The following is a 141,587-nucleotide window of genomic DNA, read 5'->3' as shown; positions in this document are numbered from 1 at the left end:
TTGTCTATAGCTGCTATCTCCATCTTACTGCTTAGATGTACAGTACTGTGCTGCAGTTCCCATAAATGTCATGGTTCCTGGGAATGAATGTATTTGCACTTAACTATAATTGAAGGCAACAGGGCTAAGAAGGGTTTCTTGTTTCTGCAGTGGCACTGACTTTTCAGGGATTCAGATAAGCATCCTTCACAAGTGTAACTTAAGATACCAGGGTTTAACTGCACCTCCCCAGTTTAGATATTTTGGTAACAGGTTGCAGGAGAATATACCTCTCAATCAGCCCATAAGACTCTGTCTTGCAGTACTCTGCCATTAGCCTTAATTTTCCTCAGGCACCTTATCTAGGTTACTGCAAAAGACTCTCTGGTTTATAACAGACTGTAGATTTATCTCTTTCTTACATACATTATTAGTGTCAGGAAAATCCATAATTCCACACTGCAGAATCTTTGTTTCCTCTTGCCAACTAGACTGGCTCTGTCTTGCATTGCTATATGCAAGATGGCCTCATTTACTTTTTAGCTAAAATATCCGAAATACTCACTGCATTCCCCTCACCCATTTTCTGTTTGGTGTTCTGGGCTACCTGTATTTCTAAAGCCAATTTCCCTAGACTTTGATGTGCCTATTATAGGCAATAGCTCTGCAGCATTTTAGGAAGAGATCTTTTTAAGTTGTTTTACCTCAGGTGTTTCTGTAACAAAAGATGGTGCAATTTTGCATTAAAAACCTCCAGAGTACCTGTTGGTTTGTTTATAAGAACAATATTGATTTCATTGATACAGATTTTTTTTTTACTTAGACAGCTCAGCAGAAGGAATGAGGAGTGCAGCATTCAAAATTTGTTTGAGCATCTCTGGCTCCAGACAGCGTTAATTTCCTCCTTGGTGTGTGTGTTTTCTGTCGCAGGGTGCAGCATGCATCTGAGTGTATCGTTCGCTACTTTACATTTTCATATCTTCAAACAGATGTTTCTGTTCTGCAAAATAATGGTTTTGACTCAGTTTGAATTGATCTCTAGTGAAGAATTTAAAATACTTCCTTATTTTAAATGTATATTTTGCCATAGGGAAAAAAAAAAAGCATCTCAAACTGCTTATTAAATGTAGATTTAATGGGTAAGTCCAGCCAGTGAAGTGAAATGATTTTTTTTAGTTATTCAAAAAGAAGCTAGCAATGAAGTGTACGTTATTTAACTGCCAACAATCAGAGGAATAGTGTAAACTTAAGATAATTCTTGATTTTTACCCAGGCCACATCTCAAATATTGAGGAGCCCTAGTTCGCATCCCTCACTCTGTTTAACCTTAAGTTGACCTCTGTGTTCCGCTGTTGCAGCTCTGTTGCTTTTCAAGAACCCTCCATCTCTTGCTTAAATTCAGTAACCCCCTCCAGCCACTTTCAGACTAGCCTGGTGTAACTTGTATTAGCACTTTTATTGTCCTCCTCGACATCTTTTTTCTTACTATTTTGTTGTTCCCAGACCAACTTACCTTCATTGGGCCTATGTGATACTAAACCTAAATTCTTCCCGGCAAGGTATCATATAATTTATTTATTTGATTTATACCCCACCTTTTGATCGGAAGGCATACATGGCACTCCCTCCTCCCATTCCCCCCCCCCACAACAACAGCCCTGCGAGGTAGGTTGAGCTGAGAGATAGGCCCAAAGTCATCTAGTGAGTTTGGCTGAGGCTGAACTTGATATTGATGTCAGTCCAATTCCTTAACCACTACACAGCACTGTTCCTAATACTAGTATTTGTATACAGCACAGTATTAGGCATTAGGCATTATGCTTTTTTTGTGTTTAGTACAGCTTCTTTGCTGACATTAAACACAGGGGTCTGTAGTAGAAGACTCCACTCCCTTTCAGAAAACTGGCCCTTGCTCGCTCCTTGATGTGACATATTCTTCTACCTGAGAATTCTCGGGACTGATTCCCATACTGTCATTGGTTGCATTATCAGTACATTTGCTGAAATAGGAAAAAAAATAGGATTAATTCATCCATGGTGATCAAGTGGGATGGAACCGGGTGACAACATTTCCCAAACCTCTTTTCTTTTTCATGGAGTGCAGAAAAGGGTAAAGAAGAGTGATAATTTGGGAACCTTATTTCCTGAGAGTTAATTTTTATTTATCATTAAAATGTATAGTCCTCCTTTCTGTTTGTATAAGCACTGCACACAGCTTACAGTACAGTTAAAACTCAAGTTTAAAATGGAAATCTGTATAATTAACTGAAAGAAGTATTGAAGATGAATTCATCAAGCAAGACAAACTAGATAGTCTACACAGAGCTTTTATTTTTTTACTCTTAGTCTGTGTTTCCTGCAGTTTTGATAGTCTTGAATGCATACCTTGTCTGTACAGTACCTTCATGGAATTCCTTTGTCTTGGATTGTTGCCACAGTCCTCCACACACTCTGGGTGGTGCCCCACCAAATTACGCTGGATTTTGATTTCATAATCCAGCACATTTGAAGATACCATATTGGACAAAGCTGCTTTAATAGGAATGTATCTTGAAAAGGCAAGGCTTTTCTGTCCTGCTCAGAGGCAAATACAGTATTTCTGTATAATTGACTGTATTCATTTATGATGATTGTTACTTGTCACAGAAATCATTTGATAGGTGATACAAAGAGCCTTTGGTTTAAAAGTGTGTGTTGCTAATAAATCTGTTGGAATGGTAGATCTCTTAGGAACACCTGCTGAAGTATGTCTTGAAATAAATACAATACAATTCAAATCAATACATTTCAACTTTTTAAAATGGAAGGACGATATTCGTGCCGCTTCATATGTAGGATTGCTGTTCTATTTATTACAGGGTGGTACAAAGATATTATTTTGCAGAACATACTATAGACAGCAACTATAAGGGGCATAGGTTTCTGAAATGAGCCTCCTCTGCAATCTTTGCCAGGTTTCCATGGCTGCCATTAAATGGTTTGTCCAGTGCATTAAACTTCTTCATGAATGGGCAGCATGTAGTATTCCAGATGTTTTTGGACTGCCATTCTCATCATTCCTGGCAACTAAGCAAGACCTCTGGGGAGAGAAGCTACCTGAGGCCACATCTAAAGTGTAGTTCTGTATTGAAATCAAATGGATTAATACCTTTCAAGTCAGTAAAATATTAACATTAAAATATAATTCTTCAAGATAGAAGTTAAATGGACTAATATTCTAATCTTGTATATGAACTTGGAAAAGAGGAGGAAGAGAGATAATTACGACAATATTTCTTCATTTTCAAGTGGAGTAGCTGTGTTAATTTTTCACAGCAAAACCAATGAAGTATCTTGTGAGGTGTAAAACACTATATGGTAAAATTAACTTCACAAGCTGGATCCATGAAAGTTGTGTGATGGTATTTGTTTCAGCTGTCAGGTGTCACAGGAATTTCTGTTATAATATTTCTTCAGCTAGTGTTTTTTTAACTCTTGTATAGAACAAGTTTTTTGTTTCATTGTTAGTATTTTAGTGATTTTTTTTTAACTTTGGAATTTTTATTTAGCATGCACTTCTACCTAAGTGTAGTACAAACAGTAAAAGTTGCAACACTATATAAGTGAGTATCAACAATATAATACAATGGTAATCTTTTTAACAGATGCACATGTTTACAATTTTGCATTGCCCATTATTTGTATGGGACATAACAGATAACTGAATTTTCTTAGGAAAGCACAACACACCACTATGGAGGTTGCTGATGTGGATGACTTGTGTCTAGTATATGTATTGCTAGAGTCTTTCTCCCCTTTCTCTAGGCAGTGCCCCCTCCTGGGTGGAGATGGAAGCCAATGCAGCAAGCGATGAGGGTGTGCATTTCCAGAGCTACCCTTTTGACTTCTTGGAGTTCCTGAACCACCAGCGCTTTGAACCTATGGAGGCCTATAACCACGAACACGCCAAAGCTGTCGCTGCCCTCCCTTGCCCACAGCCGCAGTATGAATATGCCCAGCCACCAACAGCTGCTCCGCCTGCTCACTTTGACCGTGTCCCTGCCACCATTGGCACACCTAAACCCAAAGCTGAGGGCCCGTCCTCCTCTTCTTCCTCAGCCACCTCGTCTGGTACCGTTCAAGTCAAGAAAGCTGAACCGGGGGGCCCTGCACCCCCTCCACCCCCCCAGCAGCAGCAGCAGCAACCACCATACAGCACTCCAGCAGTGGTACCAACAGCAGGCCAGCCTCTCTTTGATAGTACAGCAGCAGCTGCTGCCGCTGCTGCTGCTTACAACACTCCTCAGTGGGGCATAGTGGACCTTTCTGGCCACCAGCATCTCTTCAGCAGCCTGAAACGTGGGCAGGCTCCACCCCCAGCCACAGCCACAGCCGCTCCTGACAGCCAGGCAGGCAAGGACGATAAGAACTATTTCCGGCGACTGAAATATTTCATTGATCGGCGCTTCCCGTGTGGGGTGTGTCAGAAGTCATTCAAGCAGTCGTCGCATCTTGTGCAACACATGTTGGTGCATACAGGCGAGCGGCCCTATGAATGCACCACCTGTGGCCGTACCTATAACCACATTTCCAGTCTCATCCGGCACCGCCGTTGTCACAAAGACACCGAGGATGTTGCTGCCGCCGCCAATGCAGCAGCTGCCAACGCAGCGGCTGTCAGTGTAGCAGCTGCCAATGCAGCGGTAGCAGCTGCCGCCGCCGCTGCTGCCACTGCCAACACAGCAGCAGCACCTGGCGCTGAGGGAGCAGCCCAGCCTCCTGCCCAAAGTGGCAACCCGCAGTCAGTGCCTGCACCATCTGGAGGAACAGCCCCATCTGCGCTCAGTGCCGCCATAGCTCAAGCCGAAGGCCCTTTTACCTGCTCTCTCTGCTGGAAAGTGTTTAAAAAGCCAAGCCACCTGCACCAGCATCAGATTATCCACACCGGTGAGAAGCCGTTCTCGTGCTCCGTCTGCCAGAAGAGCTTTAATCGCCGCGAGAGCTTAAAGCGACATGTGCGGACTCACTCGGACCTCTTGCGCGTGCAGTGTGGGGTTTGTGGCAAGGAATTCCGGGATGCCTCCTACCTGCTCAAGCACCAGGCAACTCATGCGCCCCCTGGAACTTTACCTCCACGCCCTGAGTACAAATGCGACATCTGCGGCAAGGGCTATGTGGCTCCCCAGAATCTACTCCGTCATCGGCAGCTGCAACACGAGGGTGCCCAGCTGCCCAAGGATGGCACCAACACCTTGCCTTATCTGCCACCAGGGGCCTACCTCCTTCCACAAGACCCACAAGGCGCAGGCTCCGAGGGGGACACCAAGCCGACATCGTACGGCCTCTTGGGTGCCCATCCATTGCTGGTGGGGACAGCGGCAGGCAAGAATTTCTGCTGTGGGATTTGTGGCCGTGGCTTTGGGCGACGGGAGACACTAAAGCGGCACGAGCGGATCCACACAGGTGAGAAACCTCACCAGTGTGCAGTGTGTGGGAAGCGTTTCCGTGAATCTTTCCACCTCAGCAAACACCACGTGGTGCATACTCGGGAGAGGCCATACAAATGTGAGATATGCGGGAAGGTTTTTGGTTACCCGCAAAGCTTAACTCGGCACAAACAGATTCACCGGTTGCAGCTCCCTTGCTCTTTGCCCCCCATGGGGCCCTCACTGACTCCCATGGGGCCTTCTCTGCCTCCACCCCCTGAGGGACTAACTTACGGCTGTTCTGACTGCGGAGAGCGCTTTCCTGATCTTTTTCATGTCATGAGCCACAAGGAGGTCCATGTGGCCGAGAAGCCATATCCTTGTGACGTGTGTGGGAAATGTTTTGGTTTCATTGAGAATCTCATGTGGCACAAACTTGTCCACCAAGCTGCTCCTGAGCGACTTCTACCACCAGATGAAACAGCAGCTGCTGTTGCCCCTCTAGAGAACGGGCTAGCTAGTGGGGACAACATGTCATCGTATGAAGATCACCACCCTACCTTGCCAAGCGGAGAACGTTTCTCCTGTTCCATTTGTGGCCAGACCTTCAAGCATTTCCTGGGACTGGTGACCCACAAGTATGTGCATCTGGTGCGTCGCACATTGGCCTGCTCAGTCTGTGGACAGAGTTTTGCTGGAGCCTATGACCTGCTGTTGCATCGTCGCACGCACTTGCAGAAGCGGCACTTCTCTTGCCCAGTCTGTGGCAAGCGCTTCTGGGAGGCTGCCCTTCTCATGCGTCACCAGCGCTGTCACACCGAGGAGCGCCCGTACCGCTGTGCAGTCTGTGGGCGTGGCTTCCTGCGCTCGTGGTACCTGCGCCAACACAAAGTGGTTCACACTGGGGAGCGTGCTTACAAGTGTGCCCTCTGCAACAAGCGCTTTGCCCAGTCATCCAGTCTGGCAGAACACCAGCGCCTCCATGTAGTTGCCCGGCCTCAGCGTTGCCCTACCTGTGGCAAGACCTTCCGCTACCGTAGCAACCTTCTGGAACACCAGCGGGTACACCTGGGTGAGAAAGTCTACCGCTGTGACCGCTGCTCCAAGAGCTTCTTCTATCTGTCATCCATTCTGCGTCACCAACGCTCCCATGATGCTAAGCGTGAATTAAGATGTGGGGCGTGCCTCAAGCTCTTCAAAGACCCCAAGTATTTCAGCAAACACCTCCAGGCCCATCAGGGAGGACGGCCCTTCAAGTGCAGCACCTGCGGAGAAGCGTTCTCCAATACCTACGGCCTCAAAAAGCACCGCCACATTCACAAGATGGAGCGCTTTGCTGCCATGGGGGCCCATAAGGAACAGCCCTAATGTTGGAGTAGCAGCAGCAGAAAAGATGGGCGGTCCATATCTTGGTACTGTAGGATGGGAAGGGAAGCTAGTTCCAGGTGCCTGTGAGCCATGATGGCAAGGGAGTTCCATGTATAGAAAAATAAGATGTGCTCATTGGCAGCGAGATGCTCCAATTGGGCACTAACTTGGGAAGAGTCATCAAACGATGAGGGCATGACCAGGACAAGCCAGGTAGAAGCCAGGATGGATTGTAAAGGTAGGGTGCATAAGTAGCAAGAGGTAGCCGCCAATTACCTGCTAGATTTCTGCTCTCTAACAGAGTATCTTGTCCACTCTGGATTTCTTAACTAATTAAGAAAGGGGAAAGGGAGATGGAGATAGCAATCATAGAAGTGACCTTTGCCTGTCAAGCATGGCTACAGTGTTGGGGGATGGAAGTTTCTTCCTGTTTCTCAGCAAATGGGAGCAAATGAGGTTATGGTGGAATGACATTTTTTTCATTTGAAGCCTACATTCTGGAATGGAGCAGAAACCACCCGGCATTCCAATTTACAAGAAGAGATGGTGCTTCCTGTAATCCCCTTTACCTAGAAAGAAGCATGAGAGCCAATTCATTCCTTTGGGAATGAGGCAGGAAAGACCATGATACAGCACTTGAGAAATGTCCACCAATGTTTTCTGTAAACCCAACCATCTAATCTGTATTAGGTGAGCCTTGCTTGCATTCTGAGGGAAAGACTTTAATTAGTGTCCTTTCTTCATATGTATAAAGAAAATAGGCTAGTTGTCAGTTTTCTAAGACCTTGGAGGTAGTGAGACATGGCTGTGAACAATAGAAAATTAAAGGAGTGTGCTTGAATTGTCTAGTGTGTGGCACAAGATGTCTAAATGTTGTGCCATAACATTTCTACTATATTCCTGCCTCCAGAACAGTACCAGTTCATGATGCAGCTGGAGGATCACAAAAACTCTACCAAAAAAAAAAAAAAATCTCGAGCCTAGAAGGTTTCTAGCCAAGCCTCCCTGGCATGCCACTTTCCACATTTAGGGAGCACTGAATGTTAAAAAGCATTTGGAATTGTCATTTTTCCCATATGCACCCCTGAAGAAGCAAAATCCCAGGATAATTGTATTGTGTGTTTTTCTGAATATTCAAGTTGGCCCATCAGGAGTAGGGAGTAGAGAGGAAGTACAAAAGTAGCCTAGGCCCCCTCTCCCTTGGGTTAGCTCTCTTCCTTCGTGCTCAGCATTGTAGAATTCTTCCCTAGCCTATCACACTATTGGACTTAATATAGATGAACTCATATGTGAAGAATACCTTACTTTGAGCTCTAAAGCGGAGTGTGGATCTGGAATGAGAGCCGTGATTGAGTACATTTGCTAATGTTCTAGCCTTCCCCTCTGCCCACCACTGAAAGCTGGTTATGAAACAGTGTGTGAGCGAGAAATAAACTTAATTGGTGGGCCTACATGCCAACCAGGATTGCACATTGCTTTGGCTGCTCGGCTGCTCTCCTGCATTCCCTGGTTTGATCAATAAACCCATCCCTTTCCTAGCAAGACATTGTGCATCCACAGAGTTCATTGAGCTAACTGCCCAGGCCTTGTAGCTCCACGGTTATTAGAGTTGTACAGTACTTCAGGTTTGATTCCAAAAAGGTTCTTCAAAGCACACACACAGCATCAGGGATTGTGTGACTGCCGGAGATGTCTGTTTAAAAGTCACCAACAGGTGTTGTGTTCATGGCCCCAAGCACTCAGAAGCACCTTATCATAATCAAATCTGAAGAAATGCATAGCCCCGTGGGATGCATGTTCGACCTCAGTCTGGTGGACCCTCACAGCACCCAAAGTGGAGAATACTGACAAGGCATGAATAAAAAGATCTTTGCAAACTCTGGCTTTCCCCGACACCCTCACCCCTTCCCTTCCCAATCCTCCTTCAGCAAATTGTAGAAGTTACAGCACACGTTTAAATAGATGGGAGGGGAAACTAACTTGCTAGATGCAACCAAAGAGTTCTAAAAAACATGCTCCCTTGTGTATGGTGGACACTACACAAGTATTTCCCACTTCCTTCCCCCTTTGTAACCCAAGTTGACATGTATGTACAGTGTAATAGAAAGTAGAGAGTCATGGCAGCATTTCCACTCCAGCAAAGTAAGAGCATATCTCTTATCAAATGGCTGCACCAAAGCTCCTTGCTGCTTTTGGTCTACTGCCCACTTGCTCACATCCATAGTTCCCAGATTGGTGAGTGGCAATCAGTGAATATGAGGATCCAAAGATGTATTTTTTAAATTTGGTGTCCAGTGCCTAGAAGGGGGAAAGTTGCCAAAGGATTTTTGAGCAGAATTGGACTTTACTGAGTGCAGGTATTTCTCATGGCAGCCTTCCCCAATCCCCCAGAAGTCTTGGACTACATCAGCAACAGCTAACCACTGTCCATGCTCAGTGAGTGCACCAGGGGAGGGGTAGTGGTGGATAATGGCTGTATTTGGGGGGAGAGAAGCACCATTATAAATGCTTTCTTAGAAGAGCTGCTGCAGCATTTGGTGGCCAAATATTAAAAAAGGCTAGACATATGATGAAGAGTACAAAGATGAGAAAGGAGATGGGTAGAAGGCTAAGAATGTTTTCCAGCTTTTCAAAGAATTTCTCTATTGGCTCAGCGCAGGGGGCGAATCGTGTTGTCCACTTTGAGTCAGCCCAGTTAAATTAATGTCTCTGTCTGAAACATACTGGCTGCTCCTCTGTCTCCAGAAGTGATTGAAACTGGATGTTCCTTTTCTTGTTTTATCTTTCTACTAAATTGTTAAAGGTCTGAACTTGTAGCTGAAATTCAGTGAACTATTCTGTGGTGGTGGCTATACCTCTGCCTGTCTTTTACAAAAACTGTTTTTCCCCATTTAGAATTTTTCTTCCCCGCCATCGTAATTTGCAAGTAGAACTGAGTTTAATATTAGTTTCCCTCCTCATGCGTACTGTACCTGCTTTGTAGGATTAGGTATTTCTACACTGTACATTACTTCCAGAGAAGCCCCATTGACAGCTCCCCAAACTGGTGACTTGCTCTTACAGGAAAGGCTATTATTGGTTAATATCACCCATTTCTTCATCTTGGGGAAAAATGGGTTCACAATGACTAATCAATAGGTGATGTGCCTGTTGACTGGTTTAATAATAGCTTCCCAAACAGACAATGGAATATAAAGTGGAGAAACAAGTTGATCAAAGAACGTACTATGTTCCAAAATCACTAAATATATGCATTTTTCTCAAGGATACAGGATTTCTGATGGATTTCTTAAAAATTGCAGGCCTAGAATGTAGGATGCAAATTTCATGATTAATTATGACTCTGGAATGCTTGCTTCACTCACAGAATCGGTGCAAATATATTTGGCTAGGTCTTGCTTTTTAATTCAGAATCGTGGCCTGTTTCCTAGTCAGGAGACAATAGAGTCATCCAAGTATGTTTATTTTTATGATCTCACTTAAAAGGAATTAGTTGATCTTAACACCCTGTATTCTTCCTGTACTTGCAATCTGAATGTTTGGAAAACAGCAAAAATGGAATATATTCACTCTTTCGATGTATACTTGACAAATGAAGAGGAGAAGCTGAGAGTGCAAAATAGCTGCCTTTTTTATTTTTCTATCAAACTAAATACTTAAAAGATGGATGGGCAGTGTTTGCTTCTAGGGGCAATATCACTGTTACTGTCAGAGTTATTTGCACCCATTCTTCATCCTAGCAACCATTTGGTTTGTCCAAATCTCTGTCTTCTGTTGTGGTTGGACTTGTTAGCTGGTACAAGTCATGTACCCCAAAATGTATTACTGACAAACTACCTAGAATCTCCAGTTTATCTAGAAGGTATGAGGAGTCTAGTCAAGTTGAGAGTAAGGGGCTAGAATACAATATTCCTTGGACAGAGTTATGTGGGAAGAGTTTTTTAAGGGAATGGTGGGTTGTTGAGATGAAATAGTCTGGCTTTTAATTGTGGTTGGCAAATTGAGTTCTTTTGAAGAACCAGTTGGTTTGGAGTATGTGATCAAGAGTGGTCAACCATCTTTTCCATTATACTCTTCTGCCTTATGTTCTTGGATGGATTGTTAGTCCCAAATGTACATCACTAGGATGCTGGATATCCTACAAATGCCCACCGTGTACTCTTTGTCTGCTGTATACTGGGACTATGAAGCAGAGGGCAGGGAAGATACTCCCATCTTTTGCTGGCATCAGACCTGATTTTTCTTTTGAGATGCCACCTGATACACAGCCATCTTCTCAGAACTTCTTCAGCCCTCCTGTTCTGTGAGGAACACGGACTCTCTAGTTCTGTGACTGGTATTGTCGTCCTATACTCACCTTCCTCATCCCACACAGGGAGATGGATGTCTTTAAGACAGGACTTGAACATCCCCAAACTAGTGACAGTTGCAAACTCAGAAGGAAGAGTATGCCACTGATAGGACCCAACCATTGCAATCATGTTAGCTAATGACTTTTTATATTAATACAGATATATAAATACATACATTTCTATATAAATACTTCTTTTTAATACCCCTCCCCCTTTTCCCATTGGCCAGAGTGCAGGAAGTGCAGTTCTTTTGATGCCAAGGTTTATGTCCCTATGATAATGTGTACTAAAATATGTATAGGACCCCATCATTGTCCACAACAGCTGACGGGACTGAATTGATAACCTGCCCCCTCCTCCCTCATTGTACCCCTTGGGAACTGTACAGCGTGTGTTTCTCAGTCAGGGGTGGGGGAATGGGAGTGTGTGTGTGTTTTAAGCCAAGCAATCATTTTAAAAGTGTCTGATTTACGATGTACAGACTAAACAAACATTAAAAAAAATTGAATATTGTTTGTGCTATGCCAGGTTGTGTTACAAGTTGATATAAGACGACTTTCCTTCAGACAATGTGAGTATACTGTTAGAACTAGCACAGAATAACTAGGTTTATGATTCTCAAACTACTTCAATGAAGCAAAAAGAAAACAAGCACCTAAAGCAAGCAATGGCAGATGCTTTGAATCACGCTGTCCTGTGTAAAAGACAAAAGGAAGGGGCCTTTGCTCAGCCAGATATATCAAGGTGATCCTGGTACAGACTTCTCTGTTGCAAAGAAAGAGCTTTTATTGTTCTTCCAGATTTGGCCTGTTTTCTCCCAGCAAATCAGAACATCCTTTATTTGCTCAAAACCTCTTCTACAAGTGGGAGGAGCTTTAGACGATATTGATAAGTGTGGAAAATTCTACACACCACCACAGAGAATAAATCTCTTTTACATCACCTTATTCTTCAATTAGACAAATCTGATTCTTACTGTGAAGAACATGTTTAGAAACAATTTGTGCGTGCTCATCTATTCTTGCAAATGGATGATGAAATGAGAGATGAGATGAAAGTAGCCTGGAAAAATTTGAGGGTACAGATTGAAATTGGAGTTCTGGATATATTTTGCATCATGAGACAAACAGAGTAGTACTGATATTGTCCAATAGGATCAGTTTGCAGCGCATAAGGAAAATAGACAAGAATCCACTATGGACATTAAATAAGTACAGTGAGAAAATACAGAATTGAGAATAATTTTATCTTGAGTTTATAGAGCTTTATAAAGTTCCTTTAAAAATGGAAAACAGCTGTTGTACTTCAATTAACAAAAAGGTATCTAAATTGACAAGAGGATTTGGGTTGGAAATACGTTGGGTAGCAACACAGGTAGCTACAGAGGCATTTAATTTTTTTAATGGTGGTTTAGTTCTTTTTATATAGAATTTTCAATCAGGTTTATATGTAAGTTCATAGTGTTTGATATAAACTATTTTTTCTAAATTGCTTGGATTTACAAAGTAGAATGTCAAGAAATATTTTATGGTATTTTAGCTTTGGATATTTGCCAATAATATTCACAAGATTTGGGAGATATTTTCCTAAACTCCCATTACACATATACACACACACAACCAGTTTACTTCACTGGCATAATGTAAGAAATTGTGTTGTTTTTATTTACTTAAATCTTTTGCCACATATATTTTTACAATAATTTTATACCCAGTCGAAAATACAGTCATAATAAAAATGTGTGGGTTGTAACAGCTACATGAAGGGCCATGTATTGCAAAATTATATCCTATACCAACATAAAATATAGAGTCAGGAGTAAGGCTAATTTGATTCCATGGAACTTGTGCCCAGGCTAGTAAGTACAGAACTTCAACCCAAACTACCCATTTCCCAGGTATCTTATTAAGTAAACTTGTGGGTAACTCAATTAGTTTGTATAACATTTTTTTCTAGTAATGGGAAACCACAGACACCTGACCAAAGCACTGGCTCTGTTCACATAGCATGCTAGCTTATGGTTAACAACCATGATTTACTAATTTAACCAGGTTGGGTGAGTTTGCACAGCAACTTGCCTTAACCACAGTGGCTGAGTACACACAGTCCATTGAGCCAGTAAGATGGGCACAGTCATTTCCCAAATCCAACCAGTCTTCTTTCTATTCCCTGCCCTCACTTTAAAAATTGCACCAGGCATTAGTATGCACTTAAGGCTCCTGTTCATTGGCTTGGTTTTAATATAATGCCAAACCAAAACACCGATTTTATGTCTAGACAGTTCCAAACATTAACAGGAATCAGATCCCTGAAATGCAGTTCAAGCATAGTGCCAAACCCAGGATGGGGTTATCTAAATGTATCACAGATTTGCATATTCCTTCCTGCCTTTGCATTTTAGGTTTCCATGGTTATTCACAATCTGGAATTAGAAACCATAGTTTGATTGAGGTCTCCAGTGTCTGGTTTGCTGTTGTCAAGAATCAGCAAGTCAAGAAAAGCAGCATGCAACTCTGACTTGCCTACGAAATGCCAGATCCCAGCTGACATTCCACTGGAACTGTAAGCTGTTGGGGCAGAGATGCGCAACTTGGTGCTTTCCAATGATTTGGGGTACAATTCCCCACTATAAACATGATTGGAGTTGACAGGCATTGAATTTCAAAACATCTGGAGGCACTGCATTATCTAGAAAGTTGTTTACTAAAAATAAACAAGGGTACTGAATTCAGCACTCAGTACTGTAGTAGTATGTTTCATCCTTGGTTATTGCGTTCTACCTTCCAGCATAAGAATTCCTGCTTAAAAACAAAATCAATGTGGTTTGACACTCCCAAGTTCTTTTTCCACTCCTTTATTCCTACGCCCTACACCGTCCTGCCCATGGAGTCGACGATGCTTGGCAAAGTTAGAGGAGTTATTGAACCGTCGGCAACAGACAGCACATTCAAAGGGCTTCTCTCCGGTGTGCAGTCTCCGGTGAGTAGCTAAGGCTGAGCTCTGAGTGAATCGCTTGCCACAAACACTGCAGCCAAAGGGCCTTTCCCCTGTGTGCACTCGCAGATGCTCCTTCAGGTCTGTGGCACGGCGGAACTGTTTAGGGCAGGCAAAGCAGAGAAACGGCTTGGATTCAAGGGCAGACTGGGCGCGTCCATCGCAGGGGCCAGGATCTCGGAAAAGAAAGCAGGAGGTAGGGCTCTCCTCTTTCCTACGCTGAGCAGGGCTTCCAAGCTGATCCTGCAAAGAGTGGTGCCTGCGAGATCCAGAAACATTGTACGGTATAGAACATGGATCAGGATTCGCCAGTTGGCAAGGTGATCTAGCCTTCAGACTGGGAGAACAGCCTTCAGATTCATCAGTTTCTTCCCAGGCTATAATGTCTTTGTCTGGACGGGGCCAGGTGGGCAGTTTCACTGTGAGAACGTTCAACTTTTCTGGAGCGTGCATTTGGAAGTCCCCGTGGGTGCTACCATCCTGTGCCAGCTCTCTTTCTCCAAGAGCAGCTCCAGGGCCATTGTTTTGTGCTGGCTCTGAAATGTGGGTATTTTCATTTCGATTCAGTCCCCTGGCATGGCTTTCCCCTCTGCCATTCTGCCTCATCTCTGCACCTACGCTTCCCCCTCTGTTCTGCTTGAGCCCTCTGAGGCCATTTGGCCTGCTTGTGACAAAGCCTCTATCAGAGCTCTCTCGATCCAGCTTGTGAGCAGCGCCCCTTTTGTCCCGAGGTGGCAAGAGGCCTTTTCCACAGCTGCTGCTGTCCAGCTGTAACTTACCATTGCAGCTGTCAACCCATTGCTTCTGTTCTTCCTGAATGTGGCTTCCTCCTGCTCCGTTTTGCCTTGAGTCTTCTGTATGATTTTCAGGGCTTGCATCTTGCAGTTGTTTGAAGCTGTGGCCATCTGGAATGGCTTCTTGGCTGTAGCTGCAACTGCTGTTTCCCCCTAGTTCCCCAGCATGCCCTTTGCTATCACTTGCCTGCTTCAGAGCTTCTACATTGAGACTGGCTTCACTGCCCTGCCTTATAGCAAGATTAATACCAGGACTGGCATCATCCTGTCTTAGTCCCATTCTTTTGAAGTTATCCATCCTACCACCTGGTTGTCTCTGGCTGCTATTGCAGTAAACCTCTTGACTTAGTCTATTATTGCAAAAGCAATTTTGCCTCCCATTAAGGTTTTGCTCTGCCTTATTCTCCCCTTCTCTCAACTCTTTGATGGTCTGACAGCCGTTTTGCTTCAACAGAAGGGCAGGGCTTAAACTTCTGCCATCCTTCTCTTCTTTCGGTTGGTCCGGTTTTTTTCCAGACAGGGAATCCCAGTCCTTCCCATCAACTCTCCTTTCACCATAACCAAACAGTGGGCCATGAATGCGTTGGTGCTTGCGGAAGTTTGAGCCATTATTGAAAGATTTAAAGCAGATGCAGCAGTGGAAAGGCCGTTCGCCGGTGTGAATGCGCATGTGGCCAGACAGCACAGAGCTCTGAGTGAAGCGCTTGCCGCAGATGCCACATTCGTACGGTCTTTCACCGGTATGCACCCGTTCATGATCACGCCGGTCTGAAGCCCTCTTGAAACGTTTGGGGCAGAAAGAGCAGCAGAAGGGCCTCTCAGCTGGGAGGACCAAAGCCTCGATACTGCTGGACAACCAGCCCTGAGGCTCTAAAAGGAGGTTTCTGCACCCCTGGCATTGGGGAACTTGTTCGTGGGGCCCAGCAAGGGCTGGCAGTTCTTCCTGGCACAGGGGACACAGGGTGGGTAGAACTGATCCGATCTCTTCCTTCACTGTTACTAGCTGGATCTCCATTGGCTAGTCCCCACCAGCTGAGTACTAGCTTCCCAGCATCTGTCCCTGAAGGAGACAAAAAGGGAGACATGTAAACTGCCAGAACAGAGCAGATCAAATGGAATAAAACTCAGTAGCCAAGACTCAAATTACAGGGGTAATAAGGGTCCAGCTGCTCATTTCCTGATTTTAGAAAACTAAGTAGGGTTGGAGTGAGAGAAGCATGCAGTCTGATCTGACAAGGAACATGGCATCCAGGTATGATTTCCCCACTCATTCAAATGCATGGTGTTGCACTTACTCATTTAGGTCAATGGATAACATGGAGAAAATCTATGTGGTTGCTAGGAGTCCAAAATGAGTTGATGGCACACAATCAGTCCCTAAGGATCCACAACGGCAATATCAATGTAACAAGATAATAGGACTCAGCTAAAAATTATCTTGCTCAACAGATGACAGCACCCAGCCAACTTTGTCCAGGCTAAACTGGCCTAATCATGGTTAATACTGGGACGGGAAGCTCCAGGAAATCCCAGGGCTGCAGGCCAGCGTGTTGAAAGAAGAAAGGGCAAATGACTTCCACACTTGCAAGGTAAACTGCATGGTTGTGTGGGGTTCTGTCCATTTAGCCCCCAGGAGTTGAACACAGCCCAAGGGCATTTTTCCCCTGACCTTTTTACAAAAAGCAGAGCATTGTGGAGAAATCAACAGCTGGTAGTATACATGTTTTTAACTAAAGCCAACAATAATGAGCAAAAGCACCAGACAAACTATAAACTATGCTCCACCACTGGCTCAGTTGACCCATGTAGGCTGAAGCCAAAACCAAATAAATCACATTAAGGCTTAGCGCGATGTGTGAACCCCACTGCTCTGAGCTGGTTGAGGCAAGATGTAAAAACCTCTCGCACATCAACAAGGAATCCCAACTATGCTTCCCTCAAGCCAGGTGCCCTTAGCACTAGAGTTCCTATCATTCTCAGCCAGGAAGCCACAGTCCTGAGTCAGAGTTGACCTATGGGTCTTCATTGTGCCCCCAATATTTAGAGCAGTGTTTCTCAACCTTGGCAACTTGAAGATGTGTGGACTTCAGCTCCCAGAATTCCCCAGCCAGCATGGCTGGCTAGGGAATTCTGGGAGTTGAAGTCACACATCTTCAAGTTGCCAAGGTTGAGAAACACTGACTTAGAGGTTGAAGCAGGCTGAGCTATAGAAACTCCCTCTCTTCCAACCCAGAAAAACGGAGCAGGAGGATAACCTTTGAAAGCGCTACACTGTACTAGGAAGTGAAGGACGGCAGAATCTGTTTTTAACTAGACCAGCTTTTGAACGGCCAGATACCTCCAGCTGCTCATTAAACTGGTTGAGATTTTCCTCCCCGACTCGGCCATTTGTAATCCGCGCCTTGCCCAACACTGTCTTCCAAATGGGTTGGACTACAAGTCCTATCACCTCCCAGGCAGTTCCCTAAACCTATAACTACGGAGCCTCACCCTGCTTCCAGCAGACGCTATCCCTAACCATCCAGGGAAGCCCGAATCCCTGAAAATCGAGGAATTCAAGCCCTGTCTCCCCCCCGCACCCCGCCTTTAGTTGCACAGGGCCCGGCCGCCCGGAACACAAGCGTCACCGTCCTCCCATGCCACGGATCCGCTATCTTCGTCCGCGAGATCGCAGAGAACAATAGTCCGGAGCTGGCGAACCTTGCCCTAACCGCGGGAGATCGGCTGGCGGGGTCGAGCGGCAGCGTGTGCCCTGTGCCAGCGGCAAGGGAAGGTCCCTCTCTTTTACGCTCCTACTACAAGCTCGATTCACCGTCCCCCGATTCACTTTGGATTCTTTGTCCCCAGTGGCATGGAAGTTCCTACTCATCCCTGGGCACAGCCCCAGAGCCTGTCCGGCCGCTGCATGCCCTCTTGCAGGACGGGTTCTCACCTGTACCTGTTCCATTCACTTTAACGCAAAGATCTTTGCCCCCAGGTCTGCCTCCAACTTTCAGCTTCCTTCACTCCGTGAACAAGCGGTTGCGGAAAGCCCTCCTCCGCCCCGCTTCTCTTATTCTGCCCGTTCTCTTTCCCTGCACGCGCATCCCCTTTAAGTGAAACCGAAAAAAGAAATTAAAGGGAATTGCAGAGCCGGTTCCCTTTTTTTTGCCGGCCGTCAGAAACGCAACTTTTTTTTTTCCTAATGTAAAGGCAGCGGACCCTCCTGTAAAATGGCGAGAATCGGTGATATACAGTATATTGACGCTTTCGTTACGTTTAAATATTTCTCAGTGGAGCAATAAAGCAAGATGACTTACAGCTGAGTCCTAAAATACTGCTAGGATTAAAATTTCTACATGCCGAAAGATTAGGGTTACGTTGCAGGAACTCGGATGACCACTAATGAGCCGCAAAAATAGGCAGACAAATGTAGCTCCCCACTCCCATCTAGTGCAGGGTTTCTCAATCTTGGCAACTTTAAGCTGTGCGGACTTCAACTCCCAGAATTCCCTAGCCAGCATGGCGTCGAAGTCCACACAGCTTTACGTTGCCAAGGTTGAGAAACGCTGATCTAGGGCTTGCCCGGATTTCTGGAGCTCAGATCGGGGAGCCTTAACAGAGAATTACGCAGTGTAATAAATATAGCAAGGTTAAGAGAGGCGACCACCCACTGTTTTCTCTGCACCTTCAGCGAACTTAATTGTGCAAGGTAGGGTAACCGTATCTGGGCTGCAAAAATCCAATTACTTGGTGGCAAAAAAAAAAAAGAGATAGATAATTTAATCCATGCACAGTTTTGTAGCCTAGATAGATTAAACCTAATACAGTAAATCTCACTTCTCTGTAGCTGCAGCGCAAACATGCCCTGGCATTATTTTCTGCCATGTCCTCATGACACAAGAAGGCAGCTTAAAGTCGTTCTTAGCTGTCCCCATTTTATAGTGTTTCTCCTTTACTTAGGCTGACCATACGTCCCGTTTTGAACAGGACAGTCCCATTTTGAACGGGACAGTCCCGTTTTTATAACATTTCCCAACCATCCCGTTGTTTTAATATAAATGTCAATTTTGTCCCGTTTTTTAAAAATGTTGGAGCCGTTATTGGGAAAAGCGGGAAAAAATGGAAATGGAAATGGAAAAGGAGGCTGACTTACCCATCGGCAGTAGTTCTCAATCCAGTGGGAAACCTAGAGCAGAACCGCAGGAACAGCTGATTGGCAGTGAGCAAGAGGAAGAGTCGCTGCCGCCAATCAGTGCGGTGGAAGACGGTCGGAAAAGCGCGCCCAGCAGAAAAGAAGCCGATTGGCTCTCAGGCCAAAACGGCAGGAATAAAATAAAATAAAAGGGCACGTTGGAGAGGAATAGGTTGTCGGGGACAGCTGTTCACTAGACTCCTCTGTTCCTGTTCTTCTGCCCCAGCTCGCCACCACCTTCAGCCCTCCTGCACTTCTCCAGCCTGCTGCCGCCTCCGTTCCAGTCCTCCCATCCCAGCTCGCCGCCACCCTCAGCCCTCCTGCAACCTCTCCGCCCAACACCACCCCTGCACCAGCCTCTCCGGAACCAACCATTGCCACAACTCCCCCTCCTCCAGCTTACTGTTGATAACTTTTATAGTCTTTTTCGTGAATATGGAATGTTACATAAGTTTAACCCTGTCCCGTTTTGCCATCCCAATGTCCCGTTTTTGTCTCAAAGAAATATGGTCAGCCTACCTTTACTCCCAACCCAGATGTTACTGTTAATACAATCTGATGTGCTTCACCAATGATACGGCTGCTGATGCAATCAAAGGTTCAAAGCTGCCCAGCATCTGTTGGCCACTTTATGCTGCTGTGGGCTTGCCCATCCCTTCTGGTCATCAGGAATGAGGTTCAGTGCCATTCTGGCTTGGTTTGCAGAAGAGACGGGACACCTGGCTTCTGCAGAGGCATCTGCTTGCAGATTGCCAGACTGGCCCTTTCTATAGCTTTCATCAGGTGTTAACACAGGTTCCTTCTGGACCCAGGTTTAGTGCTGTTTTACATGGGCACTAGACCTGTGCTTCTTTGCAAACCAAGCCAAAATGGCACTGAAGCAAACCTGCAAAGAAGGTGATTTAAACTGGAAAAGAAAACCATGATCTGCCGCTGAGTAGTATGACAAAATGGATACTGATTATCCTTACAGTCACACACACCCCATACTATAAATCATGGTCAAAACATCCTGAAGCTATCATTCCCAACATTTCCCCATGTTATCAGGAATAGGCCATGCTTGTAACAGCAAGCATAAGCTGGCAACAGCAGCAACATGACCTCAAACACTCATGTACGTGCCCTGTAGGTTTAAGAACCTGTTTCACTGATACTGTCAAATCATCAAATTCATATGGGTTTATCTTTCACCTTTCACTTGTGAAGCCCGATGTCCCCTGGATGGCTCTTGTCTGTATATTTATCCAAATGCTTACCATATATTGATATCTGCTTGCTTTCTGCCATTCTGCATTTATACACTCCCTGAACTTACACATCATCTAGATCAGTATTTTTCAATGTAGCATGCTGTCTGGGGAATTCTGGGAGTTGAAGTCCACACATCTTAAAGCCACCGAGGTTGAGGAACACTGATCTAGACAAAATGCATTTCATTGCTTTTTGCTTGGGGTGTTACAAACTCAGCCGCCATCGCTTATAAACCATGGTTTATATTGTTGTTCAGTTGTTGTGTCTGACTTTTCGTGACCCCGTGGACCACAGCACACCAGGCCTTCCCGTCCTCCACTGTTTCCTGGAGTTCACTCAAATTCATGTTCGTTGCATCGGTGATGCTATCCAACCATCTCATCCTCTGCCATCCCCTTCTCCTTTTGCCTTCAGTCTTTCCCAGCATCAGGGTCTTTTCCAGTGAGTCCTCTCTTTGCATTAGGCGGCCAAAGTATTTGAGCTTCAGCTTCAGTATCTGTCCTTCCAATGAACAGTCAGGGTTGATTTCCTGTAGGATTGACTGATTTGACCTCGATGAATATATATAGGATAGATAACATCATTAGTGTGAGGGAGAGTGAGGTTTACTGCCAATGAAACACCTGCAAGAAAACAACCAAGCTCAGAGAACACCAAAAATCCAACATTTGTCTTTGGTTTTGTATTTTGAGGTGTTGGTAGGCTTAAATAGGCTTAAATAGGAAGATGGGCACGTTAAGGCTTATTTCACCTCTTAAAACTAGTAAAGTCTTCCCAGATTGGACCAGAGACCCACCCACTACCTGATGGAACCGTCAAGTGGGCAGAAATTAAATTAAATTAAATTAAGCCAGTGTATTGTGGGGGGTTAAGGTATTGGACTGGCCCTTCCAAGACCCAGGTTCAAGCCCACCCTCAGCCACAGAAGCCTACAGGGTTGTTGTGATGGAGAAAACATGGGAGGAGGGAGTGCCATGTGTGCCATCTTGATCTCCTGAACAAAAGGCAGGATATAAATCTAGCCAATAAATAAAAATTAACAAATAGCCCTTGTGTATGCCTTAGTATGAAAGATGAACTCAAGCATACTATGGCTTCTCCTGCCAACCAGATTAACAAAATTATGATTTAGTTTCATGTATGAATGCGCTCTCTCTCTCTCTCTCTCTCTATATATATATATATAACTGTTATTAAAGTTTTGATTATAATTGTAAAATCTAATACAAACTAAACTTAAAAGAAAATAGAAGGAATAAAAAGTGCAAGAAAAAAGAAAGAGAAAAGAAATATATAAAGAAGTGACTTCCAACCTTCATCACAACAAGTATAAACAAATTTAGTAACACTTCACCCTCTCTAAAGTTACAGATATTTATCTCTTCATCCCATATCCCATCTCTTATCTATAAACAAATCCATAAAACATCATCTTTTCAGTCCTGGTGTCAGCAGAAATCCAAAAAGGGTAGCTAGAAGTAACAACATATCTTATTTTAACCTTGATCAAATAAACCAACTTTATATTCCTTCCTTTTACTTCTAACAATCTTAATCTTTAGTCCCTTCAAACAATGTCATAGAACTTGATTTCTTTTCATTTCTTCTTTATACCTTCTCACAAGATTCTTCAAAGCTTTTACTAGTCTTTTTGTAAGTCCGATATACAAAAATTATCCAGGTCACTCCCTTGGTTTATTTGTATTTCCTTTTTAAAATTTAAAACCTCAGCGTGTTTCTTTTGTAGATCCAATGAAACATCCTTTTCTAAATCATTCTCATGGCCTGTCAGTTGTAAATCCACTTTCTGGATTTACCACTATTTCCCACATGAAGCTGGTTGTACTTTATAACTAATTCTAAAATCTTACTGTAAGTTTCAATATTCCAATTTTATCTGGACCCTTAGTCTGTTTAGAACTTTCTAAGATTGCAATCTTATTTAGCTTTTTGCTATTTATTTCAGATTCTTTAAATTCTTAAGCTTGTAATTAAAGTTCAGGATTAAAGGCAGATTCACCTGGCATTTTCAAACTTGTCATTCCAAAGGTCTCTAATAGCTTAGAAGTAGTCAATGCGCAATTTCTGAAAGTGATTAGAAAGTGAGGTTTGTGAACTTAGTGTCCTTTGAAAGTCTCTACTGTGGTTGCAAGCACAGTGGCTAACCCCATCATCTCCCAGCGCTCAAACCTGTGGAAAACTGCTGTCCTGCAGTCTCCTCACAGGGAGCAGCTGGCCAGAGGACATGTGGGTGATCTCCTGTCCTCTCCTTATCCAGAGGGGTTCCAACAGACCAGTCTACCCATCAGTTCCTTGGTCTTTTCCACAGTTGTCAGCTCTGCTTTTGCAGAGCCATCTTCAGTTTGCCGTTATCTCCCCCAGAAGCTCTTAATGTGTGAATGCTCTGATCTTCAAGGCATATCAGCTTTCATTATCCACCATCCCCCACCCCTGGAGCACCATCTTGGATCACTAGACAGTGGTGAGATGTGTACCAATGGCTGGAAAGATTTTTGTCATTTTCCAATCATTTATAGCATTCCTAAAAGAAATACAACTGAGATGTTTCTGCAAAATAAGCAACTCTGCCGGTTTACAGTGCTAATGTACTATTTGCTTGTACTAGTTGGTTGATTTGTCAATGTTTGTCTGTCATTATTATGCCCACCCATACCCAAAAGGCTCACTTCTGGGCAACAGATCTACAAGATAGAGGTAACACACCATGACTTTATTTGTACAGCACATAAAAATGAACCGGAATCCCAGAGAATTGTTTTTAATTAAAAAAGAGAGCAAAAACAGACATAGCTCAAATATTCAACACTATGCATGAAGGAGAGGAAATGTGGCCATAGCATCTCTCTGACCAGATACCAGTCCACCTGGTACCTTGCAACACATGTCTGCATAGCAGTCTCTCCTGCTTATTCTCCCACTCTCACATCACACCCACACTGCCAGGGAAACAGGCCCTAAGACCTGTAAAATATTGTAGGAAACCAGAGCACCCTCACCATGTATTTCTCCAAAGCCAATCTTAGGACTACCGTATCAGGATGGCAGCAGTACAGTCAACCACTAGATGGCAATATAGAGAGACTCAGAATGTTCTTTGCTGCAGCATAGTGGACATCTGGATTTTTACAATCCACATATAGTGGTCCAGCCCAAGTGGGTTTTTTGCTGCCATCCTGGGGTTTAGAGCAGCATTTCTCAACCTCAGCAACATGAAAATGTATGGAATTCCCCAGCCAGCATGCTGAGGTTGGAAACACTAGTTCAGAGTTAAGCTCAAGACTTCACCAGTTTGGGCCCAAAATTATCTGGGGAGCTGGGTTAAAATGGTGCCACCTAATTTGAGAAATTTAAAAAAAATCAAACTAGACCTGACAAGAGAATAGCTGAGCCCATACATGGAACTAACTGATCTGAAGTCTGAACTAAAACACTTTTGGAAGGAATCCCAAGTAATCAATTTTTCACTAGAAAAAAATTAAGGGTTTCAAAATAAGAGAGTGCTCAGGCCTGACAGTAAAGGAACATCCCATGTTTTATCCTTCACTGTCCCACTTCCCACATCAGGTTATTATGCTTTTAAAAATCAGTGCAGATGTCTTAAAGCCGTGCTTGAATTTTGAGAGGAAAGGAGGGAGGCGTAATAAAGCAAATATCACTCCTATTCCTCCTAATTTCAGCCAAATCATGGTCCTCTCTAGCCTTCCAAAAGCAGAACCTGTGGGGCTGTAAAAGAAAAACACCTCCCCTCACTTCTTTGTAATTTCACATTATCATAAAGGAAGAGCCAAATCCTTGTTTTCCAGGAACTATGGAGTTTAGCTGACACTTTACCCAGCCTCTTCTATTATTCACTTGGACAAAAGTGCTCTGTTCTCTTTGAAATCCTAGGTAGAAGAAAAAGGAATCCTCATAGCTGCCCAATTTAGCATCCCTTCCCACACCAGTTGGAATATTTATACAAACCCTAGAATGGATAATAATGCCCTAATCTTCCACCAGGCCATGGTTGCCATGCTGTTTGTGGGTTGACAGATACATGAAAAGGGAGGCCTACTTCCAGGCTTAGCGGGCAGTAGATTTCAACACCAGGTCCACAAATGCATTATTAATAGGCATGCAATGTCAGTCTACCTGATAACTTGTCTTTTGGGCATAGATAATAAAGTGTTATGCAGTATGTGCAAGTCTAGGCAGTGTCTGTTGGGAGTCAAAACGGCTCCTGCCAGAACTCTGAAGCCAAGTTAAATGCAACCAGGCTATGCTGCGTGTGGTGGAGAAGCGATGTTCAGCCATTGTATCCATGCTAGGTGTGCATGGCCTATAGGGGCAGTGCTAACAGTGATGCCTGAGGACAAAGCAGGAGGGGATCTTCCTGGCAGGTGGGGCAGGGGGAACATACAGGCATGACACACTCTAGTATCTATAAAAGACCATACCGGGTCCTTGTTGGCATGAGGAAGTAGGAGACGTCCATGCCAAACCTTGGCCCGCTGGTTCAGCCTGCCTGATAATTTTTAGCACACCTGGGAGAAATTCTCCACTCGTTTTTCCTGTGGAAAAAGCCATCATTGGGTTGACTGATGTGGAAGTATCAGATTCATAAAACACAGGCAGATTTAAGCAGGCTAGGATTACCACAGCATGCATGGAAGCTAGCGCAGTCTGGATGACACTTCCCTAAATAGGTCAGGCCAAATCAAGTCCCTCCAAAGATCTGTCTTTACGGCGTGGGGAGGAGCTGCAGACGGTGCTTCCGGCGGATGTGCCTCTGGAGGGTGTTGCGCTCCCCAAAGCGCATGTGGCATGCTTCACACTGGTAGGGCCGCTCACCAGTGTGCACCCGCTGGTGATGTGAGAGCTCTCCAGAGTCACGGAAGCGGCGCTGACAGATGGGGCACTGATGAGGCTTCCGGCCTGAGTGGGTATACTTATGGCGCTCCAAGTGGGAAGTGCGCTTGAAAGCTTTGCCACATGCTCGGCAGACGTGGGGCTTGCTTTCTGAGTGAGTAATGCTGTGGCGCTGCAGGTAAGACAGGTACTCAAATGTCCGCAAGCACACAGGGCAGCTATATACCTTGCGCAAGGTCCCCCCACTCCCACCCCCTTCGGGGCCCCCCGCTGTCCCCGCTCCCTCTTCCACCAGTACAGTGTAGGGCAGCCCCTGACTGTCAATCAACAAGTAGTGCCCCAGTCGAGAAGTTTCTCCTTGGTCAAGGCCTCCTGTCGTCACTCCAGGAGCATGTGCCCGCCTGTCTGCCCCTGGCAACCCATTCAAACTCTGAACAAGGGTGCCACTAGAAGGTGCTGGTGGGCGAGAGAGTTTAGGGGGTGGAGATTGGACATCCTCTCCCTCAACCCCCATCTCCAGCTTGATGTGCTGTCCCACATTGCTTATGGGTTCTTGCAGGTAGGGGGTTTCCAAAGTTTCTGGTAGTTTATGAGGATCTCTTATAGATTTGGAATGTCTCTGCAGCTCCATAAGTTTTGTACGAGTGAAGGAGTGATTTCCTTGGGGTGGAATGCCAAGTCTGCAAAGGAAAAAAAAAAGCAACTGTAGGAATGAACCTATGGAATGTAGTGATGTGTTAACAAATTAATAAATGGCTTTAGAAAACAGTCATACAGGAACAGCCACAAAGGTTTTAGGGTAAAACTATTAAACTGTAGTTAAATAGACCTATCAACCAGTTAAACAGTTGTTGATGACTTTTCATTATACAAAATTAAGCAGTTTAAGCAAATAAAATTAGCATCTTAATAGAGGTGTCTTTTGGAATCAGTGAAGAAAACCTTGCATTACAATTGGATACAGGCTCTCATTGACTGAATTCACATTATCACATAAAATAAACTATAATATTATTTGTTTGGACTTGGCTTACAGTTATAAATTCAGCCAACTGTGCTTTATTCACCAAACCACAGTCATATCAAGTTATGGATCAGAGCAGAAGTGATTAACATCTTTCACCAGGGGCGGGGCGCTGCACAGTATTTTCTTTCCTTGCTGTCAGTGGTGGCATGGCAAGTGGTGTCATCTCCAGAGGGGATGCAACTTAAAATTTTCTGCCCATTTTTCCTCCTGTTTGGGGGTAGTGGGGAATTAAATATGGAATGAATGCATTTTCCCCCACAGAGGCTTTCAGAACCATTTTTCATCCTTATTTAATGTTTTTATATTTAAAAAATCACACTGTTTAAAAGTATCCATTTTGCTAACGAGTTTTAGTAGGACAGTTTGGATGGTACTTGATGCCCTATCAATTAAACTTTTCAGACATTAATCCAGTAACATCCCAAGCCTGTGCACCTCTAGTTAGTATAAAGTGAACTTTATTCTGTTCAGGGAGATTACTCCAGCTAAGTACGATTATATTCTAAGGCAATCTAAGAAACAGTGACTTGGCAGTAAATCCAACTCAACTATTTCATTTTATATTTTGGATGCTACATTTCAAAACCTGGTTTTCCCAACTTAAATGGGTTAACTTATCTTTGAATGAAAAAGCACAGGATTGGGCTGCAAAACTGCAATTGATTACTTCTTCAATCATATCTAAAGTTTGTAGTCCCAACTGATAGAGCTAGCAAGACTGCAATTCTAAGCATACTTAATTAGGAAAGGCCCACTGGACACACTAGACCTGGAAACATGTATTCGGTATAGCAGCAAAACATTTTAGCTGGTAGCAAAATAACTGGCCTTGCCTTCTTTCACTTCCCGCAGCAATGTGATTCAGCAGAATTCTGGGAAATCTGTGCAGGCATTACCCCTTAACATCGAACAAAATGTTTACGAGCACTACAAAAGTCAAGTCTCCTGACAAACCCATAAATAATACATAAAGTGTTTGCTGTCTTTAATAAACATGTGACTCACCGTTGCCTTAATCCTTATCAACTGTGTTCATGATAACCAGATTTTGCCCTTTAAAAGTTGGCCCGTACAGCAGATATGTAAAAATCACATCAACCATAATAGAAGAGATGCAGAACAAGAGATCTAAAGAAAGATTGACTAATAGGCTAGGGCAGGCTAACATGGTTAGAATTAATCATCTCCAAGAGCCTTTTCCAACTCTGCACCTTCCAGGTGCATTAACAACATAAGAATGTAAGAAGAGCATTCTTACATTCTTATGTTGTAAGAATACACTGACTCCAAGAGACAAAATGCTGGGTCAGGACAAAGACCCAATAAGTCCAATATTCTGATGTCAGAGTGGCCAACCCAGTTGACTATGTTGGCTCAGGGATGATAGGCATTGTAGATCAACACATCTGCAGAGATCAGGTAGGGGAAATCTAATCTTCAGAATGAGGCAAGAGACATTATATACACCACAACTTCTAAAGTTATAATTTCTTAATTAATTAAACTACTACTACTACAAGCCAGTTTGGCATAGTGGTTAAGGCATCAGGCTAGAAGCCAGGAGACCGTGAGTTCTAGTCCTGCCTTAGGCACAAAGCCAGCTCTTGGGCCAGTCACTCTCTCTCAGCCCTACAAAGAAGGCCACTTCTGAAATCTTGCGAAGAAAACCGCAGGGACTTGTCCAGGCAGTTGTCAGGAGTCAACACTGACTCCAAGAGACAAACAACCCCCCCTTACAATTACTAAAGAAAGGATGAGAAAGACTGAGACATGCATAAAATAGTTATCTTGGCTTTTAAAGAATATAGACTGGCCAATACATCAACATTTGACATTAAATCCAAGAAATAGTTTATTTGGAAGTTGTGCATGTAGCTATCTTTAAGCAACATCTAGGGAAAGGGCAAGGGGTTCATGATAAGGATGCCTGGCTTTCTGTGTGGCAGCAGCAACTGGAAGGCCAGAGTATTTGGGATTTAAGATGTCTCCTCTGAATTTCTCCTAAGACTGGCTTTGTGTTCTGTATTCAGATTGAAGCTTTTCATTTCCAACTTAGCCAACTAGATGCCTCTGGGAAGTTTGCAGAGAAAATCACAAAAGCAGCAGTGTTCCCTTATTGTTTGTACCCAGTTTCAGAGTTATACTGCTTCTGAATATGGAAGCTCAGTACTTGGTTTATAATGCTTTAAGGAGAGGTATGCAATGGTAGTTGAGGATGGAACATATCGGAAGAACTGGAAGAACTGAAGAGCTATATGGTGGAACTGGCAGGAGAACTGGCGGGATAACTTGGGATTCCCTCATTTTTTGGACAAGCCAATCTGCACCCCTATGACTCTCCTGCTTGAGTACTACATGCCAATAGGCTATCCCTTCAATTAGCATATGCAAAATTTTTTCTCTGTTCCTAGTCTTGAACCATATGCAGCCTGAGGACTGACTTCTACATTCCACAGAAAGATTTTGGCAGAAGTCCATGTGCTTCCTCCTTCCTCTCCCAAATAACATCAGTACCCATATGTAGAAAAAATTAAGCCAGCCTCCAAACTTACCCTGCTTGGGTGATGTTCCAAAATCTCTGTTCTCAACTCTCATTTCTGCACCTAAGTTTCACAGCAAGGCGTGGCTGGTGCCAACATGCACCTTGTGCTATCATCCCATAGAAAGATGCCACAGTTAATGTCCAGGAGAAGATAAGTGAGGTCCTTGGGCCACCTATCAAGGTGACAGAATCAACAGGCAGCAGGAGGCAGTGATCCAAACAAAACAGTGAGCAACATAAATCCAAGATCTCTGTAAGGATCTGCCTGACAGAACATACCCCTGCCTAAAAGGCTCAGGAAGAAAAAGACGAGCAGCAGCACCTTCAACACAGCAGACAGCAATCCAGATGTAACAATCCAGACAGCAGCAAAGTTGTCCAAGGCACAGTTATAGTGAAGATGATTCTTAAGAAAGGATCCAAGACTGGGGGTGCCTACCCAGCAGGCACAGCCGGCGGCAAGCAATGCCAAAACGTCCTGACAAAGGCAGATGAATCCAGGCTGATTATCGCCCAAAAGCTTGGTGGAGTTACCAGTGGGCTCCCAGTATCAGTTTAAAATCAGCCACTTCCACCTCCAAGCGGTCACCATCCCGTTTAGCGCTAACAATGTAGCTCCTGTGTTGAGAGAGAAACAGACAGAATCCTTCTGTATACGGTAGCTGCCACCTACCTTCCTCCCACTCCCCAAAATCAATAACGGGGGGTATACAGATCAGAGTATCTGCTCCCCTGTTAGTGCCTCGTTGGACAGAGGGACCTGTCCTAAAGAAAGAGAACGGGGAACTCCAGAGGAGGAGGTCGGAAGAAAAGAGAGGAAGACACTGAGGAGAGGGAAAGGAAGATCTCTAAAAGGTGGAGGATCTACCTAGATCTGGGGGGGGTGGGCAAGGCTGGAAGGTGGCGAGGGTGGAGAAAGAGGAGGAGTGAGTGTCACCGCGAAAAACGTCCTGCCGGAAACGCAGCAGTTTCTCCCACCGGCTTAGGCTAAAGCGGTTCCCGGGTAAACATTCCTCCTGTAGGATTTGAAAAGGCGAGGGGGGTGCGGGGGTGGGGGGTGCGGGGGTGGGGGGTCCCCAATGCCTCCCACTGAAGCAAGAGATCCCGGATCCTAGTCGTCCCTGTTTCCCCAGTTCGCCTCCCGCGTAAACGCTCTCTCCGTTTGCTCCACCTTCTCTCGAAAAAAAGAAGAAAAAACTGTATTTTCATTTATGCGCAGCCTCGGAGGCTTTTCTAAGCGCCAGTGAACCCTAATAGAGGAAGCGATGTCGTAGAATAAGGCATCCCAGCTGTGGCTACTGCCAGCGCTGGGAGAGCCACCTATTCTGGCAGAAGATTAAGGGTTTTTTTTCTCTGCCCGGAGGTGTGATTTTTCTGGCCTCCAGCCGGGACTGCTGGGGATGAAATCCTGCGGTCCCTTATCTACGTTCCGTTCGTGGACCCGAGGGCGCTTCGCTTCCAGGAACAAATGCAAAAAGTTAACCCAGGACTCCGCTTCTCCTGAAATCCATCCAATTCCTCCTAACTTTTGCGCTGCCCCAAGAAGCCGATTGCGGTCCTGCGGTCCATTTCCGGGGGGTCTGTTTTGCACACACACACACGCGCACACACACAGGCACACCAGGTATCTTTGGCCTGAAATACAGGCAAAGATCTCCAGGCCTATCTTATCTAACCAAAAGCATTGTACCTGTGTGTATGGCGTTTAAGAAGGACTAATAAATATAGATGTAGCTTTTCCCAGTAGAGAACAGCTGAACAGTGAGGCATTACTGCACATCAATGCGGCATAGACTATATTAATTAGCACCTAGTTAAACACGGACTAGATGGTATTACCAGTAAATAGATACACGGATGGCTTGAAGTTGTACTCAGAAAGTGTTTGCCAATCTGGAGTGCCACAAGAGTCAGTCCTGGGCCCTGTCCTTTCCAACATTTTTATTAAAGACCTGGATGAGGAAATGGAGGGACTGCTTAGGGAATTGGCTTGTGATTCAGAATTGGCTGGTGGGAAGGCTAACGCCTTAGAAGACAGAAATAAAAATGCTTCTGACAGGTTAAAGAAATGGGCTGAAAATAACAATAAAATTTAAAGAGAAAAATGCAAACGTCTTTACTTTGGAATCAGAAATTGAATGCAGAGATGGCAGATACTTTGCTTAAAAACGCTCTTTGTGAATTTGTGGTGCCCAGGAGAGTGGGGTGGAGCTAGGATCCCTCTACACACCTACACCCTGAAATTCTGGGCAGGATTTGTGGAGCTCTGTGATACTTTTGGCCAAAGACTCTGTACCTAGCACAGTTTCTAGTTTTGCATGTACTGTGGACAGCAACATTTTAAAAGCCCAGTCACATACCACCAGCCAATCAGAAGGAGGACCATAAGGATACAGAACACCTATTGGCTTGCAGGAGCATGCTTTATATCCCGCCTTTCCTGGAGGAGCTAAAGGTGGTGCACCTTGCCTTGAATCCTCCCATTCATCTCCACTACAATCACCCAGTGAAAGTTTGGGGAAAGTGTACTGGCCCAAATTATTTATTAGATTTATATCCTGCCATTCACTTAGGAGCTCAAGGCAATGTACACAGCACTCTGTCCTCCTACTTTTCCCAAGAACAATCCTGAGAGGTAGGTTTGGATGACAGAAAGGGACTTACCCAAAGTCACCCAGGGAGCTTCTGTGGCTGAAGGTGGAATTGAACCTGGTCTCTACACTCCTAGCCCAACACCTTAACCATATCAAATATTATATATTAAAAATTGAAATACTAAATCCAGAAGAGCTGAAGATGTCTCCTATTCCATGGCACACTGAAATTTTGAGAAAGAAAACATATTTTGGAAAAATTGGAGCTTGACACTTTTTGAAATAAGCATATATTTTTGGGGACTTGCCATCAGAAATTCTATTTCTACTGTTTTGTTTCTGCTGGAATAATTCGGAGCATAAACGTGAAACCATCTATAGCTATAAGTTAAAATACTGCCATAAATGTTTCAGAAATTCCAGGGAAAGAAACAGGACATGCTGGGTTATATTTTGAGAGCAGTAATTTTCTGTTTGGGCAATCCCACCTTTCCCCAAGTAACTGCCCAGTCTGGCTAGCTGGGCTCAGAAACTTAGTAAGGATAAACCTGGTTAGTACTTTGATGGGAGACTTATAGGGAATTTCAGGGCTTAGGCGAGACTGGGGAAAAGCATCTTGGAAGAAGGCAATCACCAACCATTCTGTACTGTTGCTAGGAGAAAAGCAGAGATACGTTCATGAGTTAAGCTTGACTCAAAGGGTAATTTACTTCACTTAACCACCCCCATGAGAACCAGTTGGGTGTAGTGGTTAAGGCATCAGGCTAGAAACTGGGAGACTGTGAGCTCTAGACCCACCTTAGGCATGAAGCCAGCTAGGGGACTTTGGGCCAGTCACTCCCTCTCACCCCTAGGAAACCACTTCCAAAAATGTTGCCAAGAAAACTACGTAGACCTGTCCATGTAGTCACGAGGAGTCAAGACTGACTGGAAGTTACTAAATAAATAAATAAAACAAAACTACTTGCAAAACATATTACTTCACCGGTGACTCCACCATGTATAAGTGGAGCTGCAAGCTCACAGGTGACTTTATGCCTGTCGCTCTTCGTCCAGTCTACCTCAAAAGGTGGTTGTGTGAACAGTATTAGGGGGGATCCCCATGTAAGCCAACTTTTCTCACAGAGAAAAAAAAAACAGGATGTGAATATAACAGTAAGTACATGAGTAAAATAAAACACCGGATTTGGATGCAGTATTGTGCACATAGAGGTAGTCCTTGTTTAGCGACCACAATTGGGACCAGCAACTTGGTCATTAAGCAAAGCAGTCGCTAAGTGAAACATCACAATTTTACAATCTTACTGCAGCTTTCCTTTGCTTTACAACCTGCAAAGGTCATAAATGTGAGGACTGATCACAAGTTACCTTTTCATCACCATTGTAACTGTGAATAGTTGCTAAATGAGGCAGTTGCTAAAAGAGGGCTACCTTTACCTACTATTGTATTGCTTGCATTTGAAAAATACGTAGCTGTGTCTTCTCAAATATTTATTTGTTAGATTAATATTCATGCCTTTCCTTCAGGAGCTCAAGGGGGAATTTATTTAGAACACTTTCCTCCAGTTTTTCCCCAAAAAAGCAACTTTGTGAGGTAGGTTGGGCTGAGAGAGAATGATTGACCCAAAGTCACCCAAGGGGCTTCCATGGCTGAGGGTGGACTTGAATCTGGGTCTCCCCAGTCTTAGTCCAAGATTGTAACTACTACACCATGCTAAATACTAGACTTAATAAGAGATGATATCTGTAGCTCAGGGTTGAACTGTGGAGTCCTTGCTGCTCTCTGAGCTGGGTTGTTTGCTTGAGATGTTTCATTATCCAACTTGGTAACCTCATCAATGCTTATTATTTATTGGTGAAAGGTCCCCTGTGCAAGCACCGAGTCACGTCTGACCCTTTGGAGGGATGCTGCTTTCGCAACGCTTTTTTGGCAGATTATAGTGGGGTGGTTTGCCCTTGCCTTCCTCAGTCGTCACCTTCCCCCGCAAGCTGGGTACTCATTTTACTGACCTCGGAAGGAGGGAAGGCCGAGTCGACCTGAGCCGGCTACCCGAGAGAGAATCCAGCTTCCCCTGGGATCGAACTCGGGTCATGGGGAGAGTTTTGGTTGCCATACTGCCACCTACCACTCTGCGCCACACAAGGCTCATTATTATTTATTAGACTTAATAAAATATCCCAGATAAAATAAATAATCTAGGATTGCAAACTTCCATGGTCAGCGAGGCAGCACAGTTTTGTTCACAGAGTTCCTTGGGCTGGTGGAAATGATCAGATCCCAGCGTTATCACATCCTGAAAGACTTTGTGTTTTCCAGCTTTTTTCAGCTCAGATAATGGTTATCAGCGGTGAGGCAATTTTTATCAGTCTGTTTTCCTCTTCCGTAGTTAAGCTACTTGTGTGGCCACCATAAGAGCAGAAGCCTTTAAGGCAGCTTAGGGCCGGTAGTGAGCTGCGTATGCGTAAGAGAAACGTGTACTTCCAAATGAGTTACAGTTTGTAGTGACTGCTTTCACCCAAGCTACTGTGCTTCCCTTCCCTAGTCCACCTTCAGTCATCTACAATCATCTTCCTCATCTGCCTTAATCGATTCTGTTTCCACCCAAGCTATTTCCAGGCTAGATGCTTTCCTCCACCCTGATTCAGTGGCTTTTGGGGATGGTCTGATGCCTCAGCCTATGAAATGTTGTTCTACCAATGAAGTGATTTCAGAATATGGTGGCTTTGGCTCATATCACACTAAACCATAATGTCATTTATTTGTCTGTGGCTTAGCATATTGTGCAAACACTGTCCTTTATGACTTAGCACACTGTGTGAACCCAGCAACTGTGGCTTTGTCAATAACCCATGGTGAAGCAAAGTATACTGAGCATGTTTTGACACAGTGCAAACAGAACGTGTGGGGGGGGGAGAGAGGATGTCAGCTTGTTTGGAAAGCTCTATCACCCGGTTTGTCCTTGAAACCTACTGGAGTTTAACAATCCATGGTTAAGCAAATTATGGCTTAGCATGAGCTAAGTGTGTAAACCTAATCTATGTATTTATCCTAAACATCTGGGAATCTAAATGTTTTAATAGATCCTAATCTAGTTACTTTTTTTTCCTCAGCCCATTTTACAACAGATCATGCAATCTTCATAAATTTAACATTAAGTCAACCTTTCCTCCCCCATTCCCTGGTATTTTTTGTCTCCTTTCCCTTTTCTCTCCCCCTCCTGCTGGTTTGCAAGATCTTCCCCAAGAGATTTTAAGATCTCCTAATTCTAGTAGCATTTAATAAAAATCATGCTCACTTATGTGCTTAGGGTTTTTTTCTTTCTTTGTTACGAACCAGTCTGGCTTATTTTATTTATCTTCTAAGAAATGGTTGAGTGCCTCACACTCCATATGCAACAATTCATCATGCAAGCAGTTATAAAAAGATTTGGAGAAAAGCATAATTCTAGTTATATGCTTCGGCTCATCTCTTATCAATGGAAGAATGATAGATGGAGGATATGTGATATGATCAGTGAGGTCTTCCTTTCCTTCATGGAAATCATAATTTGACCCACTAGGATAATGATCAGACACCCCTAGTCTATTTTTAATTTTAATTATGGCTTTTGGTGTTAAAATCATGTCTATTTCTGCACATTCTAATTCTATTTTGGCATCCTTTCAAATTCCTCACATTCTCCCACAGTCCTTTCTTTCCCCAGTTATGACAGGGGTTCTTCCCTGTTTTATGTGCCACATCCTTCACTGAGCCAAGTCACCTGGGAGTCTCCACTTTAAATGGAAACCAGAATCTGCTTTGGTTAGTACTCAGCCCCCTTAATCAGCTTCTGGAACCTCCAAATTTGTCATAGCTAAAGTCAGGATGTTTGTGCCCTAAATGGTTTCTTCTCTGCAGGACAGAGAATAATTATGTGCAAATTCTGTCTTATGGATATGTTTTTTAAATTAATTTTGGGGATCAGAATCATGCAAGCAATGGTATTCCCTGTGACACTCCATGGAGGTGAAAGTTGGATTAGAATAAGCGGGGTAGAAATATTGGTGTTGGAGAAGTTTCCTGAGAATACCATAGACAGCCAAGGAAACAAACAAATGGATCATTGATCAAATCAACCCAGAGTTCTCACTCGAGGCACAAATGACCAGGCTCCAATTCTCCTACTTGAGACACATTAAGTGAAGATCTAGTCCTCTGGAGAAGGATCTAATGCTGAGAAAGGTGGAAGGAAAAAGAAGAAGAGGACGACCAGGAGCAAGGTGGATGGACTCAGTTACAGTGGTAATGGGTGCACCATTGAGAGTCCTGAAAGACCGGGTTAGGGACAGATTATTACAGAGAAAATCTATCTATATCAGTGTTTCTCAACCCTGACAACTTGAAGAGGTGTGGACTTCAACTCTCAGAATTGCCCAGCCAGCCAAACAAAGCTGGCTGGGGTATTCTGGGAGTTGAAGTCCACACCTCTTCAAGTTGTCAGGGTTGAGAAACACTGATCTATGTGGTTGCTAGGAGTGGAAAATAGCTTGATGGCACATAATCAATCAATCAATCAATCAATCAATCAATCAATATGGTTAGGCAATGAGGTAGTAGAAGGAAACTTGATTTGATTTGCATAAAAAAACTGCTCCACCACTTTTAAAATTCTTGCTATTCACTCTGAATTCCAACCATTAGGTCCAGTTCCATCCTACTAAGCATTGCCCTTTCATTTACCGCATTATGCTTTTTAGCCCCCAGGCTCTCTTCTTTGTCACAGGCCAGGCAGCTTTACATAGCCATCATTTTTTCTCTGGAAACTCATGTCTTCACCTTCAGATTCTTAATAATCTATGCATGGGAGATGGGAAGAGATACGGTCTGCAAGGGATTCTTAATCTTTATACTTATGCAGAGGAATGTCAGCAGGCCAAACAAAGCAACCTCAGTGCTGACTGGGCCTTCTGTGGCTTTCCTGAAACACAGTTGGTGGGTTAAACAGGTGAGAGCACTCGGCTGACCTTATCAGGGCTTGGAATAGAGATGGGCCTGGTTCCTACCTGGATGGGAGACTACCAGGTAATCCCAGAGCCGTATTCTAGGCTGAGAAGCATAAAAGAACTCAAAAGGAAAGGTCAAAGCATAATGACCAGTCCTGTAGTGTTGCCAAGAAAACTGCATGGCTGTCTCGACTCCAAGGAGATTAAAATTAAAAAGCCAGATTGCAGGAAGGGAGGCTCTTCTTAATGAGTTTAAGATGGCTGGCCTTGGGGAGATTCACACCCCAGCAGGCTATTGCACACATGTCCTGCCTCTCCTGATTTGTGACAAGCTGAATGTGTAAGTGGATTCTATGGAAAGTACAGTGCTGAGGTGAGATGATCTACATTCCTAATGGCTCATTCACACATTCCAGGAGTCCCTGGTACAGTACTGGGCTTATGTGGACCAGGCGCTGGATTTTGGCCACCGCCGTAGACATGCCTGGCTTTCTCCCTTAGGTTTTACACCCCTCCTTTCTCAGTCGAAGGCCGTTTTGCTCCTCCTCAGCCCCGCCTCTTCACGCCGCACTTTACAGGAGCTCCTCAGCGCCGTTCGCTCGCTCGCTCGCTGGCTACCCGAGCCTCCGACTTGGGACGCTCCGCGGTGGATGCGGCCACCCTGGCAAGGAAGGTAAAAGTTAAGGCGGCGGGGGCTGGCAGGAGCGGGGCTGGCAGGTTGGCGCATCGCCAGGTCGATTTCCCTCGACGCTTTCTGCATCATCTCCGCCTCGAAGAAGTGGTGCGGGTTCCCTCGAGATCAGTTTGCAAAACATCCCACGCCGGTCGCGCTCCAAGCGTCGGGGCGCACCGCCGGAGGCGCGCGGAGGTCTTTTGGCGTCTCCAAAGTCCTGGCAGCGCGTCAGCACCGAGATTTGGAGAGGGGGCGAGAAAAGAAGGGAGGGCTTCTTCATCGCAGGGCAACAGCCGGGGCCATTTTGGAGTAGTGGTGATGGACTCTGGATTTTCTTTGCCAAAGGCCCGATTTAATTGAGGGGGGGAAATGGGAGGGTTGCTATGGTTTCGCTCGCCCAGGGCCCTTGATTGGCGTCAAGCCATACCAGGAGTTTGCTGGTATCGGTGGGGGTGCAGAGTCGGAAGGAGGGGGCTGTAAGGAAGATGGGTTAATTCGGGGCTGGAGCGAAGAGAAAAGGTGAGACAGAGTAGGACTAACTCTGAGGCAGCAGGTTGAGGGGAAGCAGAATAGATTTTAAGAGGAAAGTGAGGGGGGAGTTGATGCTAAGTGTGGGGCATGAATTAACGAAGTCCCCTGTAGGGCTTGAAGAAGAGGCCAGACTGACATTTGATGCACCCTAGAGGCTGACAGGTGTGCTCCCAAGACCCCTTGGTATGTCCCAGATGCTGTTGAAAAATCACTTTCTGACTCCAGTCTGTTTCACTAGCACCTGTAAAACTGCCCTCTCCCCCCCACCCCACATTGCTTGCTTTTGAGTTTTAGATTGACATCCTGGAATGCCAGGCATGTGCTGTGGGAAAGGGGTACCTTGGAAAAGAGGAAACAGTACAAAGAAGTCCCTTAATTTGATTTATTCACTGACTTTTTATGCTACTCCTTTTCAGTTATACAAAGCAACATTACAGTGCTGTTAGAAAAACAGAAACAACCGGTGGTATATTTTGACTGTTTTGATTCATTTTGAAGTTACTAATGGCAAGTAAATCTATACCCATTAATGAATGGTTATTTATATGTGATTTAAATTGTGAAGGCATTGCCAACACAGTGCATAGCAAATAACTGGAATTGCATATCCAGTTTTGCTAAGCCAAAATCTAACAAGCATTGTTGAGGATGTAGTGATAATATGTGAATGTAGATAATATGTGAATGTAGCCATTCACTTGTGAAATGTTGGTAAGAAATCAAGAGTCATGTTTTGGAGAAAGTCACAGTTCTACTAGAAACTGTGTCCCTTTTCACCTGCTTTGAGCGTAATAGTAACTATGCACCAGAGGGAAATGGATCCCAAGCAAGGGGCTGATTGCCAATAGATTGGGAGTAGCAGGTTCATGCAGAAATACATTTCTGGGATTTTATGGTGCTATAAAGATTTGCATACAGTAGTATATTGGTGTTCAGATTATTCTTATACACTAATGTATAACTCCACTTTTCAACCCCCCATAAAATAGCTCAGTATTAACTACCAATTAGAACTAACCAAAATATGTTGTGAGTTGTGAATGGGAATGTGGAAATGGGTCACGGTTAATTTAGTACAGTATATGGATGATTTAACAGTAATGGGAAATCTGGGTGCAGCAGCCTTCCCCAACCTGGTGCCCCCAAGATGTGCTGGATGACAACTCCCTGAGTATACAGTACATAACAGGGACACATCCAGCACATCTTGAAAGCATCAGGCTGGGGAAGGCTGAAATACAGTGCAGAGACTGACTAAAATAAACCCAAATCAGTTTAAGATTAGGTGGGGCAGGAGAAGGACAGGAGTGAAATATTAGAATGGAAGTATAATTGGCAGCATGCTGTCAATTATAGAAACCAATGGTTGGATTAGGACATGGCAGAACTTCCATGCAAGAAAAAAAAAATGTAGAACTGTCAGAATGTTAGGTTCTTGGGCCAATAGTTATAGCAGGATCAGGAGGTGAAATCCTAAATTTCTCATACAGAGTAATACCTGTGAAGTTTGTTGACAGGATCCACAATTGGGTTGGTTCACATGTGGTGCTGAGCTGTAATATGATCTGTCTAGGTTTGAATTATTGCAAGATATGCAACCTGATGATACTGGCTCATTCAAGAAGCCAACAATCACAGCATAGCTTAGCACAGTATGGGAAGCCTGTCAGTGGTAGAGAAATGAGTAGTGACAAAGTTGGATTTTTCTGTGCAAAGAGAGAAAGAGGGTAGTGAAAGAGACCTTAAGTGTCTGCCTCCATTGGATTCTTCCCTTTCACCACAAGACATCTATCACTAGGCTGACCATATGTCCTGTTTTGAATGGGACAGTCCCGTTTTTTTAACATTTCCAGACCACCCCGTCATTTTAATATAAATGTCCTGTTTTCTTAAAAACCTTACTTAAAAATTTGAAAGTTCCCGCGAACCTGTCAGAATGCAGTCTGACTTTAAGTGGAAGGAGGGGGAGCTCAGCAGAAACAGCGGGGGGGGGGGAAGCCGCAGAGCTCAACCTGGCGGGAAACCTAAAAAGAAAAAAACAGGATCAGCTGATAGGTGGTGATCAATTGGCTCCTGCCTTGAAATGGCAGGAAGAAAAGCACAGCCAGAGGAGGAACAGCTTGTTGGGGACAACCATTTACTAGACTCTCCAGCCCAGCCTTGCCTTGCCTTGCCTCTCACAAATGAAGGAATCCGAAGATTCCCTGCCCAAGAAAACCAGAGAAGTTCTTGCCTGCCGATCCAGCCTGTCACCCAGCCCTGCCCCATTTTGCCATCCCAATGTCCCGTTTTTGTCTCAAGGAAATATGGTCAGCCTATCTATCACCAACACAACCCTCCAAGAAGAACTCAAATAGAAGTACCTATTTCAACAATTCTGCCCTCTCTAAGTCCATCTGTCACCAGCTCTTCTGTTGGAATGATTGTAATACCTTGTTTACTGATACTGTTCCTTCAATGGGAGATTCTAAAGTATGTTTTTCTTCTCAGTCACCTGGGAATAATTTGTATCTAGAAAGGTAGGATATAAATAACTGTAATTCTTAAATACATACTGTATTGGGGTGGTAAGTGCTGACAGGTGTAGGCAGATGGACCGGCTTTCTAGAGATGTTTCTGGTTCCTGGAATGGAACCAGAAAAGGTGCCTGCATATTGCAGTGATTAAAAATAAAATCAGCTTCACCCTTCTTGAGTTTCTCTGTATGAAATACCTTGGCGGGGAGCCAGTAGTTGATATGTGAGATCTGCGCAATAAGGCATGGGTTTCTTTTTCTGCCCAGTTCTCTCTGTTAGAAAGGGTAGAGATTCAGCAATAGATGAACCATTGTTTAGATCAACCTTCCCCAACTTACTGTTCTCCAGAGGCACTCCCATGATTGTGGTAGTTGAATACAACCCATCTGGAGTGCACCAGACTGGGAAAGTCTAGTTTACAGGGTTCCATTTATTTTTGGCAAAGAAGAGGAAGGGTATGGTTGATCAGTCAGTTATTGATTGAAGGGCTAAATAAAAATTGATGCTCAGCCTGGTAAGTAAGGCACAGTTAAAAAAAAGAAAGCAAAGGAAATGGTTTGTTTCATTGTGAAATTTAATCTCTGGGGACTTCAGTCTCAAGAGACTCTAAGCAACATGCACAGGTTTACTGTGAGTGATGCAAAATCGGCCTCTGTCATTGGGACTAGCAAAATGGGTAGGTAACTGTATAGCGTTAACACTGGTCTGTCCTCAGGGCAAGTAAGTGAAGCTTTATGCCAACCTCCAGCCATTATTTTTTAAATGCCTAGTTGGCAAACTATTTCTATATTGTTGCCAAGAAAACAACATAAATATGACCATTGGGGTCTTGGTGTTCTCTGAGCTTGGTTGCTCTCCTGCAGACATTTTGTCCCCTGGCCAGGTAACATACTCAGTGCATTCTAACAATTCAACACTGAGCTACATACATTTCCTATAATACTTTTCAGTGTGTCCATGCGGTCACCAGAAATCAAGCCCTTTATTATCTTTTCTGCAGGAAAATCAAGTTTCCAGACCTAATTAATTTTATTTTTTTGTTGCTGTGGCCAAATTAATTTTTGTTCTCTCTTTTTTGAAGACCTATTTGCTTTCCCTCTTTCCTCCACCCCTGCCCCTCAGGAAAGGTTCATTTGAGTCAGCTACCCACTTTGAATCTAGTCATATTATATTTCAGGAAACCTGGAAGAAGTTCACTCAGACAACGTTACAAATGGAGAAGGAGGCATTGAACGGATCTTTGATTGTATTTTGTTTCTAAAATATTCATAGTCTTTCATCACTTAAGGCTTTAAAACCAAGAGACAAATTCCATGTGTGAATGAACCATTACAGAAGAAATGCCATCATTCATGGAATAGTCAATTGCTTCAGACTTGTTCTCCAAAGTTACTAATTTCTCTTTTGCCTTCAGTCAGGTGTTTGGAGTTATTCCCAAGAAGCAAGTAGCTGTGTGAAGGATATTGGGTCCCCAACTATTACCCTGGCTCAGGTAGAAATTTTCTTATAATAGAAAAAATACCTGGGAATCTATGATCCTGTAATGAGTGACTGTGTGTGGACAATGAGGGCCCAAAACAGACCTCCACTGAGCATAAATCTCCCAAGCTGAGTTTGAGTCAGTTACTGGTTGGATACTCCTCTCATCCTCAAACCAGAATGAAGCACACCACAAGAACATGATGTGCGAGGTTGGCCACTGTCTAAATTATCCCACATAGTGGTGGAGAAATTAAAATGGAAATTGTGTATGTGTGAACTGTGCCCACTGCTTTGAGCTCAATGAAGGAATGGTGTAAAAAACAATAAATAAAGCAGAACCCTCTAGAGGGTTTTTTTTTTTTTTTTGGAGAGGCCTGCTATAAAGCTTAACTTGTTCTACGACTCTTTATGTAATGCAGTTTCTCCCACCTCAGATTAACTATATTCTGCTGCCATATTCAGGGATCTTCAAATCTGAGGGTGTGGACTGAACCCAGATTTAAACCACTTCCTTTAGAAAGGAGGGAAAAATTCAGCCTCTGCAGATGATGTTGGCCTCCATTTATCAGCCCCAGCAGCATATGAATTGGCTAGGATTTATTTATTTATTTATTGCTCACAATAAATATGGCTGCCCATCTCACACAGGGTGACTCTGGGTTGATGGGAACTATAAGAACAAATGGAAGGCCACTGATTTTCCAATCCCTATTTTAGTAACTCAACAGTAGTTGCAGGAATTAGGGAATGGGCATCCTGTTAGGGAATTACAGCAGCTCCTCTGTTCAGAAGGAAGCATGGGCCTTGAGTTCTGTCATTGCTGCTGTTTCCATGAAAGGTTGTCCCAGGCATTTTCTCCTCCCGTATGTGCAGTTCTGATCTTTAAAAATGTTAGATCAACAGTTGTGAAAGGCAGCCATTTAGGATTCCCTGAAATAGGCGACTTGGTGGCTGAGGAATCCTGTTGAAGGGAGACCATGATTTGGAGTTGACTTGGAAAGAAAATCTAGACCAGAGGTTTCTAAAAATGGGGAAAGGGGCAATGTGTGTTCCATAGGCCTAGTTATAGCTTCCATCCTGTCCTCTAGGTTGGAAATATCCATCTCACTCGGGGAGGGAGGACGATGAATGAAAGTAACCATCACCAGCGAGCAGGTGTAGGTAGGGGTCGGCGTGGAGCTGGAGCAAAGCAAGGTGTGTATATTGGTTGGGAATGAGGTGGATTGCCCTGGGCCGGAGGCAAAGAAGGTTCATCCAAGTCCTCTTAATAATCATACAGTAATGGTTTAGAGACAGACACAGGTTAGCTAGCTTTCCATTTTATTGAAATCAAGATGAAAATCTGAATCCAATTCACTGATTGGGTTCACATGTTGCACTAAATTAAATCAAAACAAATCCATTTATGGCTTCTGCATAGCTTCATTAGACATTTGTGGAGCTCCTAGTAAGAATATTGCCTGCAGCCATACATCATGATGAGCCATAATTTGCTTAATCATAGTTTGGGTAAACTACAGTTGGCTGGATTCCCACCCTACTAACCCATAAACTATAATTTACAAGCTACATGTGGGAATCAGGCCCTCTGGCTTGTAAACCATGCTTTATGACTTAGCATAATGAAGGAACCGAGCCAAAAGCTGTTTGTTAAGAAATGAGCATCTGTATGGGAAGCCAATTCATATGTCTTGCAAGGAACTTCAAAAGATTTCTGATCAGGAGAATTTCTAAACTTAAAGATTCTAGAAATAGCATCTGAATAAAGATAATTCTTTACTTTTGTGGTAAAATCTCAGATCACCATCATAGATACAGAGTTAGAAATCAGCGATATAGAGGAAGTGATAAGGTACCACCACTTCCATGCAATTTGCTCATATTATGCAGAATTCTTGAAATATTAACATAACCTCAGGTATCCTATTCATACATGCTGTACAGATATGTTACCCACATGCTGTACATCTATTTTATTTATTTAAAATATGTACATATGGCCGCCCAATTTAAGCAGCTCTGGGCGGCTCACAACAGCAGTAAAACCAGTGATTATAAAACAAATATAAAGCAATAAAATAGTAAAAGGATCAAACAAAAACAAAAACACTGCACCTTAATCATCCCCTTAGGATGCCCTGCGGCAAGCTCCAATTACCCTCATTCCATTCTTCCTATCCTATCCTAGCACCTGGGTAAAAAGCTGGGTCTTGATGGCCTTCTGGAGGGGGGGCCCTGCCTGGGGGGGGGGAGGTGTTCCATACGGTAGGGGCAGCCACAGAAAAGGCATGCTTCCAAGGTCCCACTAGGTGGCAGGATTTCAGGGAAGGAATCTGGAGTGTGCCCACCCTATCTGATCTAGTGGGATGGGCAGATATTCGTAGGGAAAGGCAGTCCCACAAATAACCAGGTCCTGTGCCATGTAGGACTTTAAAGGTGATAATCAGCACCTTGAATTGCACCCAGAAGGAAACTGGGAGCCAGTGCAGCTCACGCAATAGAGGTGTAACATGGGTGAACCTATGAACACCCAGTGCTGTGTGCACCGCTGCATTCTGGACCGATTGTAACTTCCGAGTAGTCTTCAAGGGTAGCCCCGTGTAAAACACATTGTGGTAATCCAAATGGAAAGTGATTAAGGTGTGAGTGACCGTGAGCAAGGCCTCCCAGTCCAGGAAAGGGCACAATAAGATGGATCTGTGCAAAAGCCCCCCAGCCACCATAGCTGCCACCTGCTCATTAAGCAGGAGCCGCAAGTCCAGGAAGACCCCCAAATTGTGCACCAGCTCAGTCTGGGGGTCTGCAACCCCGTCCAGAGTCAAAGATGACAAGTCACCCGACCCTGAGGGGCCAAAAACCCAGAGCCACTCTGCCTTGCCAGGGTTGAGCTGAAGTCTGTTCATCCCCATCCCGACCCATACAGCCTCCAGGCACTTGGACAGTACTACAACAGCATCATCTGCCCCTCCAGGGATAGAGATATATACAGTAGCTGGGTATCATCAGTGTACTGATGATACCGTACACGGTGCCATCGGATAACCTCACCCAGAGGTTTCATGTAGATGTTAAAGAGGACTGGGGAGAGACCCAAGCCCTGAGGCGTCCCACACCGCAGGGTCCCAAGGCTCAATCTCTCCTCATCTACCGACACCGACTGGAACTGGCCATGGAGAAGGGAGGAGAACCACCCCAAACGGTGCCTCCCACTCCCAACTCACAGAGCTGGTCCAGAAGGATATCAAGGAGACAGTATCAAAAGCTACCGAGAAATCCAGCAGAGCCAGGACAGTTGCACCACCCCTATCTTGGGCCCTCCAAAGGTCATCAGCAAGCACAACCGATGCTGTTTCAGTGCTATTCCCTGGCTAGAACCCAGATCTGAGAAATCCAGATCACAGCGCCACTGCCTTGAAGCAAACACCAGATCCAGTGTATGGCCGTGAACTCCTGTGCTGCCTTAGACCGCAGGCCCAGAGATGGCAGTCTGAAGTACCCCTGTGATGGACTACAGTAATGCAGCTGGTTCTCAGGAAGGATGGAGCACATTCCAAGGAGTGAGGCAAGACAAAAGACAACACAGCCTGGAGCTGGAGAGAAAGAGGTTCAGAGTAGCCCCGCCCTAGAGCCTTCCAGGTTATTTCCCTTTAGTGGAGTAGGCTTAGTCTGGCAAGATTCTGTCTATACGGTGTGAGCAGATAAAGAACTGAAGTTTGGCTGGATTGCTTCCTTGTCGTTCTTGGGCTAGGCCATGACACCCCCAGAACCATAAGCCTGGGGAACGCCACCGCCAGCTCAGACACAGTCCAGGAGCCCAGGCAGGGATGCAGCCACGCTGCAGGGAGGAAGGTAAGCGAGCAGCAATCCCCACTGATCCCTATGGCCCAGCCTCACAAAGAGGGTCTCACATCTGGTGATGTCTGGGGCAGGGCCCCTGGGGACCACCAGAGACTCACAAATAACAACCGCCACAGCCTCGCCCCTGCCCTGGAGTCATGACTCACGCCACATTCAAAACCCAGGAGGGCACATTTCAGAGAGGAGAACCCCTCCAGTGCCCAGCCAGGTCTCTGTGATACAAACCAGGTTGGCTTTCCTATCCACAATCAGATTGTGGGTGAGGTGAGCTTTATTGCGGCTCGACCTGTCATTCAGCAGCAGCAGCTGGAGACCAGAGCCACAAAGCTCCAGAAACCAGGACCTGGGGCTGAGCATAGGGGGCCAGAATGTGGCATTAAACATCGGGGCCGTCTTCCCCAAGAGCGGCCTTCCCCTGTCTCCTGCTGTACCTCCCCATGCCTGTCACCACTGCAGTGCCCTCCCCTACCATCTCCTCTCCCTATCTGGCTCCCCTCCCCACCAGCCTCCCATCCCCAAGGCACTGGGAGCCATTCACATCCCTCCTAAACAATCTAGACCAATGGTTCTCAACCTTGGCAACGTTAAGATGGGTGGACTTCAACTCCCAGAATTCCCTAGCCAGCTTTGCTGGCTGGGGAATTCTGGGAGTTGAAGTCCACCCATCTTAACGTTGCCAAGGTTGAGAACCACTGGTCTAGACAGACAGGCTCTGCTCAGATTCTGGTGCTTCCGTAACACACTCAGCACCTCCACCCAGGGAAGGCCCTCCATCCAAGCACCTCATCCAAATCTTCCTTCACACAAGAGTTGCTGCTGCTCTTCCTGTTCCTCCTGCAGGCCCAGGTAACTGGCACTAACATTGCTGGCCACCCACTGGGCTGACCAGGACCACCTCCACACACCACATCATCCTCAAAATTCCTAGAAAAGTGACCCTACCAAACAGACATCCACCTCGGCGCCACGATGGAGGAAAAAAATAACACCATGACATTCCATTTGAAAACATGCTCTTATATAAATGTATAATATGAAATCTCGCTCATAACAACTGACATTTTCAAGTGAAGTGATGCATACTGGCAGTGGTAGAAAATCCAACAGGACAAGAGTCAGATATAGGGCATAGTTTCCTGTTCTACCGCTTCTTCCTTTTCTACAACACAAGCAAACTAAATGTGTAGTTGAGCATGCTGTATATATCCAATAAGCACGAATTGTTATTACACAGTAGTATTTCCTTTATTTTCTTGCCAGTGGAATTGTCTCTCTTATTTAGCTGTTAGTGAAAATCTTTAACCAGGAATATTTATGTTTGCCTCAGCTTAGGACTTCATGAACTATCGGTGTGTCCAAACAAGATTGTTCTCTAGTTCACACACCTTGCTAAGCTCTAATATTGTTTGCTTGGTTTGAGTGTTATGTGAACCTATTGCTGAGATTTGTAAACTGTGCCCTAACATATTTTGTAAACCAGGTCCCATGTGATATATTGAATAGACTGTAGTTGAACAAACCGTAGTTTAGCATGATGTTGAACCCTGTGTTCCAAAGTTCTTACATTTCTTTCCCTTCCCCCATATTTATATTTACAGTGAAAGAGAATAATGAAACGTATGGACTATCCATACCTTTGGATGAACCATGCCAAATGGAGTCTCAGACGCAAACTCAGCAACAGTTATATTATGGTCTGAGCACCCCAGAAAATTTTGATGGTGAGAAACAATGTCACCTTCCCCTTGAAAGCATCCAAACATCCTTTAACTGTGTCCTGGATCACCTAGGCAGAAGGCATCAAGGCAATCCATTTCAGCCAACTGGGAACAGGAATGTGCTCTTCTGTTTCTTCCCTGATTATTTATTTATTTAGATTTTTTTTTATCCTGCCTTTATTATTTTTATAAATAACTCAAGGCGGCGAACATACCTAATACTCCTTCCTCTTCCTTTTTTCCCCACAACAACAACCCTGTGAGGTGAGTTGGGTGGAGAGAGAGGGACTGGCCCAAGGTCACCCAGCCGGCTTTCGTGCCTAAGGCGGGACTAGAACTCTCGGTCTCCTGGTTTCTAGCCTGGAGCCTTAAGCACTAGACCAAACTGAGAACAACTCAGGAAAATTGCTGAGAAAAATGACAGCCACCACCATGGAAATTGCAGTGGAAAAGGCTACTGGTGTTTCTTGGGACTAAGGCCGTGTAGCACTGAGGATTCAGTCTCCAGAAAGTGCCTTGGAGTGGGTGAGAGCACAAAGGTAGCACTTATTTACAACAACTTAAAGCAGTGGTGTCCTTTCCTGAGATTGAACCGAAGTACAGGTAGTCCTCACTAAACTGCCCTGGGGAGTCAGTTTAGTGACTGTTCAAAGTTATGATGGCACTGAAAAAGTAACTTCGTGACCGATCCTTGCACTTACGACTGTTGCAGTATCCCTGTGGTCACGTGGTTGAGATTCAGGCACTTTACAACCGTTGTAGTATATCGTGGTCACGTGATTACCATTTGTGTGTTTCACAGCCAGCTTCCAACAAGCAGAGTCAATGGAGAAGCTGACAGTAAAATTGCAAGTTGCAGTCACACTTAATGACCCGCAGTGACTCACTTAATGACCATGGTGGGAGTGAGATTGTAAGTCTGTCATGGTCATGTGATGTCTTACTTAACTACTGCATTGTTTAGTGATGGTTGTTAACGAAGGACTGATCATGCATAGCCCTAAGAGATTCCTATAAACCTGGGGGTGAGGGGGGTGTTCTATATAATCCTTGCAACTGTGAGAGACTAATTTCCTAGCAGAGCATGTGCCATGTAGGGAGAAATTTGCACAACAGACTAGGCTGCAATGTGGTTGGCTATTTATCAGGCAAACACTGGTCTTATTTGGCATATTACAAATTTCTTGCCAGGAATGGTCAGGGGAACTCTGTAGACTGCCTATGTTAATTCTGCATTTCAGTATAACGTGGAAAAGTAGCTTTTGAACAAGTATAACGTTTTTAACTTGTTTGTTCAATTGGGTCCTCTTCATCTAGTTTTAGGACTTGTGTAGAAAACAGATCATATTTTAGGACACATTTATGCGGAAATATTGAAAATTCAAAAGGCACCACTGTACTATACCCAAACAAATCAGCCACATTATGGCTTAACCTGGTGGCCTGATTCCCAGTGCATTCTAAGGGAATGATTGGATTTCCCCACAATATGCTGAACTAAAGAATGCCAAACTGTTTTAGGCCAGTCTAGAGTTTTGCACAAACCCAGCCACTAGGTTTTTAAACTACTCAAATCAGCATGTTGTATGAATGGAGTCTCTGTAATTTCCTCTCGTTGTATCTTAGGAGTTCCAGAGATGCCAGCTCCTTCGTTGACCCTGGTGACCAATATGAGGACGCAGTTACATATGGCATTGGAAAGGAACTCTTGGTTGCAGAAGCGAATTGAGGACCTGGAGGAAGAACGAGATTTCTTGCGCTGCCAGCTGGACAAATTCATCTCTTCAGCCCGCCTGGATGTTGGTAAACATTCTAGAGGCTAACGGAGTGGTTTTACTGGATTAGCGGGAAGCTCTTTATGGGAAACAAGAATGATCTAATTTCTTGAGGGGAGTCAATTCAGAATAAGGATTGACCAGTGGAGTAGACACTTTTGGCCTTAGGGCACATTCAGAAGTTGGAGAGCAGGTGGTGGGCAACTCACAGACTGGTTCCCATGGAAGACTCCGATTCATAAAATGATTTCCAGGGTGGACGTGGCTAGTCACTCATCTATGAGAAGTCAAGGCAGTTTCCAGAGCACTCTTGATAATCCCGTTACGTCCTATGTGTGACTCAAAGGTATTCCTCTAAATAAATATAGGGGCTTTTGCTTGGCATGCCAGACTCCTATCTATTTTTATATTAAAAAAAACTCTTTAGTCAGATGCAGGTTGGAATCTTAATGTCCCAAAGATTGGTGATTAGGGGAACTGTGCCCCCTGCAAACACTACATTGTCAGTCCTTGAGTCAGAGTCAAGGAGAGGTTGTTGGAGATGAGGCTTCAGAACCTTCAACCCTCTAGACCAGGGTTTCTCAACCAGGGTTCCATGGAGCCCTAGGCTTCCGCGAGAGGTCACTAGGGGTTCCCTGGGAGATCACGATTTATTTAAATATTTCAAATTCGGGCAACTTCATGTTAAAGAGGTAAGCTTCATTCTTTATTTTTAGTTTAAGAACACTATTTCAAGGGTTCCTCCAGGGTCAAAAGGTTGAGAAAGGCTGCTCTAGATAATGGGAATGATGTGCACTGTAGTCCAATCAGGAGCCATTCTGATTGGGGTTGATAGACGTTGAATTTAGCAGCATATGACAAACCATAGGCTGATTATCCCTATTAGAACAAAACTGTCACATCTCACAGTGCTCTGATTTGGGGGAAAATGAGCCTGGTAGCCAAAGTAAGTTTCCTATCTTGGGTTTCCCATGTGGTGCACTTAGCCTTTGTCTCTCCAAACTTAGACGATCACTGCTGCAACAAGCAGCTCCCCCGGAGATCCGAGATGTCGGACAGCCGAAATGGGGATGTGACTGACAATGACAGCATGGGTTCCTGGTTGAGCACCAGCCCCGAAGAAGGCGGTTCTGTGGAACACAAGAAACCCAAAGCAGGGTTGAACCGGCGACGCTTTGTCAAGCCTAAAGTCCGGGAGAGGCAGAGAGGTGAGTGCTGAGGCTGCAGTGGTTTGGAGTGCTGTGCATCATCCCAGTCTGTGTGGTTGCAGACTTGATAGAATGTTTAATTCCCCTTTGCAAGTGGAGACTGGCCATTGTGGTTTCCCTTGCTTTTCCTGGTAGCTGTTTCGTACAAAAGTCCTATGCCATCACATGCTTCTTTTGGTTATAGCCATGTTTCTCAACCTTAGCAACTATAAGATGTGTGGACTTCAACTCCCAGAATCCCCCAGCTACCCATGCTGGCTAGGGAATTCTGGGAGTTGAAGTCCCCACGTCTTAAAGTTGCCAAGGTTGAGAAACACTGGGTTATAGTATTACTGTAATGTTGTTCTAGTGTATAATAAAAGGATATAATCTAGTTAATTTGCAGGCTATGTAGCACTGATCTGATCTCCAATACCTGCTTAGAACCTGAAGGGCAAGAAAGCCTCTTTCATTTGCCCATTTGGGCTGGATTTTTTTGTTTTTAAACGTATCCTACAATCTAAAATAAATTAATTATTTTCCCTACTGCTAACTCCTTAGCATTTTCCCTGTCTGCTCTATTTTTTAAAAGAGGGTATTTAATCGTCCAGAGTCCCCTTTTCAGGAGAGATGCAAGGTGATAGAAATTTGAAAAATAAAATAAACAAACAAACAAATAAATAAATTTAAGTATTCTCATTCAATAAAATTACTTTTGTTTTCAATTCAATCAACAGTGAGCCTTTTTTTCTAAAAGGAAGCGAATTCCTTAATCATCTTGACTGTCTCATTTATCTATTTATTTAAGTAAAAAAGGAGATGGTCAAAAGAGAACCCAGAGAAATGTATATACATATATACAATATATATTGCCATCAATTTATAATCTAAAAAATCCAGCACAAAAGGGATAGGAGGAAGAAGAAAAATGAACAAATTTGAAACTAGATTTAAATTTTTAATCCTACTATGACCAATTTGAATTAAAAACAAAGAAATTAAATAGAACTAACTACTCAGTAGTCCTGGCAGGGTTCTGCTGCCTTCTGTTTGCTACAATAAGGTGAAATTCTTTAAATTTAAATGCTTTAAATTTCTTCTAGTAATTTTTTTTCTTACTAGATTTAAGGACAAACACGATTAGAATTCCCATTTAGCCATAGATCTAATTGACAAGAATCTGTCATTATGAGCTATGGATATACTGGTGTAAATATTTTTCTAAGATTTTAGATTTAATTCTTTTTCTAGAGTCCTAAAATTTGGCATTTTCTGTTAGAACAGCGGTTTCCAACCTTTTCTTTCCCAGCAGCCTCCCATTCCAGTGAAACTGTTTATCTTTCCCCCATTTTAAAAATGTTTAGCCTACAGCGTGAATTCTGACTGAACTCTTCACATGGGTAAACAGTATCTCACTGTGCAATATACATCAAATCAAAACCTCCATGTAATTAAGTGAAAAGGCAATAAAAACTGAAATAGAAACTGTTTTATTGCAAACATCCACCAGCAGACAAATAAAAGGTAAGTATATAATCACTCAAATCTTCTGACTCGAAAGACAATTACAAGCACTCACATTAGTTATGTTGTATAGTTTTTACAATTGGTACAGTTTTAATCAATGTTTTGATTTATACATTGAATACATCTCTACAGGTGGTCCTCACTTAACAACCATTTGTTTGGTGATGGATTTAGAACCGTGATGAAAAACTGACTTGCGACTGGTCCTCGCACTTATAACCATTGCAGGGTCCTCACAGTCACATGATCATGATTTGGGTGCTTGATGACTAGTTCACATTTATGACCATCACAGCATCCTGTAGTCACATGATCGCCATTTTCAACCTTCCTGGCTGGCTTCTGGCAAGCAAAACCATTGGGGGACTGCGTGATTCGCTTAATGACTGCTGCAAAAAAGGTCATAAAATCGGGTCACATCCGCTTGATTACTGCTTTGCTTAGCAACTGAAATTCTAGTCCCAGTTGTGGTTGTTGAGTAAGGACTAAGGACGACCTGTATTGAAGACTGTAGAAAAAGGCTGGAAACTTCGTGAAAGAGCACTTGTGTAGCATTGACACAAAATGGGATTGCTTGCTTCTCAGTGTCCCCTTACTGTCCCCTTAGCTTCTACCGCCCTCTTTAACTTGAAAATCATCTCTCAATGGCGGGACCTGCACTGGAAGACGCTGCTCTAGTACAGTGGTAGTGAGACACTGGGAAAGAAAACGTATCCGGGGGGAATGTCTGAAGTAGCAAAGCACTTGATTACCAGTTGCCGGGGAAACCATATGTATAGGTGCGAGGCTTAGCATTCTCCTGCCCTATTTTTAGCTTTTCAGAGGCGCCTCATTGGCTACTGTGGGAACAGAACCCTGAAATAGTTTTGTTTTGACCCAGCAGAATCCTTACAATATTGTAATAGAGATTTATGATTATTATAGTATAGCTTTTTTTTTTTTTTTTTTGAGGGAAGAAAGGTGGCGGCAGGAAAAAGAATCCTTGGTTTGAAAAACAAGCATCTCTATAGCAAGGATAGGCAACAAAGTGTCTGTGAGACCTTTTACATTCCCAACAGCCTTAACCGGTATGGCCAGTGCAAAGGATTGTGGAAGCTTTCATTAAAATATCTGTAGGGAATATCTAATTAAGATGTATAGAAATACTGTATTTTGATTCAGTCTCTCCAAATCTTCTCAACGCCAAAGCATCAAGTGTCGGGAAACAGCTATGATATTTCTCTTCTCTTCCCCTCTTTCTTTTTTTACCCACCCCTAAATTACTCTCCACCATCCTATTTCCTACTGTTTCTGGTCTTGGCAATTGTGATGTACGCCTCTTGCCTGACTCTCTTTCCTCCTTTTTGCAACCTATCTTCTCTGTCCCTCTCTTCATCTCTTCACATCTACTGATGTTCTCAACTCTCAACGTATAATTTTTTTAACCTGATCCCTGACATATTTCCTGCCCTTTGCCTTTCTTCTGCTGCTGATGTGTATGGCACGTTGTAACCCTCACACATCGTGTCCTTATCTGCTTCTCCATCCTAACTTGTCACTTTCTTGCCTTCATGGCACTTTTCATTTCTTCCATCTTGGCTTCCACGACGTCTGGTGTTCATGAGGTGCTGTTCTTCTCTTTCTGCCTTTTGCCCTTCAATCACACTGCTGTTTGTCTCTACCCTCCTTGGCATTGTCCACCCGAACCCTAACTCACTATACAGTCAAAGATGTGGATGGAGTGCTCTGCCGGTATAAGAAGATCCTGTACACTTTTCAGAAGCTGCAGAGCATGAGCCGGGCCTTTGAACATCACCGGGTGGACCGTAACACTGTGGCTTTGACCACACCCATAGCAGAGCTCCTTATTGTTGCTCCTGAAAAATTGGCTGAAGTGGGTGAGTTTGACCCATCGAAGGAGCGTCTGCTTGAATATTCCCGGCGATGTTTCATGGCACTGGATGATGAGACACTCAAGAAAGTCCAGGCCCTCAAGAAAAGCAAGCTTCTACTGCCCATCACCTACCGCTTCAAGCGGAAAACAGACTCTCCTGGCTCAGCTGCTGGCAACTCCGTCCCCTCTCCTGCAACGCCACCCAAACAACTTCTGCCAATTGCTGAATGCTACAAGCGATGAATCCTCTCCTGGAGCTGCTGCTGCTGGAACCTACTTTGCCAGCCCTTTGACCCCTCTTTCTCTGTACCCCCATCCCCCCACCCCCATCCCCATCCCCATCCCCCATCCCCCAACCCCCATCCAGTATTTGCCAAACTCCCCCAGTGGTCCCTCGGGTTTTCTTCTATCCCTGTACCCAACCACCTCCCACCTTTTCCTAGGTTTAAATACCGAATGAAGCCGTTTCACAGGAAGGGCCCCAGAGTGCTGACTTCCTAGGATCGTTACTTGATTATACATTGGTCCATCTGTGCTTCCTTCTTTAAAGGCTTCCCTGCAGCTACTGGATTGCTTTCATTCTTCCTCCTTCCCTCAGAGAGCTGGTAATATGTTTGGCCAGAGGAGACACAATGGCAGAGGAGGAGTTAGTGGACATAATATGCACCATCCCACAATAAATAGTATCATGGATAGATTGCTTGTGACTGTTGCAAAGGTAAGCTAAAACAGCTAAGGATGTTAGCTCATTAACTAATGGTAACTATAGCCTTGCACATAAGGTAAAAACCCACACATTTTCTTTAATAAACTCCTGTGCTTACTAGTCATTTAGGGTGCATCAAAAGACTGAAATAACAGAAGATGGCAAATAAAAGTTTGCAAAAATATGCCTGTGAGCATGAATGTTACGTTCCCAACTTTGCTGGTTAGATTGATTTGGCCTTACCTTAGGGGCAACCACCTAACAGTAGGTTAAGTGAGGGAGGAATATGCCTCTAAGTTAGGGCCAAATCACCCTAACCAACAGAGAAGTCATTCACTCTGCCACCCCATTTCTCCACCTTTTCTAACCTGGAGGAGGGAAGATGAAATTGCACGGCGTACTGTAGTTATTACCTCTTATTGCTTGAAAACCCTTTCTGTGTTTTCTGAGCTGTTAGCAGGTGCTATGAGTATCAATTCCCTCTCTTGCTGCTATTGCAGTTCCCATTACTCCGTTTTCACTATAATCTTGCTAAGATTGGAAGAATTGCAGCATGGAGCTGCCTGTGCTTTCCTATTGTCTCCCAAAGATATTCCCACATCCTGTGGTCCTAGTGCATCTCTTACCTCATAATTTTGGGAGGTATTGCCTACACCTTTTCCCTAGCTATTGTCCTACTCCAAGCTCCCAACTGGGTTTTTCTGCTGGCGATTTTATACTTTTTTCCTTCTCTCAGTATGTTAGTGAGGAAGTATGTCTGAATGCAAGGACTTGAACTGTATGTTGCATTCCTTGAGAGTTGCATTCCTTTTTATTCAGTGTAATTAATGAACTGTTCCCACTGTGCCTGTAATTTCTTTCACCCAATCCTTTTTCTGTGTTAGAAGAAATTAAAAAGAAAATATTAAAAAAACATTTTATTAGAACAGAATTTAAATTAAAGAGAACATTTTGGTATAACATTCTGCAATGTGTATTTTTTTTTACATAACCTCCTATAACACACTGCAAGATGAGGTAATATTTATAGTCCGTGAAAACAAATGTGTGAACTATTAGAGTGGAGAGGTCCAGTTTCCTTCATTCTCTGAGAGTTCCTGGATTACATTTGGGCTTGTTCAGTTGGTTTTCCCTTGGTAAGATGGGAAAACTGGTTATTTTCCCACCTAGTTTAGATCCGTATGAGAATGGGATTTAAAACTTACAGTGTATAATAGGATAACACATAAATTTACACCACTGTGACTTCAAAGTTTCCTAGAAGACAGAAAAGATGTTTGAAATTAGCATACAGTAAGTTAGCAGAACTTCAAGTACAAGAGACAATTTGCAAGTAAGTGGTTTATTAGAAAAAAGGAATAGTTAGGTAACACTTCTGAGTTTACTAGAAGTTCATAAAGAAATGGGGAAGCTTCTGTGATAATAAAATTCAACATGGAAAGGATGAAAATATAATCCCCTTAGCTTAATGGGAACATCCTCTTAAGAAAATATGCAGAGAATTGCATGGTAAGATAGCACAGGGTGGTGCTGTAGATAAAATTATGCTATGTTTGTCAGAGAGACTACAGGTTACGCAGGCTTTGAGAACATGTCTGCTCCCTGTCAAAAATATAAAACCAGTAATTATCTGCCTGTAGTATTAATTAGAAGGTAGGGTCCTTGTGAAAAAAAATGCAGTGCTTTTTATAATAGAACAGTTCTAGAAAGAATACTATTTATGAATTACATCCCTACACAAGTAATTTGGTAAGAGTTTAGCAACACCTGGCAACCTGAATACAAAAACCTTCCAGGTGTGCATTGCCTAGATCTTAACAACTTTCCATCCTTGTCTGTGCTCACAATATGCTTAAGGCTATTCAGTTTATTGAATGAACCCAATTTTCTGGGTTTGCATGATACTGAACAACACACCACATAGACGGGGTTCATATAACATACGTGAGTTAGTGTGCCCTGTAAGCACAGCTCTCTCTTACATATTTCAGTAGTTGCATCGATGCAACGTGCTAAGTGTGTTTGGTTTTTTAGCATCTCCGTATCCTATGTGAGCCCAGCATGTGAAATTACTCAGTTCAGTATATTTTGCAAATGAAAACAATTAGGTTAATTCAGGGTTTCTCAACCAGGGTTCTGTGGTACCCTAGGGTTTTGCTAGAGGTCACTAGGGGTTCCCTGGGAGATTTAAAACATTATTTCAAATTCAGGCAACTTCACATTAAAGAGGTAAGTTTCATTCTTTAGTTTAAGAACACTGTTCATGCACATATACAGGCCTATACATGAAACAAATATAATTTTGTGACTTCTGGCCTATATTTGAGCTTGCATGTGCAGGGGTTCCCCGAGGCCTGAATATTTCAACGGTTCCCCAGGGTCAAAAAGTTGAGAAAGGCTGGCTTAATTCAACAAAGTAAGACTACTCTCATTCTTCTGTTTTGTACATCAACACCAAGAGAACAGCCACCACATGGTCAATATGCAGTGTTGCCAGATGCCCAAAATTTTTATAGCCCAACACGCCCTTAAACGTAGCTCAAAACCCCCACAACCAGCAAACACCAAAAATTTCCTGCAACTGATCTCCAAATCTCCTAACCCTCCAACCCTGGGGTAGGCCGACGGAACGCACGGGGACCCTGAGCAGCGGTGGGGATCATGCCCCTGCAAGTGGGGAGACGTGCAGAGCGTGAGCTAAGGGTGCTTTGGAAATGCAGCAGCGGAGCAGCAGGTGGTGCTGTGCTGCTCAGCCACAGCCGTGGGCAAGAGAGAGAGATGCCACGTGCGGTGTGTGTGGCTATTACGTGCGAGAGAGCCGGAGCTACGAGGGAAGGTGGCTTGGGGGCTGCCCGGGATACGCCTCCTCAGTAGCCCCCTCCCCACCGGCATAAACTAACACTCGCGGGAGGGGGAGAAAGGGAAGCAGCTCCCCGCCGTTCAGACTGCGCGGGAGAGTGAAAAGGGGATTTCGGGGAGGCTCTTTAAACGCCGCCGCCCCGCCCTCGAGGCTATCGCCCCAACACTACACGCCCTTAAAAGTAGCCCAAAATAACTACAAAAAACGCAACTCGCAAACGCCAACAATTTCCCGCAACTGACCCCCAAAACTAGCCTAATTGGGCGGGTAAACTGCCCAATCGGCAACACTGGCAATAGCTCAAGAAATCCACAAGAACCAACCAAGCGGCATCCGGCGGAAATACTCGAGAGACCCTTATTTGTAAGAAGCCGCGGCTTTTTTTTGTTTCGAGACGAAGGAAATGACGCAATAGAAGGCATCTGAGTCTCTCCGTAAGAAACCGAAACTTTCCTAGAGAGGCAGCCTTTCCCGAGGGCTTCTGGGAAGATCCCTTTTGGGGGGAGAGGGCAAGGCCAACCACATCTCGAAAGGCGTTCCGGAGATAGCCGAGTGTTTCCGTTCACATCCGAAGCGGTCACCGGAAGTTGCCGAACTCCCAGAGAAGGCGCTGTTGCGGCCTACTGCGTGAGGAGGACCTGGGCTGGCAGGCGCCACTACAGTACAACCGACGCGAGGCCGGGCCAGGGGCGTCCTCCTCCGTTTTCCGCAGCTATGTCGGACTTCGATGAGTTCGAGCGGCAGCTGAATGAAAACAAACAGGGTAAGCGAGCGGGGGAGGGGGGGCAGGTAAGTCGGCCGGGTCAACGGCAGAGAGAAAAAGAAGTACAAGGCGGAGGCGGCGGCGGCGGCGGCGGTTTCCCGTTTTACCGCCGGCCATTCTGCTCCGCACGCCGCGGGTTTGCGACGCGGCCCGTCGGCTGCCTTGGACGTCCCGGCTTAAGAGGAGGCTTGGGAATCCTCGCGCGCCCGGCCGCCTCCTGTTCTTTACTCTCCCTCCACCTAATTTGGCGCGAGTCTGAAGTGTTTTGTGGGGGGAGGGAGGCGAGACCGCGCGCCCGGGACCGTTGGGGGCGAGTGTGCCTTTAACCGAGCGGGGGAGGGGAACGCGTGGCGGGGGGGAGGGGGAAGCCCTCGAGTCCTCTTCCCCGCTCAGCCCTCAGTTTTCCGGGATTTGGGGTCCCGAGTTGGAGAGCGCACGTGGTGCCCCTCCCCTTCCCGAAGGCCAGCGGGTAGGCGAGGCCGGACTCGGAGAGGAGGCTCGCCTGCGTTACGAAGGGCCCTTCCACCAGGGCGGAAGAAAGGCGAGCCGCAGAGCGTGCGAGATAGCTGCAAGTTAGCGAAATGTGCTCAGCCGCTTTCCTCGGGCGCCATGGTGGAAGGGAAGCGGGCGGGGAATGGAAGGTGGTGGCCTGGCTTCCGAGGCACACAGGGAGCTGCTTCTCAGAGCTGCTACGGCCATAGGGACTGACAGCTGTTCCAAGGGGGTTTCGGATGGGGGCCTTTCCCTGTTCGAGTTGGTGATACCGGAGGTTAATCTTGAGAAACGTTGAATACAACGTGCATATGCTTCTTCCTGAAAACACGATATAAACAAGATACAGTACTGTGGGTTTCCTTGCATCAATCAAAATATTTGTATTAGGCTACTGTGCTCCTGAATGAAAGCCTGCCTTTACTCCCTACTGACATAATATCTATTTCTGTTTGGTGGGGATCACAATAATTCGCAGACTGTTAGGCCGAATTTGTTATCATCCGCTGCCTGATTACTACCATTGAAGCAAAAGAGAGGCTGTGGGTCTAACAATGCAAATTATTCCGGTTCTGTTTTTGAATAGTGTAATTCAAAGGCTGCCTTCCTGCTCCCCAGAATGGGTTTCCTTTGAAATAAATTCTTGTCTGTAGGTATTACTTGCCCTTTCCTCTTTTCCTAGTCTTTAAAGAAACCTCAGTCTAATTTAATTCTTACCACCTCCCAAATCATGTGTCAATAAAGTCCATAAATCAAGTTCCATCCCCTTTCTGAAAGTATGAGGATCAATGGGTTTTTTTAGAATTCAGTCCATTTTTTAAGTTGGGGGCTGTGTTGGATGTCTTGGGTATACCAGATGGAGGCAGTCTAAGTCCTTGTTAAGCTTTCTTGATGGTGAAACTAAAGCATAAGGATGTTTAACACTGCAGGGCTAGTGATCGCACTGGACCTACCTGTAGTTTGGATTAGATGAGTATTTTTCAGGAATAAAAGAAAGCGTGCTGTTCTCTAAAAATGTATTGCTTTATTGCTCCCTAGCTAAAACTGAAGCTTCCCTGCTGTCACTTCCATTAGGTCCCTCTACTTTGCACACATGCTTCCAAAGTAGAAATTTCTGTATTCCTGTTACCAAAGAATCTTAAAACGGTCTCATTGGCCATCACAGATAACGCTCTGTGCTTGTTCTAAAACATTGTTCCCTATTGTTTGTTTCCAGTACAGCTGCATTGGTCTTCTCCAGTCTCCAAAACAGTTCTTTGTTTAAGGTCTATTGTTTTGTGTCTAATTCTGCTCCATAGCACTCCTATAGAAGGCCTCATAGTAGTTCAGAATTATTAGGAAGTAGCATTAGATTTGCAGAAATAACCTCATCCATTCTTGCAATTATAGGTATTGATATATTTTAGAAGCAGCCATGCATATCATTTGATATACCTCTCCTCATACGATTTTATTTTGTTTTTGTTATGTGGTGTTAACATCTAGAAATCTGGGGTGAACCCATACTGTGCAGAATTATACCTAGATTTTCCTCAATTTTTTTTAAAATAAAAAACAAAGACCACTTAGTTTGGACTTTTCAGAGAAATAATTTTTTTAAACACCAGGTACTATTTAGATCATCCTGTTCTTGCTTCTTGGGAAGATGTTACAAAAATCTCAGTGAAAATAATGTTGTATGTTTCTCAAACTATTCATCACGGGCTATCTTTGTTTTCATAAATTGGGCCATACAAACACTCTGCTTGCTAGATTTGGAGATAAACTTTGATTTTGAGATAGTTGTCTGCCATATTAATGTTGAGAAGTTCTAAAATAATTTAATTTTATCTCTTGTCTCTATTCACTTCTCCCTTATACTCCATTTGCTGTTACCATTTTCCAGGGGAAATTAAGATAATTCCAGATGGTTGTTCAGCAGACATGACCCAATCGTGCTATCAGTTTCTTTTTGACAATGTTTTTTTTCCCCATCGTTTTCCTTTGAAAGCCACAAAAAACATCAACTCACTATCTTAGGGAATTGGAAGTGGTTTGTGACAACCAGGTATATGTTCTCTATTCTGAAGCTGATGGCTCACTGTGTTGTATCTTGTTGCTTTTAGAACGTGATAAAGAGAACCGTCATCGTAAACGCAGCCACAGTCGCTCACGGAGTCGTGACAGGAAACGTCGCAGCCGTAGCCGTGACAGGCGCAACAGGGATCAGCGCAGTGTTTCACGAGATCGCAGGAGGCGCAGGTAAGGATCCTCAGCAAAATATTTATGCTGAGTAGAGAATCTGGGGCAAAACCTCAGAAATGTGGGGCCTGTTGGCATTCAGAATCATACAGAATAGTGATTTTTTTCTGAAAATCATTAGTTTAGAGAAACAGATCTTGCAAATTCTTTGAGACCAGAATAATAATGTTGTTTTATAATCCAGATTATCAGACACCAAGAGTCAGTGATTTTTGAAATATTGGCTTACGGAGCTAATTATCATTAGAAATGAACGATTATGCAATTACTCTGCTCAAACTAAATTTGTTAGGAAAGTATTTGTGTTCAAAGATCACTGAGATGAAAGTAGTTGTCTCAGAGCGGTATATGAACTTGCTGAAATTGCATATAGGCAGCATCTCCTGACAATTATGTACTGCATTCTTCCAAGTCTTGCCAACTATTTTGCCTCTACATGTTGGGTGAGTTGGGAAATAAAGAATTTAACAAAGCGTCAGGAGACTAGAAAGAGAGGAGCAGCAGAGAAATGGAATACAATAGAAATTGTATTAGGTTGTTGTTTTCTGAGGCTAATTTTCTGTCTACCATATCTTTTTTGGTAAAGTGGAGGATTGGAAAGCCTAACAAACTGCTTTACAACTACATTTCTAGTTTTTTCCTCCTTGTCTTAAACTTCTGTTTTCTTGGCCAGCAGGACTATTGCAGTCTTTTGCTGTGTCTTTACCTTATATATGTGATTGAAACAGCTTTGCTAATTCTTTGAAAAGCCTGAAATCTTATCATTACTGATAATCAAATACTCTCCTCCTTACTGATTAATATCTGGTATCCAGTGTCCTTAGTGGATGGATACACATGACCTGTGTATTTTTGTCTGGGCACTTTTTAAACCCAGTTAGAAATGTCATTTGCCACAATGATAAATGAACCAAGTTCTTACTGGAAGATTTTTCTTAGTCTGCCCCTCTATCTACCTCGGTTGCATATCTGCTCACAATTGCGTGGCAGACAAAGTTATTAAATTATTAAATTAATTGTTATTAAATCTCTACGGTTGTCTTTCTGGGCCTGCTTTAAACAGGAAAGGACACAAACCCATTTTGTTTTGTTTTTTTCAGATCTCCCTTAAGCCTATCAGGTCCTCTAAGGTGAGTACTGCCAGTTCTTCCTTGCACTGGCAGGGATGATGAAAAGCCATAGGAGGCTTCACTAAGAAAATCTAAAATCAAGGGGAACAATGCAGGGATGAGAATTCAGTGAGGGGTTGTTGTATTAAAAGTATTGGCCCTGGATTTTATGGTGCAGTAGCATCCCAAACTGGAATAAGCCCAGACTTGACTGTGCATTCATTTTAACTTTAAGACTACCGTAAATTAAAGCTAATATTTTTTCCTTTCTTCTACTGACATTTTACCCTTGTTCCCCACTATAGCCGTTCTCCCCGGCATGAGAAGAAGAAGAAAATTCGCAAGTATTGGGATGTCCCTCCTCCCGGCTTTGAGCACATTACACCGATGCAGTATAAAGCCATGCAGGGTAGGCTCTCCTCCACTTCAGTCACCTTGATTTGCTTAATTTTAGAACAGGGACAGGCAACTTGCAGTTCTTAGCATAATTTTATGTGATTTTTGGTGTCATGAGTAAGGATGGCGAGCAGGGGGCTCCCATCCAGGCTGTAAAGCGCATGTGTAGCACTGAGGAATTAGGTAGCCATTCAAAGAGACACAGATCGGGCCCGCCTTAACCTTTGGGGTTTATATGGCTGGGTTTTTCCCACGCTGCTTCAGTTTGTTAGGATTCCTGTTATGTACAAGCAATAAAACATTGGAGACCAGTTCCTTGTCTCAGCATGTTTCCTGGCAGTTAGGACATTTGGCATAATTTAAAAACCTTCTGGAGCAAACAGTTTGATTCTCTGGTAACAGATTTTTGTCCCACCCCTGGTGGCTGGAACCTCGAGCAGGTGCTTAGAGATACCAGAAATAGAGAGCATGAGTGGCCCTATGCACCAGCTGCTTCCTTGCACACCCACCATTGATAAGTGGCCTCCCCCAGTAGATTATCCTTGTCTCATCAAAACATATCTCACCAGTCTCTGTAAAACTTGCTGTTGAGTTGGCATCCATGAATTAGACTGTCACTATATTGTAACTCTCGCTGGTGAGTGAGGATTTTTCCATCTCAAATTCTTTTTACCGCTCTTTGGATTTTGTGTCTTCAGTTACAATAATTATTATTGATGCCCTTCCATCATACTACAACTCATGCGTAAAAGTAATATAATGAAAACTTAAAATAGGGATGATGATAATTTATTATATGCTGCCTGACTCCTAACGACTCTAGGCAGTTTACGAATTGTTAAAAACATTTAAAAACAACAACACAAAACCAAAGAACAGAGATGGCAGAGAAAACAAACCTGGATGGGAACAAGGAAAAGGAATAAAGGGGCATTGATTGTCCTTGCCAAAGGCCTGGGTGAAGAGCCATGTCTTACGGACATTTTCTGAAATGTACCTATGTGTAGACTCCCATAAAAGAATGCATAGGAGCTAAAGTGGTATGTCAAACTGTAAACCATAGTAAAATGGCAAATGAAGGGACATCTGCTTCCTCCAAGTCATGTAGCCACAAAACTGTTTGTCTATAATTTAAGGATAAGTGTGTCTTTTAACTGCTACTTCCGGATTTTGCTAACTACAGAGCTTAACCTAAAGGTTGTTCTGTGATTCATGTGACAGGACTACTAGGTTTTACTAATCATAGAGCAAATCCATATTTGATTTTGGCTAGCTTTTTTCAGTAGCAGAACCATATAACGTTATTACTCTTAAACCACAGGCTGGCAGTCTTGTGGTTCTGCTGCTTAGAAGGAGGAGGCAGTGAGTATGAACACGTGCATTTTAGAGGCATGAATGATACTGAAAAGGCTCAGCCTGGGAATGCCCCAATTTGACCTCATAACAGATAGCTGTAACATCCATGTTGTGGTCAGAATGACCTGTTTCAACTTGGGAATATTTTTCCTGCATCTGGTGCATTTTAGGTTGATGGTTTACTGCGCATAAAGAGTGAAGATGGCTGTGGTCTTTGCTAGCGGGTAACTAGTAATGTTTACTGAAGCAATAACTATAGAATTAATGCTTTTATGGGTTCTGAAAAGTATTTGAATTGCTAGTTCTGTTCATCCTCATTCCATATACATTTTAAAGACACATTAATTCTTGCTGCTGCCACAGGTTGTTCAGGGCTCTGCAAAATGTTTAGACCCCAGAATGAGCTATTCTGAGTGTTCTGGAAGTGGTCTCTCTTCAAAACAGGCCTGTTTTAAACCACTTCTGTAACACTCAAAATAGGCCTGTTTGAGGTTGGCGTGTTTCATAATGGAACATTTTGCACATCCTTTATCCTGTGTGCTTAGGTCATCAAGACTTTCCTGACATATAATGCTTTTTATCAGGAGAATCAGTTGGAAACTTTCAATATATATATATATATATTTTCATTTTAGCTGCGGGGCAAATTCCAGCTACAGCCCTCCTACCAACCATGACTCCGGATGGACTGGCAGTAACACCCACACCTGTGCCTGTGGTCGGCAGCCAAATGACGCGACAAGCCCGACGTCTCTATGTTGGCAATATCCCTTTTGGAATCACTGAGGTACCTGCCAGCTTTCTCTGTTATCTCTGTTCAGCCTCAAGACTTTTGACTGCAGGGAGTGCTCAGTGACATCAGCAAGTGCTCTAGTTTCAGTGACATCACCAGGAAAAGTAGGGTGAAATGTTTGGCCTGGTTTGGTATTTGTTTCTCCTTTTTATTTTTAAAGATATGGGGGGGGGGGGGAAGGATGGAAATGGGAGTGCTTCACTCCTCAGAGGAATTCCACTTTCACTTCCAGTCTTATTTTGCCATTTTTGGACCATGTTTGACATTTTGCCATTGAAGGGCTGCAAAGAGAACACTGGAGGTTCAGGTTGGAAGGGCAAATTGAACCTTGTTAAATGCAGCCGTGCTCTAGCTGTTGCTACGTCTTGGCATCTTAATGATCCACATTTGATAGATACAGACTTTTGGAGTACTTTCTGTGGTGCTTTTCATCAATGAACCACGTGAAATGTATTTTTGCTTTTCTTTAACTAGTTCTAAATGAGCTTTCTCTGAACGGGTACCTTCCAGATAAGTTGATGGGGATTGTAGCCAGACTGGGAAAGTTGCTCTAAGTATTCCTTCCTATCAGATCAGGTCTTCACCCCGCTCACTTAAATGTTTGCCTTTAAAAAGGAAAAACATTTGATTTGGAGTTAACTGCCATCCACATTTTTGAGGTTGGGTGCAATAGAGATGCTTCCGTTCTTAGTGCCAGGGCCAAAATAGGCTAAACAATGGCTCGAAGCTTGTGTTCTGCATACAGAAAAAGTAGGTCAGTGTTTTTCTCTCTGTGATACAGATGAGAGGATGCTGTTTTCAAACGATGTATCTCACCATTCATTCATTCATTCTGAGCCAAAATGTCTGTACTGAGTCAGTCAGTTGCTTAGTTTAATACAGTGTCTCTTCTCTGGGCATCTTCTAAATGTGTCTTCTGCAGTTGATACTTAAGTTTGATCGACTTTTCTGGAAGAGTGTTCTGAGAAGTTGGATTCTGATTTAGACATTCAAATATGGGAATGGGACATGATTATTTCATTTCATTAAATTTGTTATGGCTGCCCACTCCAGTAGACCCTGGGTGGCATCCTGTTTTGTTTGCAGTCCTGACTGTAGCTCAGTGGTGCTTAGTATATCTAGTGGAGAGGCATGTATTAGAGTCTAAATGACCAGAGAAATAAATATGGTTGCTTGTTATTTAATTTTCCCTACCAAAAAGAAAAAGAAAGACCAAAGAGTTTTCCATTTCTCTTTAAGTGAATAGTGTATGGGACTGCAATCCTCATAGCTTCACAGTTTGCTACCATCATAGCAGGCAAGTAGGAAATGTTGTTTTGTAATCTATTTGTGGTCAAGGCTTCCATTCCAGCTTGTATCATACATCTACTCTTTGCATCTCTTTCCATGACTCCAACAGGAAGCAATGATGGATTTCTTCAATGCTCAGATGCGCCTTGGTGGCCTTACTCAGGCTCCTGGTAACCCTGTTTTGGCTGTGCAAATTAACCAGGACAAGAACTTTGCTTTTCTGGAGGTGAGTTTAAATTATGGTAACAGGCTTAGAACTCCACTGATTCACTCGAACGTGATTCTGGAGAAATCAAAGGAATGCCTAAGATTGTTTGAGTGGGGTTTCATGCAGACATATTGAATGTACGAAGTATAACATAGGCAGTCACTGAAGTCCATGTTCATGAGTTTGGCTAGGCATGAGCCCCTGTAAGAGATACTCTCTTTTTATATGTTGTATTGTGATCTTAGGCCACAACTGCAAAGTCCAATGGTGTGCGGTTAATCCAGTCTGCTGCAAGTTAACAGATTTAATGAAAAGCCTGGAAAACCCTAAATTCACTTTTTAGAGATGGCATTCTAGAGATTAGCCAAAAGCACCTTTTAGATGAGAACAGACCAATCTTGTGTGGGAATATGGAAACTGAATAGTAAACAGCATTCAACACAATGGTCTTTGAGTTTGGTTAATTGTATATGGGCTGAAATGTTGGCCTAGCAACTTCAACGCTAAATATGAAGTAGTGGTTATATACGTTAATACTTAGATTCCACCTTTGACTGTGTTTCTTGAGCTTATTTGATCTCTACGTCATTTTATCTACTATATTTGCTTTGTATATTTATCTACTATAAAGGTTTTGTAGATAAATGGATAAATCCCCACTTCAGCCAGCTCTGTTCTCAGAGCATGTGTCCCTGGGTGTGCAAAATGTGGCTTCCTTGCTCTAAGTGTTCTACAGTCTGGGAGTTTACTGATGGGAATTTCATTCCTTGTAAATTTTGCAAGACATGTAAATTGAACTGTAATGTAAAGAGTCTGCTGCTTCCATAATTGGGCCCTGACCATTTAACTTCTCTTCATACAGGTGTAGAATTAAATTAGGGAAACCTATTTTGTTTCTTGGTCCTTGAGATAAGAATTGTAACAGCCATACAATCTATAGGAGACTCTATATACAACGATTTTCCCATTTGTTTTTTCCTCTTTGCTCCAGTTTCGTTCTGTGGATGAAACTACACAGGCCATGGCTTTTGATGGGATCATTTTCCAGGGACAGTCACTGAAGATTAGACGCCCCCATGATTATCAACCACTTCCTGGCATGTCTGAAAACCCATCAGTTTATGTGCCAGGTAGGTTTATCAGATTTTTGATGAATAAAAAAGTGATGGCTATATAATATATAGGGAGGGAAATGTTGTTTAGTAACGTTTTATGCAGTCTATGGATAACTTTGTATATTTCCATGCCATGTTGACCCATTTCCTTCTTATAGGTGTCGTTTCCACAGTGGTTCCAGACTCTGCTCACAAACTGTTCATTGGGGGTCTGCCAAACTATCTTAATGATGATCAGGTCAGTCTGGGAATATGGCACAATTCAGGATAACTTGGGCAAGTGTTTCATTCTCCTTTCTTCACCCTCATTAATTTTTAACTAGCTGGGATATGTCTAGTACTCAGTGTCGTTCTTTGTTAATACCAGTTTGAGCCAGTTAATAGCCAGTTTGAGCTAGCATTTTATGGGAAATCCTTCTGAATTATTCACTATCTTTGATCTCCTTGTTATGAAAGCCCAGATAGTCTTTAAAGACTAGTTTAATTCATCACAAAACCATGCTGCTATGAAGATTTGGCTAGTTTGTTCTTTGATGAAAATTGTTGACTTTGATTCTTCCTTCTCTGTCAGGTCAAGGAGTTGCTCACTTCCTTTGGGCCCCTGAAGGCTTTCAACCTGGTGAAGGACAGCGCCACTGGCCTGTCAAAAGGTTATGCCTTCTGTGAATATGTGGACATCAATGTCACAGATCAGGTAGGGCCAGCCTCCCTTGTTCGTCCTCTTTTCATTTTTGCTCTGCAGCGGCCCGCCGATCTGCCCGTGGGATGAGGGGGGTTTTTTGTCCTTTGAGCAGGTGGGGTGTTTTTTTCTCTCCTCCTCCCCCCTAGGGGGTGCCAGCTTTTCTCTCCTTTACAGCACAGCTGCTGACTTAGCGGCAGACACCATCGAGTTAGTGTTCTGATCACTTCTGCTTTTTGTTCCCCCCAAAAAAACAACAACTCTCCCCGAATGTTAGTCGGAGAAGGCTTCGGCCTTTTTGCGAAGACCCCGGCCGCCGTGCCCGACCGAGAGCCGGTAAGAAGCCCTCCCCTCACCAGTCAGGGAAGAGCCGGGTCCGTAGTGCATTTCACCCATTTCCCTACCCCCAGTAAATTCTCTGTTCCGCACTCCTAATAACTATGTTTCCTTTCTCCCGCTGTGCTTTGTGTTACAGCGGGGGGGAGGAGGAACAGGCCTGTAACCTGCAGACATGCTTTGCTTGCTGACTCCAGTGGGAGTTGTAAAATGCAAGTATTGACATTTATAGATTAACAGTAAAACAAAGGAAAAGCACCCCAGTTTCCCCTTGCCCCGTTGGAGAGGGGGGACCTGTGGTGGAGAGGAAACACCCCACAATTCCCAATAAGGTTCAGAGCGTGTCGGTGGTAACTTTGCATGCAGAGCATAAGCTCTTGTTTTGGGTTGATCTCCATCAGGGTTATGCATGTGTTTTTTTGTAATTGAGTGCCTTTGTTAGTATGTATAGATACATATGTTTTTATCTATTCTCCCCACACCTGCTTCCTGTCCCATGCAGTCTTTCTTCCCACATGCTACTTGGGAAGTGTGTGTTTTCCCATGCTCTCCCTTCCCCTCCTTTGGTCTCTCTGCATCAAGGAGAAAGCTATGAGTTTTTAGCAAAAGCTAAAATCTCAGATGAGATCCAGAATCAGATTGTAAATCTGAGAGTGGAATGGATATTTATCTATCTAACTTTCTAGGCCACCAACGACCTAAATGGCTTATAGATTAAAAAGAAAATAGCATTACAGAAAGAGTAACAGTTGCCCCAAGAAAACATATAAAATACACTTCCTATGTTATCCCCAGCCCAAAAGGGCCTGTCAAACACCCTTACTTGGGAAAAGAGCCAAGCTTTTAGAGCTCACTTAAAGGTGGGTAGAGTGAAGGCTGTATGAATCTCTGGGGGGATCCTGTTCCAGAGGGTAGGTGCAGTAACAGAGAAAGCTCACTTCCTGGGTTCTGTGAGATAATTGCTTGATCAGTGGGACCCAAAGCAGGCCAATTCTGTTTGATTACAGAGGACAGGCAAACACTACAACAGATAGATGGTTCCTCTGCCACGCCGGGCTTTATGGTAATAACCATCTTGAATTGCACCATGGAGTTTACCAGTAACCAGCGCAGCTCATGAAACAGAGGTGTTATAAGGGCAGAATGCCTGCCATCACTGCTTATGTTGCTGTATTATGGACCAGTTGTAACTTCTGAGTAGTCCTCAAGGGCAGCCTTGTGTGGTACAAATTGCAATAGTCTACTCACTAAGTGACCAAGGCATGAGTGACTGTAAGGAGAGCCTCATGGTCCAGGAACAGGTGCAACTGAACCCGAACCTGTGCAAAGGCCTTCCTGGCTACACTGCCACCTGCTCTTTAAGCAGGAATTGCATGTCCCGGAAGACCCCCATATTGTGCACCAATCGAAAGGGATAGTGTAATCCCATTCAGAATCAAAGGTCCCTGGAACTGGGAGGGTCAGAGTACCTACAGCCACTCAGCCCCAAGTGTGGCTCTTGCTTCAAGAAATCCTGTGAAGGAGCAAGTACCTGAAAGAGTCCATTAAAGTTCACTTTCTTTCAGTGTATCTTATTTTTTCCCAATGGTAGATGAATACTTGATTCTTCAGGAGACTTGGACTTTGTTAGATACTCCACAGATTCTTAAAATATGTAGTTCAGTTTACAATTTCATTTTATCCATATAGTTTTAAGACTTGTTTATTGAGTCGTCTTCTTAGATGCAATTTTAAATGAGGTCTTCTGCATCTAATTGAAAACTGCATCCCTTCTGGGGTTTATAGAAGCTTATAATTTATACATGTTTTACAAATGAGATGCTGACAGTAGATATTATGTGTTCCAAGAAGACCTAAAATTTTAAACTGTAGATATCTAGAATGTGTATTCTACATTTAGCATTTTTTGAAAAAGGGACAAGATCCTGGGGGTAAGCAGCATTAAGGGAAAGAAGTATAGGATTATACCATCTGAGTAAATGAACAACTTTACTTTCTGACTAGACAAATGTGTAACTGTACCAAACACTGGTATAATATCGTTTTTGGAATTGTCTGTTTTTAACTCTTGGTTTTGTGTCTTATACTCTTACTTTCTCTAGAAACAGGTTGCTAGAAAGTTGTCACTGAGAAAATTAGATTCTGGAAGTATATGCCCACATGTATATTTTGAAGTTACGCAGTCCTGCATACTAATTCTAGGTCGTAACTTGAACTAGGTTGGCCAAGTTGTAGTTTGATATGCATTTCGCTCCATCCCTGGTTGAACTAGCCCTTCATCCACTGGATTCTGTGTAGCAATGGCTCAATAAAGTTGCTTGCCAGTTTTTACTACTCAGCTGATAACTTAACTGTGAAGTGTGCACCTGTATATAAACTCCAGTTTCTATAATGTAGCAGGGGAATTATTTGGCCTCATAATCTTGCTTCTGAAATTAGTCTGTATGGAAAACAAATTCTCAGTATTGTAAAACTTGACATTAATTTTTTTATTGGGGCTGGACTGGTAAGATGTAAACTCTTAAAGCATGACAACCTGAAAGCAGTGGAATTCTCATTCTGAGAAGTATGTGGTCTCATCTGCATCCTTTTGGAATTTTCTCTCTTTGCTGATAACATTCGGCTGAGGCTGAAATCTCACCTTTGCTCTTCTCCTTCATGCAGACAGTCTTGTTGACCCATCTTAATCCCTTCCAACAAGATCTATTTTTAAAAACATGCTGATTTTGAGGCCCGGCAGGTAAATAAACTAAATGGTGTTAAATCCAGAGCAGTGCAGTTCAGGTAGGAATCTGGTGGGGGGCCATAAAAGAAGCTACTTTTTGTGTATGAACGTGTGGATGTTTTGGAAGCTGGGGCAGAGGGGTGTGTGGTTGGTGGCCTCAGAGGCTCAAGTTTTGAAGTGTCTGGATTCACTTTTTTCTGCCCTCACAGGCCATCGCGGGCTTGAATGGCATGCAGCTGGGTGACAAGAAGCTTTTGGTGCAGAGAGCCAGCGTGGGAGCCAAGAATGCTACTCTGGTGAGGAAGGAAGGGGACTGGGATAAGGGAGAAACGGGGTGTCAAAGAATAACCTTTCCAGGAGATATTTGCAGGTTCTGTTTCTTTGAGATGGGACAGCTCTGGCCTTCAGTAATAACAAATGGCCAAGCTGTTTCCGAAAGGTAAAAGATTGATCTTATCAATAACCACCAATGCCAGTGGTTTTAGGAAACAGTGGTTGCAGGCATAGTGGAATTTATTCATGCCTTGCCTTGCTTAAGGGAGAGATAGGCAATTCCAGGCCACACAAGGAATTCCAGGCCACACCTTTATGCTATCCCAGAAACTAGAAGTGTGCCCGAAATGGGAAAAAATGCTTCAGATTTGGAACAACTGTAGTATTCTGCCAAACTGTTTCATGTCACCCTTGGCTTGGCAGTACCAAAACCTCGTTGGTGGTTCTGGCTTTCAGACAAAACAAAATCCAAATGAGATGGACAAGGCTGGTGTGTGTTGCCCTCTTTCTCTCCTTTTCTACCCAGGAGCTCTCAGTGCAGCTGTCCCACTGGCCTGACTGCCCCCATTGTCTTTCCCGTATCTTCATCCCCTCCCTTCAGCTGCTGCCACCAATGTCTGACTGAGCATTCCAGGAAGCTTCACAATACTCTAAAAGACTTCTGTTCAGATGACGATGGCTCTTTAGTTTTCATAAGGGTCTCTTTAGTGCATAGACTTTATTTTCCCTGCTTGAATGTGGGAGCTGCAGTAATAAAACAAATGTTCACATTGCATTTATTTCTGAGTCCAATTCTTATTTTGATATTAAACACATCTAGCCAGATGTGCACATGGACCCAGGATGATTTGAAACCAAAAATGAAATAGTAATAGCTGCAGAAATAAATGGTGTCTGCATTTATAAAGATATGGGCTGGCAGGATCAGTTGACATAGTGAAGCCATATATTGGGAGAATAGGGCATCTTGCTCTGAGTTCTGGTGATCTGAAAACCAGTTTCAATAACCCAAGAATTACATATTTTACTACATTTGAAAATCACAAATTATTACTCCTGCTCTGCATATTTCTCTGCCAGTCATTAGAAACGTGAACTGGCTATTTTTCTCTGTTGACAGAAGTAACACTTTCCAGAGTCTCAGACTTTGGGACTTGATTTTAAAACAGTGCTAACGGGAGGCTTCTTGGAGTGTTTGAGATTGAAGAAACAGATGTTCTGAATTCTGCCAGAGAATAAGATCAGAGCTTGTAGAAGAAGAATACAGAGTTGGTGTATGTTTGGAAATGCCACTTCGAATGAATTCCTCTTTGCTGCTCTCTCTCGCTGTCCCTCCAGAGTACAATAAACCAGACCCCAGTGACCCTGCAGGTACCGGGTCTAATGAGTTCACAAGTGCAGATGGGCGGTCATCCAACTGAGGTGCTGTGCCTCATGAATATGGTATTACCTGAGGAGCTGCTGGATGATGAGGAGTATGAAGAGATTGTTGAGGATGTCCGTGACGAGTGTAGCAAGTATGGGGTTGTCAAATCCATTGAGATCCCCCGGCCCGTTGATGGCGTTGAGGTGCCTGGCTGTGGCAAGGTACGTAATAGTTGCAGGTGTGGGGAGATAGGGGTATTTTCTAAAACACAGGAATTGAAGCAGCCGTGGCTCTGTTACCTAGAACGCTTCTGTTGTCAAATACTTAACTTAGCTCCGTGACCTGCAAGGCATGCATGGGACACAGAAGCGCTCAATCAGATGGGTCCTGCCCTAAGTGGAAGCACAGACCTTTCCGCAAAGGAATGATGAGGTTGAATCGTGGGAATCCAAATTAAGAATTCATTAAAAAGTGAGGCTTAAATGTCCAAGGATGTCTTTATGTTTCTTGCCTTTGCAGAAGCTTCCAGTATCCCCTCTCTAAAGCAGATTTAAAAGGCAGCGGGGGTTTTGTTAAATATCTCTGGATTCTTAAAGATGGCTACAGAAATCATTTGCCCTGTCTGTCTGTCTGTCTAATTAATTTTGTCACCGCTCACCTCCCTCAAAAGGAGGGACTCTGGGCCTTAGCTTGCAGCCTGGATATTTCCTGGTGATCTTACATTCAAGTACTAAGCACATCTGACCCTGCTTAGCTTTTAAGGATTGGCTGGGGGCTGCCTGTTTTAAATCAGCCAGTGAAAACTGGGTAGCTTTAATAATTGCAAGGTAGTAATCAGTTTATAAAAGCAGCTATTAGCATATTTAGCATGGTAGGTAGATTAGACTAGATGCGTGGAAGAAATATTTAAGGAGGGTCAAATTACAACCGAAGTGCAGTTGCTTCAGTTTATTTTCCTAGCCACAATTTTGTATGTATGATCTGGATCCTGATTTGAGTCCTTTAATCATCAAATTTTTAAAGTGTGTTACTAATTCTCTCCCCTTTTGTCCCCTCGCTCCTTTTTTAGATTTTTGTGGAGTTCACATCTGTCTTTGACTGTCAGAAGGCCATGCAAGGCCTTACTGGACGCAAGTTTGCAAACCGGGTCGTGGTGACCAAGTACTGCGATCCTGACTCCTACCATCGCCGAGACTTCTGGTAGCCCAGCCCTGAAACAGGCCTTGAGGGGGTTGTGTGGAGGCAGGGGCAACTCGCTGGCCGGAGAGGCTCCTTTAGCAGCATAGCCTGTTTATATTTTATGGCCAAAATCTATTTTTTCCCCCCTTCCGTTTATCCCAGTTCCTTCCTTTTCTAACCCCATCACCAGCTCACCCGCCCATGCCCCCACGGTTTCCCAGTGATGGTTACTCTGTAGTAGAAATGTTGTCTCTTATCCCATATTTCCCCTCCTTCCTTTCTCTGTGATGTTTCTGATTTTTTGCTAAAAAGAGTTTTGCTGTCATAACAGTGGGCTTGTTTTTGTTGTATTTTCCTTTCCTCTACGCTGTGTGTATGGACAACTATTTCTCTAGTGTTGTCTCTCATAATTAAACATTTTTTTCCAATTCCCTGGTGTCATTGGGGCAACTTCCTCTCTTTTAAATTCCTGATTGCAAGCTAAGATGGTTTGACATGCTTTCCAAAGGAAAAATAGTTAACGTAGGTCCTAGCTGTATCAAAACCTATCACTTAGTTATGTACAGGTAACCCTTGCTTAACTACAGTAATTGGGACTGGAATTTTTGTCGCTAAGCGATGCACTTGTGAAGTGTGATGTCACATGACTGCACTGCTTAGTTCTGGCACTTCTAGTTGCCATCATTAAGTAAATCCTGCAGCTTTAAGTGCAACATCATGTCGCCATTTGCAACCTCCTGCTGGCTTCCTCATTGACTTTGCTTATGGGAAGCTAGCAGTGACTGTTGTAAATGGTGACCAGGGGACATTGCAATATCGTAATTGCAAGCCAGTTACCGAGCACCATCAGCTCCATTGGTTTAAGGTGCAGGAGGCTGAGCTGTTGATAATCTTGAGCAGACTGAAGTACCAGTCTATAAAATGGTACTTCTGGATCTATAAACTTTCCAGAAATCTTCACTTCCATCCAATTCATTTCCTCCACAAAACCATTTATTCCCCTTAAAACTCTGTGGTCAATTCATGCTGAAAGTTTACCCTAAAGGAATGCCGAATCATCCTTCCAGCTTTTCTATGGCAATACTTCAGTGCCCAATATAATGGTGTCCCACACCAATGACAAGTAATAGAAATGATGAAATTAGCATGATCTCTTATATAATCTATTCAGGTTGCAGAAATTCAAGTATTTTTCCTGTGGAATTTATGGTTACCTTATTACTGAATTCTGATTTATTTACCAGACAATCAGTAACACACCACCGTAGTTTATGTAAGGCTTTTATGAAAAGGTTGCCTTAGCTTAAAAAATGGAGTTTACAGCTTGATCACAAAGCCTAAGTAGGATAGTGAATTAAAGCTTATATGGCTCAGTGGAGCTTAGTAAGGTGTTAGAACGTGTGCAGCTGCAGCCTGACCCTTGGAAATTCCCAGCTGGTGTTGATGCAAAAACTTGCGATTTCAAAAACTTGCAATTACTCTGCCTCCAGAATACCAAAGCATGCATATGAAAAAAATATTAATAACTAATTCTGGGTTCAGTTCTGAGATAAGGAAATAGAAGGCCTTTCTCACTATTTGCAGCCTTTTAAAGTAATGAACTTCTGAATATGGTCAGCCTGAGGAAGTGTGTGCTCATATGGATAAATTCAGCTTAATGTGGAATTTCATGTTGCTGTGATCATTTCAAGTGCCTTTACTCAGATTGGCTTTGCTTCTGTTTAATGTAGAAATGGGAGTCCAGAAGCTACAGCAAAATAGTGGCCCTTCCACAAATTCTTGATTTTATACTTCTACATCTGCTACTGCTATAAGGCAAGCTATTTAGATCTGTCCTGGGGGAAAAAGTCAGATTTTATGATCATAAAGTTATTTTCTAAAGTTATATGTTACAGGTAACATCCACAAATAGTATACTGTAGGTTATTGATTAAACGGAGTAGATTAGCATGGACAGATACTGTTACTTTTATTCTAATTTTAAGGAGAAAATTTAAGTTTTCTTACAGAACATAGCAATTTCAGATGGGAAAGCTAGGCAGGTTGACCAGGCAAAGGTTATAGGTGGGCAAATATATTTCTTGCTGCAGAATAATAAAGTAAATGATTATGGGAAATGCTTGCCTTTTAAGGGCTGTGACTGTTAAAGTGACATACATTACAGCTGTAAATATATCTAAAGCAGTGGAATTTTAACATGCATTTTCTTTCCTATATTTTTCTTAAAACATATTTTTATTACATTTTTATTCTGCTGTTTAAGAAATTCAGAATAGGAAAAGTATCTCTTCCCAAATGTTATCTTTGCAATCACAACAATGTGAGATAGAATTAAGAGAAAAATCTGGTCTTCTGGACTAATGTTAATCACTATTCCTAATGGATAATTAGCCAGGATTGAAGCTGCAGTTACTGTAGCCCAGAAGAGCAAAATTTATACTGGGGTTTTAAAATCAGTGACTTTAAAGAAATCCTAGGTGCAAATTGGAGGCACCCTCTTCCACCAACATCTAAGGAGTTACTGAAAAGGGTCTTCCCTATGACTGTGGTTTGGAATTCGTAGCCAAGGGATGCTTTATCTCCAGCAGCTTTTCACAATACACATCCCCTTCTGACAAACCTTTGGCCTGTGGTGTTCATCTCCCTGACATTGGTGATTTATGCCCATTTGTCCTATTTGAGCGGGTGGGCTTCATTTATTGTGGGTTTTTGTTATTTTAATTTGTTAAGATTGTAAATTACCTTCAGGATTTGTCTGACCAGAATGGGAGATTACAAATAATTTTGGTTACTCCTTTATTTCCTTTTGATTTCTCAGAAAATTAATATTTTTAGATACGGCCCTGAGCTTTTAACAAAATATCTAAACCAGAGAATTCCATTGTATTATTTTCTATGTATATATGCTTACAGAATCCTTTATAATCACTCCAGCTATGCCATTCTTTTGTATGTGCCTAGTTTGTAGAATTTCATACACAATAGGGAATCTTTTCTACTCAACCAGTGTTCTCCAGCTTTAATAAACTTAATTATTTTTGTAGTCACTTAGACTACTGGATTTTCGGGGAGGGGGGTTGCATGCTACCAGTCAAACATGCCAAAGGGGGCTGGGAATGGGGATGACATCTATGGGTGGGGTACAAACCACTTAATGTTACAATAAATTGAGTTTTCTTTACATTTAATGGAAAATTTACTGAATCTGTAAGATAAAAATAAAGAGATTCAGAGTTGTGATTCAGAGGAGTCTGTTGCCTTTATCAAAATGTTGCATCTATAAGTACAGGCAGAAGATGAGACTCAGAGAGAATGTTCCCTCCCCCTCCCCCTCCCCCTCCCGCTCCCGCTCCCGCTCCCGCTCCCGCTCCCGGATCCAGTCCCAAACTTACTTTTATATTAGTAGCTTGCAGAAAAATGGAAGCACTGTTCCTTTAAGTTTTGGGAGGTGCTTTGGGATTGACTACTGCTCATCGCAGGCCACATTTCTGACTGGTCTTCACTGGGGGTGGGGTCGCCATTTGAGCAAGCAGGTACCAGTGTCAACGATAATTCAGAGGTTGGGATGTAGTGTGACTGCACAAACAACTGCGAGTCTTGCTGGAACTCCCGATTTACTGCAACTAGCTATGCATTCTGGGTTCTTGCAAAAGCTGCATTCGCACAATACACTAAGCCATAGTTTGCCTAGCCAGGTTTTATTAAACATTTGGCTGGGTTTGTCCTGGAAGGTATACCAAAGAAACTGCTGCACTTAATGGTTTAGTGTTGGATTGTAGTGAGGTAAAAGCAGCTTTGATATTCCTGAGAAGTTGCTTGAAAATACTTTCCTTTTCCCCTATTCAGAACGCTTACATGTGAGTAAATGAAAAATAAGACTTCTATGCGCAACTGAACGCTGTGTAAAACGTTAACTCTTTTTATCTCATATTGCCGGATTGGTCCGTTTGCATTTTCTTCCCTTCATTTTTTTTTTTTTTTTGGCCCCGGTTCATTTTTGCTCGATTCTCTCTATGATGCCGGAAGTACCGACCACTCAACATGGAGAAGGATGAGGGCGGAAATGGGCACCACCTGGAGGCGGAAGTTGAGGCAACTTGGCTTCCGCTTCCGATTTGCGGGCGTCCTCCCGGCGCCGCTCCCGCCGCTAGTGCCGCATCTAGCCCGCGGGGTGAGGGGCCCAAAGCCTTCGGAAGGGCCATAGAGTCCGGGTGCGGTAGAGCGGCCCTCCCTTGGCCCAGATTTCTCTGCATTGCGTGGGAGACGGGAGAACCCAGGGCGGGGGTGTCTTCAGACGGGGTCTGGTCGAGGTTTTCCACAGGGACGAAGCCTCTTCCCCGCCGTTCCCATTCTGGCCCGGAATCCGGCGCTGTGACTTCTGACTCCGCGAAGCTTTTCCCCTGGAGAGCTGGCCTCCCCTCGGCCTCTCCGACCTCCCTGCCTGTGTGACCTTTGAACCCAGTCCGTATCAGCTTCTCTCCCAAAGGCTCCCTTCTGGTTTCCATTCTTTTCCGTTTCTCCTTCCTCCCAGGGAGTGGGTCTCTCCCAAGGTCTGTTCTTCAGCCCACCCCCGGCTGTCCTGACGTTTTAGATCTCCTTTGCTCTGCCCGATTCCGTCTCCTGAGAGGCTATTCGAAAACGAAACTTTCTTACTCTCCTGGTCTGTCAAGATTCCCCCGTTTTTGAAAGGAGGGCACTGGCTATGCCCCCTGGCTGGGGGAAGTGGGGAGGCTGAAACGCTTACTCTGGACCCCGGGGGGGGAGGGGGGCTCCAGTGGTGGTGTGGTTGTTCATACATCTGTTTGTGAGAGCCCTAGCCGTTTTGTGGCCTGGAAGAGCGAAATTTCCCTAGGAGATTTGTAAAAGAAGTCATCCTGTGATTACACTACCTAGGTAAGTGACTGCCATCAGCAGGTCAATATGAGCAGGAGAGGGTGGAGGCTAGAAAAGGAATTATATTTATAATGTGCGGACAGTGTGTCTCAATTTCTTTTCCTGTTGGCTAGAGGTTGTTACTCCTTTCAGTTGTAGTAGCGGAGTCTGATCTCAGAAATTAATTCACAGGGCAGGTCTGTCCAGCAGGAGAAGGAACACCCTTTGATAATGATGAACTGAGGCTCCTGTTTGGTATGTGAGACAAGGTATATTAGTGCCCAATAATACGGAAGAAACAACAGGATTTTATTCTTGATTGAAATGAAAATGTTAATATCAAGGAACTTCCCAGCAAATTGATAGTGCAGATTAAGTTTTAAATAAAGATGATTGATGAGAATGGAGCACATTAGAGCATGTAAGATTATTAATGGTGTAGAGACAGAGAACAGAAAAATAGAATGAAATGGATTAGTAGACTGTTGAGAAGAGCAAAGAAATGCTGCTTCATGCTATAAATCCATTATTACAATATGCTTTGATAGCAACTGCTACCTTTTGATAGCTTTGAATATAGATTAGGAAAGCCTGTCAGGGGTTATTAATCAATGCAGATTTTAGTAGAAAGTCTGTATTCAGAGATAGTACATTATTGATAAAACAGAAGACTTCTGTATTGCTTGCATATCAGTTGTTCAGAGTTATATGGCTGTCCACTGTTGAAGAATGATAAGCACAGATGCATCATTGGTTCAATTTAATTAAAAAAGTTAAGTAACCATTATTATTACTGTATTTCCCATTTTTCCTTCAGAACCACAAGATGAACTACCTGTCCTTTCACCCCACTATGTTGTTTTCATAACGGCCTTATAATTTTGATGAAGAGATGAGGATTGGTTTAAAATAATTCACAACCTTTATGGCTAAGTGGAAATTTGAACCTGAGGTTTCCTCATGTCTCCATACTTTTATTCACCTGTCCAAAACATCTTCCAGCTAAATGCCTTTGCTTCCTAAATTCTTTCTTGCAATACTTGTTTCAAGAAAAGGGAGGAAGTTGGAGAGTGTCAGAGAGCTTGCTTTCTACTTATGTTCAGGTTGCACATCTGTTTGGAAGATTATTCATACAGTCTCTCAGTGGCTGTCTTATCTGGAGTCCCAGTTTTGCAGGTAACCTTCAGGTTAGTGTAGTTTGTATGTCTCTTGGGAGTACATGGCTTCAGACAGATTTGGGACAGAATGGAATGAGGCAAGAGCTGTGACATTTGGGTAAAGTTCAGTGAAAAATGCATAAAACCTGCTTTAGGAATATCAGAAATGATTCTCAATAAACCTCTAAATTTGAAACATTTTAGAGTCCTCAATCCTTTCTAGTATGAGAGTTGAAAATTACTACTGCAATGTTGACTTGGAAGTATAATTGTACTTACAGACTTTGCATTGTCAGTCTGCTTGCAGCCACTTGGTTTTTGTGGACTCAGTTGCGTTTCATGTGTGCTCAACCTTCACTGAGTCACGTAAAACTAATTTGCTATATAATCATGACTAGCTGATAGATGAAACAAAGAGTTGAGGGGGTGGTGCAGGCTGAATTTTAAAAGGATTTTTTTGAAATTGTTTTAAGGAGAAGTTTTAAAATATTTCATTTATAGGAATAAGCAATATATTTAGTGAATTTGAAATGCAAGAAATCAAGCCTACACTAGTAATATTTTCACAGAATTAATAGTTTTGTATTATACTCATACTCAAAACATACTCATGTTCAGAGTACTTTTGACCACTCTCTCCCAACATGATATCCTCCAGCTCCCTTAAGGAGAGTAAGAGGTAAAATCCAGCGCATCTGGAGGATCCCACGCTGGGAAAGAATGGAATTGGGAGATCATCTGATCATATACATCAGCCTTTCTCAACCTTTTGACCCTGGAGGAACCCTTGAAATATTTTCCAGGCCGCAGGGAACCCCTGCACATTCAGGCTCAAATATAGGCCAGAAGTTACAAAATCATTACATTTGTTTCATGTGTAGGCCTGTATATATGCACTAACAGTGTTCTTAACTAAAAATAAAGAATGAAACTTACCTCTTTAATGTGAAGTTGTCCGAATTTGAAATAATTTTTTAAATAAATTGCGATCTCCCAGGGAATCCCTAGTGACCTCTTGTGGAACCCTAGGGCTCCACAGAACCCTGGTTGAAAAACCCTGGTGTAGATGCTTAAAATGTAAACTGTTTAATTGCCTAGATTCTGTAACTTGGTGAATATTTACCTTCTCTCTCTTTCTTTCTCCTTCCTACCAAAAAAAAAGTATATTTTATTAAAAATAATTGTTCTTTCCAGTAATTCATTATCATTTCTTCATTTTGGAATGCCTTGAGATTTCTAAGAAAAAGAGAGAAGATACACTTTTGCTGCATTTTTTGGATGGTCAATTGTTTCCAGGATGTAGCAGATCTTCCTTCAAGGCAGAATAGTAAGGCACTATATATGAGATATGAAAAGAAGCAGTATATTGCCTTAAATAGGGACATGCATTATTTTAATTTTTCCTACGCCGGTGCCTTCAGAATATGGTAGTGCCCGTAGTGCCCAGTTCACATCATCTTTCCCAACAGTTTACCTGTGAACATGGCTGTTCCCCTGTAGCTGTCATGAGTTATAGCCATTGCAGCCATGACTTTGTCTAATTCCCTTTTGAGGCTAAGTAAGCAAGAGAGCAAATTGTGTTAGTGCAAATCATTCTGTTCTGGATCTGATTCCCATTAACTGCATTTACACTTTCTCCAATATGGGAGATAGGTAAAGATTTCCTTCTCCATCCCACAGGAAAAGTTTTGCATTTTTAAAAACGCATCTTAAGCGTTTTTGAGAACATTCTTCCCCTCCTGGTTGCATTTGTTTTCTGAAATAAAAGACTGGTTTGCTTTAGCCTTTTTTGCACAGAGATGTTCCAGTCCTTAACTATTTTGTAAGAAATAACAACCCTTACACGATTTTGTTACTTTCTAAGTAATTGGTTCCATCGTCAACTGTTTATCATCAAAGCATCAAAAGAATATTTTTTCCCTTGTTTGTTGGCAGTATTTGTATCCAGAAATGCAGGCCAAAACATTTTCCAGGGTAAAATTTTTCCATGGAAATATTTCTCTTCAGGCAGGTTTAGTGGTTTCAAAGTTGTATGTTTGCATGTTTGCTTCTTAGGTGATTGTTCTAAAAAAATTGAGAAGTGGGGATTTCCTGGTTCCCCTTCCCTTGCATCAAATATTGTAACTCATAAACTTGCGCAGATTAAGAATGTTGAGGTAGAGATGCTTATTGAAATCATATTCATTTGCATAGGGAAATTTTCCAGACAACCCACATCTTATCCAGACTAAATATTGTAGTGAATATGTTCATTGCAATGAAGTTTTTTTTTTCTGAAAAATGTTTGGAAAACATACATCTTTGTATCTTGACCTTCATCAAAGGAGTGCAGATCAAGGTTCCTCACACAGCCACATTGGACTGGGTATGGCCAAAGAAATTGATTTGCTGAAGACTTCCCATCATGTTTGTAGATAAGCTAGGCTTTACCATCTAGTTCATGTACAAATTATGTTGTCTGGCCTTTATACTTGTTTTATTTAATTCTCTTTCAAACCTTCTGCTTTTGTTAAGATGGATTGAGAACAAATAGAGTGCTAGAAATCCAGATGAACATGCACAACTTCAGAGATATTACTGTTACACATTTCTGAATCTCTTTTCCACCATAAGGATCAGGGTTTAGACAAATGAAGGCTAAGATGATGAGGGTATTAGATTCTCTGTCCAATGCCAATTTTTCATGTTATAATTATAGAGTAGTATATCTCCAGCTGGACAGCATAGTCCATTGGGCAAGAAAAGCAGATTTCCCCAAAAGGAAAATTTGATTCTATAAGTAAAATAAACAGTGCTAATTTCCGTGTGTATAGAGATACAGTACTTTTCCTCCTAACCCTGCCTAGGACTACTTCATCCAGCATAAAGCAGTTTCAACTTGCATTTTATGTGCAAATATGTTGTGTATGTTCTTCATTTCTGGCAAGTTGGTTAAGCTTTGGCAGAAGAGATTCACCGTCTGTGATAACACAGCTAAAATGCGTGGGGTGGCATTCATCAGGAGATATTCTGAGGAGATGGTGGTACAAGTCACCGTAGCCTCTTTCAAGTCTTATATCCATATCATTTATTGATTCCAGATATATTCCAATTTTCAGCTAAGATTAGCTGCTGAAGCAGTTTTAAAGTCTGCCCAAAGCTACAGAATCATAAAAAAAAGTTGCAATATGAGTTACAGTCTCATCTGTCATTTGGCAGTGCAAGCAAGCTACTACTGTACAGAAGGAAAAGCAAAACTGCAGATGGCAATTGTGGTATTTGAAGGGGAAGTGGGCTGACTGATGGTTTTTTTAAAATGCCAACCCACGGAAACAGCTGTTGATTGAAGATGTCTAGAAATTTGATTTTTTTAAAAACTACTTTTAGGAAGCTGCACAAGAATCACATTTTGTGTCAGATGCCAGTGTTTGCATGTATTTTCATGTGAAGCTACCTTATAGTGAGTTAGACCATTGATCTGATTACACCAGTGTTGTCTATTATGATTGGTCAAAGACTGTCCATGGTCTCAGGCAGAAAGCAAAATAAATTAGTGGTAGTACTAACAAGGGTCTTTATCATAGTTGGAATAATTGCTGCATCAGTTGCTGGTGATATTTTTTTAGCTTAAAAAGATTTGGGGATGGATTGGATTATAATTCCTGCAATGGCCAGAAAAAAAGCTAGCTTATTTATTTAGGTATTATTTTGGCTGAAGCATGACTATTTCACCCCCAAATCATTACTACTATTTCCCTCATTTCATCGTGTGATTAATTTCAAGTGCCATGTGGCTGAAATTTTAAATATGAAATTAAAAGGGGAGATCCATGATAATATTTTAGAGACTTTGCTTTATACAAATAATCATTCAATCTTCTTGTATTGTAGGGTGCAAAAAGAAGTAGAGAAGGACAAGATTAAGAAGTTTGAGTAAAATTAAAAACTTTCACCCATTTCAGCCCAAACCATTTCAATTATTGTTTTGTAGAGGTTTCATATAGAGGTTGGTACCATTTGGCAGCCAAGAACCATGCTTAAAGATTTCTAGTGGCTCTGCAGGCCAGATCATTTATACTGGAGGGACTTGGTTTGGGGCAGGATTTTGAGGGGTGCTCTTTGTTTTACCTAACTGTGATACACCTACTTTAGGCTTTATATTTCAATTTTCATGTGTTTCCCAACTCAGACTGATGGGGAATAGTATTGCCATTTTTCAGCAGTCATGGCTAGAGGGAGATTCAGTGGTTGCAAAAAGGGCTTGGTGGTTGCAGATTTTCTGTCTTTCTTTCAAAACTGGATCTAATTGAATCACAATGTGGAAACTTCTGCACCAGCCAGGAGAACTCAATGACACCCGTGGCCTGTTAATCACAATGGGTGTATCTAAAAAGGTCATTTTTCTTGCAGCCTGTGTAAAAGGGGACATTTCTGCACCAGACAGGGAACTGATTCTGTAACTGGATTACCTTGAATCACTTTGGACTTTCTGATGATAGAGATGACTACCATGGCTTTTCAAGATAATTTGAGCATTGAATTTAATTTATCTGGGTTCAGCGTGAATCCTCATTGGAACAGATTTTCTCTAAGCAGTCCATCATAACTGAGTGCTCTCCAGAATATTTGCAGTACAGTTCCCATAGACCCAGCCAGTATGTAGAATGGAGAAGGATGATAGGAATTATCATCCTGAATCTTGGGGAAGGCTACTAATTACCAATCTGGTGAGCATTATACTAGGAAGGCAGAAGAACGCACATACTTTACCACATGGAGCCTGGAGAAAGCTTACAAGTGTAATGAAAAAGCATTGTATTGTACTTGCCATCCCACATTGCTTTGCTTCTCCAGCGTTCCTTCCAATGTTTGAGAATCGAAGGAAAGTAGAGCAATCAATCTTCAGCCAAAGTTAATGCTGAGTAGATCTTCCTGTTTTCAGCCATCCCAAGTTATCGAATCTTGGGACTACAACTTCCAAAAGGAAATGCTAACTGGGAATTTTGGGAGAAGCATAGAGATCCCCAGACTGGTGGGAAGCTGTTCAATTTGCTCTTTTCCAAAATTGATGGATGTTGAACTTGTTTTAGGTTTTGTTTCTTAAAGTTCCTTACTACAGTGCCTTAAAGTGCTTTAAATAGAGGTGGCTCTGTATTCCCAAGCAGGATGAAGAATAATATGTTTACAATGACCTTGCCTTCCACTTATACGGGCTTAACCTTATTAAATTACAACTTTTCAAACATATCTATTTAGAAAAGTGTCCCTGAAATCAGTGCTCCTATTCATTTGAGCTCAGTGTCCTCATGCCCATTATGGTCTGTGGTCACTTTCACTTCTCTTGTATCATCTTCAGGTTATCAGTGTGTGATGTGAAATTTTAGAGCTAGAAACTAAATTGAACAAAATGGAAAGGGGCGGAAAGAGGAAGAATGAGCCACTGTGACTCATTCCTTAGAAATGTGGGCTTCCTTCCTTTTGAGGTTGAAGAATGTTGGGGATCAACCGGGGCAGGGGATTCCAGGAAGCTAAGGATAGTTTGGGGACAGATGCTGCAATCTGCACAATTTCCGCTTTCTGCTGCTCTTACCTCCCAACTTCTTTTCCACCCACCCAGCCACCCACCCTTGGGAATTTTTGCTTCCGGGCCTTAATTGTCCTAGAAACAATTCTGACAAACAGAGAGATTTGCTGGAATTGCTAAGGTTACTTGGCTGGGAGAAGACAATTTTTGTGTGTTCTGTTACACTGTGGTAAGCAGGGGATAAGAGATGAAATTAGTACATAATATAGGAAGTTTTGTGCATTGGATAAATGTTCTTGTGTTGTTGTCGTTGAAGCATTTTACTTGGCCCCTGGTATGAAGGCTTAAAAACTTATTTTCCCATTTTTGTCTTATTCCCTCTATTTTTTCCTGGCTTTTTTCCCTGGGGCTTCATATATCTCGATTATGGAGATTCCAGTTCAAACCCCTGCTGAGCTGCAGCGTTTAATGGGATGATCTTAGGCTTTTTATAATGTGCTTTGAGGCCTACTTACAAAGATAAAAATGAGGGACCATATATGACTCTGTGAGCTTTTTTGAGGAAATGCAAGATGCAGTTGTAAAATAAATCATATATGAGGCTTTGGGTCTTGATCCGGCAGGCTGATGCTAGTAAGGGCTGCCAAAACTGCAACCTTAACGGAGATGTCTGCTAGTGTTCTGACCATAGAAACCTGGCTGGAAGACAGACTACGTTGCATTGGATAGAAAGTAAATGGGGGAAGAGACGGGAAGACTGTATGGTTCTTTCTGTCCTCCCCCCTCCCCAATCTTACATTGCCTGGGAGATGTAAGACTAGCCGGTTTTCCTTGGGAAAGGAGCAAATAGAGTATATTTGGCAGTGAGGGCTGTGTCCCTGTCTGCCCATGCCCCAGAATACCTTCTTTGCCAGTTGCCACTGTTAAAATACCAGACAGATGGATCTTTGTTCTGATCCAGAATAAGAAGTTCTTCTCTCCTTCTGTTGTTCAGCTGCAACTGTTTTTTGGAGGCTGCTGCCTATAACCCAGAGAAAACACTGAGTCTTTCAGGCTCATAGGCCGTGAAAGAGATAGGCCTCCAAGAATTCATCCCATCTGTTTTTAAAGCGTCTGAACAGCGGAAATGAAGAAGGTAGCATCCAGAATGCCATACTTTTGTTTTATTTGCCTTTAAAGTTTCTGGTCCTCAAGGCTGTGCAGAGAAGCTTAAGTGCAAGTTCTGCTCAAAGAGGAAGGGGCTGAGCGCAGTTTTGTTGGCCCGAAGGAGATCCTGGTTAGGAGCTGTGCAGAATTCTTTGTCCTTTCCTTTCTCCTAGTTATCAAGATGACAGGTTAATTTTTGCAGCAGGTTTGGTCTTTTCACTTCTCTTGATGCAGGGCTTAAAGCTAGCTTGGTAGGGAACTTTTGGCTTTTACCAAGTTCTTAAAGAAAGCCCTAAAATAAGGGCCTTTAATCCAAAATTGAATAATGTTCTGAAAGCGAGCCACTCCCATGTTCTGGGACCTGGTTTTTATATTAAAAAGTTTGGATTCATCCAAACCACGCCTAGGAACAGGGATGTTGTCTTTCGTTCCACGTTAAAGTTTTTCTTTTTCTTTCTTTCTTTTTCAGCTGTGTCTCGGAATGGCTGCTGTGCCCAGATGGATACTCAGAGAGTGCACGGCCAGCTAGGGACTGCAGGCAAGTGGCACAGGAGCAGCCGCAGCCACCTGCTCTTGCGAAGCCAGCTGGGTTCCATTCAGACTGGATATGCAGGATTCACTTTCTTAAGCGATTGGTTAAGTTGAATTTGCGGTTAACCTGGAGAGCCCTTTTGCCCCCCATTAGCCTGGCCTATTTCAAAGCCATCAACAGGAAGCTTGGAGTATAAGCTGAATCTTTCCCATCCTCCACTCCACCACCGCCATGTCGACTTCTTCACTGCGCCGCCAGATGAAAAACATTGTGCATAATTACTCTGAAGCAGAAATCAAGGTTCGTGAGGCTACGTCAAATGACCCTTGGGGCCCATCTAGTTCTCTCATGTCTGAAATTGCTGATCTAACCTACAACGTGGTAGCCTTCTCAGAAATCATGAGCATGATCTGGAAGCGTCTCAATGACCATGGGAAAAATTGGCGTCATGTCTACAAGGTAAACATACGTAGTCTCTTGTTCTTGGACAGTGAGCACGCCATAGTTCTGTGGTCACAGGGCACTAATAGGTCTGTGTTGTTTTTCCATAGCCATTCCCTGTTAAGCCTCTGAGATTCCATTCCCACATTGTTCCGCAGATATCTTACTAAGAAAGCGGAGGAGTAATTCCTATGTGTTTTGACGCGCATTTTATTATAAAAGGCACGCTTCTTTGTACACATGCATCACAGTACTCAGAAGAATGGGTATGTGCATTCCAATCTGCATTCTTCATCCAAGAAATGTGAACGGTGTTAATTCATCCCCAAATGCAGACTAATTGTCCTAACAGTCAGGAAACCACGCTGAGACGAGGAATAGGTCTCTAGTGTTTTATTACTGCTACATAAAACGGAAAATCCTAACAAACTGAAGAAGCGTGGGAAAAACCCAGACAGATAAACCCCAAAAGTCAAGGCTGGTCTGTTCTGTGTCTCTTTGAATGGCTGCTCAACTCCTCGCTACTACGCATGCGTTTTCCCCCCTGGATAGAGGCCCCCTCCTGCTCGCCATCAGTGCTCATGACACTAATTCTCAAGCGTGCCTATTCAGTGGAAGGGCTGTTGGTCTGTGGTACAGAGTCAACATCTCATGCACCTGGTCCCAAATTCAGGCCAGATGTCATGAGTACTGATGGTGAGCAGGAGGGGGCCCCTATCCAGGGGGGAAAACGCATGCGTAGTTTAGAGGCTTTGAACTTTCCTTCAAAGAAACTCAGAGCAGACCCGCCTTGCATTTTGGATTTATCTGTGTGGGTTTCCCACGCTTCTTCAGTTTGGCAGGATTTCAGAGCAGATAATAAACACTAAAGACCAAGTCTCTGTCTCAGCGTGTTTTTTTGCTCTAAGTCAGGACATCATGACATCTTCAGGGAAGGCTGAAAAGGCCTGAAACCCTGGAAAGCTTCTAAACTAGGTCTGGATACCTTTTGACAGCCAAGGAACATGATTAATGCTTGGGGCCCAGCGGGTTAAGTGGATGGGATTCCATCATACATGTGTACAGGACTGAATTTGGAGAGAGTTTTATAGTTGGGTTTTTTTTTAAACTTTTTATTAGAGTTTCTAAAACAGTGTTTTCCTTGTCCACCTCAAATGGCAGGAAATTATGTTGTCATGTTTCAGCATCATGTTCAGAAGGGCCTCCAAGATTGCAAGAAGAGTTCTCAGGGCTTGTGTGCAGCCGTTTTGATGTAGACTATATTGAACTAGATGGGACAATAACCTGTATTCCTTTACACACCTGCTTTGAATATATGAAGCACATTTGCTTAGCAAGGCTGAGTAAAGGATATTGCCTGAGTCTTTGTGAGATATTTTGTCAACATGCCTGGGGTGGGAAAGAGAATAATTCCTCTTGGGGGTAGTTAGCCCCGTAGAATTGCCCTGTTTTGCTTGCAAACAGAGAGAATACCCTAGCATCTGGATTTTATTACGTTTTAACATATTTATGTCTTGCTGTTATTGATATTATTGTATATTCTTTATGTTATGTTATGTTATGTTATGTTATGTTATGTTATGTTATGTTATGTTATGTTATGTTATGTTATAGTTAAGTGTTTTTATTGTGAACCGCCCAGAGTCCCTCCTTGTGGGGGAGATGGGTGGTGATAAATTTAATAAATAAATAAATAAATAAATAAATTCAGTCAAAGTTGAATGTCCTATGCTAAGTGGAGCATAAAATGAATCTCATTAGTTGGGTTACGCAACCATTTAACCCCTAAATGTTGATGGACTATAATTCCTATTAGCACTGACCATTATGGCCAATAGCTGGGGATGATGGGAAATGTAGTATTGAGGAAGGCTGTGTTGCACAAAGAATGGGGAAGCTGGTGATTGAGCTAAATTTTCTGGAGCCTTAACCATCATGGATACAATAGTGGGAGAAGTAGACCAGCAACATTTGGAGGTATACAACTTGCCCAAATGTGTTTCTTCATATTTCCCTTTTCCTGGTGCTTCAGTGGTGGGCTATCTTGTTGTTTACAGAGATATTATGGAGAAACTGGTGGCTGTTGACAATAAGTCAAGGAGTTGCAATTATCTGTCTGATCTTTGTTGGATCTGGTTTCCATCTGGACGAATTCTTCATTTATTATTCCTGTGTAAATCCATGTTCTCTAAAATGCAGTGCAGGTACCCTTTGGAAACACAGAAGCTGCAAAGGATTCTGGGTCTCTGTGCTAATCTCAGTCCACCTTTTTATCATGACAATCCTTGTCATGTACTGTTTTGGCGCCTTAAAATAAATTTTTGAAAACTTACGATGGCCTTCTGATGTGGATCATTGATTTTTATCATCCAGTGACCCTGTGAAGTAGGAGAGGCTGAGTGAGAAAGAGCAACTGGGCCAAGCTTACCAGTGAAATTCATAGCTAGATCATCCCTGGCCTGGCCCAGTATTTTTACCATTGAACCTTTGGTTCATATAAATATGAGCAACCCTTCCCCATTTCTTTGACAGAGAACCTGCAGATTCTGCATCCTGTTCAACCTGGGCCTCTGCTCAGAAAATATAAAGCTATCCAACACATTTTAGGTAGTGAATTCCACAGATTCTCTACTGTGTGAAAAGGTACTTCCCTTACCTGGCTTGAAGCCTAGGATTCCCGTAATTCTGCGTCTAATATTCAGTCTCCTTCCCCAGGACAAACATTTCTGAAATTCTTGTTTTTACCTTTATGATCTAAGCGTGTCATGAGTCCATTTCTTCTTGCATCTCTTCCAGGCCATGACACTGATGGAATACCTAATCAAGACAGGTTCAGAGCGGGTTGCACAGCAATGTAAGGAGAACATCTATGCCATCCAGACACTAAAAGATTTCCAGTATGTTGACCGGGATGGCAAAGATCAAGGCGTCAATGTGCGGGAGAAGGCCAAGCAGCTGGTGGCCCTCCTCAAAGATGATGAACGCCTCAAAGAAGAGCGGGCCCATGCTCTCAAGACTAAAGAGAAGCTGGCTCAGACTGCAACTGGTGAGTGCTCCAGGCCTTAATCTAGCTGACATTGTTCTCCATGTTGTCCAAATCTGCAGCTCCCCCTCCAGGTGATTCTATACTGTGGTGTAATGATGAGAGACTAGATCACAGCTACCCAGTTTCAAATTCCCACCCAACTATGAGATTCTTTGGACCAGTCCCTGTGTGCTTTAGCCTGTCTTTTTCACAGGGTAGGACAGAACCACACTGTCCCCTTGGATGATTGGAAAAATGATGATTAACTAGCAAAGCTGTCAGTCATACATTGGTTATCAGAAAGGAGAGAAATTTTCCCTTGAATTCACCATATTTAATTTGACTGTGTGTTTTGATCATGTCAGGGCCAGCCCAGGAACAATGAGTCAGTGTATTCCAAATTCCAGTTCTTTATTTGCTCTCACCGTACAGACAGAATCTTGCCAGACTAAAGCTACCCTAACTAACCTAAGGGGAAATAACCAGGGAGACTCTAGGGCAGGGCCACCCTGAACTTCTTTACTTTCCCAGCAACGCTGTCTGGACTGTGAGTCCTCTTATCTCCTTGGAATGTGCTCCCTCCTTCCTGAGAACCAGCGGCAGTACCAAAATCCACCACAGATCTCTAGGATGCTGCAATCATCTTTAACTCTTTGGGTAGAAATGGTAATACAGGTAGTCCTTTAGTGTTTAGTGACTGCCTCGTACAGTGACCATTCGCAGTTACGACAGTGATGAAGAAGTAACTTTGCAACCAGTCCTCGCATTTACAACCTTCGCAGGTCTGGAAAGGAAAGGAAAGTTGTAAGTCTGGTTACAGTTTCACTTAGTGACCGCTTTGCTTGACAAGCAAGTTGCCGGTCCCAATTGTGGTCACTAAACAAGGACTACCTTGACGGCCAGAGCCGTCACCCGGAGCAGTCATAATTTCATAAAATACCTTTGTTTCTCATTGTATATGGGAGAACAATGGTGTCTCTGTGCGTGTGGTGTAAATACTGGCATCTTACGTTTAGCTTGGAGAAGATAAAGAATTAGAATAGAAATTGGTGACCAGATCAGCGTTACACCTCTGCATCTGCAAAACGTGGGCTGATACTGGAGCAAGGCTCCAACTGGGGACACCTACAGATTCTGGACCACCTTTCTGGATAAGGTGGTCCAGGTCTAGTCAAAAACTTGAAACAAGATCAGTGGGAGTTATTGCACATGTGCTACGGTTTCATCATGAAGAAGAGTGTGATTCAGTTATGCTATTTTATGTTAGCAGTCTCTGAGAATGATAGTCGGCACCCCTAAGACCACTGCCTGGAACAGACAGTTACCCCCAGCAAAGCACAGACAGTAGTAATTCCCCAACAGCAGCTTTTCCCGCTCTGGTTCCCTCCAGCTGTGATGTGATGGAACTGTAACTTCCAGAATTCCCATATTGTTTTAAAAGTATAGTCCAAATGCATTTGGAAAGTTCCTGATTGTGCAGAATGAAACAAGGTGATGCACTGGAAATTGTTTGCGGAAGCTGGATCGTTTTAGCTGTTCAGGTTCAATTACAAGGATGTTTGAAAAATCTAAGCCTGCCACTTGTCTCCAGTGCATTTTGTCTTTTCTGGTTGGGAACTGTGTGAAGTTGCCATAGAGAAGATATTGGTGTCTGTCTTGATCATGCTCATTTCCATTTTTCTGAAATATACCTACAGAGAAAGGCTTGTCCCTGGTATAACTTTCACCAACATGGCAGCTTGCCAGACTCTGAGATTGAGTTACAGGCCTCCTTGATCTGCTGGTGCCCCTTTTCCATATCAATAACCTCTAGATCAAATTCCACCACATGTGTTTGCACAACGTCTGGTGGGGCAGGTTCAGATTGAAAAAAAAAAAGGAGCAGCTTCTGCTTCCTGTTGTAACCATTTCAGCAGAAATACCGGGAACTGGGGAATTGTTAAAGAGAATGCAATAAAAAAAGGAAGGAGGGAATATCCACCCCCCCCACACACACACAAATGAGATTCTGGACCTGCAGCTGGACTTTTAACCATATTTGGCCAGCAAAATATCCTAAGCAGTGGCCTGGACTTAAAATCAATGAGCAACCCGATGATATGTACCATGTTAGCACACCTACTCTCTTTGATTGAAGTACAGTACATAAATGAAGATAAGAAAGTTGCCCTCGGCACACTAATTCCTGAAATAAAACTATGAACAATAAAGCTATAAAGTCACATAAGTGAGACGTGAAACAGCAAGTCCACAAATTGACTGATTTCTTCAGAAGTGCTCCCCTCATAAATTAAGTTTCTTGGGTGAGTTTGTGGGGGTAGGGAAAAACCAAAGGGCATACCATCTCTTTGGAAAATGGGAAAAATGATGATTAAATAGAGCTGTCAGTCATACATCGGTTATCAAGAAGGAGAGAAATTTTCCCTTGAGTTCACCATAGTTAATTTGTCTGTGTATTTTGATCTCTAGGATGCTGCCATCATCTTTAACTCTTTAGATAGAAATGGTAATATAGTGGCCTGAAGGCCAGAGCCATCACCCAGAGCAGTCTTAATTTCGTAAAACACCTTTTTTTCTCATTTTATATGGAAAAACAAAGGTGCCTCTATGTGTGTGGTATAAATATTGTCATCTTATACTTAGTTTGGAGAAAATAAAGGATTAGAATAGAAAGTGGTGATCACTCTATGTCAGTGTTAGGCTCTCTGTATCTGTAACTCTAAGCAGGAGAAGAATGGAAAACATTTTAGAAGTAATTCCTATTTAAAATAATTCCATTTAGATGACCTCAGGTTCTCAGTTGAGTTTATAAATGCTAAGCCAAGGGTTCTCAGATTCTGGGTCAAGTCATTTTTCTTCCTACTTCCTTTTCTTATTAGAGACAGGGTCCTATGAATGGCTATTTACTTACTTACTTACTTACTTACTTACTTACTTACTTACTTACTTACTATCCCGCCTTTATTATTTTTATAAATAACTCAAGGCGGTGAACATACCCAGTACTCCTTCCTCCTCCTATTTTCCCCACAACAACCACCCTGTGAGATGAGCTGGGCTGAGAGAGAGTGACTGGCCCAAGGTCACCCAGCTGGCTTTCATGCCTAAGGCGGGACTAGAACTCTCATACCACGCCTGATTGGCTCTTGGGCTGAGAGAGAGGGACTGGCCCAAGGTCACCCAGCCGGCTTTCATGCCTAAGGTAGGACTAGAACTCTCGGTCTCCTGGTTTCTGGCCTGGTGCCTTAACCACTAGACCAAACTGGCTCTCTGTATTCTGCATTCCTTACATTACAGAATACTATTTTGAAATGATGTTTGAAAAATTTTTGCATCATATTTATTTTACAGAACATTTAAATTTATCTGTTAAAATTTCCTGTTATATTAAAAACATCAGTAAAGTTTTGTAATTTGCTCTGATTAAAGCATGATATATTTAACAGATTAGAATAACACGAATAAAGTGGAGAGACTCTAATTTCTGCAGTGTGTAACAACTTAGAACTGTTGATAACTGGCAAACTGTTCTAAGGTATTGAGGATCCGCCAACCACCATAGTTGAATTTCACTTCCTTGGAAATATTGCTCTGGAATTTCCAGTGGCTTGGCTTGTAGTAGTAAATCCATAGTTTCTGAAGTGGTTGTAGTTATGGGCTATTGAAGTTCAGGATTTTTTTTTCCAATACCCACCTTTCAAAATGGAAACGTTTTTATTGAGTGGTAAGTGAAAAGCGAATGTGCTAATAAAGGTTAGCCTAAGTCAAGAAAGTATGGTGAAAGTTAGGTATCTTTTGGTTTCACAATTTTTTTTCTGTTACTGGAGAACAGCTGTGGTTTTTGTCAGAAAATACAGCTGAGAATATGAAGCCAACAAAACTAAAGCGACATCTGGAAACAAGTTGTGCAAAGAAATAGTAAGATACTATAACTGCTTCATTTGTTACATAATTTAAAATGTAATTATTAAAGTAAGTGGTTCATATTATTTCTTAACCCCCCAAAATCATAGGGGCACCTTAAACAAATGTTTATTTATTTATTTTAGAAATATATAATGCCACCCAACTCTATAAGGACTCTGGGTGACACACAGTAAAAACAATTAGACAAATCAGACAAACAATAACAACAAAATGAGAGCCAGTTTGATCTAGTGGTTAAGGCGCTGGGCTAGAAACCAGGAGACTGTGAGTTCTAGTCCCACCTTAGGCACGAAAGCCAGCTAGGTGGCCTTGGGCCAGCCCCTCTCTCTCAGCCCAACTCACCTCACAGGGTTGCTGTTGTGGGGAAAATAGGAGGAGGAAGGAGCATTAGGTATGTTCACCACCTTGAGTTATTTATAAAAATAATACAGGTGGGATAAAAATTAAATAAATAAAATCTTCACAGAAAGGCCAGAAGAAAAGCAACAGTTAAAAGACAGACATGCTGCCTACTCTAATCCAAGGCCTGGGGAAAGAGCCAGGGTTTCAGAGCTCTTTGGAATGTGGCCGGGGGGGTGGGGGGGTGGTCAGACCTATCTTGGTATAAATAATTGAGTTATGATTTGAGAGGATCACACTACTGTAAAATTTGAGATTCCCTAAGTCTCAGTGTTTGTTTGATTTATCTTGCTGTGTTGTATGAATCCAACCACTCTGGCAATAAATCATAGTTTATGGCTTAATATTACTATATATATGAATCAAGTCAGGATGGCTGACAGCCTATTAATGCACCATATTTAGAACCACTTTCTGCTCATACTTGTAAGAGTTTGGCATCTCTGATGTTTTCTAATGGACTTTCCTATCAGTTTCTAAGGCAGAAGTGTGAATGGAGTCATACAGTGTTTTTCCTTAACATGCAGTAACATTTGACTTCTGGGAGGTTCAGAAGATAAGCAGTAATGGCTTATCTATAATATCTCACAGCTGTTTTCTGTAGCCCTTGTATCAACTCATTTTGGCAGCTCCATTATGAAAGTGGTACGGTTTCTTGCTTTTTTGCAGCAGAAAAGTCACCACTATTCTGGAGTATGCCCCACATAGTTTTAAAAAGCAAAAAATCTCCGTTCTCTGTCCTAAATGGGAAAAAAATAAATACGTACAATCAAAGCAAAAACACAGCTCAACGTACTCTGTGCCGTTGTCCCAACCACTGTAGTTTTTGCCCCTACCAAAAATGGCTTAATTTGAGTTTTGGGTAAGTTACATTGGGTAAGAGCCAGCGTGATGTGAATAAGGAAATGGGAATGCTTGAGAAGGCTTCACTTCTCTAATGGTATATTATAGAAGCAGGGGCAGATATGAGTACTAATCTTCTATTAGAAGGAACTGAAATAATTAAAACTATTTAGGACTTAATGTTTGACCCTCCTCAGCTTCATTCTGATTAAGATCCTATTGGCAGCTCTCCGGTTGGTTCATAATGTCAGCTGGGCTTTTAGTCAATTCTGCAAGAAGTGTGCCTCTTGGGATTTGTGGAAAACTAACTATAAGATGCCTTATCTTTCTTTGGCCTTGCACCATGGAACCACATGCACTGTTTTAAAGTTGTTAATTAGACTAGTTAGTTGGTTTCTAAAAAGACAGACACTCTGGATAATTTCAGGAGAAGAGATGTGCATAAAAACCTACCCCTTTCCACAAGTTCCAACTTTCTTGTTCTATTACATCTTTCCCTACTTTTTATTAAAATAAAATAATTTCAAAGCCTACTGGCTTTCTGTGTATAAGCTAGAGATATGTAGAAGACATGTACATGCTGTTGACTCAGCACTGTTATTTTGAAATAGTGTTTCAAAAACATCCAATAAAGGGCAGTTCACTAAAGTTTAGAAGTAAACATCTCATTTCCTTTTGAAGGCACAAATGTGGGAGACATCCCAACTCTGTTCTCAATGTACCATATACGTTTTGTCAAATCACACCGCTTGGCTTAAGAACACCAAATTTTTGGCTAACAGAATCAATTCCTTCAGACAAATAATCTTTTGCCAACACAGAATTTGAAAGTTCGAGTTCTCTCATTCATCTTGAGGCCCTTCAGACAGTTACTCATGCCCAGTTGGATTAGCTTGAAGACCACCGGGAAGCTACAGCTGGGTCAAAATGCAATGGCGCAAGCAGTAATGGGCACCCCTCGGTATGCCCATGTGTCACCCCTGCTACATGAGCTGCATTGGCTGCCAGTTGGCTTCTGAGTGAAATCCAAGGTGCTGGTCATTGCCTATAAAGCTGTGTATGTCATACCTGTCATATCTGAGTGACCTCTTGTTTCCAATCGTTTCTACCCACACAGGACATTCTGACAGAGTGGGTGCGCTCCAGGTCCCTTCTATTAAACATTGTCATCTTCTGAGACCGAGGAAGCGTGCCTTCTCTGTTGTGGCCCAGCCTCTGGAACAGCATTCCCCACCCCACCCCGAGATAAGGATGGCACCCTCTCTCCTAGGGTTCTGGAAAGCTCAGAAAACCTGGTTTTGGTCCCAGGCCTGAGGTTGATGTATTATTGTTTGTCTAGGGCCCCTGTCTTATTTTTGTTGTCTGTAAGATTATTTTAGTCTGGGCTGTCCATTTAGTTTAATGTTTTTATTTGTTTATATTTTTTATGGGCTTTTTTATGGTGGCTAAACTAAGTTAAAAAAAAAAAATCTGCCCTACTTTGTCATTCCAGAGACCCCGAGATAGATAATCCAGAAAATATGGATTGTTCATAGTAAGCTTCAGGGTTGAACAAAAATGTGAAGCAGAGTCTTTAAGTCTGTCCGGCACTCTCTAGGGATAGGCAGCTTCAAGCCTGGAAATACGTTATTTTGTTTTCACTGGACCCAGATGCAATTTAAAGCTTAGGAAATGGAGACATGCTGTACAACACACACTGGGGTAAGCTAAGTCTTGAAGGCATTCCTGTGTGGTCAGGCTTTTAGCTATTGCCGTAATTCCTTTTTACTCCTTCAGTTGTTTTGATTGCTTTTGATCAACTTTAGGTGATTTTAAATGTTTTCTTTGGCCTTTGGATCATCTTGTAAACGTGCACTTGAGGCCCTGCAGCTGCAGGTGATGAGTGTAGGAGAAATGTAATGAATAAATTGTAAATACATGTGCAGCACTATATGAAAGTTACCACAGTGTGCATGGATTTACTGTAAAATTGATCATAAAGGCAACTGCAAATAAGGGGCACTAAGGTGAGAGGCTGTGTGTTATTTGCAATTGCTGGGAACCAGGATAAATGCCTGTCAGTCACCATCTCCTTTCTACCTACCTGCAACACCACACCACAGATTGCTTTGGTCCTTCAAATGGGGTGGGGAAGACCTGCATTCTGGACCAACTGTCTCCTGTCCTGTTCTCTTTTCTCAGCTTCTTCTGCTTCATCGTCTTTGGCAAATGCCCCAGTCGAAGCAGAGCAAGCTTGGCCCCAGAGCAGTGGGGAAGAGGAGCTGCAGCTACAGTTGGCACTGGCCATGAGTAAAGAGGAAGCGGAGCAGGTAAGCACCAAGGTAAATCTGTCACTGGAGGCTCTTCGGATGCGTGGAGGCGGGGCAAGGAACAAGGGGAATCATCATTGTCTGGTGGGACATAAAATACTGTATATCTCAACGCAGGGGCTGTTAGCTGGTGTGCAAGTTCTCTTTCAAATCTGTTGAAGTTTAAGGACTCTCATGTAGGAGAATATAAAAGTTAATTAGAACAGGAATGCTATTTTGATACGGGACCATTTTCCTGTTTCCTTCGTAGGAAAAACATCTCCAAAAGTCTCCTCTCCCAACCTCACAATCTAGCAGTTGCTGGCTGAAAAATTGGGCAGCTGCTACAGCTGCAGGCTTGCAAAGGTTACTCTAGCCCAGTGTTTCTTAACCTCATCAGCTTTAAAGTGTGAGGACTTCCCAAATTCCCCAGCCAGCATGTTGAAGTCCACACAAAGTTGCTGCGGTTGAGAAACACCGCTCTAGCCCGTGGAGAGAATCAGAAATGGAGCCTGTAGGCTTTTAAACTTCATTTCCTTATTTCCTTTTTCCACACTTGGGCATGATGTCATAGACTTTGCACTAGATCTGGCCTCCCAGCATAGCCTGATCCCACGTGCCACAAACTTTATTTTGTAATTTTCTACACACTTCATCTTCAAGCTGAGACCAATGCCAGGGATTCTTTTGTGGGGTTTATATTTATTTTTTGTGTTTATGGAGTGTTGCTGTGATCATGTTGGTGGCCATATAAGTTTTTGAAACAAATAAATTCTTTGTTAATCCCTCCTTTTCAGCCTGAGCAGCATCAAAAGCTCTAAGAGCTCTCCCTTTGTTTAGGACAGGTGGGCAAGCCAAGATAGCAGCCAATGATTCCCCTCAGGCTCTGTGCGGAGACCCTCAACTTGCCTCTACTGTATTGTGCTATTGCTTTATCAGCAATTATTAACTATTAGTTTACTTTCAGTTCTGCCAGGCGTTTGTTACCCTATTGTTTAATTCAAAAAGGCTCCCAGCGCAGCTTAAAAAGATGACAGTGAGACGGTCCCTGGCTTTAATAGCTTAAAGTTTTAAAAAGGTACTTGTAAATTAATTTGATTTTTTGGAAGGGCATTTTAATCAGCTTTGATCCAATTTGAATAATCCAGTTGGTTTTATGCATCGAATTTTCAAATCAGATCAGTTTGGAAAACTGATTTGAAACTGCCTTCAGATCAGATGAGTTGAGCTGAAGCTGTCACAGCCTGACACTAAAGGGGATAAAGAGGGCTTGTGTAAGTGACCAGTGCCCTACCGAATGATAAATGGAGCAAAGCCAACAGTGCCAACAGACGTGGTCCAGATAAAACAGCAGTAGAATGTATGTGTCACTGATTAATCAAAAAGAGGAAAGTTATATGGCTTTAGGGAGCCTTTCTCAACCTGGGTTCTGACATACACTTCGTTTTAGAAGTTCACCGTCTCTGAACATGGATCATGTGGCCTGGGGCTAATAGATGTGGTAGATTGCAATGTCCAGAGGGAACTAGATTTGAGGAAGAAATCTTATTTAAAATGCTGCTTTATTGGGGCAGCTTTTCCTGATCTGATACCTTCCAGATGTTTGAAGTCTCGCTCCCACATTATGGCCTTAGTGTTATGTGCAGAACAGACATACGTGCACTTGAGGCTGTTGAGAGTCATGGATCTGGTTACATTATTTTCATGTTCATGCACAGTGTTTGATTTATCATTACAGGCAAAATCCTAATGGATCAATACTAATGGATTTTTTTTCCCCTGATCAGCCCACCCATGTATCTTTCTTTTCAGTTCATTGATTATTTAATTGGCAACCAAGCTGGCACAAAGGTTTTGCCAAGTTCAGTAAACTTTTGGGGAACAATTATGCCTGCAGGGTAGAGAGAGTTGGGGAACAGAGTTGATACTGACAGTTCCTTCAGCTGTTACTCCCCTTAGAATATGATCCCTGTTTAAAACTTCCGGACTGGGACACATAGGGTGCAGGGTAAAGGAGCTGAATTGACAGGGCTTTTCGAGCATAGCTGAGCTTTAAGTAAGTACTTTGTGATACACCTGGTCCCTCCTGGACAAGAACCTTTAGGATGGGGGTTGGATTGCCATCCACAAATCTTCCAAAGCCAATGGAAGTAAAATCAATCATGGTATCCTTCTGGCTGGACCAGCTTTGAGGGGTGGGGGTGGGTGGCATGGTGTTGTGCTGATCCTCCTGCTTCTTCCAGGGCTGGTTCCAGTTGGTGTGAACAGGGGAGGAGAGGTCCAGCCTGCGACTCCTGCTGTGTGGGATGACGCAGGGCTTGGTGCTCTCCCTTCTCCTGTTTAACATCTACATGAAGACACCAGGTGAGGTCATCCATCAGTTCGGGGTGAGGTGCCATCAGCATACCTCCACCCTGGGCCAGATGAGTGATGCTGTGGAAGTCCTGTCTTGGTGACTGGAGGCTGTGGGAGTCTTGATGGGGAGCAACGGGCTTCAGCTCAACCCTAGTAAAGGTTGTAAGTAAGACCCCCTGGTCCTGGGGACTTTCCATCTGTTGTTCTGGATGGGGTTGCACTGCCCCAGACAGATCCTGTGCACAGTTTGGGGGTCCTCCTGGACTCGTGGCTCCTGCTCAAAGAGCAGGTGGCAGCTGTGGCCAGGAGGGTCTTTGCACAGCTTCATGTTGTGTACCAGTTGCGTCAATTCCTGGACCAGGAGGCCCTGCTCACGGTCACTCATGCCTTAGTCCTGCTTGGAATACTGCGGTGCACTCTACGTGGGGCTGTCCTTGAAGAGAATTTGGAAGCTTCAGCTGGTGCGAAATGCGGCAGCACGGGCAGTTGTGGGTGCTGGTCATTTGGCACATGTGACACTTTGTTTCGCAAGCTGCATTGGCTACTGGTACGGTTCTGGATATAATTCAAGGTATTGGTGGTTACCTTTAAAGCTCTTCATGGCTTGGGGCCGGATTACTATGGGACCATCTCTCCCCAGCGGTGTCTACCCATCCTGTTAGATCTGGCAGGAGGGGCATATTCCAAGTCCCATCTGCAAGAGAGTGCCATCTGGTGGGGCCCATGAAGAAAACCTTTTCTGCTGTGGTGCCTGCCCTCTGGAACATCCACCCCCTCACCCCCCCCTCATTAGACTTGCCCTGACCCTGCTGACCTTTTGCACAACATTAAAAATCTGGTTTTGCCATCAAGCCTGGGGCAAGCCTGATAGTAGGGGTGAGCCCATTTGTTGGCACAGTTGTGTTAAATGAGTGTTCTTGGCTGCTGTTTTATGTTATTTCTGTTGTTTCTAATGTTGGTTGTTTCTACGATGCTTTTATCCTGCTTTTAACTGTTAGCTGCCCAGTGACATGCATATGAGATGGGGGCGGCCATATAAGTTTATTATATAGGATGGATGGATGGATGGATGGATGGGTGGATGGATGGGTGGATGGGTGGATGGATGGATGGATGATGACTGGTAGTTGGCCATTCAGCTAGCTGCCAGCTTTCACTGTGCTATAGCATAGGTAAAAGTTGTATATGTTTTTTTCAGGACTTCTTATACTTTGGGAGGAACAGAAGAGAGAGGAAGCACAGCACGGTTATTTGTCTGAACTGACCTTTCCCTGAAGGAAACGGCTTTTTGCCTAAACACCCTGCCCCCCCATCTGAGATAGATCGGGACCACTTCCTTTCTCTGTTGCAGGGCTTACACAAAACCCCTTAATGATGCAGTTTTACCTAACTTTCCTCTGTTGTAGTTTTCATAACCCTCAATCTCCTTAGAAGTCTGCTTCCTCAACAGAATGGACCAGTCTTGGAAAAAAATGTGCTCATTCCCTTTGCATAGGTGAAGCAAAGCCCCACACTCTGTTCACGATAATTCATTCTCCTTAGGCTGCTGCCATCCAGCCACTGTTCACTTCCATCACTGAGCTCAGAGCGGCTGCTGCCTGACTTTTAATGTGACGCTCCAAACATTAATCTCCTTCCTAGTGCTCTCTTTGTCAACTCCTTCCCATTTCTGTGGCTCCTTCCAGGTGGATTTGATCCACTGTGTTCACTCCCCACCCCCTGTAATCCCATCCCACCTGGTCGCCTTTTTTTTTTTCAGCTCCTTGTTTATTTTTGGCTCCTTTCCACTTCCCTTGATTCTCCCCCATGCCGCATTTCCTCCCACTCCACCCTGTTGTTCATGAATGGAAAGCCAATAAATAAATTCTACAGAGATATTAATTAAGATCCATGCTGCTGCACTAGATTTTATTTTTATTCTATTTGTATTAAGGAAAGATGTCTAGGCGACAGTATCAGAAAAAGAAAAAGTCTAGACATGGCATGGACTATTTTTCCTCCTTTTCACACCAACTAATCTCCTGCCTCTGTTATGTCCAAGTATGAAAAAGTAATTACTTTTTTTGGAGGGCTTGAGATGATATTATCCAGAAAGTTGGAGAGCTGGGATAGAGACATATATTTCTCTGTAGAGTTTGGAGGAGGAGGCTTCCCTTCTCCAGTGCTTGGCTTTTGCACAGGACATAAAGGAGGAGCAGAATATTCTACATAGGCTGGGACAGCCAACTTCCTCCTCCTCCTCTTTTCTGACAGCTTACTTGCCTGCATCCAGTTTCTGATTCCTGGTAGCTGCCAGGCTAATGCTTCATGGACATGGACATTAGCAGAGAAAGATGTCTTTCTTCTCCCACAGAGAAGTCACCCACTTCTCTAGAAACCAGCAGGCTGTGGCTCCTTGTTCCAGTGTGTGGGAAGAGTATAGGGACTGTCAGAGTTTACAGTTGAGCATCATGGCAGAACAGGGCTCTGAACCTGGTTTCTTCACATCCTACCTGTTCATTTGACTGTCTTCTCTGACTTGTGGCTCTCTAGAAGAGTTGGACTTCAGTTCCCATTGCTTATGGAAGGTGAAGCCCAGCACATGCAAACACAACTGGTTGGGAAAGGCTACTCTACTGAGATTGATTGCTAAGGCTTAGAAGGTGAGGATATCTCATGGATTCTGGGACCTGTGCAGACATATTCCTCTACATATATTATAATACAGTTCCAATGCAGTTTGCTTTTGTTTACTAGAATACTGCTTGAGCTGCTTAATTGTATCCAGGAACATACCTAGAACTGGTTTGGCCAATTTTGAGGGGAACAGAATATATTGGGCAGTTCAGAAGCTGGGAGGTGAGGGGCCAGTTGATTTGAATGGGCTTTTGAAACCCAGCATGGAAATGGCTTTGAGAATTGAAGTTATCTTCAGTCTGTCTGTCTTCTCCTCCTCCCTCTCCATGTGTCAACCTCCATTCCATGCCTCTTATGTTGTGTTTCTTCCCTCCCAGCCCCCTGCAGTGGCCGACGAAGACCTACAGCTCCAGCTAGCCCTTAGCTTGAGCAAAGAGGAGCACGACAAGGTTAGACTCCTATCATGGCACCCACACTCAGTTCTTCCTGAAATAATCAACTAAACTACTTTCTCTGAGCCAGACTCTTACCTCTCACACTTTTCTAACTAACGTGGCATTCTCTGTCTCTCCAAGTCCCCATCCAAAGCAGAGTGGTGGCACAATCTCTCCATTTTCAGCTTTAGGCCTTGTTAACTGTCCACTACCTGGTTAATTGTCCATTCTCCAGTTGGCCAGTTTCCAAGTTTCTCCCAGTGAGAGGCTGGGAAATAAAACCGGTCAATCCAGGTGTCCTAAGCTTGACTGAGGTATGACATTAACTGGTGCCTACAAAGGTATTCTATGAATGTCCTTAGAAGCTTGGAGTCAATATCCTGGAGGAAAAAGAACTTAAAAGTTGTTGATGGGGAAAAGAAGGGATCAGGACCTCAACTGGAAGGGAAGGCCACAATTTGGAACAAAGAGTTGGAATTCTTGATGTCTTTTCAGGCAGGATATGACTTAGCTGAAGGTGAGGTGGATGAAGGCTAGCAGACTGAAAAGGAAGACTTCAGTGTGTTATCTCTTTGGATTTTACTGGATTCAGCCAGTAGATGGAAGATAAAATACTAGAAATTCAGCCAGGTTTCAGCCAGTAGAAATCCTAGAATGAGAAGTGAATGCTGAGATTGCTGGGCACCTTCAGGGTCATATACTTAGTTTTTTGGGTGAGGGAGTTGCAGTGAATAGAAAGAAGATGCTTTCCACTTGGGCTCCATTTTTAAGTGGTATTGGCAAAAGCAGCCAAAAGTCAGGATTCCAAGGGTTCTCCCATTATTTGGCAGGAACTGGTTTTTTGGAGGGTTAGAATAGCATCTGGCTTACTTCTGTCTCTCAGATGTCTTTCTAAGGTAACTTTTCATGCATGAGCAGAACAGGAACAACACTAGCAGACGCTTCAGACTTGATCTGGTCCCTGGCCAAGCTGCTGCTCCATCTATATTCTGGCTCTTGCTCTGTCCCTGCCAAAGGTGAGTAACCACCTGTCACTTTCTACTGCCTCTGTTGATGCCTCTGTCCTTCCCACAACTCCCTTACAGGAAGAGCGGATCCGGCGTGGGGATGACCTACGCCTCCAGATGGCCATTGAAGAGAGCAAGAAAGAGACTGTGCCTGCTAAGGAGGAGGTGAGGTGGAGGAAACAGGCTGGTATCTGTCTAAAGGATCTCCCATGCAAAGGGCTGATGTCTCTGAAGGCCAGATGTGGGTGGGATGAGGGCAACCTCAAGGAGCAGATGATTCTCTTTGTGCCCCATGGGGTCATTTCTCAGAGGCATCTGGCTGGCAGCTGCTAGAAGAAAAGAGTGCTCAAACAGAAGACCCATGCTTTACTCTAGGAAAACACTTCTTGGCAGTCTTGTGAAATGGTTATTACGGACTTGACTTGTATCCCACCTTTCTGCCCAGGCAGGCAGTCAAGACAGCTAATATCACTTTGTATCTTCTTCCAGAGGACTCTGTACACAGAGGTTGTAACTTTTATCTTTGCAAAAATCTTGTGAGGTACATTAAGCCAAAAGTGAATATAAATCAATATCTCTCTATAGACTTCTGGGTGATTTGCAGTTGATCAGCATGGGTGTTCTGTCTCCCCTTTATGTAATAACCAGCGGTGAAAGGACTTTTACAACTTAAATGGCATCTAAAATAAAACAAAACTTGAAGAAAAGCAAAAGTAGACTTTAGTGTAACAGGCCTGCGAGTCCAGTTATTGAGCGCAGGGTGCCAAGCTTTTGCAGTTGGCTCTGGTTCATAGTAAATGTTCACGTAAATGAATGGATTCTGCCCTCCTCTAAGTTGGAACAAGAATGCTTAAAAGATAAATAAGCAAGCATTTGAATTCTGACTTTTCTGGCCCAAGTTGTGTGCTCTGTCCACTATGCCCCACCCCACAGTTTATTCTGCACTTTTCTTCATCTCTTCAGAATGACCTGGGGGCTTCAGTCCTCCTATGTGGTAATGAAACTGCAGGCTTCAAGGGAAGGTCTCCACTCAGGCTGTGGGCAGGGGTTGGGTCGGACCTATCTTCCAGATCAAAGCCCAGGAAAACAGAAGAGGACCTTTATTAGTTGACCTTTTCTGTATCTCCGCTTTGTTCCTCATAATAGCCCCTTGTGGGATTGTTAGGTCTACATTTAGGGCTGAGTGTGGCTCTGTACCTTGGCCTACTAGTCCTAGTCCACCTTTCTAACCCTACATCCCAGCGGGATGCTCTAGAGCAGGGAAATGGAAGAAACCACTGGATGCTAAGTGGAACAGTGAAGGTGTGATACAATTTTTCTCTTTTCCACTATAATCTTTGCTGCATTCTCCATCACCCATGGCAGTCATCCTTGATGGATCTTGCTGATGTCTTTACTGCTCCACCTCCTGCTGATCCTTGGGGTGCTCATCCTGCTCCTGCTGACCCTTGGGGTGGCCCTGCCCCAGTTGTACCTGCAGCTCGCACTGACCCTTGGGGACCCTCTGCTGCTGGAGCAGCCTCTGCCGGAGATCCATGGGGAACTTCCGCAGCACCCCCTGCACCTCCCTCGGATCCCTGGGGTGCCCCCCCAGCTGCCAGTGCTGACCCCTGGAAGCCTGAAGGTAAGATCTGACTCTGGGCAGAATCAGATATTTTAATCATTCTTCATCTCTGATTACCATTACTTTTTAAATTATGCACTCATGTGGGATTCCTCTTCTGAAAAGATCTTTTAAGAGCAGGTTGGGCAATCTGGGGTCCTGTTGCATTTCACAACACCTATGGAGGAGGCTGTTGGTGATGGCTCTCTCCTCTGCTGCAAGCTGCTTGGTTGAGTGTAAAGAGGCTGTGATAAAAAAGGAAGTGGGGGTGTTAGGGTGTTCCCATCCGTTTCTGGTTCTGCCGCCGCCACCTGCTTGCTTCAGCCCTTCCCAGCATGCCACTTCCCACAGAGTACCTTCATGTGAATTGGCCCTTGGCAGATTCAGAAAGGTTACCTGTCCCTTCCCAATCATGAAGAGTGTAAAAGAATGTTTCAGCCAGGTCTGGTCAGTGCCAGGCTGGACAAGTCCTTATTTTACGCTGCCTTGAGTCCTAGGATGAAAGATAGTAATCCCCAGAATTCCTCTTGGGCTCTACCACCATGGTGTCTTCTCTGCCCCTCATTTTTAATGAAGAGGTTCTCTGTGGCTTGTCCTAAAAGCCAGGCAATTGCCCCCTCTCTTTATCCATTGGAAAGAGGGACCTTTTATGTGTCCTTTCAATAGCCGAGCAGATCCAGGTTCTGTTCTCAGCTTTTCCGCAGAAAGGCCCTCAACTGATAATTGATGTTTGTCCTTTTTGCACCTGAAATACCCTTTTTCAGGTGAGTAGCCAGAGCTATAAACCATGTGGTCTCACCATAGATTTGTGTAAAATTATTATTAAATTGGCAGTTCTGGTTTTTCCTAATGATTCCAAGAATAGAGTTTGCCTTTTTTGGAGCAGGTGCGTGCTGGATTAATATTTTTATCAAGCTGTCTACTGTGACCCCAAGATCCCTTTCCTAGTCAGTCACTGCCAGCTCAGACTCCTTTAGCATATATTTTTTGTGCCAACATGTGTCACTTTAATTTAATTACATTTAACTGCACTTGCTGTTTTGAAGCCCATTTGTCTCCAAACTGGAAATTCTTTGAAAACTCATGATTTAACACCAAGCTCTGAACAGCTTGGTGTCATAAACAAACATGGCCACTTCAGCTCCAGATCATTGACATAGCAATTAAAAAGCATTGGTCCCAACACCAGTTCCTGGAGGACATATGCATTGCACATCTTTGCGCAATTGAGAGTTGCCCATTTATTTTTACCACCTTTTCCATTTTTCTTTTTAACCAGCTGCCAGTCCCTGAGTGCACCTGCACTCTTAACCTAGGCAGCTGAGTTTGCTCAAGACCCTTGGTGGAGGCTTTCTGAAAATCCAAGTATACAATATCTGTTGGGTACCTTTGTCCACATGCTTGTTCCCACCTTCAAAAAACTCCAGAAGGTTAGTGAGACCACTTGCCTTTTGGAAGCCATGTGGGCTTATTTTCAGTTAGTTTTTTCTGCTCTATAATGTCTTGGGATCTTAGAGAGCCACTGCTAGTCAGGGACAATTATGGGATAGATGCACAAATAATCTAACGGGGAAGGCAGTTTGCTTTGCTTTAGTTAAACCTCTTTACAGTTTGATGGCCCCTTACCATTGGAGAGCTTGCTCCCTTATTGTCATTATTTTGGCCACCAACCTCCCCCCCCCCCCCGCCAAACTCTGTTGGGTGTTCCTTGTCCACTTGGGCCTAAACGTGCCACCACTGCATCTCAGCCTTTTCCCAACCGACGGGCTGTTCTTGGATTCCATCTCTGACATGGTTCACTTTCTTTCCAGGTGGGAGTTCTGTGCGGGCTACAACAGCACCACCCACAGACCCCTGGTCATCCAGCACTGCTCCCACATCCCAGGGAAAGCCCGCTCCTGATCCTTGGGCTCCAGCGTCCACTTTTTCAGATCCATGGGGGGGCTCCCCTTCTAAGCCTAGCACCAACGGCATGGCAGGTAAAGGTGAAACGGGCGTTGGGGTTCTTGGGTTGGGGGACCACGTGGAGGGAGGAGGGGAGGGGCCAGTAACTCTCACTGGATCAAATGAAGGGGAAGGACTTCGAACCCAGAACTGGGGATTCTGCTCCTTCTCCTGCTCCCAACTAATCCTTCTGCCCCATCCTTCCTCTTCTGCCCTGTTCCCCTCCCAGCTGCTAGGGGCTTTGAGCAGTTTGATGACGGGGACAGAGATGAATTCTCTGATTTTGACAGCCTGCGCCCAGCACTGCCCAAATCTGGAAGCAGCACAGGTCAGCCTTGCGTTCTTCTTGCTTCTGCTCCTCCCTTTCCTAGGCGTGGTTCCTAATGCTCTAACCCCGTGTTTTTCAACTTCGGCAGCTTGAAGATGTGTGGAATTCTGGGAGGAGAAATCCACTCATCTTCAAGAGGCTACTGTCGAGAAACTCTGCCCTGACCTCCCTTCCCTCCAGTCCATCCAGACCTGTGGTTTGGGGACTGATTTCTAGCTCCCCTGGCACAGGAGAGAGTTTGCAGGCTCCTCCCTTGGATTCTCTCCCTCCCTGTCTCCTCTAATCCTGTTTGGAAATTGGCACCCCAGTACATGTACTTTGCGAGGGTGCCCTTTTAGAAGACAACTAAAATCAGGGGACGCGCGGGGGGGGGGTGCTTTGTGGTTTTGCAAGACCTGCATTGGGAACAGGGACAAAAAGATTGTGGAGAGCAACAACCCTAGCACAGTTCCTTGCATGCCCACTCAACTGCCCTGTCTACAGTGGGGTCTGTGTTTTCTGTCCGTGTCCTCTGTGCTTCTGGATTTTCTCACTCCTCCTCTCTCTCTCTCTCTCTCTCTCTCTCTCTCTCTCTCTCTCTCTCTCTCTCTCTGACTTCTTGTATCACAGGTGAACTGTCCCTCTTAGCAGGGGAGGTCCCTGTTTGCCAGGCCGGCAGTGGCATGGACAGCCCCAGTGCCTTTGATATGGCCGCTGTGGTTGGGTCACTGCCAGAGACCTGCAAGCCAACACGCAAGACTCCTGAGTCGTTCCTGGGTCCCAACGCAGCCCTCGTGGACCTGGACTCGCTGGTCAGCAAGCCTGCTGCTCCTTCCAGCAGCACCAAGGTGTCGAACCCCTTCCTTCCCGCTGGTAAGGGTTTGTGGGCCTGGGGGCGCCAGAGGGTGGAGCGAACAAAGACGGTCCTCCTCATTGCTGTGCTCAGGAAGAGCCAGATTGGGTTCAGGGTGTAGGAAATCAGATCCAGTGCAGTGATTTCACGGAGGTAGAAATGAAAAGGAATCATCCTTGTTTTAAGCAGCTTTCCCCCAATTTGACTGCCTGCCAAAAATGTTAATTAGCAGGCCCCCCATTGTTCTCAGCCAGGGCGGGAGTTATGGGATGTGATCATCAAAGATATTTGAGAGTCATGGTTCGGGTTTTGGCTGGGGAGACCAAGATTCACATTCCCACTTGACCTTAGGGCTAACTGGATGGCTAGTCAGCCGAGGTCTCAGTCCAGCCTACCTCATAGGATCGTTGTGGTTATAAAACGAGTGACTCCATGCATGTCATCTTGAGCTCCTAAAGGAAAGGTGGGAGATGAATGTTGTAAGAATAGAAAAAGAGGTAGAGATGTCTTTATTTACCTGGACGGGGGCCAGTCAGGGGAAAGCTGCATGAAGGTTTTTCCACAGAACAGGGCTGGCTGGCGTGAAGCGGGGCCAGACTGACAGGTGGGAATCTTCGAGATGCGTTTGAGCAGTGTTCCTCAGCCCTGGCAGCTCTAAGATGTATGGACTTCAAACTCCCAGCATTCTGCCAGGGCTGAGAAACACTGCATTAGGCAAAGGCTCCCAAATAGCCGGACCTCTGGGGCCTGTAGGCCAGGAGGAGGCCTTCTGAGCTTCCCTGTAACAGCCGTTTCCTGTCTCTCTTCTTGTCTGCTGCAGGTTCGGCTCCCGCCCCATCTGCCTCAGCCACCAATCCCTTCCAGGCAGCGGCAGCCACCCCACTTTCGCTCAACCAGCTCCGTGTCAGTCCAGTACTTCCTCTGTCCCAGCCAGCGCCACCAGCGTTTCCTACCACTGCTCCCATGGTCTCCGTTTCCCCCATGGCCCCTGGGATGCCCTTAGCTTCCGTTTCCCCCATGGTGGCGGTGCAGCCCTTGGGGGCTGTTCCACCTCTGGGGCTTCCTGCCATGGGGCTGCCCCCTCAGAGCCTTCCCCCTGCCGGCGTTGTTCCCAGCAGCACTTCGGCCTCCACCCTGGGGAGCACCAACCCCTTTTTGCTATAACTGGGGGGACCTTTGGCCCGGTGTTGACCACCCCAACATCCCCTTTCACCCTGTGTTCCCCATTTGCAGTGGGGCCCCTCCAATGGCTCCCATTGAGCAGGGGCAGCTGGATTGGGGTGTGGGGGAGGTGGAAGGAAAGGGAGGGACCCAAGTCCTTGCAGGCCCTCCACCCCCACGTTGGGGGTCAGGCGAGACTTTCCGCCAATTGGTTTTGGGGTGGGCAAGCCCCCTTCTCCCCAGGCCTGCTCTTCAGGGCCCTGGAAGGATCCGTTTCTACTACCAAAGTCAGCCAGCCGTGGTGGCCACGCAGTGACTAGTTTCGTGGGGAGGAATATAGTCGCAGCAGTGGAACTGGGGGAAGGGGGGGGCTTCTCTAAAGGTGATTTTTTTAACCCTCTCCCACTTCTTTTTTTGGGGGGGGGGGTACCTATCCAGATTTGGGAGGTAATGGTGGATTTAGAATATTTATATCCCTGTGTATTTTATTTTTTTTTGGTTCATCCATCTCTGTTTTCTCCTTTGTGGAAGGACTGAAGAAAGGGAAATTGCCAACCCCCTACCTCTGTGATGTTCCAAATGAAATCTTTTGGGGAAGGGAAGACACTACCTTTTAAATTAATGATTTTTTTCCCCCTAGATATTTCCCTTCCTTCCCTTCTGAATGTTTGTTGCATCCTCTTCAGCCTCCCTCTCCCCCCACCTCCCCTTAAGCTGGGACCAGTTTTTTTTGTCTTTTGGGGTTTTTTGCCTCATGGGGAGGTAGGGTGGGAGCAAAATCAGTGAAGCTTTACTACATTAGGAACAGTTGACACCTCGGAATATTCCTCTCTGTTCCTGGGGTCAAGAGAGATGCCACTAACTTAATGTCAGAGACCAGAACTGGGTCATGCTACCAGGCCTCTACCCCTTGTATACCTGCTTTCTGCAAACTTGGACCCAGAAAGAATATCCTTTTGCAAGCAGTGCAGGACTTCACCAATGCATCGAGTTGTCGGTGGCAGGGAGAGCCTTGAAACACTCAACGCAACCTACTGTGAAGGGGAATCTGGAAGCCAGTGAAGGCTGGGCGTTCCGGGATGCTAGAAAGCCTTTGAAGGCAAAACGTCCCACGCTGGGCCATGACTGGACTTGGAAGGCTTTCTTGGCCGGAGTCTTGGAAGCCCAGAAGTCCCTGCTGGGTTTTGGAACAGCGGGACCTAAAATTCTCTGTCCCATTCTGTGGGCCAAGGTCAACCGAAGCGAGGAGCCCGAGGAATCTACCGAAGACAGCGGGGCTCAATGCTCAGAAGAGTTGGGAACGGGGACCTGCACCGCCCTGCTCTTCCTGCAGCTGGCCCAATGGCCTTCCAGACACGGCCTGCCTTGCAGCATCCTTCCGTGTCCTTTTGTGCTGGAAACGCCGTGGCCCGCAAGGAAGGTGCCCTTTCCCAGACGCACAGACAAACAGAGACCTGTTCTTCAACCAGCGCAACTCCAAAAGAGCCTCAAGTATTCTTTAGACTGGCGGGGGGAACAGAGGGGGGGACAGGGGACGCTGGGTGGTCACTTTTGCCCCTTCTACAGCAGCAGCTTGTGGGGGAAGGGAGTCATGGCTGTGTGTGTTTGTGAGTGTGTGTGTATGTGTATGTGTTGCTGCTGTTATAAAATCCTATTTGATGCTGGTGGGGGGGGCACTCATTAGCACCCAGGACAATCTGTTCAGTCTTTCTTCTCTCTCCCTCTTTCCTCCTCCAAATAAATCCTTGGAATTGTGATTCCTATGCCTCCCTGCCCCCCCCCATCATGCTTGGGTTGAATCCCCCCCCCCCCATTATCAGTATATTTGAATCATTGTGTCATTTGTTGGGGGTGGGGAGTGATCTTAGCTGTGTGTGACCCTCCCCCTTGGCTCCATCTCCCCGCCTCCCATTTTCCCCCTCCCCAGTCCCTAACCTACTCTGGTATGCTTCAGGAAAAAAAATGCTATTAATGAAATGAAATAAATGGAAATTCTTCTATGGCACCCAAAGGCTTTGGCCCCCTCAAGGTTTGCTTTTTATGGAAAATGGCTACTTTAGGAAGAGGTGGGCTGCACCTCCCTCGTTCAGACAGGCCCTTCCCATCACACGGCTTTGCCGGACGGCCTTCGGTAGTCCAGGATCCCTGGAGAACAGTCCAACTAAGCCTGCTGTGTGTTTGACAAACTGTGAGCCGCTCCTGAATGCTTCCTCCCTTTTGTGCTCCTTACTAAATTCCTGGTTTTGGAGCGGGGTGTGTGTGGTGGAAACAGGGAAGGAGACTGGTTAAGCCAAGGTTGTGTTGCTGCACAAGGAATCAGGTCAGTGATGTTAGAGCTGGCTGGTCTAAGGATATGAAGTTGTCGTCTCCAAGCAAGCAAAGCAGGAGCATAGACCCTTTACAAAAAGATCTGCCTTGATTTAGGAAGACTGATGTGAAAGGTCTCATCAAAGCAAAACATGCTTCCAGATAACGCACACAACCAGACAAATTCTGGCAACCCTTTTTGTTGCTCCTGATTATTTTTTTTTTCCTTTTACAAAAGCATGCTAGATAAAAAGCATTGCAGAAGTGCTCCTGTTGCCAGACCCAAAATACACTTAGAATGACAGTGTTCGTTGAATAAATAAGTTGATAGGGTTTGTACAGCATGCTAAACTATAAGCTATGATTTATAAATCACCAAGGCTAAATTCACAGATTGCGCTAAGCCATAATGTGGCTTGAGGGTGCTCTGAATGCACCTGTGACTATCAGTTCAATAGTGAATTATGGCAAACAATCCTATATTCTGTGGGTCTGCAGTTTGCCCCCTGGAAAGAAAATGGGGGGTTGACATTTGGGATTAAGTTTTACGATTTGAGCTCAGGTGGGGAAAGCATAGAATTATGGCTTGAAATGTGCTTTGGCATAAGGGATGGTTGCCTTGGTGTGGAGAAGCCTTGAAGTTCTTTGTACTCAGCCAAGGGAAGACGTATTCTCCTTCCTGACTGTGACTTCAAAGGTGCTAGCTTGCCTCTAGCCAGGCAGAATCACAGATTGCCTTTCTCTCCTTTTATGTGTGGTTTACTTGTATGCTACACATACACTACTTGGGCCAACCATTAGCCTGGCTGCCTCCAGAGTGGCTTGGACTGAAACCTCATTATCCAAGGCCAGCATGGTCGGTGGAGCTGGCTAGGGATGACAAGAGCTGTACTAAATCTTTTCTAACTACCTGGAGATACCACACACAGCATTTTGCCCACCCAGCACGGATCTTACTTTTTGTTTTGGGGTGTTTGGTGTAGGGAGGTATCATGGTAGCCCTAAGATTCTCCTGAGCCAAGAACGTGCGTATATGATTGAAGGGCCAGGTAACTCCATATTCTTGGCTCAATCAGCCCTTGGTTCCTTCCTGGTTCATGACCGAGTTTTCCACCTCGAAATGTGTGGGTTCTCTTGAGGCGGCCCTGGCTTATCTACAGGGTGCTGTGAAGCTGCAGGAGGGGAGAGGTTGCAGAAGTGAGGAAAAATAATGCCAAACACTTTCCTACTATAAGCAGTTTAATTTTTGGCATCATTAGAAGCTAGGGGGGCTTGGGATGTTGAATTCTGGGGGGCTGGGATTGTTGAATTCTGGAGGACCGGGGATGTTGAATTCTGGAGGACTGGGGATGTTGATTTCCGGGGGGCTTGGATAGTTTGCTACTGGAGAAGCTGGATCAGCCTCTTCTGATTTTTCTGAGCTTTCTGAAGTTTCTGAACTATCTTTACTATCATCATCCTCATCCTCATCTTCATCTTGCGTTTCTTTGGCAGTCTTTTTACGATGGCAGTATCTGTAGTACCTATAATACAGAGGAGTGCAATCTTAAGCTGCTTGTTCCAGGCCGCAAGTGAAATTGAACGGGAAAGTGACTGTACTGTCAGAGTTTCATGCACGTGGTCCTGTCACATCCCCAACGGTGCTACTGTATAAAGTGGGCCAGCGATAAGGTGAATAAGCTAAGAGTGCTTTATCAAATTGCGGAAGTGTTCAGATTTCATCAGAAGCTTATTGAACCTGTAGCTCACTCAACTAGGGTATTCCAGTATCTCATTTCCCCAGCCTCAGAGCAATCCATATTCTACGTGAGCTGCTTCCAACTTGGCACTTAAGTGCAACATTCCCAACATCCGGAGGGCGTCAAGTTGCAGTAAACTGATTTACCCACATACACAGTGCACACAGTGCTAAGGATTGGGCAGACCCCACCAGGAGGATGGAGTCCAGATCTGGGCACTGCCCATTAAGAAGGGCTCAAACCTCTGGGTTCAGAGAAGGCAACTCAAAACCTAAGTCGGACAAGGAAAAATAGAGGGAACCAGGTATGTGAATCCTTGAGGAGACTTGGGGGGCAGGGACGAGGTAAGATGGGACTCTTCAAATACCTGAAATCTTATAAAGGAGAAGGAAAATTCAATACCAAAGCTACAGGATAGCAAAGGCCTGAATGTCAGGGGAAATGGCAAGGGCCGTTAAGCAGCAGGACCAATTTCCCAGAGAGGTAGCGGGCTCCCCTTCGCTGGATGTGTCCAAACCAAACCTCTGTTCAGGATGCCCTGATTTGGGTGCCTGTGCTGGTTAGAAGATTGGATTCAGTAGCCTAAATGGCCTTTCCAACTCTCATTCTCTGATTCTGAAAGTCCTCAGGAACTCACCACACCACAGCCCCGACAGTCAGCAGCAAGGTTGCGAGGGTTCCTGACACGGCTGCAGCAACGTTGGATCCTGCAGAAAAGGGAAAGACCGAAATAGACACATGGCATCATTCAGTCAGTAGCCCCTCTGAAATAAATCCGTCTCTGGGACTTGGTTTTTAGAAATGTTTCCAGTAAGGAAGCTCACTGTAGCAAGGCCAAAGCATTAACGTGATGCCAGTCGGGAGGGCTTTCTCACGCATCAGGACACGGCAGATTTCTTTACAGGTGATCTGTGGCCTGCGGGGGTGAGTTTCTCAGCAGAGGAGCAGCCAGGTGGGGTGTTCAGAGGTGTGTCTCTGCTTGATTCAGTCAAGGGCAGTGATTCTGAAAGCAGGAGGGGAACTTTCCATACATCACCAAAATTAAGCGGCATGGATATGTTCCTGATCCAATTTTCATTCTTAGCAAGAAAAAGCCAAAGAGCTAAGTTAAGTCTCATTTGATGAGGGGCCAGAGTGAAATAATTCTATGTATCGGTGAGGGATGGAAGAGAAGCTTTGTTTTAATTTTTATCCTATTTCACCAAGGAGCAATAAGGAGCATGTACAGTTTTCCTCTGCGCGTCTGGGTTGGTTCTACACCATTCCTGCGAAACAGACTTAAGCTGAAGAGTGACCTGTCCAAGGCTGCCTAATTACTTTTAATATCATTTTGAATCCAGGCATATTTCATTCTCTGTGGTTAAGGCTCCAGGCTAGAAACCAGGAGACTGTGAGTTCTAGTCCTGCCTTAGGCATGAAAGCCGGCTGGGTGACCTTGGGCCAGTCCCTCTCTCTCAGCCCAAGAGCCAATCAGGCGTGGTATGAGAGTTCTAGTCCCGCCTTAGGCATGAAAGCTGGCTGGGGGACCTTGGGCCAGTCCCTCTCTCTCAGCCCAAGAGCCAATCAGGCGTGGTATGAGAGTTCTAGTCCCGCCTTAGGCACGAAGCCAGCTGGGTGACCTTGGGCCAGTCCCCCTCTCTCAGCCCAAGAGCCAATCAGGCGTGGTATGAGAGTTCTAGTCCCGCCTTAGGCATGAAAGCTGGCTGGGGGACCTTGGGCCAGTCCCTCTCTCTCAGCCCAACCCACTCACAGGGTTCTTGTTGCGGGGAAAATAGGAGGAAGAAGGAGTATTAGGTATGTTCCCCGCCTTTGAGTTATTTATAAAAACGATAAAGGTGGGATAATTTTTTTTAAAAAAACATGCAACATCTAGATTTTACCCTATAACCACAGAGGCTAAAAGCTGTGCATTTTAAAACAGCTCTTTTATGAGTCACAAGTAGGTCAGGTGGGTATATCTTCCAGTTGCTGCTCTTTCCCTCTTCATAGCAAAGAGATTCTGAGGTTCATGTTGTGTTAGATGTCCAGGCCACCATTACTGGATCTCGGAGCATTTTATGTGTGCACCACAACCCTGTCACAGATCGGAATGAGAGTAAAAGACATTGGCCCAAGAAAGGCACCCAGTGAGTTTTAGTTCTGGAAATTAAATAAATACTCTGGCTCTTAGTTTGTTTTAACAGATGCAGAGAGAGAGATGAAGATGGAAATGTTAGGGAATGGGGGGGAGAGATGGCAAAAGGCAATCACCTGCACATATTCTGAGGTCGTAGCAGGAGGCTTTGAGAATTTGGCAGTTTCTGCACTGCACCACTTCATAAGGTCGGAACCGCGATTGGCCTGTGGAAGTGACGGGGGAGATGCTGTTAGACCGGCCCTCCTCCTCCTGTGGAAAGCAACCCCCCTGCCCCAAGTTCTCAGCCAGACTTGTCCTATCTGCAGGGCTCCAAGTGGGGAGAAGGTTGAGTTAGACAATAACATGAGTCATACTTGAATGCACATGAAATGCATGCCCACGCTTTGCAAAGGGAATCAGTTATTGTAACTTCTGGATCCCAGCATGTGACAGATCCTGGATGAACGATCAGGTTTAAACCACAGACAGCATTCTTCCGGCCTTTGAAGAAGCTAGTTGGGGTGACACACCGGGGTGGGGTGGGGGGTAGTGAGCACAGAGGAAATTAACACAAGTGAGATGTTGGCATGGCTGAAACTGAAACCAGCCTAAATGTGGTTGGTTAGGGGAAAAAACCTAGTCTGGTATTCTATCCGAATTAACCCAAATCACATTGAAAGCTGATTACTTTTTAGACCTAGATTTAATCATATTTAGAAGAGACCCACTGAAATCAATGGGTTTCAATTACTAACTGAAGCTTTGCTGGTTGCAGTGGACTGGATCCAAGTCCGCACCCATCCAATGAATTTAATCAGCACATTATTGCCATGTTGCCTTTAGATGTCCAAGTAAAATTAACTTGATCTGGTCAATCTGGAATTGCTGTCCTGTCCCCTGTTTGAATCCCTATCCCATTAATTTAAAAATGGGCAATGTTATTGTGTTCCTTTTCTCCGTCATTTCAGAGGCTAGAAGGCCAAGCGGACAGTAGCCGTAACACGATAACCCTGAATAGGTGGGGCAGGAATTTTTGGCCCTTTGCCCTCCTTTTATGAAGCTTGAGTGTTCCAGAAATTGAATTAGTTGCATTCAGTTTCTTGGAGGATTCAGGCATCTGTTTTGCCAAGTTTTTTTTGCCTGGGGGGTGGGAGGCAGAGAATTGTGTTGCTGTTATTTGCGGATTTGCTGACAAATTTCAACCCTAGAGACTGCAAATAAAGAGGTAGAGAACAGGTGTTGACCTACCTGGCTTAAGTGCTCAGCCCTATGAGCCTGTACAGACATAGCTACATTTCTGGTGTTTCTCCATATGCCTTGGATATTAGCTCCCTTAATTCTCAGCTAGCCTTAGCCTACCAGGGCTTATGTGAATTGTCCAATGCATCTGGAGGTATTGGGAGGAACACTCTTAGGTTCATTTCAGATATGTGTATTTTCCCAGACTCCACTTTCTTGTCCAAGCCCCAGAGCAAGGAAGGGAGAATAACCTGTGATTCTCAACCTATAGTGGCATTTCAGCCCTTCAGCATGAGGAATTGAGGAAGATGCTGGAAGCCCCTGAGATGGCTGCTGGAGAGAGTGCCCAGCCCTGCTCCAGAGAATAGGGAGAAAGGGCCGCAGCTAGGGTCTGTGTCACCCAAGGCAAACACGGATTCCGTGCCCATTTTGGTGCCGCCCCCCACCACAGTGCTCATTTTGGTGCCCCACCAGTGCAGCGCCTGGGGCACATGCCCCGGTTGCCCCCCCCCCCCCTAGTTGCGGCCCTGGGAGAGAGTCCATTTTGTATTTAGGAGGAGCAGATCCACCCCACCATTTCTAACAGGCATAGATTCACACATGGGAACACTGAGAGAACTTCTGAAACAGGGTCCCTGGAACCAGGCAGATGCATGTTTAGGCAGATGGACTCACCACAGGAAAAACTGCAGACTGTGAAGATATAAAACAGAGAGAAGGGGTGCACGTCAGAGAATGAACTCCAGCAAATTTCTTTGTCTCCTGGTCACAAATTCAGTTCCTCACCCTTACCCCTTCCAAAAGGTTATTCTCCACCCCACCCCTAGTGGACTAAGTTGGCATGTGCTGTTGGCATGTGCTGTTACTCTAAATCAGTGTTTCTCAACCTTGGCAACTTAAAGATGAATGGACTTCAATTCCCAGAATTCGCCAGCGCTGGGGAATTCTGGGTGTTGAAGTCCACACATCTTAAAGTTGCCAAGGTTGAGAAACACTGGCCTAAATAGTCTGCTGCCAACTCTTCTAACTGGGTACCATCTCACACATTCACACATGTAGCTTCTATTTTAATTTCCCTGAACAACTGGATTTGTATTTATAGTTCTGGACAGACTCTGGAAACATGGAAAAAGGCTGCTTCAGAGGTCATGTACAGTATATGTGGCTTCTTGATTCAGATCAGGGTGTTGTCAATAAAAAGGTTAAATCAACACCCTTAAGGGCAAGTATTGTTTCTCAAATCCTGTTCATTCCTTCAGAAGAACTTGTTTCTGTTCTGAAAAGATTGGTGGGGTAAGGTTGCATTTCTCTGGTTATAACTTCTCATTTGATCCTTTCAGGAATGGAGACCTTTTTAAATTAGCTGCATTGTATCAGTATCATAAAGAAAAAAAATTTTTTCCTGTTCCTTCTGTGCAGTGGATACATGTCCAGGTTTATAAAGGGCAATCCAATTTTTGAAGGGTGGATCAGCTCAAGTCCAATTTAAACATTAACCCGCCCCCCAAAGAACCGGAAAACTCAAAAATTCTGTTTCATGTGTCCATGAAGTTATCCAGAACTGGCCACAAAAGAGACTTTCTATTTCCAAGCAGCTACCTTTAAGTCCAGGCAAATTTTTTGTATTATTGGGATCACAACTAGAAAACCTCTGAGATCCCAGGCTGAAGCAGGGTGGGGAGACTGTCTAAGGCTACCAGATCTGAGCTGCCACATTCCAAATGGCCACTAGATGGCAGCAGAAAGGCACTGAAAACATTGCTGCCATCTATTGTTACATTTTAAAATTTTTTAGTATTCAAATGAGTAAAAAACACAAGTACATATGATGACAGTAGAAGTCCAACACAACTGCAAAATTAAAAGCAATTCTGTTTGTGGAGTCCTTGGTGCTCTCTGAGTCTTGTTGTTTTCTTGCAGTTGTTTCATTGCCAGACTAGGCAACATCTTCAGTGTGAAAAGGGAGTGGGCCTTGCTCTCTGTTTATACACCGTGGATTGTCCTGCTTGTGTTGGTGGGGGTGTTGTTCTCTCCTTTGGAGTTCCTGGATTGGGCTGTTGTTTGCTGCTTAGTTGACTGAGAGTTAATAGTTCCTTGATTAGGGTATTTTGTGCTGTACAGTCAATCAACCAAGCAGCAAACAACAGCCCAATCCAGGAACTCCCAAGGAGAGAACAACACCCCCACTAACACAAGCAGGACAATCCACGGTATATAAACAGAGAGCAAGGCCCACTCCCTCTTCTCACTGCAGATGTTGCCTAGTGTGGCAATGAAACATCTGCAAGAAAACAACAAGGCTCAGAGAGCACCAAGGACTCCACAGTTCAACCCTGAGCTACAAATATTTGCTTCAATTGGCAATTCTGTTTATTGATCCTACTGAGAAGGGGTGCTACAGATAATTCCTCCAGAACTGCAAACTATTCTCAAAAGCAGCAATTACATCTGGACCAACAACTGAGTAACAAGTGCTGCAGTTGGGTATCCTAACCAAGAAGCACAAACTCATGTTTTAATTCTACAAAGGCTTAAAGAACAATTTCCTCAGAGCTGGGTTGATGCAAAGAACTGATATTATAAGGGATCTGCTTCACCCATCTTGCAGTCATCTGGATTTTTGAAGGCCAGATCTTGTAGCTTGACTAATGCTTAAAACAATCTGCTGCCAACAAGCAGGGACAGTTTTGTACTAGAAGGATTCATGATCTGGGTCAGCATGAGACCGCTTTCTGAATGAACAGAAATGGAATTGGGAGAGGGAGAGAGAAGAGGCACATACCCTCCTTTACAAAAAGATCAGATGCTTCTTCCAAACGCCTGATAAAATCCATTTTTTCCAACTCTGCCTCCTTCATCATTACTTCATGATCTTTTGATAAAGAGAAGGGAGACAACAGAGGCCAAGACTTGAAATATAGAGGAAGAATCATCTAAACTTAAAAGATTGGTCACAGTTTCAAATGCTGATGAATTGGGGCAATTTCAGGCTGCAGGAATGTAGTGCAAATAACTATGATTAAATCTTTCAAGTATTCCACAAGGGTTTATTACAGCTTCTTGAAAGAACCATTTGATTTTTCACAAGTAAATTACCTTTAATAGGAGATAATTAATGCCGATTTGGCTTAGATTAGCCAAGAGTAGCTATGGAATTAGATCCTGGATTTCATGATAATCTAAAACATCTAAAATTCTCACCTGGAATTCTTAATTGCATTGGTTCATATAGCTAAAATCTTGCCCACCAAAAAACTAAGGGTATGTATGGGTTTAATTAAGGGGTGGATAATTAAGGGTGGATAATTTAAGGGTTGGAAGCTACAACCAGGCACCTTGACTTTTTGAAAGACCAAAGGGGAACATTCAGCAATGTCACCAGAATGGATGTGACCAAAATATGTAGACCTGTTTTAGGGTAGGATTTAAGAGTGGGGATGGCAGTAGGACAGCTCCCAGTGGCAACCTATTCCCATTCCCTTAAAAGCACCTCAAATCTTGAAAACCAGGCCAAAATGGCAGGGCCAATTCAGCCATTTTGTCACTGTATTTTAGTACATGATCTGAGGGTTCTGGGGACACTGGCATGCAGGCTGAGCTTCATACACTTCTGATTCAACAAGAATATTATGAAATACCAAATTAATGTTCTTGAAAACAGAGACCTTTTTTTTTTTTGACAGAACATGTTAGGAGGTACTGTAATAAAATGAGATCACAAGCAAATCTGTAGAAGGAAAGGAGTCATTCAGTTCCTACTTCTTTTACTTTTCTGTATAATTTGTTCAAGTCGGTGAAAGAGATTCCCAGTCTCGTGCTCCATATGTTCCCGTTCTGTGGACAAACAGACACATAAGATGATGTTTGTGGAACCTTGTTTTATCAGTTCTTCTAAGGGGACTCTTCTGCTCTGTCAAAATTTACCAGGACCAATTTAGAACTTATCCTGCTATGTAATGGAGCCTTTCCCAACTTAGCATTCTTAAAAAGTTCTAGGATTGCAATGCCTAGAATTCCCAGCCAACATGGCCAAACACATTCAGAGGATGCCAAGTTGGTGAAGGTCATTTAGCTTGTGTATTATTCACTCATGCTAAACCTAGAACTAAAAGAGCACAAAGACAATTTGCACCCATGTAGGACTATATATTTAACCGAAGGATCCTTTTTTGGTTGATTTGTCTGCAAAGGGTCCCTGTATTCTTGAGCATTGCTGAAAGTTTTTGGACATTTTCTGTGACACACCCAGATCAACTGGGGCACATGAGAAGCTGTTGGGTATTTGTTTTTGTTTTTTTGCCAAATTCAAAGAAGCATTTTGGAACAGCTGGAATATACATACAGTAATGTTTCTCATGTCTGCATCCTTTATTGGAGTGAATTAACAAACAGATTTTGTGTTATGCTTTTAAAAACTGGAATATTTGGGGTTTTTTTAGTCATGCATATTTTTAATGAAATTGCCAACAGCATCCTCAAATTCAGGCTGGCCTCTGTCTAGAATTCCCAATTGGCTGGAAGTCTTGTATAAACTAGCTTGCTATGATGTGGCTGATCCTGCTGGATGACGTCTTTGACATTTGTGCTGTCCTATGTAATCCTGATTCTTTCTCTATTGTGTTCTGTAGATGATTGCTGATACTGACTGTCATCCACGTAGTGTGTTCCGTTAATACATTCAGTTCAGGTGTAGAAAGTAAGGCCTGATATCAATTTGTCTACTCCAATGAAATCTGTGATCAACCCATTAGGAGCATTTAATGGCAATGTAAGTTTTCCTATCCCAAGCTTAGATAACTACTGTGAACAGCCAATGTTTTGATGCATTTCTCCTGAATGACAATAATACAACAAGCTGAGTAAGAAAAAAATGCAGAAATGCTTTCTGATGCATTCATAAGTTATTATTTTCATATCTTCTGTTATCATTGATGTTTTTGATGGCACAATTTTCCAAAACATATTTTTAGCTGTGCCAGTTTTTCTTCAACCTCAATTTCAATGTCACAACCACCCAATAAAATCATTAAAATGTTTAAACTTCTCCAGTAGTTTTGTGGGTACGTGACCTGTAATAAAGATGGATGTTTCATTCATTCATTCATTCATTCATTCATTCATATCATTAGAAGCTCAGGTTTCTTTAAGAGCACATTTCTCAGCCTCTAGGTTTTTTCCTCAGCATCTCTAGCACAAAACAGACATCAGAAACAGAGTTTGTGTCTCATCCAGGTGCAGTCTGTGATTCAGAAATGGGCATTTCATACTCATAAGAAGTTCCTATCAGAGGGGACTCTGCTCAACTCTTCTCTTCCCTTAAGTCTATATACCCAAAAATCCTTTGCCATACGAAGGAAGCTCCTTGACATCTCCCAGAAAAAATTCCCCCAGCTGATCAGAGGCTGCTGAATCCTGTCCCAGCAGCAAGTATGCATCGTAAGTAAAATATGCAGCAGCATCTGGCCAGCAACGGAGGCAGGTACCAGACAGTTGTACGGGGACAGCCCAGAGAAGTACTCCAAGCAGAGATGCTGTAGCCATGAGAACCAGAAAAAAAAGCAGCACTTCCTGTGCAAAGCTGACATCAGCAATGCCTTTATCTCGGCAGCTTCTAACATCACTTCCTGTTCTATTCCTAGCATCACAAATGCTCACACCCATGGCTTAGTGATTTGTTCTCTCTCCTTGGCAACGTTTCCTTGTGACATGGAGGTAGCCATCGTCCTGCAATTCCGGACTTCAGGGCTGAGGTTGCCTTGGTTACAGTTTGCAGTCCTGTAAACTGTTTGCCATGTCATGGTGCTCCAGTTCCTGCTGGCTTTCCTCCTTTGGCTCTCATTCCTCCAGGGAGTGGCCAGCTGCCTTCAGTGTGACCCCCGTTTCTTGAAATCAGTGGCAACTCTGCTGAAGGAGACACTGCCAGAAGATCTTCCAAACCGTGATTCCCTGATGGCGCGGCACATCCAGGCCTTGGCAGATCTGCATGGCACCTTCCTTCGGAGGAATTACGAGCGAGTGCTAGGTGTGACCAGAAGGAGAACCATCATCCCAGCTGGGAAGGATTCAGATACGGTCAAGATTACAGGGTGACATCTGTGAATGTCTCTTTGCAGATGTCCGAGGAGTGATGGTGATCAAATTAGACATTATTAGCCAGCTGAGAACCATCAAGAGTAAGCAGTGGAAAGGTGAGCAAGAAACTTGGGTGGGGATTGCAACTGAGTTTGGACTGTGGGTACAACCCACCTTCAGGCACTAATCCCCTGTTGATTATCCCTAGAAATGCAATCACTAAAGTGGGTTGTTCTCCTCTTCCAGAGGTAGGAAACTTGTGGTGCTCCTTATGTTACTGCATTACGTCTTCTGGCAGCTGCAATCAGCTTGGTCACCAACGAGGGATGCTGGAAGCTGAAGTCACTTGGAAGACTCCTCTCTTAATCTCATCTTAAATCTTGTGGCCTCAGTCCACTGCATCCATTAAATGAATGGATTCAAATAGAGTGCCAACCCATGATATTTTTAAACACAGTTCACTGAATAAGACACAGTAGGTTCTGTTCCCACAACACAGTAAGAGAGGGATTGACAACTTAGCTTCTGCAGACATCAGTCTCAAATCAGATGCCTCCATTGATCCCCACCATCTTTTTTGCCCACCTGATCCTTTTTTAAGAAAGGTCTTAGACCAAAACCTTAACCACTATACCACACGCCAAATTTAATGCTCCTGTCATCGTTCTTAATTTTACCCCTTCTCACCACTATCAACTGGCAAAAACTATTCTGCTGAAAATGAATTTAGCCTATGGGACCTTAGTAGCACACCTGTGTTGAAGGGACAAATGTCTTGCTGGAGAGGAGAAAAAATCATTTTTCCTCCAGTGCTTAGCTCAAAGTGGTCATACTGAAATTAGAACTCTGCCTACAAGAAATAAAGGCTATGCTTGAATCAAAAGTTATTCAGAAGTGCTTCAGAGCTGTCATGAACGTGGCACCTCTTTCTTATTAAAGCAGCCTGGTTTTTTCAGGCTTCTACACAAACCTGGAAAAAGGTGCCATTACTTTAAGTGTTCTGTTAAGTTCAGTGATTGGATTCCTTGAAGCAGCAGCATCTGCTTACTTCATTGATTTATGGTCAGAAGCCACAAAAGCAGAAGCACTCCCCGCCCCCTCCCCTTCAGTTCAAAGCCAGGCTGCTTTAATGAAACACAGAGATGCCACGCTCACATAAGGTTTGGAACACTGCTGAATCTTTTTCAGACCACATTCAGTCCTACCCAGAATTATCTTCTCTTCCATCCTGCTCCTCTTCTTCCCTCCCTTAGGAGTTTTTCTGTGGCAGCTCTCTATGTACCAGCTACGCTTAGCCCTGAGAAAGAAGATTCACCAGATTCTGGAGAAATTTGCTGATCTTGGTACCAATCCTGAAGGGTGAAAAACAAGGAGGCCAAACGTCCAGCAGAGCTTACCTCCACCATATATATATGTACACACACACACACACATACACATTTCTTTGCAAATTTAATAACTCTGTGATAGTGTTTTTCAACCCTGGCAACCTTAAGATGTGTGGACTTCAATTTCCAGAATTTCTGATAGTTGGCGTCCACACATCTTAAAGTTGCCAAAATTGGAAAACACTGCTCTGTGACAATCTATTTTTGTAGAAAGTGTTCTAGGTTAAATGAGGTGGTGTGCAGGTAGGAGAACATGAAAAATAAGTAAGTCATCTTAGCCATGTTGGACTGTAAAAAAATCACAATATTACAGTAATACTCTTATCCAGTGTTTCTCAATCTTAGCAACTTTAAGATGCATGGACTTCAACTCCCAGAATTCTCTGGCCAGCATGCTGGCTGGGGAATTCTGGGAGTTGGAGTCCACGTGTCTTAAAGTTGCCAAAATTGAAAAACACTGCTCTGTGACAATCTGTTTTTGTAGAAAATAGTGTCCCCAGAACTGTAGTTAGGCAAAAGTATCAGAGCATGGTGCAACAGGAGATGAGGGAAACCAAAGCAGAAGACAGCCCCATCCAAACCCTGATTTGCCTCTGAAGGTAGGCTGGAAAAGGTGTTTCTCCAGGTTGCATGTCCTTCTGAACCTGTCTCCCCTCTTCAGAGTTCCCCGTTACTGTCATAGAAGGAAATTGGGGGTATCTGCCGGGGGATCAAAGAAGTCGAGATGGTGTCTGCAACTAAGGCTGCCATCTTGAATGTTTACACTCTTACCCCCACATGGATGCCCTTGAAGGGAATCAAAGCTAGAACCAGACTGGTATAAACCCATTGCTGATTTTCAGTGCCTACTGAGGGAAGGGAGTGGTGGTGGATTTTGTGGCACCAAGAAGAAATGCTGCCTTTTCCTTGAACAACTGTGGAACTTTGTTGTCAGTGAAGCAAGATTTGTGCCGGGTTCCCCAGTGCCCTTGCAGGGTGGGAAGGGTTGGCGTTCATTTCCTCCAAGGCAGCTCCCTCTTTTTTTGTCCTCAGATGGAACAATCAAAAATATCCAATATGCCATTCAGTGCCCTTCCTTAGTATTCCAGCCTGGGTGATCTTTTCAAAATACATTAATTTTATTTAGAAGATGTCAATATCAAAATTTCCCCTTGGAGGAAGAGCTGTAGCTATGAGATATCCCAGGACCACTATCTTGATTTATTGTCAAATTCCTTGTTTGTTCAACATACCGTACTCATGGGCATGTGATTCAACCATGTACTAGCTAGGGTAGTAAACTCTTAGAGTTTTGGTCTCTAAAACAATTGTCTCTTCTTTTTCTTTGCACCTTCCAGCTTGTTCAGAGGACTGTAGTAAGTATTGGGCATGTTTTTGACCCCCACCCCTTCAGTTATTTTCTGGTCAAACCATGCAGATTTCACTATTTCCTCTTTGAAGTCCAACCCTGACATTCCTCTGTTGCAGCAGTGATAGAAGGACCTGTTCTGGACTGCTGGACATGTCTGCGTATCACCACACAGTGTTTCGATGGAGAAGTTTGTGGAGGTATGGACAGAGAAGGGGAAGGGTGATTTCTGCCTTATTCTGTGTCTGAACTCATTGCTTTCAGGGGGAGCAAAAATAGCCTTCCTGGTCTCCAACTATGTTAGGATAGGCCATCATTCCCATCCGGCATAGACACGGGCTTGTATTGGCTGAGGATGATCAGAGTTGTAGCCTAATCTGTAAATCTGTCCAAATCTGTAAAAATGTTTGCTTCAGAACAACCCTGCTGTGAATTTAAAATACAGTTTTTAACTGAGTACTAACTGAATCCCTTGATAAGGGGGACAATATTCTTGAATAGTGTTAAGTTAATGCCATTAATAGCTGGAACAGGTTAATTGTTTTGACTTTTTGAAACTTTAGGAGGAAATTCTGCTTTCCCCTCATACTGTAAATTTGCATGTCAGTGTGGAAAAAAACGAAATAACTGTAAATCAGCAGTTTCAAAATGGATAAGCTTGAATACACTTTTATTTTGAAATGAAATATTTCTATTTTATCATCATCATCCCAGCCTGGCCGCTTTCCTGCTTTTTGGTATCAGTTGGGGTAGCAGAATAGAAGAAATAATAGCTATTTCTGTATAAAAGATGCAGTTTTCACTACTCATAAACTAAGAACAATGCCTATGTATTCATTTCTGAAACATTCCAAATTCATGCAGTTCCATGATTTATCAGGAATGAAAGATGATTCCATCTTTGCTAAATGTAGAAATCAATGCAATTTTTTATTTTAATTCCAGTATTATTCTCTATTGCGGCTCCAACTTGAACAAAAATTGTGTAGGAGAGAAGATACACTCCCCAGAATGCCTTGAATGTGCCTAACTCTCCAAAAATAGAATTAGCTTCTCCAAAACATAGTCCTCCCTTCGTTGCCCATTTAGGCAACTGCACCAGTATATAGATGGGGCAGGCAGATGCTCCGTCCCAGCATTAAATTATATGTGGGTTCACACAACACAAAATGCAATTTCTGTGATGGAAGCTGCTTATAACTTAACATGACAAGCGAGCCCATCAAACTATGGTTTAATCAAGAAATCTTGGTTAAGCAACTCATATATTAGCCTAGTGTGAAAATTCCTTGCTTCCATGCTGACTTTCTTATTAACAAGAAACTAAAAAATGCTTTCTCTTCTCTAGTGGAAGACAGACGTCTCGCTGAATACAATGAAATTGTTCTTTATGTGTTCCTTGTTTGCGAGTCTGTGATATTAACCTCAATCATACTTGTGTGAGTAAACACCTCTGCCAAGTCCTATGAATTTTCCCAAATAATCAGGAATATACATTGTTAGGTTAATTCTCCTTACTTACCTTTGTTCCTAAAGAAACCACAGGGTATTAGTGAAATGGATTTTCTTGTAAAACTGGTGATTATGCTTACCTCCTAAAGGACAAGGCCACTCTCCCTATTCCATGCATCTCTGGAAGAGTTTCTGTACAAGCACAGAATTAAAATTTATAAAATGAACAGTTTGATCTTTAAAACAAAAGTAAAAAAGCAAGAGTCTAGTCTTCTTAGTTTCAAAGTACAGTTTCTCAGTCTTGGCAGCTTTAAGATGTGTGGACTTCAACTCCCAGAATTCTCTAGCCAGCATGAGTTGCCAAAGTTGAGATACACTGTTCTAGAGAAAATTTAGGAACACCTTCATAAGTATGACTGAATCTGTCACTTTCCCTGATGTGTATACTTGTTTTATGCTTTTTGGACACAACATTGATGGGCAGGATCCTCCTGTGGTATATGTGAGCAATATAACGAACAGACAAACATGAACAGAAGACTGAAAGGTCTGGACACAACCATTCTCCCTTTGTTTTTGATTGGTCAGGAATTTATATCTGGTTTATTCGTTATTTGTTTTTTTTATAAAGTGGCACAGTATAATTTACCACCTTCTCTCTCTGTTATTATATGTAGACTAGAACAGTCCAGTTCCACCAGATCCAGGAGTCCTCTCTCCCTCCTAACCACACTTCCTCACTTCTAGGTACAAGGTGTGTTTCAAGTACAAGAAGCGCATGCTGCTAAAATCTTTGGGCTATTAATTGCGTAAATAGGCCAGAAGGCCATTTAAGGGACCTTTCATCGTTCAATGTATTCTTGATCTCCAATTGACAAGACTAAATAAAATGAATCCATTTATACAGAGAAGAACATCTGTCATCTTTTGAGCAGACTAGAATCCCTCTTTTTAAACTATGGAGTAAGTTTAGAACCATGGAGATTTCTGTTTATTATGGGAATCACAGGGAAGAGAAGATGATTAGAAGGCAAAATATGTGGGTCGAAAGAAGGAATACCAATCTGTGAGCAAAGCTGTGTTGAAGGTTGTTATGGGATGGTTATGCTTCACAATCTGAAGGTTTAAGTGGATCTTAGCCGGCAGATGTCACTTAGGAGTGAGAAAGGGGCAGATCTCAGCTAAACATACCTATAGAGCTGACTTCTCCAGTACACGATAATCCTAGGAGAAAGGCAGAGTTAGTGACTCTCAAAAATCTTCATGTATGGTACCCAGGGCATAGTGATTTGTAGTCACCTTTGGTATGGAAGAAAGCTTTGTTTTTTTTTTAACTCTAAACCAGAAATTGCTTTCTAGGGGGATTGCAGGCTATTTGCGATACTTACACGCCTATGATCACCAGGAACAGCACCCCGCCCATACACAGGACAATGGCAACTCCATTTCGAGCGATATCTGGATCCACCAATGGTTGCCCAAAGCGAAGGGCCAGGCGCTCTTGGCTATCAACTAGAGATAGAGAACCCAGATTTGGAGACAAAACCAGCAAAACGCAGTCACTTCTTCTTCCCACTGCTCCAAGCAACCATCATCTATCTGTTCTGTCCTCTCCCCTTCAGTGCTTACCAGTCATGCTTCCAAAATGGAAGACAGAGATTTCTGCAAAGGCGTATGGTTCAAGTTTAGCACCAGAAAAAAGAGTCTCAGTTCCTGTTAGTCACTTCAGACAACTGTAGCACCCTCCCCTCCAGAAATGACCACTTTGCCTTGGGCTGTTGGCAATAGCAGCACCTGGCTTCCACAGAGGTATTTGCCCTCATTATGCTGACTGGCACTTTCTGGAGCTCTTGTTGGATCTTACATGGGCTCTTTATATATGTGGGTTTAGTGTTCTTTTGAAAGAGCACTAGACCTGTGTTTAAAAAACAAGACTAGACTTCCTTTTGTTGAAATTATCAGAGGGTCAACTCAGCATTGTCTCATAAGCATAAAAAAGAGGTGGGTTTTTTTCTAGTAAGCGCATCTCTATTGTACTTGTGGGATGTCACATGGGTCACCTAATTTCCACTTCCTCCTTCTTCTTGGGTTGGGGATTAATGATCTCCGTTACTTTTTGGCACACCTGCAAGCAGGAGGTGCTACAGAATGCAGCTCTTGTCCTTTCATCTTGCTTGCACGTAGACATTTCTATTTCCATAGAAAATGTCTGCAAAGAACCAGTGATGAATAAGTGCTTTCTACTATGAAGCTACTTGTATCCCGATCTACTGAATAAATGTAAGCTCCCTTTTTTTTCTCTTCATCTAACTACTGTGTGAAGACTGAATTCTTTTCTGAACGTAATTAATCTTAATGGGCAAGTTTCTTTTTGGTTCACGCTTCTCCTTTGCAAGATTGTTGTTAGCTGCTTGGAGTTCTTTTATTAACCTTTAAAAACTCTATCACCTTTGAGAGTTCCTTAAAAAACAAAACTAGAGTTCCTTTTGAGTTCCTTGTGCGGCTCAGAAAGTCAGTTTCAATCAGGAATGAGAACCAATGTTTGCCAGCTATGTGTTGCTGATTCTGTCAGTAACTAGTAATTACAGGGTTTTTTGCTGCTTCTGTCACCAAGGGCTTTTGCGTAGCCATACTTGATATTGTTTTGATTACTCTGGTGGAGGAGGGGAACACCATTTTGAACATGCCATTTTGCCTACCCCCCAACTACACCTGGATTCTGTCACTCCACTCATTGCCAGTCCTTTGCAGCACTGGGGGACAGGGCTTGCTCTTTATTGATTGTTCCCTCCCACTTTGCGCCCACACCTCTCCTCGGCACCTGTGACCTGCCAAACTCTTTCTGGACATGGGTTTAGTGCTCTTTCAGAAGAGCGCTAGACTCCAGAAACAGCTCCACTGACAGGTTACAGACATGGAGCACTTCCGCACCTGTGACCGGTTAATCAGACAACTTGAGAGGTGGCTACACCAGCTACGTTAAGCACCCGTCAGCCCCGCTCCACTATTCCATCAAGCAGAACAATTGCTGGTTATTTTTGCTATCAGAGGTGACACTTGGTGCAAGGGGAAACCAAGAAAAGGGAATCCGCCGCCTGCTTTCTTTAACTTGTTTCCACCTTAAAACAGTAAACACAACTCAACAGCTTAATTACTGAAGCAGAAGAGGGCTTGTCAGGCAGAGCAATTTAAGCTGGCATACTTTTTTGTTATCTCATGGAGTCAAGGAAAGCCTTTTAAGATGGCAATCTGGCTATGTCCCAGAACCATTGTAAGTGCTGCCCTCTGCTGATCAAAGCAACACAGAGACCGGCTTTGAATTTATTCACTTGAAATCTAAATCCTATTTTTCAATCATTCTCTAAAATGTTTCTATAGAGCCTTTAAAACCAAAGCCTTCTCTAGGCACCTGACAGTATTACAAAGCATAATACAACACACACGTGCACACAAACACACACACACAATAGTAGCATAACATAGTGACATATGCACACCTAAAATAGCGGTATGAAAATAACATTTAAAGTGTCACAGTGGGTCAAAAACACTGATAGAAAATATAAAACAAAGATTGGTGGAAAGTGGGCTGAAACATCCCGATCTTTAAGAGTCAAAAGATGGTCACTGTAAGTGGGCTAACCCAGAAAAGGCTATCTGAGTGCATGCTGTGTTGTGTACATGGGTGTGATTTTACTGGGGGTGGTGGGGACTCAGGTCTACATGAAACTTGCACATTACTAACATTGAAAGTTAACTTTGCGTGCACCAGCAGCTTTTTGTATCTACTCACTTGTAGCTGGTGGCAAGAGATGCAGAGTTAGAGAGCAGAGGAACTGCAATCCTTGTTTTAAAAAGCTACTTTGCATGTCTCTATGTCACAAGCCTTTGACTGGTTAGACAGTGTTTCTCAACCTTGGCAACTTTAAGTTGTGTGGACTTCAGCTCCCAGAATTCCCCAGCCAGTGGGCGTGATTCGAGCACTTGGCAACCAGTGCACTTTTACAACAGTTGCAGCATCCCACGGTCACGTGATCGCCCTTTGTGACCTTCACAGCTGGCTTCCGACAAGCAAAGTCAAATGGGGAAGCTGGCAAGAAGTTACAAGTTGCGGTCATGTGACATTGAGCTTAACGACCGCGGGTGATTTGGTTAACGACCGTGGCTGGAACTGACATCGTAAGCCAGCACAGTCCCGTGACATTTCACTTTATGACTGCGTTGCTTAGCAACGGACTTGCCGGTCCCAGTTGTGGTTGGTAAGTGAGGACTACCTGGATAGTCCATTTCCCACCTTAAATTCCAACTCTACTTACCAAAGCACTGACTTAGTGACAAGCAATAGGGCGCTGCTGGTAGGCATCTTCTGCAATTAAACACTGCATATCTCAGTGCAACTGCAACAGGGGGAGGATGAGCAAGGGTTTGGGAGGGTAGAGAAAGAAAATGTGAGAAATTCACTTGTAAAATCACCAAGCAAGGAATGACTAGTTCAAGATGACCTATCTGGTCTAACCCCAATTCCTGAAGCAGAGGGGGACAGCTCAAGACCATATATGGCCCCAGCCAGGCACCAAGGAAATAAAATAAATTCAGCCAAGTACCCTGTCATCTATTTGAGAGGGGACCGTGCTGTATTTATTCTATAAAAACAGCAAGGGTCTTCCCAGGATGGGGTCCAACAGTCAATAGTGGGATTGAAGCTCTCCTGTTTTTTATGTGTGGCCACCCCTGAACTAGAAAGTTTTTTTTTCCTTTCTTCCTAACTTGAAATTTTCATCTGTGATTTAATACTTGACATACAGGCAATATGCCAAGTTTGTTAACAATTTTCCCTTTTTCCTGTTTTGCTTGCTATTGTCTGTTATTATTACATTCTTCTACATTTTTTTTTTATTTTTGTTTATGGTTTGGTTTTGTAGTTAGTTGGGGGTTTTTGTTGGTGGTGGTATTTTTGGGAGAGGCTTTTTTAAAAACTTGTAATTAAATAACTCCCCACATCCATATGTCCTATCCTGTAGAACCTCCTATGCAGTAACATTCCAATGAATCAAACAGAATGAAGTTAACGCAGAGGTTCACAGGGCAATGAACACAAATGGTTTCTATCACGTAGCAGACAGTTGGGTCATTAGATTACGGTAGATGTCAGATTCCCTGATCAAAGGTTTCACAGAAACCCTTATCAGGGCATCTCCCATTGTGTCATTCTCATTAGTTGCAGGACGGGAAGAAGATGGGAAGGGGTGTGTGAAGTTGGAATGTAAGGGGTTGTTTTGGCTATAAGCACCCCAAGGACAGGGGATTGAGATACGACAGGAATACCATCTGGTTGGGAGGGGGAGTGACACGTTTTGTGGGAGGGGGAACTAGCTAAGGGAATGTCGTTTAAAGTAGGTTTTGGCGGGAAGTCTTTATTTGCACCTTGCCTTCTGTACCGTTCGTTACGCTTCAATAAAACAGTTCAAGGAAATCTAGTTTCCTGGCTGTGTGTGTGAATGCCTGAATGAGCAGGTGCTGACAGTAGTTGTTGTTTATTCGTTTAGTCGCTTCCGACTCTTCGTGACTTCATGGACCAGCCCACGCCAGAGCTTCCTGTCGGTCATCAACACCCCCAGCTCCCCCAGGGACGAGTCCGTCACCTCTAGAATATCATCCATCCATCTTGCCCTTGGTCGGCCCCTCTTCCTTTTGCCTTCCACTCTCCCTAGCATCAGCATCTTCTCCAGGGTGTCCTGTCTTCTCATGATATGGCCAAAGTATTTCAGTTTTGCCTTTAATATCATTCCCTCAAGTGAGCAGTCTGGCTGACAGTAGATACCTCCAGAATTAGCACCCTCTCCCAAATGTGGTATCCTAGGCCTTGGCCTGAATTGCCTCGCTCTACAACTTAAATCCCCAGATGCAACCCTTGGCTACACATAATGTAGAAGCAAGGAAGATGACCCAGACAGAGATATGCAGGAGCTATTACCTAGGCCAGTGTTTTTCAACCTTGGCAGCTTGAAGATGGGTGGACTTCAACTCCCAGAATTTCCCAGCCAGCTGCCAAGCTTGAGAAACACTGGCCTAGGCAAAAGGGGCTGAAATGCGTATATTTTTTTAAACCCTGAGAAACACGTTAACATTCAGAAGTGGCTCAGGCAGACACCTCCCTAATTCACTGAAGTATAAGGAGGAGGAAGAGGTCTAGCACAATCAGACCTGCAAGATTCTATTATTGTAGCCAATCTCAATAGTTCGTGTTCCTGTGGAGTTGATTTTCTGGTCTGATCCATCTAGTGGGGCTGACACATAAATATTGCCTTCAGTCATGTCTCCACCCGTTCAGCCTTCCCCAACCTGGTGGTCTCCAGATGTTTTGTGACTACAACAAAAAATGTTAACCATGCAGTCTGCGATTTCTAGCAGTTCCACATCTGAAGGGCACCAAGTTGGAGAAAGCTAATCTAACCCATATGGATCAGCTCCCCCCTGCCATCGCCCTACAGCAACTCTTCCTTCCTTTTGCTGCTCTGTTGTGGTTTGCTGCTGTTTGATCCACATGTGTGCAAGATAATTTTGTAGTCACTTCTGTTTGTTCCCTTGGTCCCCCAGGGGCCAACCCTAAGCTGCTCCCAAGCCACATCCTGTGCTCTCATTATTCAATCACACTAGCTTTTATCCGGCCAACTCTTGTCCCACCCACCCACTTAAAACCCAGCAACTTACCACATATTTTTTCATCACAACCTACAAGGAAAGAGATTCCAGAAATGAATGCCCATGCCTCAAATGAAATATTATCTATAGATTTTTCTTCACATCCAAATTGTTCCCAGATTCCCCTTCCATTCCAGCATCAAATGTTCCAGGTCTACAGAATCAAATTATGAAGCTTTTATACCTTTTCAATCTGTGTATCTATGAGAGAGAGCTTGTATGTTTGAAAACTTCCATAAAAAACATTCCTACGTGCCAGAAAGATTCCCAGGAAGTTCTTCAGGGTGAGAATATTTAGATGGACAACAGCCCTCACATGAACTCTGAAAGGCATAGTTCAGGATAAACTTTACCAACAGATTTTTAAAAATTTAATAATGAATTACCTTCACTGCAATGTCTAGGGACAGTCTGTTCCATATGTTAATGTTATATTGTGTGAAATCTTTTTTCTGCTTGAATAATAACATAATAATAATAAGAATTTATTAAATGTATATGCGGCCCAGCTCCCAGCAACTTTGGGCGGTTTACAAATTAAAATAATATCAACAAAAGTTGCTCCATTTATTAATTTCTGCACATAAGCAATAATTTTAATGATTCAATTTATTTGGATACCAGTAATTAGTGTTAATTTTAATTTATATTTTGCACTATATCCTATTTTCATTTTTTAAAATTGTCTTTAGCCAAAAACAAGAATCAATCAAATTCTAGAACAATCAGAAAGTATGTTTACCTACACTCTTTCCTTTCATTATCCCTGTCCTAGTCATTTTAGTTTCTAAAACCTGATTATTTCTTTTTTAGCTGTTCCTCTGAAGGAAGGTCCTGGAGGCTGTGGATCATTTTATTTATTTATTAAATTTGTATCACTGCCCATCTCCCCCCAAAGGAGGGACTCTGAGCAGTTATTTTATTGCTTTATACAAATGCACATCCATAACTTCTATTATGGAATAATTATGGAACGAAGGAAAGGACAGGCAAGATTTCCAGGTCAGAATAAGGACTCCTAAATCAGACCAGCAGAAATTAGGAATGACCTGATACCTTGTATTTGGTACTCCTTTAAGGCCCTCTTGAGTTTCATGGTTGTTTCTCTGCGGAAGGCCACTAATTCTTCCAGCAGAGCCTCATCTGCAGAAACACCAAGAATTTTTTTCTTTAGAGGAGAAAGACTGGAGATGATAGATCAGTGGTTCTCAACCCTGGCCACTTTAAGATGGGTGGACTTCAACTCCCAGAATTCTCCAACCAGCATGTTGAGCTGAAGTCCACCCATCTTAAAGTGGCCAAGGTTGAGAAACACTGTGATAGATGGGGAAGGGGATGGGGAAGGGGATGGGGATGGGGATGGATGGAAAGGAAGTTACATGATAGAGAGATAGAAAATAGGTGTTGGGATCCTCACCTGCAAGTTGGGTTTGAAGCAGTTTTTCTGTTGTGTGCTTCACCTCTTGGATCAAGGCATCAACCATGGATTTAACTGGGAAGAAGGTAATGAGAAACAGTGGCAACAGATTGAAAAAATGACGTCTAGATTAAAAAAAAATTTTTCTTTTAATGTATGGTACACTGTAACTCAGAGGTGGGCCATACTTTAGTGGTGGAGGAAACTTTGCGGGGAAAGAGTAAGACTTGGGTGGAGTAAATGCTAAGTGCATGAAAGTAGCTAGGATTTTCAGTTTTCTGGGGTATGTTGTTTGTTTTTAAGACTAATTTGTACCTTACATCATGGCAGAGATACACAAGTTTGCTAGGCTAAGCCACACACAGTCTCTGAGTGCTGTGCAAGACAAAGTCAGGACAAAGTCTAAATGTAATTGAACTGAACTATGCATTTAATTAAAATAAATTTAATTAAATACAGTACATTCAAGCTTATTAAATTAATAATTTCCCCCCTCTATCAACGTCTGTGGAAAGGGTTGTAAATCCCTGAATTATTTATCTGTATTTTATTCTGTCAGTCTTTGTGTTGTTGGAGCCATTCAGGAGGTCTCACTCAAAGCATTTGGGGTGCATGAAGTCTTCGGAGCCTCAGACTGCACACCCGTCACAGCCTTTGCGTTCCTCTCCTCAGAACAGTGGAAAGTGACATGACATCTCAGATGCTTTTCCCATCGCCATTTCAAGTCTGTGGCAGATTCGGAAGGGCTTTTGAGTGAGGTGCAAAAAAAGCATTTTCCCCACCTCCCCTGTATAGCTTGAAGCTGATTTTATCCTGTGACAGGATACAATTATCTTACCCTATTTATCCAGCTTCCAGACATCCAATACCTTGCAGAACACTGCTTCCTATTAACTGCCCTTTAAAAACTCACCTGTTCAATGAAGCTTTTGGCATGAGCATTTGCCCACTTAACTCCCTGCTCTATCAATGTACATGGGGTGCCTCTTCTTTGTTTCCTTCCCTCTCCTCATCTATTCAGGTTTCCATGTCTCTCCCCTTTTCCTATTAACTCCTTGAGTCAAATTTTGAATTCTGAGCAAAGCAGACTGGGCTCGTTCTTGCAGAATTACTGCACGTGTTGGTGGCACAGGAATAATGTTCGTGACTGATGTCTTCAAATAGGAAGAGCAACATCTTCTTTGTGAATTATTTATAGCATCACCAGCATGTCCCCAACCCCACCTTTACCACCTGCCCCCATGCCACTGGCCTTGCCTTGTCCCCAAGCCATGATTTGCCTAGCCTCACCTGCCTGTTTTCCATCCCACAGAATGATCAGCAGCCACAGAACAGGGGAGGACAATTTGTCTTAATGCTGTCAGCAATGTCTGTCATCATAGCAGGGGCTGGGTTCCATTAAGGGAGGAAAGGCTGCATATTAGGGTGCTTTAGGCCTGCTGAAGTCCCTGGGGACATGCTCATCATTCACTTACTTGTCCCATTGATTTCAGCACGACTGACTAAACTGAGATCCAATCCACTAATAATTATACACACGGTCGGGGAAAAAGTAGTTGTACTGCACAGACACACCCATGTTGGAGACCAAGGAACTGGCTGTGGCTGACGCTCCCTTCAAAGAAGTCCTTTGAATGAGGAACGCTGCCATGTAGTACTGGTTTGCTGGCCTCCATTTTCTGGCTGCTCTCAAGGGTTTTGTACCACCATGGATGTTTTGTTGGACTTTGATGATTGTCAGCTGCCAAGAGTGTGTCAAGTGTGGTGGGCAGAAATAAACTAAGAAATAAATAAATAAATAAATAAATAAATAAGCAAGCTAGAGCTTGAACAATCCAACATGTGTTATTTTATTTTGCCATCTCTAGCACAGCCTTTCTCAACCTTTTGACCCTGGAGGAACCCTTGAAATATTTTTCAGGCCTCGGGGAACCCCTGCCCATTCAGGCTCAAATATTACAAAATTACAAAATGATTATATTTGTTTCACGTGCAGGCCTGTATAGATGCACTAATGGTGTTCTTAAACTGAAAATAAAGAATGAAGCGTACCTCTTTAATGTGAAGTTGCCCAAATTTGAAATAATTGTTTAAATAAATTGTGATCTCCCAGGGAACCCCTAGTGACCTCTTGTGGAACCCTAGGGATCCACGGAACCCTGGCTGAGAAACCCTGATCTGTAGAGGTATTTGTAATGCCTATATCCTGCTTTTTTTACATCAGTACCCTGGAAGATCTGACAATGCTTATACGTTCATTCTTTTTTTAGACTCTGAATCGTTTATAGCTCAGGTCCCAGCAAAATACTGTGCAGCAGCTGTGAAAATTAGGCACCAACTGGTGAAAGGTCTCCCACAGTTGCAACATACTTTTTATATCAACAATTACAATTGCCTGTATTATTCTGCTTTTATTTAATTATTTTTAGCTGTTTTCAGTTATACCGTCTATCTCTGGCCTTTGGCTGTGATAAAGATTCATTCAATGTGCTACAGCAACTTTTTAAAAAAAAACCTGTAGGAGAGTTGTCTCCTGAAATGCTGCCATGGTGGGGGCTATCTTTTCTTTAAAAATAGGGGGAAGGACTCTTGCAGTGGTGTGGTCTAGGAGAGATCAGCCTATCCAGGAAGAAAAAAATACCTTGAAACAATTCTTCTAACTAGTTGTGTTTCCAGGGATGAATCACTGGATGCAGACTCATGGCCCCACAGCCAGGAGACTCCCAAATTCAGCATCACATGAAATCTGGCTTTCTACTCCCCCCTCAACGCTCCTGACCTTATTCTCAGAAGGGGTGGGATGGGGAAAATCAAGGAATAGAAAAGAAAGGTGAAGGGGTGATCATAGAAATGGAAATTGGTGCAAGGGGGTTCAGTCCTGGCAGGGTTACTGTTTTTAAGATCTCGATCATACAATTACATGGTGTAGGTGGGAAGACCTTGAACATCACCAGTAATGCCATGTGCACTAACCAGTAGCCACCTGTGATTCCCCTGGACCAGGGTTCCTCAACCTTGGCAACTCTAAGCTGTGTGGACTTCAACTCCCAGAATTCCCCAGCCAAGGTTGAGGAACCCTGCCTTGGACTACACTGTAGTAGCAGTATGTACTACATTTCATACTCCAATTCACAACCTGCTGGAGGAGGTTGGGCAGGCGGAATGTCATTTTCTCAGCAGCAAATTGTATCAGTTAACAGAAAGACATTTTAATCATTTATGCTGTTGAAGCAAGAGGGCTCAGCATTCATCCTCCAACCGAATGAGCAAGGCCCAGAGTGCAGGGCTGGCCTATAGGCAGAGCGACACAGACTTGTACCTGCCAATCCTGAAAACTGGCTGGTGGCATAATGCAGAAAAAAATCCCCTTCGAGACCGCTGAGTAGGACTTCAGCCCGTGCCTTCAAGCGAGTGTCCCGTATCTTCTTTGGAACAATGTCAGTCCGGAGCTTAGCCATATTGCTCTTAAATGTTGGGTCACACTGTAAGCAAGTCCAGATTCTTGTGGGAAACCAGACCAGAAACAGCAGCAGAGAAAATCCTAGGAGCAGCATGGCTAAATGTAAGCAGTAGGAATCACAGGATCTCAAGGTTCTGCTGAGGGTGACATCATAATGGCATAGGCAGAACTTTATCTTCGGAATCATAGCACAATGTATTCCTGGCCAACACGTTCCTTTTCAGAGGAAGAGCCTAGCGACTGTACATCGGCTCCCGGCTCTACATCAGCTTCTTCCAGCTGTACATCAGCTCCCAACCCTGATGCTCTCCAGATGTGCTGGGATTGCAACTCCCAGAATTCCCCAGCAGCATGGCCTGGCTGAAGAATCTTGGATGTTGTGGTCCCAACACGATTGGAAGGTATCGAATGGGAAACAGCGATATCTTTTCCCCGATCATGTTCTATAAACAAAGAAGTTACTCATTTTTAATATCTATCAAGCTCTTGTATTGTTCTTCCTCCTCTGCTAAGCTAAAAAAAAAAATAAAGGCTCTTAAAACACTTTACAGAGCTTAATAGTATGGCAATCCTTGCCCTCCGATTTATCATTTATAACTGAAGACAGAGGAAGGCAACCATTTGGGGCTGGGGTCCACATTTAGAAATTTGAAGGCTATGGAAATGTCACTATTGTACACCTGTGCCAAGGTAGAATTGGGGGTGGGGGGAGATTTTCCACTTGCTTAGCAATGTGTAAATGACCAAATGTGGATTAGCCAGTGTGATTGCAGAGTTTGAAATGGCTTGTGTGAAATTGACTACATAACCTTGCTTGTATGGGTATTTAGAGCGGTGTTTCTCAACCTTGGCAACTTTAAGACGTGTGGACTTCAACTCCATGCTGGCTGGGAAATTCTGGGAGTTGAAGTCCACGCGTCTTAAAGTTGCCAAGGTTGAGAAACACTGATTTAGAGTCTTTCACCTGGGAACGTCACTTAACAGGTCCTTGCATGTCTGACCAAGACTCTGCAGGCTCCAATAATTTGGAGACTTTTAATCTGTGTCCTGACTGAGTAGAGGAATGGACCCAAACAGAGAAGAAAGAACGGTGCTGGGGGGTGATTCTCAGGGCATTTCTTCAACACACATACTCTCAGTATACCCTCCCAAGTTCAGAGAAAGGTCTGAGGAGAGAAAACTAGAAGCATATGAGCGCAGGACAAGCCTTTTCTGCTTCACATGCTCCAAATCTGTTCTCACAACAAGGCCTAAATTCCTCAGTAGGCAGAAGTACAGAGAGAGATGTAGGCAGCTGAGCCCAGCATATTTTGTGAGGAAAGATGGGGATTGCTGGAATAGAGCAGCACCTCATCACAATTCACACAACCAGAGAAAGTATATTCTTCTAAAAGGTATTTTAATCCCAAATATGGTAGAAATATTTGCTAGACTGTATTGATGTCTTCTTTTGCTATTGCACTGGATTAATTGACCCTTCCCGCACTCAAAAACAACACAGAAGCTGACGTTTGCTATGTGGACCACAAGTCGTATTGATCACCTCATTACACACCTTTAGGATAAACACTCACGTTATTTACCCTTAGCTAAGCACTGAGTATTTGCTTTGCATGTCCCTATTTTAACATTCTGCTTAACTCTTATGTAATTAGTACACCCTTACACGCTGTACCAGAAATTGTGACTCATGTGTAAAAATTGTATAAAGGCCTTCCTATTTGTGGCATGTCCCTAGACCCAACTGTCTTAGATAGCAATTGTCCTGTCTCCAAACTTCCTTTTTTAGGAAGGTTATTGAGAAGGTGCTTGGGCTGCAGTTGCAGAGAACCTTGGAGGAAGCAGATTATCTAGACCCATTTCAGTCAGGTTTCAGGCCAGACTTCAGTATGGAGACAGACTTGGTTGCACTTGTAGATGACCTGTGGCAGAGCTGGGATGGAGGTGGTGTGTCCACCCTTGTGCTCCTTGGTGTCTCAGTGGCTTTCGGTACCATCGACCATGGTATTCTTCTGGACGTGCTCCAGGGGTTGTGAATTGGGAGCACTCTTTTACAGTGGTTCTCCTCCTTCCTTTGGGGTCAATTCTGGTCGGTGTTGGCTAGGGAGAAGAGGCCGCTCCCTAGGCTCCTCGTTTGTGGGGTTCCACAGAGCTTGACAATCTCTCTCTTCTTGTTCAACATCTATATGATATCTCTAGGTGAGAGCCTGTTATCATCAGTACGCTGACAATACCCAATTATATCTTTTGACCCAAGGGCACCCAAGCAAGGCCCTATGACAAAGCCAAGAAGCTGTGTGGGCCTGGATGGGGAAAACCGATTCCAACTCAATCCTACCAAGATGGAGTGGCAGTGGTTGTTGGGACCTCCTACATCTGGGGGTCTTCCGTCTTTACTCCTGGATGGGGTTGTACTTCCCCATTCAGGAGTTGTCTATAAGCTGGGAGTCCTCTTGCACTCACAGCTCCTGCTCAGAGAGCAGGTGGCAGCTGTGGCCAAGCAGGCCTCACAGCTCCACCTGTTTTGCCAATTGTGCCCCTTCCTGGATCGGGCAGCCCTCCAGACAGTTGC

The 141,587-nt window shown here is 43.7% G+C and overlaps 8 protein-coding genes across 14 annotated transcripts in view; 5 read left to right on the top strand and 3 right to left on the bottom strand.

Annotated features, from left to right (window-relative positions):
• The window catches only part of ZNF865 (zinc finger protein 865), a 10,982-nt gene extending 951 nt beyond the window's left edge, over positions 1-10,031 (top strand). Inside the window, exon 2 of the mRNA XM_063301271.1 lies at positions 3,784-10,031. Within this exon, the coding sequence (XP_063157341.1) occupies positions 3,807-6,752 (2,946 nt within the window). The 5' untranslated portion in view covers positions 3,784-3,806 and the 3' untranslated portion in view covers positions 6,753-10,031. The remainder of the gene's footprint in view (positions 1-3,783) is intronic.
• Positions 10,032-12,705: 2,674 nt separating this feature from the next.
• Positions 12,706-17,969, bottom strand: ZNF784 (zinc finger protein 784). Its single transcript, XM_063301273.1, has 2 exons — positions 17,825-17,969; positions 12,706-15,952 (listed from the first exon to the last, which is right to left on the bottom strand). The coding sequence occupies exon 2, from the start codon at positions 15,905-15,907 to the stop codon at positions 13,919-13,921; it is 1,989 nt and encodes a 662-aa protein (XP_063157343.1). The 5' UTR covers positions 15,908-15,952; positions 17,825-17,969; the 3' UTR covers positions 12,706-13,918.
• A 6,204-nt stretch (positions 17,970-24,173) lies between these two features.
• Positions 24,174-29,338, bottom strand: LOC134495692 (zinc finger protein 581-like). The gene is made up of 2 exons (XM_063301278.1): positions 28,769-29,338; positions 24,174-25,869 (listed from the first exon to the last, which is right to left on the bottom strand). Exon 2 carries the CDS (start codon positions 25,818-25,820, stop codon positions 25,062-25,064), a length of 759 nt encoding a protein of 252 aa, XP_063157348.1. The 5' UTR covers positions 25,821-25,869; positions 28,769-29,338; the 3' UTR covers positions 24,174-25,061.
• Positions 29,339-36,911: 7,573 nt separating this feature from the next.
• On the top strand, positions 36,912-53,803 carry CCDC106 (coiled-coil domain containing 106). Its single transcript, XM_063303056.1, has 7 exons — positions 36,912-37,008; positions 41,474-41,547; positions 42,626-42,731; positions 46,994-47,116; positions 48,740-48,916; positions 49,896-50,096; positions 53,306-53,803. The coding sequence occupies exons 3-7, from the start codon at positions 42,662-42,664 to the stop codon at positions 53,716-53,718; spliced, it is 984 nt and encodes a 327-aa protein (XP_063159126.1). The 5' UTR covers positions 36,912-37,008; positions 41,474-41,547; positions 42,626-42,661; the 3' UTR covers positions 53,719-53,803.
• Positions 53,804-57,620: 3,817 nt separating this feature from the next.
• U2AF2 (U2 small nuclear RNA auxiliary factor 2) lies at positions 57,621-73,790 on the top strand. Its single transcript, XM_063301263.1, has 12 exons — positions 57,621-57,804; positions 60,402-60,537; positions 61,638-61,667; positions 61,952-62,055; positions 64,034-64,185; positions 65,591-65,707; positions 66,681-66,819; positions 66,963-67,042; positions 67,376-67,498; positions 70,754-70,840; positions 72,156-72,404; positions 73,253-73,790. The coding sequence occupies exons 1-12, from the start codon at positions 57,756-57,758 to the stop codon at positions 73,385-73,387; spliced, it is 1,401 nt and encodes a 466-aa protein (XP_063157333.1). The 5' UTR covers positions 57,621-57,755; the 3' UTR covers positions 73,388-73,790.
• Positions 73,791-77,469: 3,679 nt separating this feature from the next.
• Positions 77,470-111,786, top strand: EPN1 (epsin 1). Of its 7 annotated transcripts, none has more exons than XM_063301258.1 (11): positions 77,471-78,255; positions 86,510-87,031; positions 89,810-90,059; positions 97,389-97,516; positions 102,844-102,915; positions 103,986-104,072; positions 105,273-105,531; positions 107,322-107,489; positions 107,684-107,782; positions 108,392-108,634; positions 109,435-111,786. In XM_063301258.1, the coding sequence occupies exons 2-11, from the start codon at positions 86,804-86,806 to the stop codon at positions 109,776-109,778; spliced, it is 1,878 nt and encodes a 625-aa protein (XP_063157328.1). In that variant the 5' UTR covers positions 77,471-78,255; positions 86,510-86,803; the 3' UTR covers positions 109,779-111,786. The 7 variants fall into 7 exon arrangements, with proteins under 7 accessions (XP_063157331.1, XP_063157332.1, XP_063157328.1 ...); XM_063301256.1 differs by having other exon boundaries at positions 97,389-97,528; XM_063301257.1 differs by lacking the exon at positions 77,471-78,255 and adding an exon at positions 78,412-78,489 and having other exon boundaries at positions 97,389-97,528.
• Positions 111,787-121,881: 10,095 nt separating this feature from the next.
• IZUMO3 (IZUMO family member 3) lies at positions 121,882-127,777 on the top strand. The gene is made up of 6 exons (XM_063301254.1): positions 121,882-123,198; positions 123,290-123,364; positions 124,502-124,591; positions 125,974-125,991; positions 126,104-126,184; positions 127,333-127,777. Exons 1-6 carry the CDS (start codon positions 122,973-122,975, stop codon positions 127,425-127,427), a joined length of 585 nt encoding a protein of 194 aa, XP_063157324.1. The 5' UTR covers positions 121,882-122,972; the 3' UTR covers positions 127,428-127,777.
• Positions 127,778-128,801: 1,024 nt separating this feature from the next.
• On the bottom strand, positions 128,802-139,109 carry IZUMO2 (IZUMO family member 2). Its single transcript, XM_063301255.1, has 6 exons — positions 138,875-139,109; positions 135,556-135,630; positions 135,195-135,281; positions 134,148-134,168; positions 131,753-131,833; positions 128,802-128,948 (listed from the first exon to the last, which is right to left on the bottom strand). Exons 1-6 carry the CDS (start codon positions 139,107-139,109, stop codon positions 128,821-128,823), a joined length of 627 nt encoding a protein of 208 aa, XP_063157325.1. The 3' UTR covers positions 128,802-128,820.
• Positions 139,110-141,587: the final 2,478 nt, after the last annotated feature.

The sequence above is a fragment of the Candoia aspera genome, chromosome 4, assembly GCF_035149785.1.
Source record: "Candoia aspera isolate rCanAsp1 chromosome 4, rCanAsp1.hap2, whole genome shotgun sequence".
Taxonomy (NCBI): domain Eukaryota; kingdom Metazoa; phylum Chordata; class Lepidosauria; order Squamata; family Boidae; genus Candoia; species Candoia aspera.
Note: the sequence above shows the minus strand (reverse complement) of the source record. Positions and strands in the feature narration are given on the sequence as shown.

Coding starts and splice junctions, on each gene's coding strand:
- IZUMO2 (XM_063301255.1), bottom strand. CDS start 139,109: ATGCTGCTCCTAGGATTTTCTCTGCTGCTGTTTCTGGTCTGGTTTCCC. Junction 134,169..135,194: donor AAAGGAGTACCAAATACAAG/GTATCAGGTCAT, acceptor CTTTCCTTGTAG/GTTGTGATGAAAAAATATGT. Junction 128,949..131,752: donor GTCACTAAGTCAGTGCTTTG/GTAAGTAGAGTT, acceptor CTCTATCTCTAG/TTGATAGCCAAGAGCGCCTG.
- CCDC106 (XM_063303056.1), top strand. CDS start 42,662: ATGAATGAAAGTAACCATCACCAGCGAGCAGGTGTAGGTAGGGGTCGG. Junction 42,732..46,993: donor TGGAGCTGGAGCAAAGCAAG/GTGTGTATATTG, acceptor TTATATTTACAG/TGAAAGAGAATAATGAAACG. Junction 50,097..53,305: donor AGTCCGGGAGAGGCAGAGAG/GTGAGTGCTGAG, acceptor CTCACTATACAG/TCAAAGATGTGGATGGAGTG.
- EPN1 (XM_063301256.1), top strand. CDS start 86,804: ATGTCGACTTCTTCACTGCGCCGCCAGATGAAAAACATTGTGCATAAT. Junction 102,916..103,985: donor GCAAAGAGGAGCACGACAAG/GTTAGACTCCTA, acceptor ACTCCCTTACAG/GAAGAGCGGATCCGGCGTGG. Junction 104,073..105,272: donor CTGTGCCTGCTAAGGAGGAG/GTGAGGTGGAGG, acceptor CACCCATGGCAG/TCATCCTTGATGGATCTTGC.
- U2AF2 (XM_063301263.1), top strand. CDS start 57,756: ATGTCGGACTTCGATGAGTTCGAGCGGCAGCTGAATGAAAACAAACAG. Junction 61,668..61,951: donor AGCCTATCAGGTCCTCTAAG/GTGAGTACTGCC, acceptor TCCCCACTATAG/CCGTTCTCCCCGGCATGAGA. Junction 64,186..65,590: donor TCCCTTTTGGAATCACTGAG/GTACCTGCCAGC, acceptor TGACTCCAACAG/GAAGCAATGATGGATTTCTT.
- LOC134495692 (XM_063301278.1), bottom strand. CDS start 25,820: ATGGAGCTGCAGAGACATTCCAAATCTATAAGAGATCCTCATAAACTA.
- ZNF784 (XM_063301273.1), bottom strand. CDS start 15,907: ATGGAGATCCAGCTAGTAACAGTGAAGGAAGAGATCGGATCAGTTCTA.
- IZUMO3 (XM_063301254.1), top strand. CDS start 122,973: ATGGTGCTCCAGTTCCTGCTGGCTTTCCTCCTTTGGCTCTCATTCCTC. Junction 123,199..123,289: donor GAATTACGAGCGAGTGCTAG/GTGTGACCAGAA, acceptor GTCTCTTTGCAG/ATGTCCGAGGAGTGATGGTG. Junction 126,185..127,332: donor CGATGGAGAAGTTTGTGGAG/GTATGGACAGAG, acceptor TCTCTTCTCTAG/TGGAAGACAGACGTCTCGCT.